General features: G+C 38.3%; 3 protein-coding genes across 7 annotated transcripts; all 3 read right to left on the bottom strand.

Moving 5' to 3' along the window:
* Nucleotides 1-57256: 57256 nt before the first annotated feature.
* apbb1 (amyloid beta (A4) precursor protein-binding, family B, member 1 (Fe65)) lies at nt 57257-72822 on the bottom strand. The gene is made up of 14 exons (XM_053645693.1): nt 72558-72822; nt 69817-70655; nt 67836-68041; nt 67607-67660; nt 67414-67490; nt 67218-67278; nt 66505-66651; nt 66277-66404; nt 63483-63597; nt 62992-63076; nt 62126-62206; nt 61187-61302; nt 60895-61071; nt 57257-59339 (listed from the first exon to the last, which is right to left on the bottom strand). The coding sequence occupies exons 2-14, from the start codon at nt 70634-70636 to the stop codon at nt 59178-59180; spliced, it is 2229 nt and encodes a 742-aa protein (XP_053501668.1). The 5' UTR covers nt 70637-70655; nt 72558-72822; the 3' UTR covers nt 57257-59177.
* Nucleotides 72823-73266: 444 nt separating this feature from the next.
* On the bottom strand, nt 73267-85929 carry LOC128620280 (tyrosine kinase receptor Cad96Ca-like). 4 transcript variants are annotated; one of them, XM_053645143.1, is made up of 12 exons: nt 85367-85929; nt 79994-80117; nt 79738-79825; nt 79457-79640; nt 79233-79371; nt 79051-79149; nt 78150-78310; nt 77925-78062; nt 76987-77098; nt 76783-76882; nt 74766-74865; nt 73267-74563 (listed from the first exon to the last, which is right to left on the bottom strand). In XM_053645143.1, exons 2-12 carry the CDS (start codon nt 80115-80117, stop codon nt 74501-74503), a joined length of 1308 nt encoding a protein of 435 aa, XP_053501118.1. In that variant the 5' UTR covers nt 85367-85929; the 3' UTR covers nt 73267-74500. The 4 variants fall into 4 exon arrangements, with proteins under 4 accessions (XP_053501118.1, XP_053501114.1, XP_053501115.1 ...); XM_053645139.1 differs by lacking the exon at nt 85367-85929 and having other exon boundaries at nt 79994-80734; XM_053645140.1 differs by lacking the exons at nt 73267-74563; nt 85367-85929 and having other exon boundaries at nt 74837-74865; nt 76770-76882; nt 79994-80734.
* Nucleotides 85930-86433: 504 nt separating this feature from the next.
* Nucleotides 86434-117292, bottom strand: LOC128620278 (ubiquitin carboxyl-terminal hydrolase 32). Of its 2 annotated transcripts, XM_053645138.1 has the most exons (34): nt 116839-117292; nt 114207-114334; nt 108903-109008; nt 107218-107336; nt 106937-107096; nt 106201-106332; nt 105949-106056; nt 105669-105784; nt 105483-105545; nt 105300-105383; nt 104762-104823; nt 104540-104642; nt 103861-104056; nt 103607-103770; nt 103251-103391; nt 102626-102743; nt 101728-101882; nt 100983-101064; nt 100815-100889; nt 100596-100734; nt 100191-100296; nt 98460-98633; nt 96382-96556; nt 96047-96198; nt 95845-95962; nt 95391-95599; nt 95048-95232; nt 94214-94300; nt 94002-94122; nt 93419-93610; nt 93037-93274; nt 90672-91066; nt 89575-89667; nt 86435-88621 (listed from the first exon to the last, which is right to left on the bottom strand). In XM_053645138.1, exons 1-34 carry the CDS (start codon nt 116894-116896, stop codon nt 88448-88450), a joined length of 4728 nt encoding a protein of 1575 aa, XP_053501113.1. In that variant the 5' UTR covers nt 116897-117292; the 3' UTR covers nt 86435-88447. The 2 variants fall into 2 exon arrangements, with proteins under 2 accessions (XP_053501112.1, XP_053501113.1); XM_053645137.1 differs by having other exon boundaries at nt 86434-88621; nt 103607-104056.
* Nucleotides 117293-144179: the final 26887 nt, after the last annotated feature.

The raw sequence follows: 144179 nt of genomic DNA, 5'->3' as shown, positions 1-144179 counted from the left end.
CATGTTTGTGGAAGTGTATCATGGCACGAACAAAGGAGATTTCTGAGGACCTCAGAAAAAGAGTTATCGATGCTCATCAGGCTGGAAAAGGTTACAAAACTATCTCTAAAGTGTTTGGACTCCAACAATCCACAGTCAGACAGATTGTGTACAAATGAAGGAAATTCAAGACCATTGTTACCCTCCCCAGGAGTGATCGACCAAGAAAGATCACTCCGAGAGCAAGACAAGCAATAGTCTGCAAGGTCTACTCAGGGTAACTTTTAAGCAACTAAAGGCCTCTCTCACATTGGCTAATGTTAATGTTCATGAGTCCACCATCAGGAGAACACTGGCAGGGTTGCAAGGAGAAGGTCACTGCTCTCCAAAAAGAACATTGCTGCACTTCTGCAGTTTGCTAAAGATCACGTGGACAAGCCAGAAGGCTAGTGGAAAAATGTTTTGTGGATGGATGAGACCAGAATAGTATTTTTGTTTAAATGAGAAGCGTTTTGTTTGGCAAAAGGAAAATGCTACATTCAAGGATAAGAACCTTATCCCATCTGTGAAACATGTTGGTGGTAGTATCATGATTTGGGCCTGTTTTGCTACATCTGGGCCAGGACAGCTTGCCATCATTGATGGAACAATGAATTCTGAATTATACCAGCAAATTCCAAAGGAAAATGTATGGACATCTGTCCATGAACTGCATCTCAAGAGAACGGGGGTCATGCAGCAAGACAAAGACCTTAAGCACACAAGTTGTTGTACCAAAAAATGGTTAAAGAAGAATAAAGTTAATGTTTTCGAATGGCCAAGTCAAAGTCTTGACCTTAATCCAATAGAAATGTTGTGGAAGGACATGAAGCAAGCAGTTCATGTGAAGAGACCCACCAACATCCCAGAGTTGAAGCTGTTCTGTACTGAGGAATGGGCTAAAATTCCTTAATGCCGACTGATCAATAGTTACTGGAAAAATTTTGTTGCAGGTATTGCAACACAAGGGGGTCACACCAGATACTGAAAGCAAAGGTTCACATACTTTTGCCACTCACGTTTCTGTAAATTTGCTTTGTGGCAATGTCCATTATTAAAAGTGCTATACAACTAAAATTGAATTAAATTTTTTCAATTATTACAATCACTATAATTTATTTTAGTTCTTTCTTTCTTTCATCCCCCACCCCTGCCCTAATAGGCATCACGCATGTATTAAATCTACTGTTGCATCTGTATTATGTCTGCTGTCACATCTAATTTCATATGCTTATACCCACCATTCACCCATATTAACCTTCAAATGTACATTTATTTACTATCTCCCTCTCCTAAAGAGGACATAGATGAACAAATATATATCAGTAAAGTCTGAATGGTCCTCAGAAAGAAGGATCAACAAAAAACAAGAAGACAAATGGTAGGTTAATGGTGGTGCACATACATTTTCTACACTAATATGCAATTTGGGAACCAACCAAAGCTCTAATCCTGAGTGCACCAGTGAACTGAACTTGACAAGTGAAATGAGTGTGGCGATATTTCTGCTGCAGGAAATACATAAAGATTTATGGTGCAGTTTCATCACATAATTTAATAATTAAACAATTTGAGAACATTAACATCTCAGAAAATACTGATGTCTAAGAAAACAATTGTGTACTGACAGGTAAAAAAGGCTTCTCCCTTTGTTGGTATTAGTTTAGAAATAAACTCAGAAATATAAAATGCCTGCAGGATTATTAACCCAGTATGATAGTCTCTAATACTGACATTTTCCTTTTCATGTTTTAATACAGAGCTCAGTTGACACAAGGTTCACAGCTTTGCAAATTTGGAAAAAGAAAATAGCATGTACATTATGCATTCAGATATAGTCAGGAGAAAATACTCTGAAGACTTTGAATCTCAGTATTTCAACTTTAAGCTGTTATCCACAGATAATACAGTAAATATCATTTACTGTGCTACCCACAATGTATAAAGTCTTACACAGACCATGGGTTAAATTTACGCCCTTGACTGCATAACATTTAAGGGGAAACTCCAACTGTTAAACGTTAACTTAAGGCAATTCTTTTTTTTAATAGGTGGTGAATCAAATTAGTGCTTTGTTCAAAAGGGATGGCAGGATTCAGGATTTATATTCATATCAAAAAAGGGTCAGGGGCTGAAAACTTTGAAAGCTCTGATCTAGAGGATGCTCTTAAGAGTGCTATTGTTATTCGGCTCACACCAACAGAGCTAAATACCATTCCTTTACCTCATTCCACCGTTTGGAATGATAATACTGTCCAATCTCACATCAATGAAAAACCTTTTTATCTGCACTGTTTTCATCTCTAGACTGGAAATTTGAGACAGAGTGAGAGAGAGAGAGGGGGGGGGGGGTGAGGATGCATATAAAGGGCTCTCTTCATGCTGTTTAAGGCAATGAGTCCTTTCTAAAGAGGTCACTTTGCCATGTCAGTATCTCACTCTATAGGTCTGGAGATGCATATTAAACATGTTTTCTTCAAATGTATGCTTAAACAGCGATTATTTCCTGAATAATAATATACCCTGTCCATTTTTCCCCATTCGTTTTGAGTGCTGGAGACTCATGGACATATAAAATAAGACCAAAAACACAGATGCCAAACCAACAAATACAGTGCTGTGAAAAAGTATTCCTGATTTCTTCTGTTTCTGTTTATATCTCATATAAATTGTTTCAGAGATTAAAAGTAAATCCTGATTAAACACAAAATACAGGTTTTAAAAGCCAAAAAGTTATCCAATACCAACTGGGGCTGTGTGAAAATGTATTTGCCCCCATAGTTACTAATTCACCAAATCTGTGGGACTGCATTCATAATTGGGTTCAGCTGGACTAGACACAACAGGCTTGATTACTGCAAACCCTGTTCAATCAAATCAGCACTTAAATAGAACTTTTTGTAACAGCATGAAGTTGGTTAAAAGGTTTTACCCAGTAATACACTATGCCAAAATTTAAAGAAATTCCAGAAATGTTGAGGAAGAAGGTGATTGAAATACATCAGTCTGGGAAGGTTTACAAAGCCATTTGAAAGGTTCTGGGACTCCAAAGAACCACAGTGAGAGCCATTGTCTCCAAATGGAAAAACTCAGCACAGTAGTGAACCTTCCCAGAAGTGGCCGACCTTCCAAAATTCCTCCAAGAGCACAGCAACTACTCTTCCAGGAAGTCACAAAAGAGCCAAGGACAACATGAAAGGACCTACTGGTCTCTCTTACATCAATAAAGGTCACTGTTCATGACTCCACGATCAGAAAGACACCGGGAAAAAATGGCATCCATGGAAGAGTAAAGAGGTGAAAACCACTGCTAACCCAGAACAACATTAAAACTCATCTGACTTTTGTCAAAACACACCTTGATGATCCTCAAACCTTTTGTGAGGATGTTCTGTGGATTGATGAGTCGAAAGTAGAACTGTTTGGAAGATAGGAGGGTACCATTACATCTGGTGTAAACCAAAAACTGAATTCCAAAAAAAAGAACATCATATCTACGGTCAAGCATGGTGGTGGGAGTGTGATGGTGTGGGGATGCTTTGATGCTTCAGGGCCTGTGCAACTTGCAATAATTGAGGGAAATATGATTCTGCTCTCTACCAGAAAATCTTAAAGGAGAATGTCCGGTCCTCAGTCCGTAAGTTGAAACTCAAGCGCAACTGGATTATGCAGCAAGACAATGATATAAAGCATAGGAGCAAACCCTAGTCCTAGACGCAAGTGAAAGACTGATCTCCAGTTATCGGAAGCATTTGGTTGCAGTTGTTGCTGATAAAGGTGGAACAACCAGATTTTATGTTTAAGGGAGCAATCCGTTTTTCCACATTGATGATAGGTGTTGGATAACTTGGATTTGGGAGGTGTTGGATTTTTGCTTCAGTAAAATAAATAAACAAATAAAGTATTGTGTTTACTCAGGTTACCTTTGTTTTATGTTGTATTTCGTTTGAAGATCTTAAACTACTTAGTATGAGATATGCACAAAAACAGAAGAAATGAGATGGGACAAATACTTTCACAGCACTGTAAGCTGTAAACTAAATAGATGGAAAAAAAAAATACATTAATTACGTCTAAAAGGTCACAGTATAAATCATGAAACCATCACTACACACCTGCACAATAAAATTAAAGCATTACCTCATGGATTGCATTATACCCTTTTAGACAATGCTATTATACCTTTAAGGAAACCTTTAGACTACCAAAAAGCCATCCAATATTCTGCTGTTATCCTGTCTAGCTAGCATGCACTGTCCTGTTATACCCCACTATGTTACAGGTTTCACTTCATGTAGTACTATATATCATGCTAATGTAGTGTGTCACACCATGATCCTGAAGAAACAGTTATTTTCTTCCCAACGTAGACAAGTCAAATGTCAAAATTCCTTTTTTTATGGCGCTAGATGTGACACTAATTTGCACAATGCACAATACTCCTCATGTAAAACCTCATGTAAATATCACTAAGGATATTTTTACTACTACTTCTTTTAAACCACATTGTTTTAAATTTCCATTGTTCTTTTTTCACATTGCTCAATGTTCTTTTTCACAAGTCTCTGTGTAGTATTATATTAAATATGACCATGACAACCTTTTTTTTTTTTTTTTAAAGTTTTACATTTACTAATATTCAAAATCTACTGTAGAATCCAAGAGAATATGCAAACTAAGAATTTCATCATACAAAGAAACTTGTGCATATGACAATGAAGTTCTTAAACCTTAAATTACTATAGCAAAGTATATATAAATAACTGAAATGAGTTACAGAAGTAAAATCATTAAAAGCAGAACGGAATCCAAGCTCCTTCAGGTCTTCAGCTCTAAAAATAGTACACAATCAAACTGCACATTTATTACAAACCTGCAGACAGCATACATTGACATTTTCCAACATCTAAAAATAGGAATAAGCAGAGAGAATCAAATAATATAGCGAGGAATTGGACAGAAACACAATTAAAACAATACTGTAGGATCTTACAAGAAGTAAAATATGGAATGAGGACTGGGAGCAATTTTGACCTTTCTCATTCGAATGAAATACAAAGTATGAAATGACATCAAACTTGCTTACGCATATAGAAAATCTGTGATGGGATAAATTGCTTAATCTTACTGCAATACTATTCTGCACGATTGCCTTCCTCTCTTGGTTTTTGCACACAAATAGAAAGGCAATTTAATATACAGCTGACAGCTTGCTTGGCAATTGAAAAATATTCAAAGTTAAGGGTGTGGGAAAGGGTGATGGAGAAAAGTTTCTTTTTTATGTTTTTATGTTATGCTATTTATATATAAAAAATTTTAAAAAAGCTGATAGAAACAGAAATATACGGATTGTTCTTTTCTTCGTTTCCTCCATGATTCACCTGCATGAATTTCCTTAGCAATAGTCTGCAAGCACTTTGGAAAATAGGTGCAGGGAAGGATAATGCAATTTAACATACTTTATACTCAACAGGCATTCGACATTAAACCATCAAATGAAAAAAACAAAAACCCGACCCACCCCCAACAGCCAATTTCTGTATTCATAAACAGAATTTGTTTTCCTCAGTAGGCAGAGTCACTCAGTTGGTTTTCTTCTTTATTAGAATGAACAGACTCCTCACCAATTTGCAACCAATCTACTGCCAGTAATATTGAGAAAAGGCAATTATGAATTGAGCACACTTCTCACATCCCAGTAATATGAAAGACCCCCTCTGCACAGTCTGAGATTGCATAGACATCGCTGTTAACATAAAACCAAAAGTTGAAATCACAATGAAACACACTACTGTATTTCTAATTCACTCCATCAGAGGAGCAGAATGATTAAATGCACTGCTTTATTTGTTCAACTTCTCCATGTGTATATCTAAGGTGAGATCTGATTTGAAGTCCTACGGGAGAAGAAATGCAATATTTAATGTATGATTCTGACATCAACAAGCCGAGGTAACCTGTTTCAATACTGAACATGGTGAGAATATATACCAGAAGATGCACATGGATTTGTTTTTATGAAGTGCCCTTCCTCAGATACTACTTACTGCAGAGAGCAGTGACACAATGAGCTCCTCCTCTGCATGTCATGTCATTTTCATTAAATCGCCGCAGTGAATCACTGGCCAAGCAAGCAGGTTCAATTCTAGGAGGAATTCTCTATCAGGGATCATATCAAAATTTGAAAGTAAAGAATACATGGGTGTACACAGAGGTGACAGTGCCATTAGGCAGCAGAATCGTTGTCAGGAGCTCTATTTTTGGTCATTGCATGTGTTATGTGACACGGAATGAAGTGTTCATATATCATTACCCAATCGGGTCGTCAGCCAGCAAGGAGCTAGAGCTGCTCAAAGCTTTTTCAATTAACCTGTCAGAGTCACAAATGGAAACTAATCAAACCTGCAAATCATTATTAAAATGCAAATGTAGATGTGTTCCTAGGTTATTTTCATAAAGGCTACTGAACCGCTGGGCCCAAAAGTGCTCTGAGTCCCATTTATATTGCATTATGCCATGAAACTGAGAAGTGTGAAGCTAGAATGGGATTTTCTTTGGCAGGGTGGCGGCACACAGGATTAGAGCACAGGTTGCAGGCTTTGAGGCACTTTGTCAATAACAACAAATTATGTAAATGAGCTTAATATCTGTACTGCATACCCAAAGGGAAACAATGGCCTGTTCAAGTTTCTGCTGTTATTCTCTCATAAACACCTGCAATCATAATAATGGCACATGATATTAAACTTTTATTTATTTTTTTTAAATACACAAAATGAAACTATTTTATACAATGCTAATTAACCAACACACTGACTTTCCATGTAAAGATGTAACTAATAAAGGATACATAAATCTTCATTCTAAGTCTAAAATTCTAGACATCTGATCAATCATCATTCAACAGAGCATGCAAATTAGTTTCCTAGATTACACCATTATCTCTCCATCCATCTTTAGCCGAAGGAATGAGAAAGGTGTGTGGGATGATGGAAGAAGGAGGGAGAGGGTGGGACAGATCTGCTCATCAATTTATGTGGTTAAATTGAAGTTTATGGCTGAGCCACAATAAGAATTTATCTGGAGTGTCTGTGTAATTGGCATTTCAGTTAGAGGACACATTGCCGTGCTGCTTTGCAAATGAAACCAATGATGAGGCATTAAATTAGAGGAGAGAGAGAGAGAGAGAGAGAGAGAGAGAGAAAGAGAAACAATGTGCTGTGAGTGATTCACTAAAGAATAACGGTGATATATAATAACTGTGATATATATATATATATAACTGTCATCAAACAGCTTTAAAAAGTTTCTACTCTTTGTTCCGTTTTTAAAATATTTTCCCCCATGTATTCATTCCTCTTTTACTGTCCATCCATCCATTTAACACACTGCTTATCCTACATAGGATCGCATGGGTTTGTTTATTTGGTTATTTATTTTTCCTCCTCCTTTTCTTTGCTTAATTTGTCTTCTTGTCCTCTCTTATAAGTGGCTTTAATAGTCCTGAACAATGTAACTTTAAATATTGCTAGCAAAGGTTCTATTTTTTTTTCTTATGTAAAGTACCTTGAAAGGCCTTTTTAAAGGCACTATATCTATTATTATTATTATTATTATTATTATTATTATTATTATTATTATTAAAGATGTTCTGCAAAGAGAAACGTACTTTCATAAATACACAGAGGAATACAAAATGGGGAAAAACAGTTTGTAATGATAATAATAATGATGTATATAATAATGACAAAATTTCATATTGCCATATGGTAAAAGCATTCATTTTATAATTGAAGAATATATTCATTCAATGTTAATTGTGCTAATTCAGAGGGCATACTTTACTGCGAGTTAATTTTGCGAGTTTAAAGGCTTTTTTTCCAGAAAAAAACATCTTTGTAAGAGCTTATGAAATCATCTAATATACTGATATTATTTTCATGCCAAAATTAACAAGGAATATAAAATTAAGTTAAATTAAGTCCTTAATGAAGAAGAAGAAATGCCAAAAACATATTTTAATCAAAATTCTATCATATCAATTTTGAGAATGTTAGAATAAAATTACTTATAATACATAACACATGAATTAAATGTTATTGTTCCACACATTTCTGCCACCCATGAAAGACATAAGACTTTTATACCTCCTATATCACAACTTAACTCCTGATTGGTACCATCACAGATACCTGTGGATTGCTAATTGTGTTCTTGGTTTCTTAGTGTGCCCTACCATTCTGTTAGCTGATTTATAGTTTCAATTTCTAGTTACTATAATTATTACTATTATTCTTTTTTCTGTTAACTTAGGTAATTGGAAGAATATAAAAGAAATACAATTTCCTTCTCTGCCAAACTAGTGTTGCTTACATACAACAAATCACAACAATAACTGGAAGGAGAAAGTACATTACTTTTTATATAGCATTTAGTTTAGCTACAGTATATTCCAGTCACATACCATATCAAAATGTTGCACCTACATAAATTTGCTATGTACATTCTGACAGACTCTGGATAAATATATCAAATACTTGGAATAAGCAGTAAACTTTTCCAACTGCAAAGCCTAAATGACCATCAGCATCAATGAGACTTCCACATCAACTTATCAATTAAATGTCTTATTGGCTTCCTGTTGTTCAGGGACATTGCAGTAGATTTGCTGTAGAAAACATGTGGTCTGACCTCTGTTGATGTTTCAGTTCGATCCTGGATCAATTTGAGAGCTGGATCTGAGCAATGCACTTTTCTGGAAACAGCCAATTCTGTTGAACATTTTACATAAGAAGACATTTTAAAGTTTGGGACCTTTCAAACCACCAAGCCACCACCTATCAGTTCAACATTTCCTATTTTATTCTCACCAGAAGTACTTCCCTTAGCTTATTTTTTAATACTGGCTTACCATCATCACTAGATCTTCATAACAGAATATGTATAGTACTTTGTACCAGCCGTACTACTTTGTACTAGCTTAAAGATATTACTTTAGTGCTACATAGTACTTTAAACAGGAAGGGTTATTATCAAGCAGGCAAGCCAGTGTGATCAGTAACAATGTGAGATTGAAAAGCCAGTCAATTTAGCTGGAGACAGAGAGAGAGAGAGAGAGAGAGAGAGAGAGGATGTGGCTTCTGACTGCATTTCCACTTCAAAAGATCTGCAGTAAGGAAAGTAGTTTTCTGACAAGGGCCTCAATCGAGCTTAAGTAAGCACATGAAAGGAGGATGCTATAATCCTAAAAATGACCCCTCCACAAAAACCAGTTGCAGTCTTGTGATGTGCTCAAGCAGGGATACAGTAAATGCACTGAGAATCACTCTTACAGCAGGAGATACCACAAATCTCATAATACCTTGGATTGTAGTGAGAGATGCTATTGACAAAGCAAATTGCTTGAAACTAAAGAAAGGAACCAAGCCAAAGAAATGTGAAGAACCTGGATATAATTTTGCAGAAGAGCTACACACTGAGCCTTATATTATTCATCCAACCACATTGCTTTCAGAAGCCATTTTAGCTGTTTACATAGATTCTTTTTTTAAATACATGCAATAAATAATACATAATTAAGAAGTAGTGGAAAACCCCTTGGGGGAAAAAAATATTAGTATGTACCAACAAGGATTTTATTAACAGAAGTGTACACATTTGAAGTATAATCAATAAAGATATTGTTAATATTATCTGAAGTAGGCTGTATAAAAATAATACATAACATCTAAACCTCTAAAAGCTTAGAACAGTCTGAATGGCTGAATAAATAAAAGGTTTTTCACTTAAAGCACAAATTAAGGTAATGCTTTGGATGAACCACCTTCATAGAAATGTAGGTAAAGCTAGAAATGTAGGTAAAGAAATGTAAGTAAAGCTCCCATGCAGCTAACAATGCTAAATAGATAACATCTGCATTTACAGTATGCTGAAAAGCTCATGGGTGCTTTTTATATATATATATATATATATATATATATATATATATATATATATATATATATATATATACACAGTCATGTGAAAAAAGTATACCCTATGGAAAATGGTTCTTTGGACATATTTGGACAAGCAAACATTTGATCCTCTCTGTGCTTATTAATAAAGCTGATGCACTCTATCAAATGACACATAAAATTTATATTTTGTAGCAATTTTGACAATTTAAATTAACAAAAAAAAAAACCGTCCTGGTTATGCATGTAACCCTGTTCCCTGAGAAAGGAACGAGATGTTGCGTGAGCTTCATGCTGTGGGAAGCACCTTCGCGCGTGCGTGAAGTCTGTGTAAAATCATGCCTATTTATAGGCCTGCCATAGTAAGGTGATGTGGCATTTTGCACATCGGGTGACTATAAAATGGCGCCTGTAAACTACGCCATCAACCTACATTATCTGAAGCGAAGGCGTGATTCACAGGCATGCCCATGTATGACAAAGCTACGCAATGCCTCGTTCCCTTCTCAGGGAACAGGGTTACATACGCAACCCAGACATCCCCTTTCAAAGGGAACTCAACATGCTGTGGGAACAATTATACCCACTCCATCATACTGAGGGTATGGCCTGTTCGAAAAGGTCTGAGCCTGAGGACCACTGCAAGACCCCTGAGCACGGGGTGGAATCCATGTCCAAGCTGTAGTACCAAATGAATATCAGTGGCGTAGAACACCCCACCGCAGCACACACGTCATGTAAGGGTACCACTTTGTATTAATGGAGTGAGCCCTTATGCCCAGAGGTGTTGTGAGACCACGCACTACATAAGCAATCGAGATTGCTTCCACTATTGAATTAGAGAGGCGCTGCTTTGACACAGCATCACCTCTACTGTCACCACCAAAGCAGACCAGCAACTGCTATGACTTACACCACTGGCTGGAGTGGTGGACATAAGTACAAAGAGCCCTTACTGGACTCGAAGGGCTCAAATGAGGCACCTGACAGACCTTTCAGGACCACAGAAAGGTCCCAGGAAGGTATTTTTGGTCTGCAGAAGAGCCTCAGCCATCTGATAAACCTCAATGTAAGAGAATGTTGTCCCACAGAGGCTCCATCAATAGGGGTGTGGCTGGCCGAAATGGCGGCCACGTAGACCCTAATTGTAGAAGGAGACAACCCTGCTGAGAAATAGCCCTGTAAGAACTTCAGGCCTGTAGCTACTGTGCAGTTTACTGGGTCTGACATTCCTCACACCATGAGACAAAAAGTTGCCACTTGAGCACATACAATTTTCTCATGGATGGTGTTCTACTGTTCAACATGGTCTCTACAACCTGGGTTGAGAGACCGGAATCTACGAGCTGGTGCCCCTCAGGATCCAGACCCACAGTTTCCATAGTTCCAGCTGAGGGTGATAAGAGACGGAGGCTTGAGACAGGAGATCCCTGCAAACAGGAACTCTAGCTAGAACTTGTGGGAGCAGAGCGATTGGGGGAAAGGCGTACAAATGTGACCTCAGCCACATATGTACCATGCCGTTCAGCACTAATGGTACGGAAGGAGCAAGGGTGAACCACAGCAAGCATTGTGTTTTCTTCTCTGAGCTGTCTAACATCCACTTCTACTTGGCCAAACCTCCGCCACAGCGACTCCACCATTTGTGGATGGAGTCTCGAATCCCCAGGCCTCAGCCCCTGCCTCTACAGGATGTCTGCCCCCACATTACGGTTGCCCGGAATGTACATTGCACACACTCACAAAAACTTTCCCTCTACCCAGAGAAAAATTAGTTGTGACTGCCTGAAAAGGGGGCACAAACTTAACCCTCCCCGACGTTTCAGCCTCCACTGAAATGGTCTCATGTGCAATAGGCCCAACAGTTTCTCGTAGAGAGTGGAGGAGATGCCCAGACCCAGCTTTATTTTGTTCAATGTTGATAGGATTGACCCTACGCGTGTTGGGGATAGATATGCACTCATCGTAGTAGAGAAAAGTTATCCCCCCTACAATCCCTAGAAAAGTCATCCACTGCACTAGAGAAAGCATACTTTTCTAGAGGTTCAACCTGAGCTCCAAGCTCCTCATGAGGGCAAGAACAACATCTCGATGATGATTCGCCAACTCCCTGGATCGCTCTAGAATTAACCAGTCATCCATGTAGTTTAGTAAATGGATGCCCTGGAGTCGCAAGGGAGTCAGAGTGGCATCCATGCCCTTCATGAAGGTTCAAGGGGATAAAGCTAGACCGAAGGGAAGAACCCAATATTGCTACGCATTTCCTCCAAACATGAACCTCAGGAATTTCCTGTGACTGGGCAATATTTCTATGTGGAAATAGGCATTTTTTAGATCTATCATCACAAATCAGTCCTCGAACTGAATCTGTGGAATGATAAGTTTGAGTGTCAACATATTGAACCCGTATGTCCAAAGAGTACAGTTCATATCATGCAGATCTAAAATTGGCCACATATTCCCATCTCTTTTGTGGACCAGGAAATAATGGCTGTAAAAACCTACCTCCCTCAGAGAAAGGGGTACATGTTCTATGGCCCCTTTGTCCAAGAGAGATCTTACTTCCTGCATTAACACCGGGCTCTGCTCTGTGCTGATTACTGTGGTGAACACACCTCTGAACCGGGGGGGGGGGGGGGGGGGGGGGGGGTTGAGCTCTGAACTGGACCCGGTAACCCTTTTCTATGGTGGACAGAACCCATGGAGACACATTTGGCAGTAGTTTCCATGCTGCCAGATGGTCTTTTGGTGACGTTAACTTTTCCACATTTTGTTGAAGGGAAAGCATCAGATTGTCATTGCCCTGTGACAGCTTGCTGTCCATGGCCCGGCAAAGCTCCACCACTGCCTTGGATCCAATTCCCTCTCCACTGTTGAGCCCATTCAGCAGGTCTGCTTGGTAGGCCTGCAACTGCATTGCCATACACTGCATTGTATGCAGTGCCCCACAAGCGAGACCTGCTACCACATAGGCTATGCCAACCAATGCTACGGTGGCCTTACACAGCTTGGATAGCAAAGCTGGCCCCCCTAAATTCCCTGCCATCATTGGAGAGAGGTAGCTTGCAAGTGTCTCCTCCACCTTTGGCATAGCCAAATGCCCTTAATGTTCATTCCCCACATTGGCTAAATAATCTGATGTTGCAGGGTTATAAACATGGCTGGTGTACGGTTTTCCCCAGGAACACGATATTTCATCATACACTTCTGGAAAAAAGGGGAGTTTTTGGCAGTGTGAGGGAGATGTATTTTCACTGGGGAAAAAGTGCTCGTCCAGCCTGCCAAAAGCCACTTCCTCTTCCCCGAGCCAGTCTAAACTCAGTGTTTCTACAACCCTAGTGATCATTTCGAGCAGCTCTGTATAGGATTGAGACCTGCTCTCTGTTTTTGGTATATATATATATATATATATATATATATATATATATATATATATATATATATATACATATATATATACATTCTGAAAAAATAGACAGAAGTGAAGAGTTTTAGGAGTGTTCACAAAGACAAACGATATGCAGTCTTCATTGAAGATAATTAGGCTGATGACATGGTATACAGGTGCTATTTTATGAGTTCTCTTTGAAAGGGAACAGACCAGTCACATAGAAAATGTAAGTACACCCCTACATTTAACACACCTTCAACCCCATAAAATTAGAATCAGGTGTTAAAGATTGGGTGCCAGTGATTAGAGCCTGCTTGTTTAAATGTCTTATTTATTCCCCTCTCATATCTAGTATCTGGTGTTCCCTTTATTATCGAGATGTGTGGTGTCATCATGCTAATATCTAAAGAGTTCTGTAAGGCCTTCAGAAAAAAAGGGTTGTGGATACCGATGAGTCTGGCAAGGGATTTAAAAAGATTATTATAATTATCCAAATTATTTTAAATACATCATGTCAGTGTAAAGAAAATAATCTACAAGTGGCACGGAAGACTGTCAATTTGTCTAGGACTGGCCGTCCCAGCAAATTCAGCTCAAAAGCAGACCATCTGACTGTCAAAAAGTAGTCTCCAAGAACCCCAAAATTTCATCACAGGATCTGCTAGTAAGTCTTGCAACTGTTGGTGTCAAAGTGCATGCTTCTACAATCAGAAAGAAATTGCACAAATTTGACCTGCAAGGGAGGCGTGCCAGGAAAAAGGCTTTGCTGTCTAAAAAGAACATTAGAGCAAGACTACAGCTTGCCAAGGAGGATATAGGCAAAGACCAGGCCTTTTGATTAATGTACTCTGGATAGACAAATCAAAGATAGAGTCGTTTGGCTACAGTAAAACATTTTGCCAAACTTCAAATTCAAAAACACTGGAAGTGTCTTATATGTATTAAAATTGTATATATGTAGCACCAAAATTTGGGACATATTAGCAAAATACGTAGGAAAAATGATAGTAAAAAGGCATATTGCAGATACTGCAAATAAGAAATGTGTGCACACCATGGAAAACTAGAGTCTCCCTTTTCCCTTTCCCAGTCATAGCAAAATATCTTACAACAGAAATAGTTCTGTACATCACAGATACACTTTCTGCACCTACATTTTCCCTTTGTTTGTCACAACTGATCTTGGCAGCCACTGACTATAAAACCATCACGTCACAATTTTTTCCAGCCATACCCTTGTTTCTAAACTAGCTTGATTCAGTGTAAAAGCCATGACCCTGACAATCCTGTCTCTACAGACAACCATAGATACTGGAGGTGTGTTGTGTATGGGAGTGGGTTCATGGAGTAAAACATTTGTTTCAGTGTTCAACTACTGAACCACTAGAGCTCTAATCTTGATTGATGTACCTTTAAAGCAAAAAGCACAAAGCATTGTGATTGCATTTTACATGCAGAAATTCCCTGAAATGACTTGTGGTCATTAGGTTGAATGTTATGTTGAAGTTATAAAAGGGCTGCATGTGGTCATTAAGGGTGTTTAGTAAGGTGCATGGGTTGTTCTACCTTCTTTTTTGTTTCCTAAAGACAAGGGTATTATCACAGCTCTGCAGTGCTCAAGACTTTCAGCATGTGCAATTGCTTTTGTTGGACTGTAATTATGGTGTATAATGTTCTCTAATAATGTGCATGTGCCTATTATCTCTAAACACACATTAATATGACCTGTCCCCTCATTGGTTCTTCTGCTTTTCCTTGTTCTCCTCACCACACTTCCACCATGTGTCTGTCAAACACCCTGTACAGCTGCTCTTCCCATCTCATAAAAAAGCATATAATTGGTTTAGCATTGGAAGAGTTAATGCCCCATGATGAATGTGTCTCAAATCGATAGGTGTCTGGGAGGAAAACCTCTTAAGGCTTATCCTCTACAGGGAAACAGCCGACCTTTTCAGAGGTGAGGGTCAGAGGTCAGGGAGGACGATAGCTTGAGCAAGACGATGTGTTAAAGCACTTACTGGATAAACACTATCACAATATAAAATGCAATAGGCAGGGTAGGCCTTGCGCTTTGCCTACAGTCACACAGACAGGCACAAAGAAAATATCTATCTATACACTCAATAAAATGAGAGGAATCTAATATTAAGGCTATTTTGAGAAAATAATGTCCATTAAAAATTATTTATATTGTTATATGTGTCTGTGTAAGTGCTCTAAAGCTATCCTCTTAAAGTGCAGGTCTAGTTTAATGGTTTAATTTGTCCCATTAGAATAATTCTGCATGATAATGGGTAATGATAATCATATTTAGTTTGTTTAGCATTAACATTAATTAAAATAGTTCATTAATAATACAAGCAATTTAGGAACAATGCACTTTGTTTCACTTATCATGGCACACTGCAGCAAACACAGTTTGTATGTGATTATGGATAAATGTTTGGCTTATAATAAGATCCTTGTCCTGGTCTTTGGTCACAGTAATTGAGTGGATCTTTTACGTGCGAAACACAAACAATCAGACTGTGAATGAATAGATAACCCTAATGATTGATTGATTGATAGATAGATAGATAGATAGATAGATAGATAGAGGGTAAAATTGCCACAAGATGTGCTGTTATAGGAAAATAATCCATGGTGATATGTGGTTTCATACAGCACAGTCTGAGTGTTTTATTCCTCTTATTCCACACTCCTAATGACTACAATGTTGAATTTATCAGTGAATGATATTTCATGTTTAGTTTATAGCTGAAAAACTATTGAGTTCCTGTTATCCTTTTCATTATAGTAGCTATAAACAGCTTCTCCCCACCCCCTCTCTCATCTTAATTTTATAAGATTTGCGTTAATAATACAAAATGTTGCAGAGAAAGTGAAAAGCACAGATTACCTCAGTCCTGAAGACTATCCTGTGATGGAAAACTTGTGATGGAAGACTACTACAAAACACTGACACTGGCATCTCTTTCGATTTAAATATTTCCATATAGAAAGCTTCACCATATCAATGATTATACGTTCTTCAACACATTTTTAATATGTTTCTTATTAGTCTGTCATACAAGTTCCTAAGAGTTAGTTGTTACTATAGAAATGATAACATATCAGAATGAACACAATCATTTGAATTACAGATGAATTACAGCCTTACAGAATACACACTCTGTGTATATTATTAGTATTTTTTTCTCAACAAGAAAAATAAATTATTTCCTGTCTTTGATGGAACTAAGAGGGGATCCGAACAATCACTACTGGAGATCTAAGGGTAAGCCAGATCTATTAGTTTTATTCAAATGCATTTCCTGTATATGCATTCAGCAAACAGCAGCATCAAGTCAAGTGCAGTGATTTACAACAGACCTTCTTACTAGCTACTTCTGTCCTTCACTCCTCTTACCTCATATTGAATCTCTTACCTGAACACAATGACAAGTAGGAACATCCAAAGTATCTGGCACATTTTCTTCTGAACCGTGTTTTGCCCTGCCACTGAAGGCCACAAGGGATTAACATTGCTAATAGATATGTCATGGGGTGGCTTGCCACTTAACACATACATGAATAACTAAATTCAATTTGTTTAGTTGGAATACATTAGCATTAATGCATGAAGCAACAGAAATCCATATGTGTCAGCAAATTGTGATGTGAGATCACATGGGTTTTAAGTAAGGTGTACCAGGAAGCCAGTTTATATCAGGAGAAATGGAAAATAGAACAATGGAATGAAAATCTATTAAGGAATGAGATTCAGACCATAAATATTAGTGTAAGTAGTGTAATACCTTATGGTCAGTGGGCAAATATGTAAAACCTGCAATCTTATAGTTTCATATGCTAATGCTCATTGACATTTCAGTGTTTCTCACTGATCAGCTTCACAAATGACTGATCATGACTGAGAAGAGACACACAACTCACAGACACACAGTATAATGTGGCATGAAGACAGATCACACCTGCGCTGCACTCCTACTCAACTCAATCATGCACAAATGGCTTTACATGGCTTGCAGAAAAGGTACTCATTAGATTCAAGTGGAGCAGTGCGTCTGCGTTTCAAAGTAATGGCTCTGACTATAATGGGATAAAATGGTGCATTCCCAGTTGGACAACACAAAATGGTTTAGGCAGCATATGCATGGCCAATATTTGCTGCAAGCAGTGAGAACACAGAAAAAGAAACAGGTGGTGCAGTAGTGCTGCCTACAGCCACTGAATACACACTGATCTACAGATGGATTACGATGGATTGTGGTTTTTTAGATTTAACTTAAAATAATGAAATAGTACAAAGGACTTTTATAGACAGACAAGAATACAACCAACATTCTGCAACTACTTCCTGGAAGCATATGCTTGTGAGCTCTCAAAAAAAAAAAAAAAAAAAAAAAAAGGAGTACTGAACCACACTCTTCCTTAGAAAAGGTACACCATTGAAGGTACTACCTCAGTGACAAAGAAAGGTACCGTTTTTAGTACCTTTTTTCTGAATGTGCTGTAGTATATACTATGTACAACATACTATTCATTTTAGTGGTATGTACTATGGGTCAATTGTCTGCAACCTCACTTGTGGACTTGAGGCACTTCCTGAGGAATTATCTCAGAATGCTTCATTTTGGTGCAGAGAATTTGTACCATTTCTGTTATTCCAAGTGTTCTTAGAAATTACACGTGAGGTAAGGAAGCAAAGGAGAAAGGCTTTAAGACAATGAAATGCTCTTTTAGCCTTAAGGTGGCAATATACACTACATAATTGAATTAATGGCATAATTGGCTATCTAGTGTAAATACCTCTTTGCCTCTGTGCTGGTCGGTAGAACAGATCTGATTTGTCACGGTTGAGATTGAGAGGCTGTAATGTCAGAAAGGCATTCTGATATCTTCTAAGAGAGGTGGGATGTGAATTAAGGAAATGAGAATTTAAGTTGTGTGTCAACAGAATAGCAGTAGTGGGAAACACCATGAGATCCATTAACTGAGTCCAGTGATTTAGAATATAGGGAGAACAAGAGTGGACCTGACCCCTGGGGAACCTACACAGTGAGGTGGTAAAGTCAATTCTGTTTATATAATGAAAACCAGGTCAGAGCATGTACAATCTGGTGATTCACAGTATCTCAATCAGTACGTTTACATAGACAACAATAATCTGATATTAACTCAATTAAGACAATACTCTGATTAAGAAACTAGCATGTAAACAGCAATTATTGATGACCTTAATCCGGCTAAAGTCATACTCGAAGTAAACACAAATTGAATTAAGACGTGTGGAGTATTTCTATTTTAGTCAGATTATTGTAGTGCATTACAGACATGTACACACCTTAATCACACTATTAACATCGTGTGGGAGTTTTCACCACATTTTGCGACAGGACACGAATTACAGCAAGGCAGTGCTCAACCGTTTGAAGGTAAATAAGAGAGCACGGCTGCGTCCAAAACCGCATACTTACCTACAATATAGTAGGCATAATACAGGTATTTCAGCTATTAAATAGTAGGTAAGTATGCTGTTGTGGATACAGCCCCTGGCTTCAAGCAGTCTATTTGCACGTACAGCATGACAAATAATTAACTGCACTTGAAGCTTTCGTAAAATTAAAATGAAACATCCAAAACTGTATACGGTACCATAATGAAGATGAACTGTATGTTGATACGTGAAATTCTGGAGGGAACGTCGGACGGCATGGCGTGGGGACGTAATGACGTGTGCCATTAATCAATCTATTTTCTATAACAAGTAAAACGGGAGCATGAAAGGAATATTCAAAAAGCAACTCATGTAAACATCTTAATCACAATATTGTCTTATTCAGAATAAGGTCAATAATTAGATTATTGCTGTCCATGTAAACATAGTCAGTATAATTACTGTGTTATGTTGTGGAATGCAGTAGACCAGCTTTGACTGCACACTTGGAAATTTAGCCTGGAATCTTTAGCTTACTAGGGAGAAAAACACTGGGAATAAAAGAACTGTTGTTCACATACTATACAGAATGTGCTGCTACAGGGTGTACCAAAAGTCTCTATACATAGGGGACTATGATTGGCAGCACCACATTGGTTGTGCCTTCGTCAGTGGATGTTCGTGATTCAAATTCAAAGTCTTTTTGAATTTGTTAATAAGTTTGGCAACAGTGTCTGTGTGTTGTGCTTGCCATGTTTCCTGTTAAAGTACATCGCAAGCTTGCGACGGCTTCCCGATCCAGCCATGAAAATGAGAATGATTTCAACAGGTTCTTCTTTTGTCAAAGACATTCTTAAAGGCTATCAAATATATATATATATATATATATATATATATATATATATATATATATATATATATATATATATTGGGGGGGGGGGGGTACCAGACAGCAGAAGAGAAGGAAAAAAATGTACATGTGCCCATCGATGAGAGAATAACAATAATATACATTCTCTGAAAATGGGAACATTTTGTCTGTTTTTCCTTTTGACATTTCAAGGTTTTTGGAAATGTTTAAGGTCATTCATTTCTGCTTTTCATTCATTCATTCACTCATTCACCTTCAGTAATGGCTTTATTCTGGTTAGGGTCACGGCAATCTAGAGCCAATCCCAGGAACACTGTGCACAATTCACCCAGAATGGGTAAATATTTTTTCTGTTGTTTTCATTTGAGTAAATCACAGTCTAATTATACATTTTTAACATTGACTGTCCCACTGGTGCTGTTACCAGTGACACAGTTGCATTTATTTTACTCCTTTATTTGGAAGATTTGACTCAGAGCATACAGCATAATCAGTATTCATTCAGCACACCATGTGTTTTCTTATATTTGCTTTTAAATCTTCTGAAAGAAGATTGTCATTAATACTTTCACTTCTATTAGAAAGCATACCAAATTTACCAAATGGGTATCCACTTCACGTAAATAAAAGTATTAAAAGTCTTCCGAGTGGCACTGACTGGTCTTGACTATTGTGATTAAGGTGCTTGTGCATCTACCAGGTACAGTGCATCCGGAAAGTATTCACAGCGCTTCACTTTTTCCACATTTTGTTATGTTACAGCCTTATTCCAAAATGGATTTAATTCATTATTTTCCTCAAAATTCTGCAAACAATACCCCATAATGACAACGTGAAAGAAGTTTGTTTGAAATCCTTGCAAATTTATTAAAAATAAAAAACAAAAAAAAGTGCATGTACATAAGTATTCACAGCCTTTGCCATGACCCTCACAATTGAGCTCAGGTACATCCTGTTTCCACTGATCATCCTTGACATGTTTCTACAACTTGATTGGAGTCCACCTGTGGTAAATTCAGTTGATTGGACATGATTTGGAAAGGCACACACCTGTCTATATAAGGTCCCACAGTTAACAATGCTTGTCAGAGCACAAACCAAGCCATGAAGTCCTAGGAATTGTCTGTAGGCCTCCGAGACAGGATTGTATCCAGGTACAGATCTGGGGAAGGGTACAGAAACATTTCTGCAGCATTGAAGGTCCCAATGAGCACAGTGGCCTCCATCATCCGTAAATGGAAGAAGTTTGGAAACACCAGGACTCTTCCTAGAGCTGGCCGCCTGGTAAAACTGAGCGATCAGGGGAGAAGGGCCTTAGTCGGGGAGGTGACCAAAAACCCGATGGTCACTCCGACAGAGCTCCAGCGTGTCTCTGTGGAGAGAGGAAAACCTTCCAGAAGAACACCCATCTCTGCAGCACTCCACCAATCAGGCCTGTATGGTAGAGTGGCCAGATGGAAGCCACTCCTCAGTAAAAGGCACATGACAGCCTGCCTGGAGTTTGCCAAAAGGCACCTGAAGGACTCTCAAACCAAAGATTGAACAAAGATTGAACTCTTTGGCCTGAATGGCAAGCGTCATGTCTGGAGGAAACCAGGCACCACTCATCACCTGGCCAATACCATCCCTACAGTGAAGCATGGTGGTGGCAGCATCATGCTGTGGGGATGTTTTTCAGCGGCAGGAACTGGGAGACTAGTCAGGATCGAGGGAAAGATGAATGCAGCAATGTACAGAGACATCCTTGATGAAAACCTGCTCCAGAGCGCTCTGGACCTCAGACTGGGGCGAAGGTTCATCTTCCAATGGGACAACGACCCTAAGCACACAGCCAAGATAACAAAGGAGTGGCTACAGGACAACTCTGTGAATGTTTTTGAGTGTCCCAGCCAGAGCCCAGACTTGAACCCGATTGAACATCTCTGGAGAGATCTGAAAATGGCTGTGCACCGATGCTCCCCATCCAACCTGATGGAGCTTGAGAGGTCCTGCAAAGAAGAATGGGAGAAACCGCCCAAAAATAGGTGTGCCAAGCTTGTAGCATCATACTCAAAAAGACTTGAGGCTGTAATTGGTGCCAAAGGTGCTTCAACAAAGTATTGAGCAAAGGCTGTGAATATTTATGTACATGTGCTTTTTTGTTTTTTATTTTTAATAAATTTGCAAAGATTTCAAACAAACTTCTTTCACGTTGTCATTATGGGGTATTGTTTGTAGAATTTTGAGGAAAATAATGAATTTAATCCATTTTGGAATAAGGCTGTAACATAACAAAATGTGGAAAAAGTGAAGCGCTGTGAATACTTTCCGGAGGCACTGTATTTGCCGAACAAAATACATGTGGCAATCTGACCATGCATCACAAATGGCCATGTTTCATCATTACTATCCATTTGTGAAGTGCAGTTCTACCATTATTGATCACAGATACATGGTCCAGCCCCACTGTATTTGACAGTTTCACTGCTATAACATCCATCAATAACTTTTACTATGTCTTATTTTGAGCACCTCACTATTCTTTCAAGCCCACATCCATCAATGCTTAGCCATCCATCTCTTTGTTTACCCTATCTTTTATCCAACCATGTATATTGTGGCTGTATCTCCCCCACTGTCACACTAATCTAAGCACTTTCATATTTTACTACGACTACATCTTTTTATATATACGAGTTGCTCAAATATTGCTGCATATGTGTATCTCTTCATCGATGTTCCGTGCCATGGGTGGCTGGGTGGAACCAGAGCCCCATTGGTAAACAACATGCTTGTATCAGCAGATGGGGGTCTGCGAGGCATCAGAGTACACTGAGAGCTATGACTGTAGGCTAAATGGTACATTCCACAGGGACACCATCTGAATGATTCTGCCTGCATACTTGGAACAGATATGCACACAGGAGAGATAACAGGTGGTGTAGCAATGTGCTTTCAAATGCCAGAAATGTGTGATGTATATTTACACTAGGGATGGCGTGGTGGCACAGTGGGCAGTGTTGCCGCCTCACAGCTCCAGGGTTTCCAGTTTGATCCTGAGCTTGCTTTACACCCACCTCCCAACAACATTACCATAGGTGGACTGGTGACTCTAAATTGCCCCTAGGTGTGAATCGGTGTGTGCATGGTGTCCTGCAATGGACTGGTGTTCATTGCACCCAGTGTTCCCTGATCAGGATAAAACAGTTACGGAAGATGTAAGAATTAACATTTACACCATGCACAGTGGTAACTATTACACCCAGCTATTCAGTATATGGATGAAAATGAAACAGCCAGTAAAAGAGCAACACTTCTTGTATTAGAATGCAGATGATGTTAAGCACCTGTTATTCAAAACAATACTATACCAGACTGTACATGTATGTTTGTACATTCTTGAAGCCATCAACTGAAGCACAGAATGCATAGATATATTTGACAAGAATATAACTATGCAGAAAATTCAATATCTGTTGCCATACTAGAGGTTTCTGTCCAGCAAGGGTCTTTGCACAACCAGGGGCTTCTGTCCAATTATTTGCTTGTGCCTAACATGGGGATTTGTCCAACCTGGGGCTTCTGCCCAACAGGGGGCTTTGCTCAACCTATAAATTCATCCAACCAGGTGCATTTCCTAACCAGAAGCTTTTGTGCAACCAGAATATTCTGACTAGTATGTGGTTTTTGCCAAACCAGAGGATTTTGCCTATTAAGGGGCTTCTGCCAAACATTAAATACAAACAGAGGATTAGGCATAACATGGGGTTCTGCCCTACCAGGGTCTTTTTCTCAACCAGAGGCTTTGCCCAGTCATGTTTTTTTATTTTTACCCAACCAGGAGTTTTGACCATTTAGGCACATCTACAGTTACAATCAAAATTATTCAACAGCTGAAAGTCTGTAAATTTTGACAATAAACCTGATTTGCAATGGGGGTTGAATAATTTTGATTTCTACATGTACACAATCTATGCTAGACTATGGTCCACCAGCAACATAATTAATCGGATGCCTCTGGGCTCTGAAACCAGAGCACATTAACAAGCTGAAATGAGACAATTAAAAGCACATTTCCTCAACCATTACCATTAACTACCCCCCACACCCCCACCCCAAAAATCCCCTTCATAAATGCTCAGAGTTTGTGATCTCTACTGTGACTAACACACAGTACAAGACATTTACCCTTGTTCGTAAGTAACTGTCTGTATAACTAATATACACAATAACACTGCTCTCCTTGCTCGTGTATTCAGCACAATTACAGTAGTCTTGTTTTCACGTCAGTGGATATTTCAGGAAAGTCAGAATGAACTCGTGAGATAAGAATAATTCAGGTTTTTTAGTCTCTGTTTTATAAAGTAAATGGAAATGTAATCTATTTATATACTCTAGCATTTTCACCATGGTTTATAAGAGACACAATTATGAGATATAATTCAAAACCGACAGATTCTACAAAGGATTCTTCTTCTTATTATTTTTTTTTAAATCTCAAATGTATGAATCTGATAATTAAAATGTTAGCCATCATGTAATCCCCTTTATGCTTCATGAAGGGGAGTTCTCTAACAAAAGGTGACGGATGGGAGGACGGGAAAATAATAGACTGGTGTACCTGCTCTAATGGCAGTCATTGCATTCACAGGCCTTTGAACTGCACGGATCTCTATAGAGACAGCATGGTAGCAGCCTGCTACTTGCAGACGAGGTCTGGCTGCGTATTTGGGCAGAATAATGATTATGTCTGAGAAAGAGGGAAAGGATAAAAGCCTTATATCTCATCTGTATTAGCTGAAACATTTCAAGAATTGTAAGGATTTAAATGATTACAGATGTACACATGTAAAGCAAAACACAGACGTACATGTTTCAAGAATAAAGATTCAGTGGTAGGTTATTATGGTGGTGATGTTTAACAACATGTCATTTGGTTTTTCAAAATGATCATTTAAACTGAATCGAACACATTCACATGTTCTGTTTTTTGTCTTTCATTGTCTGCTCATATAATAATGCTTTTGTCTTCCAGTTGTACACACTGCTTAGGAATAGGTGTGTGTGCATGGGTTTAATTAGGACCATTCACTCAGGCTATCTGATTTTATGCTCCTGTGCTCTCTACTCTGTCTGAAAGATACCAGACATGCCGAATTATGATACCTTATCATGATTTTGTCTTTTCTAACTATTGGGCTGTTGTTTTTTTTTGTTGTGTGAATGTCTATCGCAAATGTAGTTGTCATGCTGTCTAGGAAACTAATTATTTCTTATTATATGCATGAAATACATTTGATATGAAGCTTCATCAAACACACATTGATAATTTTGCCAAAGGAATCTGATTATTTCCCAGTTAATTACACAGAGATGACTGTAAGCTTTTGTTGAAAGGCATATTCACGCAGTCTCAGCTGTATAAGTGATGATTATTGACTTATTACTTCAATATTTTTACCTTTTTAAAATGTGAGGAAGATCCATTTTCATGAGGTATGAAGGTATTCTTTTATCTCATACCAAGCAGATCTAGAAGAAATAGTTTGTTGTTGTTGTTGCCTAAGGCCCTGTTTACACTAGTGCATTTTCGTTTTAAAACGCATAACTTTTGCTACGGTTACGCCTGTCGTCTACACTACTCCGGCATTTTTGACCCTCGAAAACGGAGCCTTTTGGAAATGCAGAAGACCCCGTTTTAATTTGAAAACTCCGGGCTCACGTTTCAGCGTAAACAGACGAAAACGAAGACTTTTGAAAACGCTCACATTCGCCCCCCTGATTGGGTCTTCTGGATCATTGCGTGTCCTTCAATGATTCGTCAAGCCCCTACTATATGACCATTACTCTACCTTGATCATATACACAACAAGACATATACATCATTAAGACATGGGCTCATGTTAAATAATTAGTGGCCATGATGTTGTTATCAAGTTGTCACAACATAATTACTTGAGGCCCTGAGATACTGTATCTCATTTATGGCCTTGAAATATTAAGTCATGGCCTCAATATATTAACATCTGGCCATGCCTTATTTAAAAAAAAATTAACAGATCTAAAGATGATAGACTTGGAAGACTTATATTCTTTTTTTAAGGGTTACATGGAAATCTGTCTGAAAGTTAAACACTGTTGTAGGGTTCTACACAAAACCAAAGAGCCCTTAAGGGTTCAAGATTTTATAAGAGTACCTATCTCAAAGACAATATATAACAGAGTAGAAGTTTTGTGGCATGACAAGATAAATGAATGAAGTCTAAGTAAAATTATCTATAAAACATAATATAACATTACATAAAAAAAGAAAAGTACACTACATGGTCAAAAGTATGTGGAGACCTGACCATCACAGCCTTTTGTGCTTGTTGAGCATCCCAATCCAAAACAAAATAGAATTAACATGGATTTGGTCCCCCTCTTGCTGCCATAACAGCCTCCATTCTTCTGTGAAGGCGTTCCACTAGATTTTGGAACGGCTGTGAGGATTTCTAGTGATTCAGCCACAAGAGCTTTAATAATTTTGGCCCCTTAGTTCCAGTGAAGGAGAAACTTAATGCTATAGCATACAAAAACATTTGAGACAATTCTGTGCTTCAGTTTGGGGACGAACCACATATGGGTGTGATGGTCAGGTGTCCACATAGTGCATATTTAGACTTTACTGAATAATATTTTAGGAGATTTCCTGTTGTGCCAGGCTGTTAAATGAGGCAAGCTGGCAAGTACATACACTCAGACACATATTTGATTGCACCTCGCTTATACTTGCAATGATTGGCCCTTTCATTAGGTAGCCTACAACTACCATATACTGTAGGTGCCATTTGTAGATATCCAATTACTTAATGTAATCCTTCTTTTGCTATCAATTTATCCATCCATCCATATTCCATACTGCTTATCCTACACAGGGTCATGGGGAACTTGAGGCACAAGGCGGGGGCCAGCATGGACGGGGTGCTAACCCATCGCAGGGCACAATCACACACCCATTCACACAACCATTGACACACCACCAATTTGAATAGGACAATCAGCCTACAACGCATGTCTTTGGACTGGGGGAGGAAGCCAGAGGGAGCCCCAGAAGCTAGGGAGAAAATGCAATCTCCACGCACACAGGGTGGAGATGGGATTCGAACATCCAACCTCGGAGGTGCAAGTCCACAGTCCAGGATTTGATCCTGAGCTCCAGGTTATTTTCTGTGTGGAGTTTTTCTTACTCACATGGGGATTTGCTACATTAATTTGCTTCAAGGGATGAATGAGTATGTGTGAGTGTGTGTGTGTGTGAGTGAGTGAGTGAGTGAGTGAGTGAGAGAGACAGAGAGAGATATAGAAGCCCTGAGATCAGCTGAGCACAACAGGAATACGCACATCCTCTATCTATCTATCTATCTATCTATCTATCTATCGGTCTATCTATCTATCGGTCTGTCTATCTGTCTGTCTGTCTGTCTAAGGCATGTATAACAAATAGGTAATAACAAAGTTATTTGAATGTCCAAAAAAAGTTCTCCAGTAGCTTGAATATCCGTGGTAACTGGTTCAGTACTGCTTATCAGGAGAGATGAAATGGTGCTGCTAGCCATTAAGTCCAGTCAACAACATTACCATTGCACCACAGCAATGGTACGAGTTCTCCTATTTTCCCCCCCAAAGTCTTTTGCTTTCCTCTGTTGGATCACATTACCATAGAGATGTCATGAGGCAGGATTTCCGAGCCTGCTTCCTTTGCACATGATGTGTGTGCAACCAATCACACCGGCACTCTGTAATCTTACAGTCAATTCAGATATGAAACACGTGCAGCCTGGGATTTGCTAAAAATCTTCCACACCTTATCCCATGCTCCCAGGTAATACTTACAATGTAAATGTCAACCAGCCTTGTATATTGAAAGCTACTGACTCAGAAGCCCTGTAGGGAAGCAACTAGAAAACTTCTCAGTCATCTCATTTTTTTCAGCTGACAGGTGCAGTTTACCAGTCAGAATACAATCCAAGCATAAAGCCAAGCAGTTGGGGATTAAGGACCCAGAGTTTGATGTGAAATATGAATTATACCAAGACTTTGCTATTTCCAATTGGTAGATGCAGCTAGTCGTACAACTTTTTGGTGGGCATCTCATGCTTTGATACTGGGAATAAAAAACAGTGAATGGATTTTATTACTTTCACCACAAAACAGCCAGTTTTATGCTCAGACAAGTTATCTAGATGTAAACTGCCTGTAAGTAGCAAGAATTACCCACACCATATGTTACATGATGTGAAAATAATTAAAGTGTTTTATTATAGGTGTCATGTATACAGTCGTGTGAAAAAATAAGAACATGCCCATGGAAATTGTTGGCCCCTTTTTTTTTTTTTTTTTTTTTTTTTTTTTTTTTACCTATTTGGAAAAGCAAACATTTGATCCTCTTTGAAACAGTGCCTATTAATAAAGTTGATACACTATCAAATAACACATAAAGTTGATATTTTTTAGTATTTTTCACAATTTAAATAAACAAAAAACAGATCGGTCACATGGAAAAAGTAAGTACACCCCAACATTTATCACACCTTCAAATCCGTAAAATTAGAATCAGGTGCTCAAGGTTGGGTACTAGTGTTTATAACCTGCTTAGGGAGTCTTATTTATACCCCTCTCATATCTAGTGTCTGGTGTTCCCTTTGCTATTGAGGTATGTGGTGTCATCATGCCAAGATCTCAAGAGTTTTGTAAGGCCTTCAGAAAAAGGTTTTGGATGTATATGAGTCTGGCAATGGATTTAAAAAGATCTCCAAATTATTTGAAATACATCATTCCACTGTAAGGAAAATAATATACACAGAAAATCATGGCACAGATTTCAAATAAGTGTCAATTTGTCCAGGACAGGCTGTCCCAACAAATTGAGCCCAAGAGCAGAAGTTGAAAAAAAGAAGTCTCCAAGATGCAAAAAAGAAGTCTCCAAGAACCCCAGAATTTCATCACAGGATCTGCTAGTAAGTCTTGCAACTGTTGGTGTCAAAGTGCATGCTTCTACAATCAGAAAGAGACTGCACAAATTTGACCTGCGTGGGAGACGTGCCAGGAAAAAAGCTTTTGCAAGACTACAGTTTGCCAATGAGCATGTAGGCAAAGTCCAGGCCTTTTGGAATAATGTGCTCTGGACAGAGTAATCAAAGATAGAGTTGTTTGGCCACAGTAACAGCAGACATGTTTGGCATAGACCAAAGACAGCTTTTCAGAAGAAGCACCTCATACCAACTGTGAAGCACGGTGGTGGAAATGTTATGGTTTGGCATTGCTTCACTGCCTCAGGGACTGGACAGCTTCCATTCAATGATTCAACTATGAATTCTACATCATATCAAAGAGTGTTTGAAGATAATGTGAGGCCATCTGTCCGAAAGTTGAAGTTGAACTGAAAGTGGACATTTCAACAGGATAATGACCCTAAGCACACTAGCAAATCCACCAAAGAATGTATCAAAAAGAAGAAATTGGGGTTATGGAATGGCCTACTCAAAGCCTAGATTTGAATCCCATTGAAATGTTGGGGGGAGGTATTTGAAACAGGCAGTACATGCACGAAAACCCTCAAACCCTTTCCACAGAAGAATATCACATCTATTGATATTTCCGTTGAATAAATGTTTTGTTCAAGTATATCAACTTCATTAATAGGAACTGATTCAAAGATGATCAAATGTTTGCTGGTCCAAATATGCCAACAAAAAAGCCAACAATTTCAATGGGGTGTACTTATTGTTTCACAACTGTACGGTGTCAACTCCAACTCCAATCTCTGTGACTTTTATTGTGGCATGGATGTTGGTACCAGATGGGCTGGTTTGAGGATTTCATAAAATACTCCTGGGATTTTCACTCACAATGGTCTCTAGAGTTTATACAGAATGGTGCCAAAAACAAAAAACAGAGTGAGATGGGATACAACAGCAGATGACCACATCAGGGTTCACTCTTGTCAGCCAGGAACAAGAATCTAAGGCTATCATGCACACAGACTCACCCAAATTGTACAGTAGAAGATTAGAAAACACCTGGTCTTTTTCCATCTTTGAGAAAGGATCCAATTTATACATGTGTAAAAAATTACCAAAGCCAGATAAGAAATCTGATAAGAAGTATCCTTCATATTCTATTAATGCAAATAAAAAGTCTGCTCAGATGGTCCGTTCATGCAGAGAAACTCACTTCTGCTGGCACACAGAGCCGAACTGTGGGCTCTTGGCTCATCAGTGGGTCTCTGACAGTTTGAGATCTGAGGCCATGGCACTGCAGTGTTTAGCACTCTCTTTCATTAAACTAACTCTTCAGGTAATTCCCAAAGCTTTCAGAAGTTGAATTTGTGGTGTTCAAAGACAGAAAACTCTAATCACCATAGCTGCCCCTCTAAGACCTGAGCTTGACAGCTCAAGTTTAGAAGCTACTTTAAATTAGACACAGTTCTGTAAATACTGCATCCTGCTGCTTATCTCATAGCATCAGAAGAGGCCCACAATCCATCCTGTGACCTTCAAGATCCTCATAATCAGCACGGTGCCTTCTCCATGAGCAAGCATCCCACAGTTCATCACTCTGCCTACAACTACCTATCAACAACCCCCCTCTTTGTCTGTCTTTCTCTCTCACACACACATCTAAAACATGTGAATCCTCCAGCAAGGTCAAGGTAAAAGTTGAAAGTCTTGCTATGTCAGCACATACTCTTTGCTAACACTATTGTAGCGGTTTATTAGATTAGCTCTATGATTCCAGACCTAACTCAGCAGAAGCCATGGCCACCCCAGCACAAATGCTGACTCGCAATGGCTTACTGAATAGAGATCTGAATACAGAGCATATTCACCGCAAGGTGCACAGCCATTCATTTCTGTACTGCTAACTATCAAACAGATCTACAATTGGAACCTTGTCTCCAGTGTAATTCCAACTCATTACTAATCACTGAACTGGTGAAATGTATATGACTGCTTGCATGTATAGTACCAATTGATTGTTTTGGCACATCTTACTGAATATATAAGATAATTGAATATATAAGAATATAAGACCAAATATTACCTAATAAGCGTTGTAACACAATGGCATCATCTGTATCTGTTTAGTGCTCCAAATATCTCTATATTCATCTGTATTCAGATTTAAACCAGACTTGGGTGTGGCCTTGAGGGATATATTTTTTTTTAAAATAAATATGAACCCTATTGCTATGACCCTGTGAACACTGGATAAAACCCTGAGGTACTGTAGAAATGACAGCATTGTCAGCATGATCTGTGAATTCTGTATTTGTATCTGTCAACGGTGCTACCAATTTTAGCCCACTCTTTCTCTGACTGGGTGCAGTGTTTGTTTGTGCCAATTGTTGGTGTTTCACCTGCTGATCCAAATTATCACAAGTTTTCTGTGGGATTGACATCCAAGGATTTAGCAGGCAAGTCAAGGTAATCCAGTGTTCCATCCTGCTCATCAAACAAGTCACACACACACACACACACATACACACACACACACACACACCCCTATGCAGAACAAAGTAGTGTCAGTTACGTTCTGCTTGGACACAAAGAACAAAAGGTCTGTGACTGGCCAACAACTGGAGATCTGATTTCATGCTAAGTTCAATTCATCCAGGTACAGTATGTGACTTGTTGACATTGTACAATAATTAATGGGTGCAACTAATATTCTGTCTGAAGAATTTATGTTTTTAATCACCACAAACACCATGTTCACCTGACCATCAAAGCCATATTTGGGCCTGCCTCAAACTGTTGCCACAAAGTTGGAAGCACAGAATGGTCTAAAAGTTCGTTGTATAACATAGCTTTAAGATTTCCCTTCACTGGAACTATTGGACCTTGCTCAAACCCCAGCAAATCACCACAGTCACACTCCAAAATCTATTAGAAAGCCTTCCTAGAAGACTGGAGGTTATAATAACAACAAAGGTGGACTAAATCTGGAATGGTAGATAGCCAGATGTTATACAAATACATCTCATTAAGACACAATTTACATTTCACCAAAACCTTTCCTAACAGATGGCTATAGATGTTTGAACGTTTAAAGTCTAAAAATGCAACAAAGGAAAGGTGTGTGGGACTGTTTTTTTTTTTTTAAAGTAAAGACCAATTTACAGCAGACGCAGCACCACATGAGAACCACACCTCATCCAATACACTCCCAGGATGGCCTCTCTTTGTTCTGCAAGCTGCCTAACTGACTACCTACTCCGGATGTTGTTGCTGAGTCACACAGTATTAAACTTTTCCATCATTTTGGATAAATAAATGGGATAAATAAATTTGCAATCAGACTGAATGGATCTAATAAAATGGGTGTTTCTATGGATCTAAGAAAAAGTGAGAGAGGGGAAAACAATTCTAAATATTGCAAACACAAAAACTGCAACTGAATATTAAAAATCTGAAAATTACAGTAGTGGTCTGATGTTCCCATGACCCTGTGTAGGATAAGCAGTACAGAAAATGAATGGATGGATGGATGGATAGATCTGATGGCCCCAGAGCTCAAACCCAAACTGCCCCCCCCCCCACTTTAAAATGCACCGTCACCAATTTTAAAAATGATAACCAATGAATTCAAACTGCAACAATTAAGGTCACTGCACATCAAAGACCATCAAGAACTCATAAATGTGACAAGCTTGCTCATCAGTGTTGAACTGAGAGAGAATCTCCACTCAGTAATTCTATTTGAGGTTGACATTGATCGAACAGAGGCATCCACCATGTCCTCTCCAATGATTCCCCTCTTCTCCAGTAATATGAAGCCTGTCACTGAGCTATCAGCCGCCGCTCAGATCAACTTTTACGCGTGAAGAGAAAAAGATGTGACAAAGAGACATCTCAGACTACACAGCACTATAGCTGAGAATAGGCTAGGTCCATATTAAATGATGCCTTGCTTATTCCCAAACCTTGGATAAATTCTTTGCTCTTGGATGTAATCCTCCTTAAAATGGTTACCTAGAAGTATGTGAAGAACTTGGAAGAACTGTAAACACTTTTTATGCCAGAAATTTTCTGTGGTGTTCAGTATTGAAATATCCACATTTTCTAGAAAGACTATATACCCTCATATATACAGTGCTCATTCAGAAACTGCTGATCTCCTGAGGTTTTCATACTTAACAGTACACAGAATGGTGTGAAAATCAAAAAACATCCAGTGAGCAGCAGTTATGTGAGCAGAAACATCTTGTTGGTGAGAGGTCAGAGAAGAATGGCCAGACTGCTTTGTGTTGACAGGAAGACTACGGGAAATTTAATAACTACACTTTACAGCTGTGCTGAACAGAAAAGCATCTCAGAACACACAACATGCTGAATCTTGAGATGTGTGGGTTACAACCGCAGAAGACCACATCAGGTTGCACTCCTGTCAGCCACGAACAGGAATCTGAGGCTACAGTGGACCTAGGTTCACCAAAACTGGACAGTTGAAAATTGGAAAAACCATCACTTCGTCTTTTTGCTATTATTTGCACCAATAAGCTATGCTGCCTTTATAACATGGACATGCAAATGTTTATTGTACATTTCAACCTATTATATACAATGTTCTGTTACTTCTATTACATACATATTCTCTATTCTTATAACAACAGGAGATGCAAACCTAATTTTATTTTACATATACAATAAAAATACAAGTATTCTATTCCAAATGTTTAGCCTTAACTTATATTTATTTCTGCTCTTTGAAATTGAGGCGATTAAGGCAATTGTCAGTATATCTTGCAATTACCAAGAATTGTTTTCCTTTGAGTTTAAAAATACAAATTGCTTGTCCATACAAAATGTATTGGGGGAAAAACGAACAAAATTTAACCTAAATAAATAATAATAAAATAATAATTATATATATATGTATAACCTCACATAAATTTAGTGTCACATGACTGACTGAGGAGAAGACCAGAACCACCTTGCTTATTTTAAAATTCAAAATTTTAAATACATCAGTAGTTTATAAGAAAATTAGGTGGTACAGGAGGCTGTTTGTATACAATTTGCATATCTAATGCAAAAATTGTCTTGGGGGAAAAAGTCAATTTGATCGAACCAAGTGGCACAATTCACATGTTCTAAGAAAAATTCACATGTTTGTGTTCACTTGGATTATGCTTATATGAAGTTTATTTTTTTGTCTGTGCTCTTAAGAAGAAGAAAAACCATGAGGTAAAGACAATTGTTCCAGAGAAGAAGAAAAAAACAAAAGCACAGAGCTTATACCATAAACAGTGGAGCATCTGAAACTAAATCTTCCCAACTCTAACAAGCCCTGCGAGAGCTCACTAAGCAGTTACCTGTCAGTCATTTGGTCTCCCAGGCAACCAGAACTCTCTAGCATCACATAAATATCCCCATAATTCTACCTGCTGCTCTTTCTTAGGGTGTCGCCCCCAAGAGAGAATGCAACCTGCTCAGGCACTTATAGCTTTTCTGTGGTGTAGAGGTAATCTAAACAGACAGTATACTATTAACCCCTAAAATGATCCTCTAACTGTCATATAGAAAATTATGTCAGTTCTTATGGAAGACATGGGTGAGCCAGAGAAATGATGGAGACAAAACTGCACTTTTCCTTGCTGTGGTGGAATACATGTTGCAGTTATTTAGAAAGAAGTGTGTAGATAAAAATATTTATGAATTCAGCTGAGGACTGCTACTATCAGGTATAATCAGGGACTGTAATTGTTCTGTTTGTTTCCACTGTACACCACAAATGAGAATTTGCACTGGGAGCTTTTTGATGAGCTGTTGTTAGAAAAGGATTGATTACCAATTAGAGTTGAATCATACTGTATCAGCAATTTGGTAATTTGGAGCACTTAGTGTAGATCACAAATTGAATTGGCACTGGCCTTATTTTGGGGGGCAGTTTATTTTTACAATTTTGACACTTTCTTTTTTTATATATTATTTATACTTAAATTTATTGCAAAAACTTCTCTCTTGTACTTGCCTCAAATAAATGTCAGACCAAATGTCCACCTTATGGAGCTATCTAGGTAACAGCTTGAGACTGTGGCCAGAGTCCTCCAAAACTGGAATTACACTCATATCTTCTCCTGTCATATCTTCGGCTGCAGTGAGTCTTATTTTCATAGTGGGATTCCCTTCTCTTCCCCTCATATCTCTGCCAAGTGAGGTACCTTCACTTGGACCCACAGTCACTGTTGGCGTGCTGTTTGCTGTCCACCTTGGTATATTATCTGAATAGGTAACAGTCTCAATAGGACAACAGTCTGGACTGGAGTGGGGTGTCCCTCTGTGCCGCCCCATCTCCCTGCTGGTTGAGTTCTGCCTTGGTGTTACATTGCTATTGCAACATCACCAACTAAGTGGCCTGCATCTACATGCAACTTTGAAGTAGGTTCACTATTGAGCCTGCTCTTATCCAGATCTACTTACACAGCATCACTTGGGCTGTGGTCGATTTCCATTCGTCACCTCTTTTATCCACAGATCACCTGTTCATCTCTTGCAAGAAAAATACACAGGGAGCTCCCTTGCTAAACAGACACATCAACACAATGGCCTATAGGCAGGTTGACTGCCCAGCCTAACAAGACTTGCCACTCTATTCGGAGTGTTATCTCTTTGTGGGCATCACTTTAAAGTGTGTTGCTCCAGGAACTGCACCGTTGGTACCTAGTCATCCCTATACGCATTTTCTGGACTCTACAGGTTTAACATCACCCCTCCCAGTGGTGTGAATTCCAGACACCTTTCCCCGCAGTCCTCAGGTAGCTTGGTTACTAGTAACATTGTTGCATATGTTATCCAGGTGATATTTACTGTCCCTGGTGGTTAGAAGGGATGAAATAGAATGCTAATGATATATGTATTTGTGGTTCTATGAACAGTTGATAATCACCAATGGCTCCTTATCATTTGCAACCTACTGAGAAGGTTCCAGGGCAAGATGGCTTTCAGTCAACCATATTTGTTGCAAATAAAAATATAAAGGTCTTGGCATGTGTGCACTTGCATACAAGAAAGTATTCAGTTGATGTTCACTGCCCCTGGTGATAAGCCGATGTTTATAAAGACACGGTTACATAACATTTACATTTATCCCGTGACTAACAGTGAAGACCGGATACAATTAAGTTGGCTAGGGTTTTGCACTTTGCTCAAGGTCCCAAGCATGGAAGCTTAGCAGTACAGGGGTTTGAAATCACAACCATCCAAGCAGCAGGCCAAAGACTTACCCACTGAACCACCACTATTGTTTTCTACAGCTGTCTTACCAAACAGAACCAAGAATGGAAACAGAAACAGTTGGTCTGCAGAGATCCTATCAGACCTACAACTTGGTCCAGTCCAGAATTCACTGCTGAATAAGCAAGTGGGGTGCCTGCAAATGAAGGAAGGAAAAGATGAATAGTGTCAATCAGAACAGTAGCGACTGGCCTGTTGAACAGTGTCTGGATATGAAAAGCTCTCACTGGCTGTTCTGGGGCCTGACCTTTACCTGTAGAGAACCAAATGTCCTTCATTAGCCTGGAAGCATAGTGCTCCGATAACATCCTGTTGTTCAGCCTCTGCAAGACTGACAGCTGGACAAAACCCCTGGCCGTCTGGAGAACTGGGCAAACAAACAGTGCCACAATGCCCATACAGTGCCATGGCTGTGAACCCCCTTTATGCCTGGGGTGGGCAGCTAGGCAAGGCCTTTGAAGTACTTAGCTTATTCTTCTTTTTTGTGTTCATTTGTTATTTGATTTAAATTCTGAATACACCGTTTTGAAAAAGGTTTTATTTATTGGATGCACTAAGGTATTGGCTCGTATTGTTGGTGGGGAAAATATTCAAAAATGGCTTCATTTGCATTGAAGCGATTAGACCCAGGATAAGGGATGACTTCAATGTCGCTCATTTGAAACGGATGAAAAGGTCCTGTCTCTTCAAAAAATAGATGCGAGAGCTGAGATATTCACACATAAGAAAGAATTACAATAGCTCTTTCAATCAACCTTCATCATCACTGGAAATAACAGGACTTAAAGTTAATAGCTTTTTTTGACTTGATCGCATCATTTTAAAAAACGGTTAAAATCTAAATTTGGATCTAGTTTTTTTAACTTTGCAAGGTTATTTCTTTGCTTAAGTTTAAACAATTAGTGTGGTACAGTATAAAGGAAGCATTATTATGGGATATCCAGGTTTAGCATGTCTCCTTTCTGCATGGAACAATGAATTACATTGATGGCAGAATTAGGATTCATGAGCTATGGCAAAGCCACGCCTCCGCAGTTCTTTGCACCACTGATCCCTGCTCACCTCTGCTCTCCTGATGTGCATGTCTCTGCTTCTAATTTCCACCATAAATCTTTTCCTCCTGTTCCCTCCTCCTTCAACACTTGCTCTCCCCCACAATCCCCAACTGCACTGCCGAGTGCATGATTGCAGGAATCAAATGAATGAAGAGGGCTTTGGGAGATATGTATGACCTTAGCCAATGCACTCTAGTCTTGTGCAGCACCATGAAGTACATCAAAGGAGATTATCAGTTCAGCTTTGAGAACACTTGAACCATCAATATCAGGAGATACAAGCATGTAATCATATCTAATTTGAATAAACTCTCTGAACACGTAGACTTGTTTGACGATGTACAGTAGATTAGCACAGTTGGAGTATAATGTGATGTCATAGAAGCTTCACATCTTCAGACCTATTACATGATATGGGCATCAATATTATTGACTGCGCATTAAGTTGTGCAAACAGTCTTGAAAGCCTCCATGGCATAAATGTGTTTCTGAAGGAACAAAATGTGCTCTTGATGGAAAATGATGATCTCAGATTGAAATCTAAACTTGGCCTCTTTCTTTACAATCAAAGCCAAGAGCCATATGTTCAATAGAGTAGAGCATCATACCCATGCATGACCCTCATAGTTGGACTGCAGCCAATTAGTCAGTCAGATCTTTTGAAAATTACTCCAATTGATTACACTGCTTACCTTTTATCCCCACTAGCCATGTGGCCTGGGTTTCACGTAATATACAAACTATGATTTACCAAGCCAATTAAATCTCCCCCAGACAGAAATCAATCGATGGTTTAAACTGTGTGAAGCCATTATTGATTCTGAAACACCACTACACATCTATTGAACAAACCAATTTAATGAACACATTAATATTGTTTATTTGCTTAATAATAATAAAAATATTGTTTAATAATGTTTATTTGCAATCTCAGGAATGTATTGTGAAACAATTTGTGTTATACATTAGGTGCATTAGGTCTGTCTGTCTGTCTGTCTGAAACAGTACATATCTATATGATCTATACGATTTTCTCCTGTTTTGAATATTATTTAAAGAAGCTTGATATAGGACTTAGGGATTTGTTTGTTAAACCCCCTCTGGTAGAAAAATGCTATTTCAACCTACTCACAGAACCTTTCATAACACGGTATGTTCTGCGCTCTTCTGCAACTGCATGGATTAATCTTGCAAATTAATTCTCATTCAACAAGAAGCCAAGGATCTGTCCCAAACCACATTCTATATGAAACATTATCTCCAAATAATTAGTTGACTGACATAAGAGTGCCATTAATGGCATACTAATGGTGTAGCATGTGGTTTGGGACACAACCCAAGTATTCACTACTCATGACTCGCTGTTCTTTTCTAATCTTTCAGAACGCAGGTCGTGCATTCGTAATCGGATTACCAGTGCCATCATATTACCGGTGTATCTACTCTAATCCCTCAGTAAAGGTGTGAATGAATACTCTGCAGCGTCTTGCAGTTCTGAGGCCCACTGCTATGAGCTCACCAGTGGCCTTTAGCTAATGAATAAAAATATAATGTGTACAATAAATCTTACTTGCCTGTTTGCTTCCACTGTGTGTATTTTTATTATTCAGTCTGTGTTTATCATGTCTTTTTGTGTAGAAGTCGGTTTGTGTGATTTCGAGCCTACCTTTTAACTAACATTAGCCACCTAGCTAGCAACAATCAGCTCTATCAGAGTGAGATTTTTTTTTTCTCCTGACTCCATTGTATTCTTTTTCCATTTTGTACAAAAAAAAAGCTTTCATAAAACAATAGATCACCTCCAGCTACTTACTCGTCATTTTTTAAAGGTAGTAAGCACAGTATTATTGATTTAGCAGCTAAAACCAAAATCTATTTAATTGTAAACATTCAGACAGTGAACAAAGTAGGGCCTATAAGTATAAATTGAATGCTGGCTTGTAACATCATCAGTTTCCAAGAATGCTGTTAAAAGCCACTTTAGCTACCACACTGATTTGCTATTGGCCTTGGTGTTGAGGGCCTGTGGCGCCATTAACAGATGTCTGCCAGTAGGTGTGCTGATACCTGTCCAAAACATCCAGCTGGTGTGAGATTTATGCAATTTACACAGCTGTAGTATTTAGAAAACTAAGATCTTTATGGCTTCTTGAAGGCGCTCAGCGTTGGCCCGTGGTAATTTGTGTTTGGCAGGTTTGGGTAAGCAGGAGGTCTTTTTGTTTGTTCGCGAGCACAAATGAGAAGTGGGATTTTTAATAAGTGATACTGCAGAGCTGAGGTGTTTTGTTAAAACTTCATCCACCGAGCCTCTGTGTGTCTGCTGTTTTCTGCTCAAATGAAACAAGTGATCCTTGCCAACTGATGCAGCAGCACAAACTTACTCAAGTGAGACGTCTCTTATCAGCCTTAAACTATTTTTGTCTCCCCCTCCACACACACACACACACACACACACACACACAGAATAACACACCAAACCCACACAGCACTGTCTCATCTCCATCCCCCTCCCATTATCTCAGAGCATGAAGCTTGATAAAAAGGCTGCTGTTTGGCAAGTGTGCAGAGAGCCTGCCAGTGCACAATAGCTGGAGGCTCACGTTTGATCATGTTTAGAGTGAGCTCCAAGGCCCGTGGCCTTATGTTTTCAGTAAGAGCACACATCCTTGTGGACGTGCTTTGTGTGTCTGTTAAAGTGCCCGAGTTAGCTGTGTGCGAGTACCTTTCTGAGGCTGGCTTACCCTATGAGACTCTCCTCTCCCGTGTAATTTACCAAACTTGAATCAACCCCTCCAGCTACACCTGTTTGTGTCTTTGTACCACAGTTTCTCATTGTTTCCTTTCTTTGTTGTTTTAGAAATGTACTTTTGACCACAATATACACTCACCATCTACTTTAATAGGAACACCTATACACCTGCACATTCATGCAATTATCCAATCAGCCAATCAAGTAGCAGCAGCACAAGGCACAAAATCATGCAGATAGAGGTCATTATCAGTCAGTCCATACAAGATTTCATAGAGTGTTTTTTTGTTGTGATGGTTGTGGCCAAAATTACTTTTTTTCCAAATTTGCTGAGTTTTTTTGTGGAAAACCACTTGAATTGGTGAAATTGTAATTGCAGGAAATTCGTGGTGATGTTTTTTGATAAACGACACCTTTTAGCTGTACTCATGTTCGACGCACATGAATCGAAGAGGACTTAGGCTGAATGTGCGTTGTGATGACATCACATGACGCATCTTGGCCCAAATCTGCAGAAAATCTGCAAATTGAAAAATTACAAGCTGCTCCAAATATTGCAGAGTTTACTTGGATTTTGCATTCATTTCTGCGATTGCAAAATTGCGAAATCCTGGAGGGACTGTTCAGTTAATGTTCACATTGAACAATGGAGGAAAAATATGATCTCAGTCAATTTGACCATGGCATGGTTGTTGGTGCAAGCTGGATAGTTTGAGTATTTCAGAATCTACTGATCGCCTGGGATTTTCACACACAACAAAGAAGAAGAAAAAACATCCAGGGGGCGGCAGTTCTATGGGCAGAAATCAGAGGAGAATGACCAGACTGGTTCAAACTGACAGGAAAACTACGTTAACTCAAATAACCATGGTGAGCATCTCAGAATGCACAACATACTGAACCTTGAGGCAGATGGGCTTCAACAGCAGAAGATCACATCAGGTTCCACTCCTGTCAGCCATAAACATAAATCTGAGGCTACAATGTGCACAGGCTCACCTAAACTAGACACTTGAAGACATTTCCTGGTCTTTTTCCAATCTTGTCCGTTTTTGGTTAGCCTGTGCCCATTGTAGCCTCAGACTCCTGGATATAACACATCATTACTCTCTTGTGTAAAGATCCCTGTACATAATCAGGACCTGGAGCAAATTCATTTGGCCTTCTTCCATTAACATCTGGAATCATGCATGCATGTCTGGGAAAAGACAGCATCCTCCCAGTATCAGGAAACTCATGCAAGGAAAACATCAAGATACAGCATCTACACCCTTTCATTTCCTCTTGCTTATACCTGTCATGCATAGCTTATCTCTCAGTAAAGCATGGCTTTGAGCCCAATAGTGAGTTTCAACCAAGCATAATAACAAATACAATATAAACCCTACCCCACAAAGTGGATATTATGCGATTACATACATTATTGGATAAATTGCCTGTGCAAATTGTGCAAATTAATTGCTGTTTCTTTCCATAAAATTGTTTTACCAGGTGAGATGTAAAAGCACATATGCTCATTAATTCTAAGTATTTTAATATGGGTCCTACTACCAAGCATCACAGTGTAATAATGGAAGAAACAATCTGTTCTACTGCAATAACAAGTAGCCATGTAAGTAACGACGTACATTCAATCATGCATATGATGGAGCAAATGTTCAGTCCACCTACAGAAACAGGGCTTCATGCTTGCATTTGCATTAGTGTCAATTCAGCATTTGTTGTGCGCTTAGGAAAGAAAAGGCAACTGTTATGTAAATTCTTGCTTGAAATAAATAGTGTCCATGTTTGGTAAGTAACAAGGAACAACTAAATCAGAGTTCACGTAGCACTTGAAGGGAGAGGAGTCGACTGACCACCTGAACATAATTAGTGTAGTATTTTTATTTAAACAGCAAAATTCTTACACTAATTTGCACTCTGGTGTTTTTGGTCCTCTTAGGTCTTTGTAACACAAGGAATGCTGTGCAGGTGTTGAGCAGGATTCTTGCACAGGTTTGTACATGTTGTAAATGAAATACTAAAAACTCATTCGTCCAAATTTTACTCATCAAAATAGCATAGTTACAACTGTAAAGACATTACTGGTTGCCATTCATTAATTGAGCTTCGGTATCTGTTTTATCCTGGTCAGAGGCGGAAATACGGGAAGCCACCATGCACACACATTCACATACTCATGCGTGTTTTTAAAGGTGGAAGGAAACTGGAAGGAAACCCACACAGACACAGGGAGAACATGCAAAACATCAGACAGACAGTAACCTGAGCTCACATTCAAACCAGGGACGGTATTTCTAGCTGTACCACTGTGCCGCCCCATTTGTTATTATACTGTAGGTGTTATTATTGGAACTAAGACTGTGTCTATAAACATCATAGTAATGAGGATTAATAAGCAGGAAAAATCTAAAATTTTCACCATTTTACAAGCAGCACATTTACATACTAATACAAAAACCCAAACCCTATTCCATAAAGCACAAAGAACACATTCATTCTCTGTGCATCTCAGTATTATTCAATGTATATGCGGGATATGCAGATGCACACACACAGACAAATACACTGCGCTGTGCCTGGCCCACAGTTCCAGCTCCCTACACACACACACACACACACACACACACACACACACACACAGCATCTGCTGGGACAGCTGGCTGCAGAGGCTCCCTGTGTCTGCACATCCACTGCAGGGATTAGTGTTCTTTATGCAGTGTCCTCGGTGTGAACGCCCAAATTCCCCTCCCGCCTGTTCCCCCGTTTCCCCATGACCCCCAATGCTCCCCCTCCAAATCCCCTCTCCCATTAGCAGGCTGAAAAAGAGCCCACAGAAAAACAGCGCCAGCTCCTTGTCATGCTTCTGCATACATACAGATCAGCCAGACTAGCTAATGAACACTAAATGGGATGGGATGTGCAACAATAAAGAGCCATTTCATATGCCACCCTAAGTGTCTCCACTGAATAGATTCAGATGAGCCAGAGTCGATAATAAACACCAAATTGGATGAGATGTGCAGCAATAAAAGTGTGTTTCATGTGCCATCCTAACCACCTTTCCACATGTTATCATGTTGGCACTCTATTGCATTTTTTTGGTGCTTGTATCATTCATATTCTGATTTGCTGCTTTGTGAATAACGTTTCCGGAGTACTAGCACTTACTCTGATTATTGTGCTTAGTTGCAGCTTTGTGTTTTACTCTGAACAATTTTTCATAATAACATGAATTTTGGCTGAGAAATCTGAACTAATTTGAACTCCTTTGAAATAATCGTAACATCTAAAAACTATTTAATTGCATTGGTAGATAATTTTACTTTCTCCCAAAAAAATCTACATTATATTCCAATGATTTTTTAACCTAAAATAGAAGAAATGTCTAGCAATAGGTGAACCACTTCAAATCCCAATTTACAGTTAGTTGCATAAGTATTCATCCCCTTGAATTTTTCTACATTTTGTAATGGCCTCATGGTTGCTTCTCTAAATAATGCCCTCTTTTCCCTGGTCTCTGACTTTTAGTGGACGACCTCCTCTAGATAGAATCACAGTCGTGGCGTATTCTTTCCATTTTTTATTACTGATTTAATGGTGTTCCATGGAAAGTTCAAAATTTGGGATATATTTCCGATTGATAAATTTTGTCCTGGATGTCTTTTGATAGCTCTTTGGTCATCATGATGCTGTTTGTTTAGATAAGCTCTCTAATAAACTCATTTCAGTTACAGGTTGTTCTTCTACAAAATGTGGAAAAGTTCAAGGGGGGTGAGTACTTATACGAGGCACTGTATTATTCAGTTACTCATCTTAAAGCATATTAACTTTTATTTGAATTTTCATTAACTTGTGAATTATTCCGTAATTCCAATGAACTTTCCAATGGGTCTCAACACATTTAAGGGACTAAATAGTCATAATAATTTAGAGACAGGAAAAAAGATAATAAGATATCACATTAGATGTATAACAATACAAGATGTTTATGCTTGTTAATATATCATTAGATCATTATGCATTGTGGTACTTGTATCACTGCCAACTCCTTTAGCTGTAGGCTTCTATTCTATTCTTCCTCACTTTCAAGTTGCTTAGAATAAAATCATCGGTCAAATCAATAAATGTAAATATTAGCTTTTGGAACTTCTGGGCACATGAATGAAGCTTCTACATGAAATCTCTATATCATATACACTCAACATTGCTGCAGAAGTGAACTGAACCTGTAGCCCTGTAGAAATAGGATAGTTTCTTAATCACAAGGTTGATGGTGGTCATCTTGACTGGAGATCACTTCTCAGCACCTGGCTTTCAGCAACACCGGCCTATGGACCTCTTAGTAAAAGGGATAGGGTTAGGAGGGTAAAACAGGCTAATGCGCACATACCCGAATAATCCCTGAGACCTATATTCTGCTAATCAAACATTCACATGGTCATTTTATGGAATACTAAGCTAGCAGCATACCTGTCTGTTCTAAGTGAGGAAATGTGGTTCATGATCTCCCTCTTCTGGTGTGTGAGTAAAATGTGAGTTCACTGCTGTATCACATGTTTAAAGGATTTTCATAATTGAACTTGTACTTGTCTACTAGTACTTGATTTCTGCTATGTATTTTTTCATTCAGCTGTTAAACATAGTTTCTGATTTATAGTTTGCTCTTGAGCACTCCCATACAAAATGCTCTAATGGCTGTTGAGTAAGCATTAACACCACAGAGAGGTTGTTGTTGTGTTTTGTGTGTGTGTGTGTGTGTGCGCGTGCACGTGCCAGCCAGAGGATTGTTACATGCCAAGAACTGAGAAAGTGATTAATGAACCCCATCTGAAGCTTTAATCATGGTAGAGGAGCTCATTTAATTGTAATGAATAGACCTGCATAAACATCCCTGAGAAAGGACACACACGAGAGCAGTAGCACAAGAATGTATATATATATATATATATATATATATATATATATATATATATATATATATATATATATATAAATTATTATTTTTTAATTTTTTTTTTTTTTTTTTTTAATGTGTAGTCTATTCAGTTAAAACCTCATGCTGTTTATTGGAAGGGGTAAAGTTTGTCATTCTAACTACGTGCTAAATGAATGCTATATAACCATGAAAAACCCAAGAGGGGAGTATGCTAGTAAGTAGAATAAGAAGACTCTTCTACTTTGCATGTATTCTTGTATGCATGGTGTGTGTGCAGTCCCTCTTGGCAGTCGCATACATCCAGTTCTGACAATAAATCATCATAAATGCTTGATTTTCTGCCTTTCATTACACTCCACCATTTATAAGCAATTAGGGTGATCTCATAGGACCTGCTTTTCCCCCAGAGATCGAAGAGTCATTTACTCACTAATGCCACAATCACAATGAAGAATAGAAACCAATGCAAACTGACACTTGCATGTGTGCAAACACTCTATAGCAATAGCAGAGCACTCTTTGTATACCAGTATAAATGTGGAATGAGCTGAAAAGTAAAATATTGGATATCATATCATGTAGACACATGGGGTACTATTTAATTTGGACAGTGCACCTATGTGCATGTTTGTGGACAATTGGAAGAAACTAGAGAACCCAGAGAAAACCCATACAAAACATGTGAAACTGCACACAGACAGTAACTAATTGTGTTCTTCAATTTTAACATTTAATATTTTTATATAATTTAGATATTAGCTTCTTAATTAATCGTCTCTTCTTTATGCGTAGATTTCCATGTGCCAAGACTCCTGTCTTCTTGCACATTTTGGTGCGATAAAAGGTCACTCTGACACTATTCCTCACTTCTTGACCTTCTCTGTATTTTTTCCTCTTTCTTATCTGTCAGCCATGTTATAAATTTATCTGAACCTTGCTTGCAATAGTGCTAAAAAAAAAAAAAAACTTACAACAACCCTGTACCCCAGACACCTATGGTGTATGTGTGCTGTTTGAAGAGGGAACCGAATTAAGATCAACTTTGTGTCGACTGTGTGCCTATCCCCTGTCTCTCCGCTCTCAATAAATAATTCACAACATTACACTCTGCAAAATGCAGAAACATGCATACAAAAAAACAGAGAAATTGAGAGCATATGAAAGCAAAGCAGCGTCTATGGACAGAACATTCAGTACTTGTCACCTCCACGGTGCTTATTGAGAAGGAAAGGCATGTCTCCCACTAGAGTCAATCATGTGGCACCTGAGCCCTTCTGTTATTTCCCCATCTCTTCATCAACACGTCATGGGGCAGCTCCAGAGCTCCGAGCTGCCAAACAAAATCTCATAATATGCGAGTAGTATGAGGTAGAATGCAGATTTAAATGTTACACAGTCGTTGCAGGAGAAGAATTAAAAGCATCCAAAGTGGCATTTAATGATATGGTAGGATGCGCAGTGTACAATGCAGTCAGTCTGGTGAGTTTCGAGAACGTTTAAATGTGTGACGTGGTGCAATTATTATTCATTTTGTTTATCTGAGCCTCTCCAGGAAGCTATATCAAACAGTGTGACTTCTGACTCTGGATTTTGAGGTAAATGTCAGTTAAGTGAAAATAAAAGCAGAAGGAAGCAGCAATTTGTGTCAAATCATTTAGAGCCATGTTGAGGTGTTTGGCATTGCCTTCATCTTGCCACGGTTGTGACAGGCACAGCAAGTGTGCATCATGTGTGAGAGATTATAGCATCCCACTGGGGATGCCCCCTGCCATGCGCTGGTGGAAACGCACAGCGACTCCATGCATTTCCTCCTTACACAGGATTGTGATTAATAACAGCAGCAGAAGCCGTGTTCAACAGCCTGAAAACATGTATTGCGTATACGGAGCTTAAACAGGATCTGATTAGATAGAACAAACCACAGAGGCAGAAGAAGATATTTTAGAAATGTACTCATGGCCTCTTAATGTAAATTTCCCAATGATTATTTTCTTTATTTATTGAATGACATCATATGTTTTCTCCACTTCTAATTACATTTAATGGTGTGGCACATATGCAAAATAAGTTACACTATATGGCCAAAGGTTTGTGGACACCTGATGTGGGTCTTCCCCAAACTGTTGCCACAATTCTTGAAGCACACAATTGTATAGAATGTCTTTGTATGCTGTAACATTTATATTTTCCTTTCCAAGAACTAAGAGGCCCAAACCTGTTCCAGCATGACAATGTCCCTATGTACAAAGTGAGGTCCATAAGCCTTGACCTCAACCCCACTGAACACCTTTCGGATGAACTGAAATGCCAATTGCACCACAAGTCTCCTCACCCGACATCAGTGCCCAACCTCACTAATGCTTTTGTTGCTTAATGAGCATAAATCCCCACAGCTATGCTCCAAATTCTAGTGGAAAGCCTTCCCAGAAGAATGGAGTTTATTATAACAGCAAAGGAGGAATAAGTCTGGAATGGGATGTTCATAAAGTGCATATGGGTGTGATGGTCAGGTGTCCACCTGCTTTTGGGCATATAATGTAGTTCTTGTCATCACTTACATTATAGTAGCTACAAACATAAACAGTCATTCTCTCATCACCCCTTCTTTCTCCTCACTCGTAGTTAATAAGACAAAAAAAATGCAGCTTGTCAACAAGAATCCGTTAATTACTATAGTTTGATTATGTGGAGTGTCTGCCTTACAAGACACTATGAATAAGTTATTACAATGGAAACAACAATGTATTAGACTAAGCACATTGCAACCAGCACTATTTGCCAAGCTCAGCCTATGCTATCCAAATTATCATGAAAAAAACATGATGATTAAAGATTTGGATTCCAAGTCTCTGGAACTGTACCGGGGGCATGAGCAACATTTTTCTAAAAGATATTCTTACAATTGGTGTGATGATGATGATGATGATGATGATGATGATGATTGTGGACGTGGGGGTGGTGGTGAAGAACACTCTCTAATACCTCACTCTAAAATCTTCCATTGTGTTTAACTGGGTTGAGTTCTGGAGACCGCAAAGACATGTTACGGTATTTACATCCTCACCCAACCATTCACTGAGCCCTCACAGCAGCCTGTGCATAGGAGGATTGGCATCCTGGAAGAGACCACACCCATCAGGATAGACATTTTTCATCATAGGAAAATCATGATCAGGTTTCAGAAGAACTTTGTATTGATTTCCAGTAACTGTTCCCTGTACGTATACTAGGGTTGCCATACCATGCCAGCTACAATCAATAATACTAATAGAGCCACCATTATGTAATTAGTAATCCATCCATCCATCCATCTTCAACCGCTTACTCCTTTTCAGGGTCGCGGGGGAACCTGGAGCCTATCCCAGGGATCATCGGGCACAAGGCGGGGTACAACCTGGACAGGGTGCCAGTCCATCACAGGGCACACAATCACACATACATTCACACACCCATTCATACACTATGGACACTTTAGACACGCCAATCAGCCTACCATGCATGTCTTTGGACTGGGGGAGGAAACCGGAGTACCCAGAGGAAACCCCCGCAGCACGGGGAGAACATGCAAACTCCGCACACACAGAGCCGCGGGAATCGAACCCCGACCCTGGCGGTGTGAGGCGAACGTGCTAACCCGTAACCCACCGTGCGCCCCGTAATTAGTAATGTTACACCAATATTCACCAAATATGTACACAGTTCAGTTAAACAAAAATTGTTAAACATATGTTGTCTATGATATACAACATATATACGGGCAACTGTTTCTCAGGTGGTAGAGCGGGTTGTCCATTAATCGTAGGGTTGGCGGTTCGATTCCCGGCCCACATGACTCCACATGCTGAAGTGTCCTTGGGCAAGACACTGAACCCCAAGTTGCTTCCAATGGCAAGTATGGCCTTGCATGGCAGCTCTGCTACCATTGGTGTGTGTGTGTGAATGAGAAACAGTGTAAAGTGCTTTGGAACTGCTAAGGTTAAAAAAGCGTTATAATAAGTGCAGACCATTTACCATATAGCATTCTACTTCTACTGAACCCTATTAGCTGTCACCTGATTGTCTGTGAGGGATATTTGCTGGCTTAACTCCAGTTTGAGCATACTGTACATCACTAAAGACTTGCAGACTACTCTTCTCCAGTGTCTCTGAAGAATCCATCCATTTTCTACCTCTTATCCTACACAGGGTCGCAGAGAAACCTATCCAAAGCTATCTCTGGGCACACCCAGGACAAGGTGCCACCCCATCGCCGGGCACAATCACACACTACAGACCATTTGGAAATGACAATCAGCCTACAATGCATGTTTTTGGACTGGGGAGGAAACCGGAATACCCGGAGGAAACCCCCGAAGCACGGGGAGAACAAGCAATTTGCCCTGTACACAGGGCAAATCAAATCCCCAACCCTGGAGGTGCAAGTCAAACATGCTAACCACTATAATGTCCCTATGAGGAATGATAGTAATAAAAAAAATTGTTTAGGTTGACCATTCATATGCCTTATCAGTAAAATCAAGACACTTTGCGGAAATATTGCACTTACAAAGAGTGCATCACCAGTACAGTCAAATGAAAGGAAAGTCCACATAATAATGAACATAATTAACTGAGTGATGCTTTAGGCAGTGTAAGCCAGATTCTCATGACTGGCTTCTATTGAATGTGTAGAATTTATAATACAATCACATGCATAGTCTATCGATTGATTGTTATATGCAGACAATGGTTTTTGTATTTTAACAGATGCAATATTTGCTTTTCAATGGAAAGGAGGATAAGGGAATATAATAGACCAACTGCTAAAGAGAGTCAAAATCATACTGTAGCTAAGCAAAAAAAAAAACACACACACAAAGGGACTGGGGAAATGGAAATTTATAGCCTGCTGACTAGGTCGACTAAAAACACAGCGTATTTCCATTTCCATTCCATATATTTGCTTCCGCGTGTATCCGTGTGTTACGTTATTTGAATTTTGGGCTGATGAGCCTCTTGTTTTTAGTTTATTGATTTGAATTCATAAATATGCATTAAGCATGGATATTTACTCTAATATGCAAATCAAGACAACCCTCGAGAAGATCAGCATTCCTGGTTTTCAAATATGAGTAAACCCATGACAATTATCACAATAACCCGCATCCCATCCATATTCATTAGCTGGTTTCATGATGTGGAACAATATTGAGACCATTTTCAGGCTTGCTTTAGGTGATTTTGTTTTCTAAACATAATGCGCCACTGCAATAATTCAAGGATCGTATTAAATAAAAGCGACTAATGAGATTTTTATAACATTGAAAAACTTCTGCCGTATATTGCTGCATTGAAAACTGTGCATGAGTAATTTTAGACAGCTGCATGTATTTGGCTCTCTGGTGGTTTGCAAGTCTGTTTCATTTTCGCATGTTTGGTCTGGTTTGTCAGAAAAAGCAGGTTTATGTAAGGAATAAAACACAATAGGGTGTGCCATTACAAGAAAATAATCCCCAGTGGGGTGGTGTAATGTGGCCTGACCTGAAGCATACAGTTAATGCATAAAAGATGATTATTTTCCAATAATATCCCATCTTAAAGTGTGTTCCTTTTATTTTATATTTTTATATTTATTAACCATAAAAAAACGTGTTTAATCAAAAATAAACAAATTTGACCCTTCATGTTAAATAGGACGCGTGGAAAAGGTTCATGATATGACCAAAAGAAGTGAAAGCAACCTCCGTGTTAGATTTTCAGGTCTTCTGAACACTGGTTATTTCATTCAGTTTTGTATACACAGCCTCAGAGGTAACTATTTGCACTTTTAATATGCATCCGCATAGTTACACGGGCAGGTTTGCATCCATCTACATAACTAATCACGTGTGAACTTGTTTGCTCTTTTTAATAAAAGGATCTTACAACAGGGACTATGAAAATGTGTCAGTAAGTAATGTAGTACACAATCTACTCTTGTATATGGAGATGTAAATGTCTCGTGAAGCAGATTACTGCTTCACTTTCCAGTTTACATACATAATATACAGTTGTAAACTGGAAAGCACGCAAACCCAAGAATATTACTGAACTGGAGGCCATTGCTCAGGAGGAATGGGCTAAGAATCCTCAGGAACGCTGCCAGAAGCTATGCATCTCATTTGCAGCAGGTCATAACAGCAAAATGGTGCTCTACTAAGTACTAAAGATGCTTGCCATGAAGGGGCTGAATCATTTTGAGACTGGAGAAATCATTATAAGTTGCATTTTCAGTTGAATTTGGGGAAACCACTTGAAGCATTCGTTGTGTTTAACTATTTCAATTGCTTTTGTTTGATTTGTTCATTGCAAACAGCTCAAAGTCTGTACATTTTGACAATGAACCTGATTTGCAATGGGGGTTGAAGAATTTTGATTGCAACTGTATATTACACACACACACACACACACACACACACACACACACACACACACAATGCATCCTGATTCCATCTGTTTTTGTGTATTTCATACTAAATTGTTTCAGGAATTAAAACAAAATCTAAGATAAAACAAAGGCAGCCTGAGTAGACACAAAGCACAGTTTTTAAATGACAATATTATTTATTGAACCAAAACAATTATCCAATACCAACTGGGTCTGTGTGAAAATGTATTTGCCCCATAGTTACCAATTCCCTAAATCTATGAAACTGCATTCATAACGGGGTTCTGCTGGATTAGACACAACCAGACCTGATTACTGCAAATACTGTTCAATCAAATCAGCACTTAAATAGAACTTTTTCAACAGCATGAAGCTGGTTAAAAGGTCTTACCCAGTAACACATTATGCCAAAATTGAAAGAATTTCCAGAAATGACGAGGAAGAAGGTGACTGAAATATATCAGTCTGGGAAGGGTTATAAAGCTATTTATATATAAAGCCCAATTTATTTGACAGCACACCACATGCCTCAAGACATGCAGGCAGTTAATTTGTCATCTAGTTTGTTCACCAAAAAAAAACCCTTATTTTCATAATCTTTGTTGAAAGCAGAAAGCCCATACTGTATACATTCATATAATTCATACGTATTATTTTTATATTCTGAAATGTTACATATCAGTGGGTGGAGAACTTAAAGTTTATGTATACACCCCAGGCACAATGTAAGCAGTTTTGCCAGAGTTATTAGTATGTTTCCAGAGCAATTAATTACTAAAAACTGTACAATGCACTAGTAAACTAGCAAAAGTATATCCCCAGATTAAACAGTGTAACTGGACAGAAACCTGCCCAATCTGGCAACAGTGACTGTAAGCTCTTGAAAATTGTTTCATTTTTCAGACAGTAATAATTATGCATGTTATTTATCAATCTACACACCCAGTGTGTAACCAAGCATCAAATATGCCTTTGTCATCATGTTTCTTCCAAATACCGTTATTGATGTCATTAAACGGGGCAACTATGTGCAAATGTGCTTCAGTGCTAAATGGTTTATGGAAGAGAAATACTTGACAAGTAAAATATAGACAAATATAAATAACAGATAATACTGATACCACTGGAATTTTATGGGGTAAAATAACTCACTGTCTTTCATGGCAGTCAGGAGCAGAACAAGCTTTTTTGCTTGGTATATGCAAGAGTTCAGTCCCCTTCAGATTCATTTCCCTTTATAAGTGTCACGTTTTGGGAGGTTAAGGCAGTTGAAAGTGCAAATTATTTTGTTAAGTAAAGTGCTAACAACAGAAAAAGATGTGAAAACAAGGACATAAACCTGAATTGTTGTCATGAAGCAAAGAACATGCGATAGGTGCGATACTGTGGTACACATGACAACACAAGACCATTACAACAAAAGCTTGACAACCAGACACTGAAAAACCAGGGCGGTGTCTGACTTGTACTGCGACAGTACCTACTGCATTCAATTCAGTAACTACTGCTTGGCCGATGAGACAGTACATACTGATCGGTATATGTGTGTAGTATAAATACAATCCAGACATACTATATCCACCATGTTGCCATTGTCACATGACCTACAACTTCAAAAGGGCCAACACTCTTCCTCGCCAGTCCTGTTGGCTTATGGGATAACGCAGTATCCATTGGTTCCCTACTGCAGAATCTCAGCGGAAGCAGTAGGTCACCCGTGTATTTCTCACCTACTGTTTTATGAACACTTACAATTCGGACATACTACTCCTTTGGCATACTGGCATACTTACTGTATATTAGGGTAGTAACGATATTCGGAAGCAGCCTAGGACCATATATAGTGGTGCTAATCAAGGTGAAATGAGACACAGGTTAGAGTGCTTGCGACATGTGACGTGCTGGGGCTGATGGGTAATGTAGTTCTGTGCATCTTTGGCACTACCATGCTTTTATAACAGGCGACACAGTGTGGTGTTGTAACAGGCTTATTGCAATATTGTCAGTTTTATAAAACAGGTGTATGTATTTAGCTTCTTATCCAAGAACAAGACTATACAGTAACACTACATTTGAAAATATTTTAACATTATTTTAAAAGTAATGTCAGCAAAAATTATGCGTCTGTAGAACCACAGCAATCAGATTCGGGTGAGATTTTCTGTCCGAATTGTTGTTTGAAACAGGTTTTTAGTCTGTATATAAACCCTCGTTTGTGGAGTTGATGTGCATTAGTAATGTATGTTAGTTTAGATCCTGAGCAGGGGTGGAAGGGTCCAAAAATGTGTGACCGTGAATCTAATTTCTTAGTCCACCTCCTCCCCTCTCTCTGAAGTCTTAACCCGCTTGCTCACGAGCGCCCTCTATGCGCCATTTGGTGAATCGGCAAAGGTGAGTGACCACAAAAGGTGACTGACTGAAACACTGTAATTATTAATCAAAGGGCAAATCAGAGCAGATTGGAGTTAGTGATAGAAGAGAGCAAAATGACGAATAACAGCATTAACAAAACCAACCATGCTCTGCAAAAATAAAATTAAAAATACATTAAGTGTTTCCACTGGTATCAAGAGGCCAGAATGTATATATTCATAAAATTCATACATATTCTTTTTGTATTCTGTAATACGATTGATTAGTTCAGCAAAAATGTTACATATCAGTGGTTGGAGATATTAAAGTTCATGTATACACCCGATGCACCCCATGTTTCCAGAACAATCAATTACTAAAAACTGTACAATGCACTAGTACACTAGTAAAAATATAGCTACAGATTAAGGTAATTTCCAGCACAATATGATTAAACATTCTGGCGTTTCATTTTTCACACAGTAATTATTATGCATGTTATAATGCTAGTTTAGATCCTGAGCAGGGGTGGAAGGGTCCAAAAATGTGTGATCGTGGATCTAATTTCCACCTCCTCTCTCCTCTTTGAAGTCTTAACCCGCTCTTGCTCACGAGCGCCCTCTATGCGCCATTTGGTGAATGCGCAAAGAGGAGTGACCACAAAAGCTGACTGAAACACTGTAATTATTAATCATAGGACAAATCAGAGTAGACTGGAGTTAGTGACAGAAGAGAGTAAAGTCATGAATAGAACAGCATAAACAAAACCAACCATGCTCTGCAAAAAACAACAACAACAAAACAACAGAAACCCTCAGAATTTTTTAATGGTTGTAATGGAAACTGTAATGGTCCCTGTGGGTCTCTATTGGTCATTTGTTGCCTTCTATTGGTGGTGTATTATGTCTAGTGTATACTGTTAAGTACCAATTATAGTCAGGGTAATGGTTTTAATGGTTAACAGCTGATGGTTTGTAATGGTATTTATAGTGGAAATGATTACTACTTTTACTTTTACTCAGAATGGTGCAAAAAACAAAAAACACTCAGTAAGCGACAGTTTTGTGAGTGGAAATGCCTTGTTGATTAGAGAGGTCAGAGGAAAATTGCTATAGTAACTCAAATAAGCACTCTTTACAACCACGATGCGCAGAAAAGCATCTCAGCAAACACAAAACATCAAACCTTGACGTGGATGGGCTACAACAGCAGAAGACCACATCAGGTTCCACACGCAAGATGCTTTTTGTACCATTCTATGTCAACACTAGAGACTGTTGTGTGAGAAAATCCCAGGAGATCAGCAGTACCTGAAATACTCAAACCAGCCCACCTGGCACCATCAATCAGGCCATGGGCAAAGTCACAAAGATCACGTTTCTTCCCCCATTCTGATGTTTAATGTGAACATTAACTGAAGCTCTTCTGTCTGCATGACTTTATCCACTGTGCTGCTGCCACATGATTGGCTGATTAGAAAACTGTATGAACATGCACTTGTACAGGTGTTCCTAATAAAGTAGACTGTGAGTGGAGGAACCCCATCCATTTAGCTACCAGCATTTATTTATCATCATAGCTACAAAGATGTTAGGAACACCTGTACACCTGCTCAATCATCCAGTTATCATAGTAGACATTCATGTAGCAGCAGCACAGTGCATAAAATCATGCAGATTCAAGTAAACTACTTCAGTTAATGTTCTCATCAAGCTTCAGGATGGAGGAAAATGTGATTTCACTCACTTTGACGGGCTGATTTTGAGTATTTCAGAAATCGCTCATCTACTCAGAATGGTGCAAAAAAAAAAAAACCCAACTCAGTGAGTGGCAGGTCTGCTGGTGGAAACGCTTTGTTGAAGAGAGTTCAGATGAAACTCGCCAGTCCAATTCAAGCGAAAGGGAAGGCTATGGTAACTCAAATAAGCACTCTTTACTACCATGGTGAGCAGAAAAGCATCTCTAAACGCACGTTTTGTAACATCAGAAGACCGTGCTGGGTTCCACTCCTGTCAGCCAAGAACAGGAATCTGAGCATATAGTGGGCACAGGCTCATCTAAACTGGACAGTTGAAGATTACAAAAAGAACAAGTAATGCTCCAATCTTCATTTTACACACAACTGGCAAGCCGTAATCATCAAGATTAAAACAACAAAAAAGTCTTGAAATATTTCACTTTGTTTAATGAAGCTAGAAAATATGAAAGTTCCACTTTTTGAATTGAATTACAAGGAAAAAAATTCCATGATATTCTAATTCATTGTGATGCACTTGTAGATTGGTTATTATGCTTTTAAGCCTGACAATTTTTGGAACGCGAGAGATTTGAAAAGTACATTTCCTGCGGCAGCACAAAATGGAATCAGAGGCCCTACATTAGTTTATACTTGTATTATAAAATTCATTTTAGCACACAGTCCTCAGCGAGGAGACAGACAGTAACTTTTATTTTGTCAAGAGACATATCATATTAATATGTATATACAGTACATGACACCTAATTTACATTATAAGAAAGCAATTCAAAACGAGCAAAAACAAAAAAGAGAAATGGTCTCTCTTGCTGAACTGAAAACTTAAATGCATTCTAGAAACACTAAACACTTGAATAATATTTGCATATTACACATCAGAAAATGCACTGCCATAGCACACACCTACCCAGATAACGCGCTCACAGATGGCTTTATTATGCATAAAGAAATATGATGTTAGCTGGCTGGTTATGAAGGCTTTGTGCACTTTGGCACAGTCATTCATTGTTCAGTTTTTTTTTGTATATAAAAAAAAAAGAAAGAAAAAGAAAAGCTGATTTTCCTAAAAATTGATTAGTAAACTAACATTTACATTCCTTGAATGAAGTACAATACATAATTTTGTTCCATGTTGTTACCAATCTCCATGACATGAAGTGATCTACAGTGTCCTCCACTGCCAGCGTGGACCTGGAAATGTGAAGGATCTAGAGAGATTCTGTATGGAGGAATGGTCTCAGATCCCTTGCCATGTATTCTCCAACTTCATCAGGCATTATAGGAGAAGACTCAGAGCTGTTATCTTGGCAAAGGGAGGTAGCACAAAGTATTAAAGATTAAGTAGTAAAGACTAAAAGGGTGGCAATAATTGTGGCACACCTATATTTAACAAAGTTTTTATATATATATATATATATATATATATATATATATATATATATATATATATACATACACACACACACACACACACACACCTGTGTTTGCAATTGTTTGATATCTATGAGAGTATGTTTTTGAATTTTTTGAACAAAAGATCCAAAAATAAAGACAGATTTTCACAGCATTCTTTGCTCATTTTTTACCAAGGGTGCCAATTTTAGTGGAGGGCACTGTAGATCTACAGTCCCTTACAGTTTAGAGGAAATGTTGAGACACAACCACATACAGATTTTTTGTTTAATAAAGCGACTGCAATGCAAGCTATTGTGACATGGGTTTTTTTTTAAACAATGACCGATAACTCCTGCTTCCTTTCATACAACATTCGTTCTTTAGCAGCTGAGCTAAAAGCTAAGGCTTATTCACAAGCCAACTGAACAGTAAACTGAGAAGAAGGAAAAAAAAAAAAAGCATCTGTGACTGAAGTACAGTTTACACTACCTGTTAGCAATCAGGGAAATGTGCTACTGGATATGGGTGCATTCTGCTACTATCACTATATTAGTTTATATACACAATAACATTCAGTGAGTAATCGTAGGATGTGATGTTTGTGAATGGCTGTTACTGGTTTTAGAGCCAAACAGCGAGGCAAGTCATGATGAATTATATTACAAGGTACACGAGAGGGGAAATGGATCAGTGTGTGTAACCTGTATGTACACATGACAAATCAGTGACATGGTTCTTTCAAGTGTATATGAGATTTTTTTTTGTTTTGTTCTAAAATACACACACACGTCACAATGAAACCATGAGAAATGAGCCTGGCATTATTGTACAAGACCAGCGGAAAGCAGAGAGCGCCCTCTACCTGTACATCACTATGCCTACACCTACACTGCATGATTAAAGCACTTCCACTCCAGATCAGACCTCGCTAACCCGGTGAAGGCAAACTTGTACACATTCAGAAACATGATAGAGTCACTCCTTTTACAAAACAAAAAACAAAAATACCACATAGTGGTGAGACCTCACATGTCTAAAAAACAGAATTCCCACCCAGCAGGGAAACACAATATCCTACTAACACAACTTAAAATCCTTTTAAAAAATCCTACAAAATAATTCCATCACTAATGCCCGTTTAAGCTAGTGAAATATCCAGGGGCTCTTCGCTGAGCCGGTTCCTTTTGGAAGACTATGATACAGTAACGCTATTTTAGAGTATATAAATAATCTGTTTAAATAATTCCAGTCAGAGAAAAAAAACCAAACAAACATCAAAACGTGTAAATAATAAACTTATAATGCACTGATAAGGTCACATCAACATGTGGTCAGATGTGTCATATACAGTGTAGATTTATAGTCTAGCTCTTGTTGTGTGATTATGCTAAATCTACACGCTAAGGGTGCTTTCACACTTGTTTTTTTTTACAGGGAAAAATCACTGGCTGATGCATTTTTCGTGCTGATATGGGAACACAGGACACACACACACTGTAACCACAACACTCTTACCAGTCCTATCGATAACTTGGAACTAACTAGACAAGCTTTCCATCTAGATTTGACTGATTATTGTCAGCATTTAAGATTAAATAAAGATTTGTTTAACTATAGCGACGAGAAGGATGCTTGTGGAGCTACTTGTGTGACTTTGCTGAATGCAGCCACGGTTAAAGTGAGACATCACATCACATCCCAAAAATAGTGAGTAATTCATGTTGCAAATCTCAATATATTGCTTCACTAACCAGACAATTTTTTTTTCCACAGAGTTGTTTCCGATGTTTGTTTTTCTTGCTTGTGCCGCAAAATGCTCCTCTGTGACTAAAAAAACGCTGGCTGCAACGTTATTTAAAAAGCAGTGCACTTTGTGGCTGCTTCCCATAGGATTATGTGCAAAACATGCGCTTGCGGCTGAGGAAAAAAAAAAAAAAATAATGTCTAGTGTGAAAGCATCCTAACTACACAAGCACACGCAGTGTGTTCTGTTAACGGAAAATACACACACAACTTTTTTTTTTTAGAAGATCCATCCGTTCTATTTAAACATACTTATTGTCATGTGTTTTCCATATTTAAAAACAGCAGTGTCAACCTCAGTGTTACAGTACATTTAGTACATTACATTAACTGTAGTGATGTTGCTTGTTGCTAGTTTTAGTGTTTTTAAAAAGCGCATGTAGTCACGCGTTATTTTTACTTAATGAACACATTAAGTACTTTGCGTTCATTGTGATGACGATTTTGGTCCAGTTTTTAAGGAGACAGACATATATGCATATGCTCGATCACTTTCAAACCCCAAAAAGGACATTGCTGAAGAATCAGTAATGAGATACAATACTATCTACCTAGACCAAAGTGTGAAATAGTGTTAACATAATTATTGTGGAACAATTCTAAATCATGTTTTGATCATACAATCATACAAACATACAAATGCAGGGGAACCTGAGCTCATCAGATGAGGCCAGGAGAAACGAAATGCGTGTTCCACGCTCGATTGAGATCTACAGCTGACAGGTGGAGGACAAACTGGGGTGTGGAGGGAGGTGAAGAATTAGAGCCACGTTGGGGAGGACTCATTTTCTCATGGTGTCTGGGCTCCAGATCTCTTGAATGTTCCCAGCAGGCTTTGCACGCCCTTCTTGACACTGGAGCCCACCCTGCGAGCAACAGAGTCTGCAGGAGGGCCAGGCAAACACGAGATACTGCTGGGGGGCCTGGCATCCAGACACTTCTGATACCTCAGCTGGAACCAGACACACACACAGAGATATCAAATGACAACTACTGCATTCTTTTATACGGGCAATATAGTGCAGCCTCAAAACATCCATTAAAGGCAGGCTGTATAAAGGTGATGACCAGCACAAAATACTACAGTTTCCCATTTGCAAAGCAATATGAAATAGTCATGGACTTAACTTTTCAGTCCTTTCACAAACCACTAATGCATGTAAAGACAGGGTTCACACTCCAAGTCAAATATAAAATTCCATGACTTTTTCCTGACTTTCCCAGACCAAAATCTTGAATTTCCATGACCTACTGTGCAAAGAATGGTACAATGTATTGCCTGGGTACTGAGCAGAAAAAAACTGACTATTTTAACCCATTAAACCTGTAAGCTTGATTTCCTGGTTAACAGACATGTTCAGTGCAAAACTTAGTTTTCATTGCTTAAAAAGAACATATACTTATCTCATGACTAGTCTTTACACCTAATAAACAAAATGATCCTAATAAAACAACATATATTTCTTTAATGGAAATAAAATCAATTCATTTACAAGGTACCATAAGCCATTTTAAGTACATTTTTAACCCATAACACCATGTCACATTCAGCAAATGAGCACACTGTAAAAAAAAAAAAAGAAAAAGAAAAGAAAAAAGAAAAATAAAAGACTGATGTATATTCTGATATTCCCTGACTTCAATCCCAAAATGATCAAATTCCCTGACTTTCCATGACTGGAATAGACTTTATTAAATTTACATGACATTCCAGAAATTCCATGACCCGTGGGAACCCTGTGAAGGTGAGTTGAAGGTTCTTGGCGTTGAACGTGTCTGTGCTGACTGGTGCAGGAGAGCAAGCGGTGCTTTTAATCACTTTCTAATGACCATTACCATTCACATTATATGTAAAGTGTTAGATTTAACTCTTCATTATAGGTCTATTTACCCCCCCCCTTTTTTTCTAATGTCAGTAAGTCAAACATACAGTGACAGATTTTATTTTGCATTAATGAACTCAAAACATTCTCGAATTGCCCTGACAGACAGTGAGGCCACATCTTTCATGCAAGAAAATCAAGAGACCAGAGATTAAATGGGAGACCTCTTACTAATGTGTAATGGGAGAAGGGGAGAGGCTTCCAGGGGGTCAATAAATACTGACACAAACTACTGTCGGCCATTCCCGATTCACCTGTCAAGTGGCATATTTTATTTTTCCTACAAAAATGCATCGGCTTTGGCAGATCTGCTTATTTTTGTACAACTGCATACATTTTCAGTGAGCAGTTGGTATAGTCATAACCTATTCAAACCTCATACCTTGTGATTGTTAGTTAGTTGACACTATAACAACAAGCATCTGTCAAGATTTATGTTGTTCACAAATATAAGTTACTGACTGATTTAAGCACCCAGGCAAGAACACATCATTTAAGCTCTTTTTTCACATTCTTTTCCCCAGAATGTGGTTAATTTTGTCCTCTGCTTACAGTAACATCAAACCCACAGTTTGGCTTCTCTGATCTACACCTTGACAGTAGTACCTTGTTCCTTTTACTTACCATGCACGCAGCCTGCACGGCCTCACTAAGACTGGCAGCATTGGGCTCGCACCAGAACATGTGGCAGATGAAATCTCCGGGGCCTTCGGCCATGATGAAGGCAAAAGTATGTACATCTTTCCCTACACCCATGAATGACAGGAAGCGCACCCGACACTCCGACAGAACCTCCTCAGTCTACACCCACAAGACAAACGACAGATGCAATGTGCTATTTCAAACCACAGCAAAATAAATGCAGACATACTACAAAAATAACTATTATGCTGTGTGTGTGTGTAATTATACTCACATCTGAAATAAGAATAGTAAGAGTAGCAGAGGCCACATTCACAGTCACAGGACTCCAATCTGCTTTGTCTCCAGAGGCAAGTGCAGTCTCCAAGGCAGAATTAACAATTTCCATGCCTGAGTGAACACACAGCAAGACAAATGACCAGTATTACAAAACTTAAAATCATACTGCTGAAAGTGTAACCATTTCAGAATGTGTAAACGCATCAGTACACACATGGTCTACATTTAATTGGCCAACAACAATTTTCTTTGGATCAGCGGTGTCACACTCCAGTCCTGTGGCCTCATTTAAAAAAGTGTGTATGAATTCCAGAGTTAAAGTATGTAGTAACATATGCAAATAGAAAACATGCATGCACCATCTAATATGCATAATCCTCTTTATTAATCCCAATGTGCACATGCTAACTTGAATGCAAGCACAACTACAGGATGCAGACTCTAATGCAGTGTTTTATTTAATGACATATACAGAACGCCAGACAACAGTGTCCGTGTGGAAATTTTGGAAGTACAATTTATATGAATCTCCACTGTAAGGAAAGACTTCCACTTAACTAGAAGCTGATGAAATGTGGCTTAAAAAAATTTCATTTAAACTCAAACCTCATTTTGTGCACAGCAATTTTTATAATGCCCCCTAAGATTGCCCCCTAAGATTGCCCCCCAAGTTTGAACCTGGTGTCTTAAAAGAGAGAAAACAAATCTTTGTTGAGCTTCCAGGAAGTTTGATACTCTTGGTTTGGTCTGTTTTAGTAAGGCTTTGAGGCTTCTCTGAGGTTGAGTCAGGAAATACCTCTCCCTCCCTAAATCATTTTCATAAATCTGCATTCCTGAGCAGAACAAGAAAACACCAGTGTAGCATTTGGCCCTAACAAAAGCAGCTTTCAGATTCACACAGTAACAACGCCTAAAAGACAACAGTGTTCCTTACCTACTGGTTTTGCCACCGCTACATTACCAAGGTAGCGCACCTGGAAACGCTGGACCAGCTCATTCTTTGGTGCTGGGAACTCTACAAGTTAAAAATGTAGAAGTCATGCGACCTGCTACAACCATACAGGAAGTATCTTCCCATATAAAAACACTCACTGCCTACATTAATAGGAATACCTGTACACCAGCAATTATCCAATCAGCGATCATGTTGTAGCAGGGCAATGCATAAAATCATGCAGATACAGATCAAGAGCTTCAGTTAATGTTCACATCAAACATCAGAATTAGGAACAAAATGGCTGGTCTTAATATTTCAGAAACGACTGATCTGCTGACTCTAGAGTTTACACAGAATGGTGCGAAAAACAAACATCCAGTTCTGTGGTCAGAGGAGAATGTCCAGACTGCCTTGAGCTGACAGGAAGACTAAGGTAACTCAAATAATCAAGTTACAATTGTGGCGAGCAGAAAAGCAAGAGGCAGATGGGCGACAAGAGTAGAAGAACAGATCAGGTGTCACTCCTGTCAAAACAAGAACAGGACTCTAAGGCTACAATGGTGACAGGCTCACCAAAACTGGGCAGCTGAATATTGGAAAAATATTGCTTGGCCATTTTCTTATCTTCACAACTGAAAGCATGGTCAGTCACTGAAATCACATTTTTCCCATTCTGAAGTTTGATGTGAACATTCATTTAAACACCTGACCTGTATCTGCATGATTTTCTGCACTGTGCTGTTGCCACATGATTGGCTGATTAGATAACTGTATATATAAGCAGGTGTACCTATTTAACTTGCCACATGTACGTCCTATACTGTACTGAATATTCTTCATAATTGTCGAGTGATGTTACATACCCTGAACCGGAATGTCCACTAGTTTGGAGGGATCAATGTTGAGTCTGTTTAGACTTGATTTTGAGGACTTCCTCTGTGCCATAATCTGCAACATACACAAAGTATAGACAACCTTTTTTAATTTTACAACAATTATGTAGTTCCCTGTTCCCAGAGCTGCTTTGCTAAGTAAATTTTATAGATGCTACTTGCTTTTACCTGCTTTATTTTAACATATAAAAAATTCACAAAACATTCTCACACAAAAAAAATGAAGAACCATCCTACTTGGCCTTATTGCAGGCTCAGAGTTTAGAAAAAGTACAAAATGCCATGACAACAGAAAAGGGCTGCCAAAAAGCACACATAAAATGCTATTTTAGACAGACTCTATGGTGTCTACGGTCACCATTTTTACTGTTTTTTAAGAACAGATATCATTGGATATTTGGATTCAGGAAATTCACTACAAAACACGGTCAGTGCTAATTCCATAGAAGAGAAATGCTAACCTTAGAACAGATGTCATGCATGCTGGTGGCAATGTTCTTGGCAGGAGTGTCACACCGGAACACGTGACACTTCAGAACATGGGTTAGCTTGTCTCGAGCCACGTAGGCAAAGTCCCTGTGGTGAAACAGTCATAACTGAGTGCTCACATGCACAAACATACACACATATTTGGGTTGTGAGGATTAAGGACGACGGATGGCTTTAAGATTAAAATGATGAGGGATGAAATGAAGGGCACTACAACGTCATAGTATTGCTACTTCTAAGTATAATAAATCAATGAAACACAGTCATGTGAAAAAATAAATACAACCCATGGAAATTGTTGGGGTTTTTTTTGTTGTTTTTTTTGTTTGGTTTTTTTTTACATATTTGGACAAGCAAACATTTGATCTTATTTGAAACAGTGCCTATTAATAAAGATGATACACTAACAAATGACACACAAAATTGACATTTTGTAGTCATTTTCACAATTTAAATTTTTAAAAAGAACTACAGAACACATGGAAAAAATAACTACACCCCTACATTTATCACACCTTTAAATTCCTAAAATTAGAATTAGGTGTTCAAGATTGGGTACCAGTGCTTAGAAAATGCTTAGGGAGTGCAGGTGGAACCTCTTATTTATACCCCTCTCATATCTAGTGTCTGGTGTTCCCATTGCTATTGAGGTGTGTGGTGTCATCATGCCAATATCTAAAGATTTTTGTAAGGCCTTCAGAAAACGGTTGTGCATGACTAAGTCTGGCAAGGGATTTAAAAAGATCTCCAAATGATTTGAAATAAATCATTCCACTGTAAGGAAAATCATCTACAAATGGTGCAGATTTCAAAAGACTGCCAATTTGTCCAGGACTGGTTGTCCCAGCCAATTCAGCCCAAGAGCAGACAGTCTGATGCAAAAAAAAAAAGTCTCCAAAAAGCCCAAAATTTGATCACAGGATCCGTTAGTAAATCTTGTAACCGTTGATGTCAAAGTGCGCGCTTCTACAATCAGAAGGAGATTGCACAAATTTGACCTGCATGAGAGGTGTGCCAGGAAAAAAGCCTTTACAAGACTACAGTTTGCCAATGAGCATATAGGCAAAGACCAGGCCTTTTGGAATAATGAGCTCTGGACAGATGAATCAAAGAGTCATTTGGCCACAGTAACAGCAGACATGTTTGGCACAGACCAAAGACAGGTTTTCAGGAGAAGCACCTCATACCAACTGTGAAGCACGGTGATGGAAATGTTATGGTTTTGGGTTGCTTCGCTGCCTCAGGGACTGGACAGCTTCCATTCACTGATTCAACATCATATCAGAGTGTTTGAAGATAATGTGAGGCCAACTGTCTGCAAGTTGAAGTTGAACGGAAAGTGGACCTTTCACCAGGATAATGATCCTAAGCACACTAGCAAATCAACCAAGGAATGGATCAAAAAGAAGAAATGGAGGGTTATGGAATGGCCTACTCAAAGCCCGGATTTGAATCCCATTGAAATCTTGAAACAGAAGAATCTCGTCTATTTATATTTCTGTTGAATAAATGATTGAAAAAACTAATTTTCCTTAACTTCTTTAACAGACACTGTGTCAAAGATGACCAAATGTTTGCTTGTCCAAATATGTCAGAAAAGCCAACAATTTCTATGGGGTGTACTCACTTTTTCACATGACTGTATAAAGCACACTAGATCTAACTACAGATATAAATGTAATATAAATGGAATATTTATTTATATTCATCAACAGCATTTGACACTGTGAGTGTGTATTCCACACAGTGAGCTGGTCATGAAAATGAGGCTGGTGGGGTGAAAATCAGCTGTGGCAGCATATCGCCATGAAAACCACAATTATGGAAAATAATGCACAATAATAGCAATACACTACCTCTCCCTGAGTCCCAGAATGCAGCAGCATAAAGAGAAACCGAAACAAGTTTGAACAGCAAACAAATGAGGGAGCACAACAAAAGTCCAACTTAGTCTAGCAAGTCAACTTAAACTAAAATCAAATAAATCATGCATGTCATTAAGCATTATGTCTAGCAAAATATGTATCATTTATGCAGCATCATTTAACAAGAGAAATGTAAGGAGAAAAAGCATTATGGCAGAGAATGTACTCTTAAGAGGACTTGTGGTAATATTTTTTCGCATTAGCTCAGTGTCCAGTCGGAAACCACTTTAACTTAAAAGGCAACACAGAAAGCATACATATAGCTGTAGGGAAGAGGAAGGGTCGGCAGTGTTTTCACTGCAACATGCCTTGCAAGAGAATAACTGCTCCTTTTGTACAGAACTGAACGGGGTATTTAACAATCTGTCAACTTAGCACCTTTGCCAACACTAACATGCTGAGCTTTTGAGGTCATAATTATATTTAGTAGCCTCTTCTGAGGTTGCTCAACATCACAACTCCCATTAAAAATGAATAATAGCTTAGCCGCACTTAAAATAAGTTATGATAAAAGCTAATACATAAAACAGATGAATAGGTTGCATACTGATGACTGGAAGAAAAGTGAAGCAACATGTAAAACGTAGCATCACTATGCCAGAATATCATCTATTTAAATATTAATGTCTGGCTGTTAAATAACTGCATGGGAAATGTCCAAAGTTCACGTTAAATTGTAATGCTACAAATTAAATATAGAAATGAATTAATATGTACAATTATCACTTTGTTTAAAGATCAAGGAGCTGGCAGGTTTTAAGGACTTGCCATGACCCTGAAAACATTCCAGAAGAATAGATTAAAGATTTGTGTTTTGGTCACACGTGGTTATTGTACTCACCTGCCGTTGTCCCTGCCGACGCCCCACACGCGGATGCTGACTATAGGCTGTGAGTGGAGGAGGGTCTGTCCCAGAGGATCAATCAGATTTAGCATCTCGTTCTCTAGCACCAGGAGCATGTCCTTACCCTGAAGAATACAGTGCCATATAATCACCAACTTCCATTCATTCACTTACTTCAAGTTTTCCTCCTTGCAACAAACAGAATCAGTGCACACAAACACACACCTCTCCCCAGATGCCGGCTGTGTCGTGCAGGTTGTGTTTGTGGTAGGAGAGCTGCCTGATGCAGTTATTGACGGCAATGCTGCTCTTGCCAGGTGCCATCTCTTCCTCAGATATCTCCACCCAGCCCAGAGATCGCACAGCAAAACACTACAAAAGACACAAACCACAGAAGGGATTATGGATTGTAGTGATGCTGCATGCACTACAAAATAATCTGAAACTAAAATACATTATTTCATAATAACTTACAAGCTGTTCAGATGGACTTAAGTGGTTTGATCATGCAAAAAACATTATCCATTACCAAGCTGGTAACTTCCTTATTTTTTGTTAATCAAGCAGCTTCTAAGGAAGTAAATGGTAAAAATATAATGGTATAAAATGGTATAAATGGCACTTATATAGCGCTTTTTTCCAAAGCGCTTTACACTGTGTCTCATTCACCCATACACTCACACACTAATGTTAGCAGAGCTGCCATGCAAGGCGCTAACTTGCCATCGGGAGCAACTTAGGGTTCAGTGTTTTGCCTAAGGGTACTTCGGCATGTGGAGTCATGTGGGCCGGGAATCGAACCTCCAACCCTACGATTAGTGGACAACCCGCTCTACCACCTGAGCCACAGCCGTCCCGAAGTAACCTTTTGAAACTTTTAAGCAACTATTCCAACATACAAGTAGCAGAGTAGTGTTGATAAACACTGCATTCCATACCTTGGCCTCTCCATCAGTGCTGTACGAACTTGGTTTCTCTTCTCCCTCTGACTGAGAACAGCTGGGAATAAACAGAGACAGCAGATGTAAACGAAAATGTTTTAAGAGCAAGAATATGCATCATTTTTAAATAGCACAGACAGTATAGTGCATTCGCCTATACTGTATCTCTGAATGCTAAAAAAACAAGTTATACCTGAGATTGATGGAGGCGTAGCGCAGAGTAGCCCCTTCGAATTCCTTTAGACTCTGATCAGAAGTTACATCCTCCTCCTTCAACGTAATAAAACAGCAGCAAAACATTTCAGGCTTCAGAGTTTACTCTTAAAAAGTGTATAAAATCTGCAGTACATATAAATAGACAGTAAACCACACCAAGCTGAACCCACCTTCCACAAGTCATCATTGAATCTGTTTTGACGAGGTACTCCATTCCATGTCATCTAAAAACAGAAACATGTTTCTATGCTTGATATACACACATATACACAGAGAGAGAAGGCCATCCTTTCAACTATTAACAGTGCTGTACAGTATTAGTCGCAAAGTTAGCTAAAAGAAATATGTCTATTAAAGTATAATCTCATTTGTTAAATATAAATGGACCACTGCTTGTACCTGTGGTTCCTCAGAGGGTGTAATTGCAGGGGAGGTGCTGGATGGTCTCTCTGGCACTGCACCATCTTCCATTGGAGATGGTGGCTCCCACTGCGTGGTGCCTGTAGGAATGTGCCAGTAGTAGGTGCCAGAAGTGTCCCGCACTCGCATCCACCCGGCTGGCAGGTCCGTGTCTGTCTCAAATGCACTGCGGTCCCAGTACGACTCTAATAGTCACACCACGTGGTGGTGGAACAGCAATAAAGAGTGAAAGCACGGAAGAATTGTTAAACAGAGGGGTTGCTTTTTAGGGGTCAGAACTAAGCAGCTTGCTTTGGCTGTGGACTGAGCTGTTTCGGTAAACAAAACCCTAAAACAAGTGAGAACCATTGTATAACATTACTGCTTATCAGCTTTCCAACAGCCTGTTACAAGCTTCATATTAAAATCAGTCCCTCCAGGATTCTGTGATCACAGAAATTAAAGCAAAATCAAGGAAACTCTGCAATATTTGGAGAAGCTTGCAATTCTTCAAAATTATTGCAGATTTGGGACAATGCACACTCGGCCAAAGCCCTCTTCCATTCATGTGCGTCGAACATGAATACAGCTAAAAGGTCTCATTTACCAAGAAAAATCACTGTGAAAGACGGTGCAAAACAATTTTGTGCTATTTCGCCAATTCAAGTAGTTTTCCACCAAAAAAAACTAGCACCAAAACCAGAGATGCACCAATGTATCAGCCGATAACGATTATAAAGGCTATTTTTCCGGCTATCGGCCGATAGTTTAAAAACATCTGATGATTAGGGTCGATTATATCCGGTCAATAAAAAGAGGGCGGGAAAACACATCGATTTTGTAAAGATGATGTCTTGTGTGGAATGATGACAAAACTGCAGTTTGTAAGCTCTGTAAGCTCTGCACTGCTAAAAATTTTACACCGAAAGTAGCAGCAGTGAAACGCTCACTCTGAATAATCGGTTATCGGTATCGCCTGAGAAATTTAGTTTCGGTGCATCTCTATCACAAATTTTGAAAAAAGCCACAACAAAAATCAAGCATTTTTGCAAACAATAATCCCCCCCAAAAAACTGATCAATAAAATCTGTAAAATTATATATTACAAGTCCTAAAACACTTGAAAAACTTGACTACACTTGATTATTAAAGTAACAAAGTGGTCATGAAACAGTCCAATCTACAAAATTTCGAAGCAGTACGTACGTATGTTTACATGGACAACAATAATCTGATATTAACCTGATTAAACCAATACTCTGATTAAGAAACTAGCATGTAAACAGCGATTTCTGATTACCTTAATCCAACTAAAGTCATAGAAGTAAACACAAATCGAATTAAGACGTGTGGAGTATTCCTGTTTTAGTCGCATTATGGACGTGCGTTACAGACATGTAAACACCTTAATCACACTATTAACGTCATGTGGGAGTTTTCACAGCATTGTGCAACAGGACATGTGTACACACACACACACACACACACACAGCAGCGCTCAACCGTTTAACGGCAAACAAGAGAGCACGGCTGCGTCTGAAACCGCATTCTTAACTGCTACATATTAGGCGTAATACATGTATTTCAGCTACTATATAGTAGGTAAGTACACGGCTTCAAGCAGTTGTCTATTTGCATGTATAGCATGACAAATAATTAACTGCACTTGAAGCTTTCGTAAAATTAAAAACGGAACACCCAAAACTGTGTACGGTACCATAACGAAGAGGAAGCTTATGTCAATACGTGAAATTCTGGAGGGAACGTCGGACGGCGTGGCGACGTAATGACGTGTGCTGTTAATCGATCTATGTTCTATAACGTAAAACAGGAACATGAAAGGGATATTCTAAAAGCGACTCATGTAAACACCTTAATCACAATATTGCCTTATTCAGAATAAGGTCAATAATTAGATTATTGCTGTCCATGTAAACATAGTCATTAAAAACTAATCCAGTAGGAATAAAGCCAGAGTTACCGGTATCTCCATCAGGAGTGCTGGTGGCCGTGCTCCCCTGAGACAGAGACATACAACTGGAGTCCTCATCACTGGGAGCGCCACTCTTGCTGAACAGTAAACATCTGTTCTTGCTCCCACCTTCACCGCTTTTCCTCGACTCACTGCTGCTCTGTGCCTCAGAGGAATCGGTGTCTTTCTCTCCACCACTGGCAGGTAGGCTTTCTTCCTCCTCATCCTCTTCCTCGTCTTCCTCTTGCTCCTTGCTTTTGGGAATCTCAGAGGTATCGATCAGTAGAGGTTCATTGGCAGTATTCCTGATGTCTATGTCGGAGCAGAGGACCTTCAGGTTCTTATTGTTTTCCACATCATGCTCTTGCTCCTCAAGCATGTGGTTCTGGTTTGGGTTCCCGTCCGGAAACTCGTTCTCGTTTTCCGTCAGGTTAAGGTTCTGGTCTGGATTTCTGTTCAGGTCCTGCTGCTGCTCTGCGACTTTGCGCAGCTGGTTCTGACCTTCCTTCATCCACTTGGCGTTGCTCCCAGAGATGGAGTGACCTTGCTCGTTTTCTTGATTCCTTGCTCGCTCTTCCTCGCGGTGAGACACGTCATCGTCCCGGCCGCCCATGATGCCAGTGAGGAGCTGTGAGGAGGTGGTACTGGCGTAGATATGGCGGCTCTTGGAAGAAGAAGAAGAAGAAGAAGTGGACGAGCCTTTCGTTTTGCCTTTTGGGCTTAGCTCTGTGTCCAGTAGAGCACTGTGTGGGCAGCGCAGATCAAGGCTGAGTGAGGAGGGTACACACGTGTTCTCGTTAACCAGGTCTGACGTGCTCTCCAAAGACATGGCACAGAACCAGACACCTCTGGAAAAGGGTTGGTGGAAGAGCAATTTATTAACTATTTAGCAAACTACCATTTTCAGAGGAAAAAATAACTCATTTCAATTGAATCCTGATTTAAATAAGTACCTTGCTTCAAAAATTGTGCACAGGTTCTGTAAGCTATGCTTTCTAAACTTTAAGAAAGTCTATTGTAGTGAACAGAAAATAATGAATCCCCTTAACTGAAACAACATTTATGCAGCGGCATCTTTAAAGCGCACCTATTATGGTTTTGAAACGTGCCTAATTTTGTTTTAAAGGTCTCATATAATAGATTTACATGCATCCAAGGTCAAAAAAACACTTTCATGTGCTCATAATTTAAATTGCAGTATTACCGACCCCCCGTCACCCCCCCCACCCACACCCACACCCACCCACAGTGTCACAAACGACTCCTTAAATCCGTTCTAAAGGATTCAGTCATACTCTGCTCTGATTGGTCAGATGTCCCAGTCTGTTGTGATTGGTCTACCGCTGTCAGCAAGCAGTCGATGAAGACCAGAGGCGGGACTTTTTCTTTTTACAAACCTATGTAGGTTCGTACTGGAAGTAAAGTCCGGAATTACTAACGACTCGTTTCAGCTGTTCAGAATCGATTCCTTCTTCTGGGAGTCAATAACTCTGTTTGTCATGCGCTTTGATTTTTGAAACTCTGCAGATGTTTTTACATTCACAAACAGCTCTATAACACACTCCATGAAAGGTAATATTTGAAAAACCATAATAGGTTTTTCAAATAACTGAAACAACATTTATGCAGCGGCGTACTTAAAGGCGAGAGGTTACTATGTCAGTATTGGATCAGTATCAGGTAATTAAAGCATTGATACTGGTATCATATCACTGATTAAAAACACTACCTACCTAGACAGCTTCCAATATGGTATTTTAGTACAATGATTTTCATAGTCCAGGGTCCATATTCCTAGGGTCTTGAAAATTATTATTCTTCTATTATATTTCTATATTTATAATGGTGTAATGACTCAGCTACTACTGAAACAGTTATAATAATAATAATATAATAATTACTATATAGATGCTGTGAGTGAGAGTTCACTAATGAAATTGCTCTTGGCTTATATTTTGTTAGCTAGTCAGAGGAGGATGTTAAAATAAATCTGTGCTACAAGCATAAGGAGGTCTGTACTCTGAAAGTTTGAGAGTTACACATATTTATAAGAGCACCGGTAAATGTGGTGCCTGCTTACATTTCCTGAACAAAATATATTTAAATAATTGGCATTTAGGGACCGCAGTGCAGTGTCAGAGTAAGTTCGAGGCTCTGTTCGTTATAATACTGTGTTATTACTTGGATTTAAAATGACTCCAAAACCTGGTTAATAACGAGGCCTTGTGGTAAGTGCTAGTCTATTAAATGTATCGAGTTTTCTCTTATATCGTGACGTGTATCGTCAAGTTCTTGAATAATATCTAAATACACTTTTATACAAGTGTTTTACACTTGTATTGAGCTATAACGCAGGCATTAGCATTTTCCGGGCTTGTGTGTTTATCTGCAATATCACGTAGCACCGAGCTAGCGTGGGCCGTCCCGTTAGCTGCGCATTTAACATTCGTCTAGCTGGAGGAACTAGCTAACTAACTACCTAGCTAATAACGGTATAACAAAACGCTCAAAATGTTGAAATGTTATGACACAATTATCCAGTGTAAAATGCGTTAAATTAATTAAACGAAATAATATTCCAGGCTAAATTGTCATCGAGCTATTCCCCTAGTAGCCAGCGCTAACCAGTTCATCCTCCATGATCTTGACCGCTCATCTCGCCCCAACACAAACACACCCTTCTAGCTAACTCCCACTAAATAAATAACAGTTTTAGTCGGATAAAACGCAAAAAATAAATGTCAGCTTACCTTTTATAAAATATTCTTCATCGATATCCACTATTTACTATTACTAAGCCAGCAAAACAAAAACCGTCACCCTCCACAATCACAGCTCCTCCGTTGTAGCGTATTCTATGGCTGGGAGTCGACACCATAAGCAGTCGATTCTTCAGTTACGGGACGTTGACTCTACACAGTGCAATCGATTCGGCTCCATCTTGGAATCGACTCTAGCAATTCCCAACAACAGGAATCAGAATTGGACTCGACTCCAAAATTAGCCAGCTAGCCAACGCTGTTAGCTTTTTCCTACGTCACATATCCTACGTAACTCACCACGTCAGAGCAGCAAGTGGGGTGGGTAAAACATGAACGGTGAAGATGCTGCATTTTATATATTATCATATATATAAATATGGGCATTTCTTTTATTGCTCATGTTTATTTCTGCATCAGTAATTCTTTGTAATCATAGTAGCATAGGGTGCAGCTGAAAAGCTGCACATACTGTATATGAAGTGCTTTTGAGGATGTAGGTTAGTGAATTTTATAATTACTAAAAACCACAGAAGCACTTTGCTTGTACAGTTGAAAAGGATTTTATGTCTTGTTTTTGTAAAAAATAAATAAATAGTAAACTACACTGAATTTTACATTTATGGCATTTGGCAGATGCCCTTATCCAGAGTGACTTACATTTATATATCTGAGCAGCTGAGGGTTAAGGGCCTTGCTCAAGGGCCCAACAGTGACAGCTTGAACTCATGACCTTCCAATCAGTAGCCCAACGTCTTAACCACTGAGCTACCACTGCCCATCTTAATGCCCCATTTTAATTTGCAATCTTAAAAAACATCCTTATAATCTCACAGAAAAAAAAAATCTGTTCCCAACTTATATATATATAGTGTATATACACACATATTAAAACATAACACATATATTCACATATGACCTGTACTGTGTCAGTTAATGCCACACATTTTGATCCGTAACATGAAAATGATCAAATCAATATTACGTTCTATGCAACATCGGAGTGTAAACCTCTGACTTCCACACCTTTTCAATTCATAACAAAGATTCGATATTTCATGATACCACTGAATCTGCTACAATATGATACAATACAAAACGACATGATACGATGAGATGCGATTCGATACAATTCTATTTAGTAGCCTCCAAATGATATGTGAGGCCTACAAATAATTTGCAAATGATGATGACTTAGAGAATGATTATTTTATAGAATTGTGGGCAAATCACCTTGTGTATTAAATTATCTACACATCAGTGTAAAAAATATATTTTTACATACAAGTTGTTTGTTCTTTTTCGATAATAATAGATTTATAATTGTTGCATCGATTAATTTCAATCATTGCCTTTTATTTTATTTATCGATCCAAACTCTTAGATCATTACACCTTTAATGCAACACATAATAAATAATTACATTTTGTAGTTATATACATGGGACATTATCTTTGAAACATCTTTTGCATATGAAATGCTTTAGACTACTAAACAATTAGAAAGCAAATGCCTTACAATTTTTGATTGCAATTTTCACAGGGTCATTCCAGCGCAGCTCCATTCTGCTTCATTATTTTGACTAATAAATTTATTTTCTTTAACCAGCACAGAGTTATCCGAGTACAACTTATTCAACATAGTTAATATGGTAATATTGTACTTAGAAACAGCCAGATGAGCTTTCAAAAGCTAGTAATCACAGGCTGAACTTATGCTTAAATATACATAGTAATTCTTGTACATTTATCTATTGAAATTGCCGAAATCATCTAAATTTGTAGAACCAGACCCAACAATCCATTTTTGATGTTAACGCCATCCATCCATCCATCCATCTTCTACCGCTTACTCCTTCTTCAGGGTCGCGGGGGATCCTGGAGCCTATCCCAGGGAGCATCGGGCACAAGGGATGTTAACACCAGTTATAATAATTAATCTCGATCTTCAGACTCCACTGATGCAATGACAGTGCTGGTGTCCATATCCACATAGTCCTACAAATGACACAAACAGATATGCACAAATCTTTTAGTTTGATAGTTTCCTATTAATATTTTATATTTACAACATTCTTAGATAGAGAATACTACTTTTAAAATGATGCCCATCATTATCGTCTGTGTTTACGGCAAGAAACACAGTAGAAACATTCAGACATATCTTCATACTATAGCCTGGTAACTGAAAAGCACTTACACGATCATTTTCCAGAATGTTCTCCAGAACTTTGACAATATCCATAAAGGAAGGTCTTGTGATGTAGGGGTCTTGCCAACAGTCTCTCATCATTTGAAGCCTGCAGTATACATTCATTCTTATATTGGCAGTGTTAATACCTGATGCTAACTTTGTTATTATTAAAAAATAAGTTCTTTTATAAATATTATGATAAATCTTTCATTTCCTTACTGATGAAAATTTGATAAATACACTCACTGCCACTTTATTAGGAATAGTATTAACCTGTACACCTGCACATTCGTGCAGTTATCTAATCATTCAATCAGTTGGCAGCAGCTCAATGCAAAAAAACAACAACATGCAGATACAGGTAATGTTCAGCTTCAGTTAATGTTCAGATCAAACATCAGAATGAAGAAAAGTGTGATCTCTGTGATTTTAACCGTGGCATGGATGTTGGTATAAGATGGGCTAGTTTGAATAAATTGCTGATCTCCTGGGATTTTCGCACACAATAGTCTCTAGAGTGTACACAGAATCGAAACTGCATTGTTCATAAGAGGGGTCAGAGGAAAATGGCCAGATTGTCTTTAGCTGCCAGGAAGTCTATAGTAACTCAAATAATTACTCTTTACAACCGTGGTGAGCAGGAGAGCATCTCAGAATGCATAAAACATTGACCTTGAGGTGGATGGGCTACAACAGCAAAAGACCACATTGGGTTCCACTCCTGTCAGCCAAGAACAGGAATCTGAGGCAATCATTGGCACAGACTCATGGAAACTGGACCGTTGAAGTTTAGAAGAAAAATCAACTGGTCTTTTTCCAGTATTCAACTATCCAGTTTACGTGACTCAGTTTAAGAGGCTCATCCACCCCAAGATTTGGTGTGTTGTGCATTTCGATATGCTTTTCTGCACACTATGGTTGTAAAGAGTGTTTATTTGAGGTACTACAGACTTCCTGTCAGCTCAGACCAGTCTGGTCATTCTCTTCTGATATCTCTCATCAACAAGGTGTTTCCCTCTGCAGACCCTCAGCTTGCAAGATGTTTTTTGTTTTTCCAAACCATTCAGTGTAAACTGTAGAGACTGTGTGTGAAAATCCCAGGAACTCAGCAGTTATAGAAATACTCAAAACAACCCATCTGGCACCAACAACCATGCCATGGTTAAAATCACAGAGATCACTTTTTTCACCATTCTGATGTTTGATGTGAACATTAACTGAAACTCTTGACCAGTAACTGCATGATTTCGTGTACTGTGCTGCTGCTACATGATTGGCTGATTACATAACTGCATAAATAACAGGTGTACAGGTATTCATGATAAAGTGACTGATGAGTGTATATAGGGTTAATGCTCCAGAAAGTCTTTAACAGGAACAATAAGTAATTCAGATTGATAGGACCCAGTTAAGCATGATTTTGGTTACCCAATGTTTTACACATATTGTGTTACTGGGGCAGGAATATAATAAGAATAACTTTTGCATATCCTCCTTATGTCTATATGGATTTCCATGTTCTCCAGTTTCTTCCCACCTCCAAAAAACAGGCCTGTAGGTGGATTGGCTTCTCTAAACTGCCCCTAGGTGTGAATGTGTGTGTGAATGGTGTCCTGTGATGGACTGGTGTCCCATCCAGCGTTTATTCGTGCCTCATATCCAGTGTTCTCGGTATAGGCTCCACATCTAGAAGTTACTGAAGATGAATTAATGAACAAATGGATATTACACTATAAAGACTCTTTTGTTCTGACAGCCACGGCAATAATATTCATTTTTGTTTATACAAAAGGGTTTAATTTAGCACCCTTACAGGCAGTTCAGTTTCTTGAGAAACCCTACAACTGACATTTCCTCTGTTGGAGGTGGTTGGGGGTTTTGAGAGTTGAGGTTGATACTGACTATCATGGAAATGATATAATCTACCCACAATCAACAGTAAAAATGATGTTTATTATTCCACCCTGTATTACAGATCATTCTAATTTGAAATGAGTCAGAAAGTCTTACCACAGCTACTCACAATTCTGGCCTGCATTCTTCTGGTTCTCGTGTCCTGTGGCCAGCACATACATAACTCACAACTTCCTCTGATGTTTTCAAGTCGGGGTATGGCACAGTGCCTAAAAGATAATAATGAAGGGTTAAAATCAATAGTAGATATACAGGATCGTTGAGCATTTCATATAATCGGACATTCTTTTATAACTCTATTCCTTCCACTTACCAAATGTTTGCATCTCCCAGACTACAATTCCAAAAGCCCAGACATCTCCTTTAAATCCGTATAAGTTATCTTTGAAGTATTCTGGAGGGTACCATCTAAAGGGAATTCGCTTCTGTATGGAGACACAAGAGTCTGAATATGGATAAACCACTTCACTGCAGTATGGAACTTGAGGATGAACGCCCCTGGCCCTACCTCAGTAAAATATTTCAATATGCTAGAGTAAGCAAACACTCATATATAAAATGAGGCGTCTCCATTGCTTCCCTAGAAGGCATGAACTCCATCTAATTTGAAAAAGCCTGTTGAGGTGAGTTCCATTAATTTACTAACATTAACTGGCTATATTTATTTACTAAGTTAGCCTGTTTTCATTGCTTCTGCCAAGTTAGGCTTGCACCGACTCCATCAGCAAACATAATCTTTTAGGCAGCATGTCAAGTTCTAGCTAACTGGTAAATATTGGTTATATTGGTTACTTACAGGATATTTTACTTCTGATTAATTCATTAGCAAAGTACGTAGCATTAGTCATGCATATGACCAGCAAACCTACAGAGACTGAATGATGTTTTCAGGCAAAATTGTGCAAAGACAAACAATATTTCCTTTTTGTCTACTTGGTAAATGGTAAATGGCACACTTATATAGCGCTTTTATCCAAAGCGCTTTACACTGTGTCTCATTCACACACACACTCACACACCAATGGTAGCAGAGCTGCCATGCAAGGTGCTAACTTGCCATTGGGAACAACTTGGGGTTTAGTGTCTTGCCCAAGGACACTTCGGTATGTGGAGTCATGTGGGCCAGGAATCGAACTGCCAACCCTACGATTAGTGGACAACCTGCTCTAAAACCTGAGCCACAGCCGCCCCATACTTGAAACGTGCCATAACCTATGTTGTGTTTAAACTTGAGAAAGCTAAAAGCCTTACACTGTTGGTCTTCTCACAGTTTCCCGAGAGTCTCAACCCCCTCGTTATGTCTCTGGCCAAGCCAAACTCGGCCAGTTTTACTTCATGGGGAAATCTCTGTACCATGATATTCCTCAGTGCCAGGTTGCAATGCAATATCTGATGATCACATAACAAGTCAATGCATCACACTATAATAAGTCATGTAGCTTGAAGAATATACAGATGGAGCTTGAGTACAAGTACCATTTTGGAGTGCAGATGGTCCATGGCCTGTGCTATGTGGTAAAGTGCAATGGTGAAGAGGTGCTGTAGCTCTTCCTGTTTGCACAGTCTATCTTTATTGGCTTTAAGGTAGGTGTGCAGGCTGCCATGTTCCACATTTTCCATAATTAACATATAGGGCTCTTTGACACACAGACAAACAATATTTCTGCAATTTAGTTCAGATAAATGTAATAACAGAGCAAGCTTATGAATCTGTATTGAGCTGAACAGAAATAAGCAATTATTGCAGGACAATATACTAAAAGCAATCCTTTCGATTGCTTATGATTCACAACTTATTATTCAGTACAACTTTCGATACTGATTAAGGAAATACACTACAAGTGAATAGAACATTTATAACAAGAAATGCACAAAACTATTTTATGCCATAAATTGGCATATATTTAGTATAAAATCTAAAATAAGTCCAGCAATAATCAACATTTTGGGAAATTCCTCTGTAATATCCTTCTAATTGGAATGTGCATGTGAAAAATTCATGAACGCAGAAATCATCTAGAAACCGAGATTTCCATTTGTCTGAATATAGAAGAAACCTGATGAGAAAAACAGTTTAAAAAATACAAATAAAATTTCAAATGTGGTTTCACAGGCTTCTACTCTAGTTAGTGTGGTTTATTATGTTCACAAAGGAAATTGACTTGTATATCATAATGACACTGCATAAAATGGCATCATTTCTGGGTTATATGACGATGTGATTTTACACTGAAATCACTTTTTTCTGTTGGGCTTTGATACTTATGTTCCTACTTTTAAAAGAAGACTTTTTTACTGATGCAACCAGAATTGTCATTTCTACCTGCAGTGTATTGCAAGTGTGACAGGAAAGATGACAGGAAAGCTCACATCATACCTTCTGTGATGTCCCAGTCTACAAGTTGTAACAGATTCGAGTGCGTGTTTAAAGTCCGCATGATCATAACCTCCCTTTTGACCAGCTTGGGTTTAGCGGCTAAAACGCAAAGATCAAAAACATACTAAACCACAAGGTCTTGGTTTAAACCAAGAAAAAATTCTAAAGGGTCAAAACCTTACCCCTTTTGTAGATTTTGCAGGTGAACATGGTGTGGCCATTGATAGCACCGTGTGTCATTTTTGCTTTATACAGCATGCCTTCTTTTCCAGCTTTGATGAGCTGATGCATCATGAGATTAGCTTTGTTAAATGAGGAACTCTGTGAAATATAGTTTTAGATGATCAACATTAGGTCATCCTTCTTGGAATAAAAACACTTATACATCTATCCAGAGAGATCTTACAGCTGACTTCATGCTTTGCAGGTTAAATTCAGAAGCTGAAATGGCATTTTGTTCCAGCTGGACTGTAATAATTTGTTCAGGCCCAGAGCTCTTCTCTGAAGGATCAGTTTCAGCAGATGGAAGAAACAGTGCCTGCTGCTGTGTGTTCTGCAGACTCCTAATTCTGCGCTTCATGGTCTGATACCTAGAGGAGTTAAAAGTTATTAAGCTGTGCGCATCTCAGATTAAAAAGCTTTCGAAATATAGAAGTCTGGGTTGGCGTAGATAAGGAGTAAACTCACGTTTTTAACCATGTTATAGACATTATGATGATCAGAAATATTGAAGCAAACAGAGTTATGATTATGCAAAGCAGCAAGCTTTCTCCATCTGAAAATCAAGATTGAAAATATATATATATATATATATATATTGCACAGAATGAAGTTACAACACATAACGTCAGCTTTTATTTTTCATTCCTTCACCAGCCAGTCAAACAGATTTAAGTGCTAATGGATACACACAAAGCTGTAACTTCTTAAAATCCTGTCTTACCATATGATTTTTCACATCTAAAATTTTCTTCCTTTGTGCTGTTGTGTGCTGTTGTGTAGGCAGGTGTTGTTGTTGAATAGTTTGATGCCATGCCAGTATTCTGCTTTGGTGTAGGCCTATACATCTGAAATAATAAAGAAAAAAACTGTAAAAGAAAAAAATAATAAAATGAAATAAATCTTTTTTTAAAAAATCTATATTTTCTACAATAAAATACTTTGGTCAATCCAGTATGATACACTGTATGTCCAAAAGTATGTTGACACCAGACGATCATATCCATACGTGGATCTTCCCCAAACTGTTTCCACAAAGTTGGAAGAACACAACTGTCTAGGATGTCTTCGTATGCTGTAGCATTAAGATTTCCTTTCACTGCAATTAAGAGGCTCAAACTTGTTCCAGCATGACAGGTCCTTGGAGTCATGGTTTGCCAAATTTGTCCTACACAGTCAACCCCACTAAACTGAACTTTTGGGATGAACTGGAATGCTGATTAAGTGCCAGGCTTTCTCGTCCAACATCAGTGTCTGACCTCATTAATGCTCTTGTGGCTGAATGAGTGCAAATCTCCCCAGCCATGCTTCAAAATCTAGTGGAAGGCCTTCCCAGAAGAGTGGAGGTTATTATAACAACAAAGAATGATTTCAAAAAGCACATACTGTCATGTGAGAAAATAAGTAGACCCCGTGGAAATTGTTGGCTTTTTTGACATATTTGGACAAGCAAACATTTGCTCAAATTTGAAACAGTGCCTATTAATAAAGTTGATATACTTGAAAAAAACCGCAAGGTTTTATAGTTAAAAAATTAACTTTTTCAATAATTTCTTCAACAGAATCAATAGAATATCAGTAGATGTGATATTCTTCTGTGGAAAAAGTAAGTACACCCTTTGCCTCAGAAGCTAGTATTGCCCCCTTAAGCAAAAATAACCTCTTGTAAGCATTTTGCATAATTGTCCACAAGGCTTGCTGGAATTTTTGGCCACTCTTCCATGCAATATTCTTTCATTCTTTCAGATGGTTGAGGTTCTTCTGTCTGTCTGCCTGTCTGTCTGTCTGTCATTGTCTTTATGTATAGTTACTTATGATATACTTGCATTACATAATTTATAGACTTTCAACAAACATGTATAAAACAATATTGAATTTAAAATCAAAATGTATCATCTAAAGATAAAATTGGTTTCTTATTTAACTCAGCCCCTTTAAATTCGTTAGCTGTAAGTTATGTCATGTCATGGGGGGAAAACACTATTGGTCCCTCGCCGAAGCAGTAGCTTTTATTGTTAAGCCAGTTTATCTCATTTGTTTACATTTTCGTATTAAAAATGGTTAAATAAAGCCACGCTTAACCTGTAAGAACCCACAGTGACAAAGGTGAAAAAGATGATCTGGAAAGGTCCTTTTTAAGCAGGAAATACCTAAGTGACATCTACTGAACATCCAGGTTAGGTCATGTGACAATGTGTGAGTTTTGTGTTACCATGACATAATTTTCAAAATGGCAGTCTGCCTGGTTGGCGCATGTTGCAGTGTTAACAGTTTTTAAAAAGGCTTGTTTTTGTTACTAAAGGTATGTTTCAACCCATTTAACCATTGTAATGTTTTAATAACATGTCCTATATTACATTTAACCTGTTTTGATCACATTTCTTGAACAACTTTATATAAAACAAGTTATGAAAATATCGTAGTGACGTGTGTCACATCGGGAAGTTAACCTTAAAAAAGTAGATGAAACTGTGATGTGACGTCTTTGTCACATTAAGAAAAATGGTGATGAGCTGCTCAATTAATTTAGCTGATTCATTTATTTTGAAGTGATATATTTTCTGCAGTTCATTTCAAAACATATTTAAACAAATGTAAACATAAAAATAACGTCAAATGAATTAAATTGTTAAAGAAATGTATTATGAAACTATTTTGCATATCTGTAACTAAAACTAACAAACAAAAAAGAGTTTAATATTGTGCGTTGGTCCTATTTTGCGGGCATTTAATCTTGAGTGTCACACCTCCAGACAATCTTCACACACCCCTGGAGTATTTCAGAATGTTCATAACTGTAGAAATGCTTGAGTTACTGAAGGAATAATCTAATTTGTACAGTGTGCAAAAATCTGAAGCTCAGAGAAATGTTAACACCACTGTTAACGAATTGGAAATATTGATTGGCCTCTATCTGCGCATGTGTCTGCAACAAATGCCGGGAAATCATGCATACTGGGAAAATAACACAAGGTGTCCCATGGTTGCCGACAACATGTCTCGCAACCGTTTTCAGACCCTGCTAGCATCGCTACATTTCACTGACAACACTGATTTGTCACAGGCAAGTATGGGATAAGTGTTGGAAGATCCATCCATGGCTTGATATGTTCACAAACAATGCCTGGATATCATCCCAGAAGAGCACAACTCTATTGATGAACAATCCTATGTGATTTTGTGTTCTATCAAGGTAGCACTGGGGGAAAAAACACCAATGGTATAGGAGGTGACATTGTGGTTTAGCTGTGTGAAACTCTCTCATCAAACCAAAACTACAAAAAAAATTTTCCTCTCTAGCACTGGTTCTCAAGCTTCTTCAGCGACAGATCTACTTTGTAGGAACACTCCGTTGCAATCGCTTAGCTGGTTGTCAGCTTGAAGATGAGAAAAGTCTTGCCAAACGAGGCAGAGGATCTGTTGATGCCATGGTGGAGAAGGAGCAAAGCATGATCATTGTCAGGTGGTATGACAACAAATCTGTTACCCTGATCTCATCCTACTGTGCAATTGAACCTCAAGACAAAGTTCAACACTGGAGCAAATCTGACAAAGCTTTTGTGGAGGTCAACAGGCCACACATTGTGAAGGAGTACAACAAATTCATGGGGGGAATAGACTTCCTTGATGCATGTGTCGCGAGATACAAATACCATATGAGATCATGTAGGTGGTACCTCTACTTGTTCTGCCAAACCATCATGTTGGGCCTTGTTAATGCATGATTGATCTACCGCCGTGACTATCAACTACTTGGTGTCCAAAAGCCATTGAAACAAAGGAGCTTCCAGGCAGAGGTTGCCACTAGCCTGATTCTTTTGAATTCACAGAGGGGTCGCCCAACGGTTCACGGCACATCTTCACAATCACCACCACCACCCAAGAGAGTTCATGTTGGAGTACCAGATGATGTTCACACCAACCAGGTTGCACACTGGGATGCGAAATGTGACACCATTGCAAAGTCTGCAAAGTCCATGTAACCACCACTGTCTGTGAGAAATGTGATGTGCGTCTTTGCTTCACTGAGGAAAGAAATTGTTTCAAATGCTTCCATCTCCGCTAGGATAAATTTCCAAGAATGCTTAACAAGGTGATAACAATGGTTTGATTATAGTGAATTTGGTGGAAAAGTTTTGCTTCCACTGAGCGTTTTGGTTTTTTTTTCTTACAGTTTTATTGCACAAGGGACATGTTTTTACAATGTTGTTGCACTGTTTACGTGTTTAGCTTGTTGAGAAGACCTCTAGTGTGAGGTAGTCATTTATTTTTATTCAGTTTGCACATTTTCATGTTTTAATTTGTGGTTAAACCTTTCCCGGAAAAGGTATCATTTTGATATATGTTATGGAAATGAAAGTAAAAAGGCTGTTTTTTTTTTGTTTGTTTGTTTTTTTTTTTGTAAAATTAAGTTGTGTAACTACATAACTATAACCATCAAAGTTATAGTTTTGAGATATGTTGTGACTAATAAAAAGGGAAACCAGTGTCAACTCTGAAAAATTGTTGTTGTTAAACCTAATGTTCACAGTTATGTAGTTTTAAAATATTTTGTGAAAAAGCAAATAAAATGCTAAAACTGTATTATTTCTGAAAAAAATAAATATTTTTTTGTTATGCCTACCCAGCAAAGTAATCATTTTGATATATGTTGTGGAAAAGCAAATAAATAGGAAAATCTGTTATTAAGCAAAAAACTGACAATTATTATTATTTTTTTTCCAGTTGAGGAAAAAACGCCCAATGTAACATATATGTAACATAAAAATATTTACTATAAACGCCCAATGTGACACGTGTAACATTATAGATCTTTCACAAGGAGGGGTTGTATTTCAAAAAGCATTTCGGAAATGTGTTCTATGTGGTCACTTTCATATCCCCCATATTTTTCCTATAAGAAGAAACGGGTCTGGGTTCTCACGGGTTAATAGGTTAAACTATTCCATATTTGACTCAAATTTAAATTAAAAGAAGAGTTTCGTTTCTATTGTCCATGTGGTCAAGATTGATATGGATTTTAAGAAGTAATTAGTAATGAGCAATGCAATTACTTTTCAGACAGAGTAATTAGTCAGTAATTTAAGTACAAATTTGACACTGTAATTAATCATGAGTAATTAATTACTTTTTTTGAAGTAATGTTGGTAAAGATTTACTGGAAAGTTAATTTAAAAAATTGTTCTAGCTGTTAATTTCAGAGTTACATGCTTATGAATGTTAGCATAAATGCCAAGGTTAACGTCTCCATGATTGCATTATAATTACTACTGCAAATTGAAATAAATAAAGGTAATGAAGGTTTGGCTTCTGAGATTAATTGCAGATTCTAACACTTCTATATTTAAATGTCCACAATTATTGTCACTTTGCATGAAAAAGTGCAAACATGTATAAGCATTACACACAAGCATTTTCTAAAACATTATGTTTTGTAGTACGCACATAGACATTGCCTTACATGACACATTCATTCATGCATTTTGCTTTTTTCTGAATTACATGTTTATAATGTATTAATATTTCTCTGCCTTCAAAGGTGGTCCCAAATTTTACACACTGGATCAGTGGTCTTACAGCCAGCTGTAAGTTTAACAAGTTCCTATCAATATCAATACTGTGACTTTAAGTGACATTTTATCCATAAAACCACAAAATATGGATGCGAATGCTGCTTTTTAAAAAAACAAATAAATAAAATAAATAAATAAATAAAAATTTAAGGAAAACTATTAAATAAATAAAGAAAGACAAGAAAACACAATTTTGGTAATGTGCAATGTGAATGTCTGTCAAGTCAATATGTTTTCATAATTAAAAGACATAGTTTTGAGAGCAGGCTGATTTTTGGACATCAGTGGGACGAGTGGGGCAAGTTTAACACAACCTGGAGTAAAACGTAGTTAAATCAGTTTAATTCATTTGACCTCTGATCACGATTACAATATTATTTGGTATAGAATAGATCTTTATCATCATCATTATGAATCACTTAGCTTTTATATGATGGTCACAGTATGTACCATCAAAAGAAGGCTAAGAGAATGGCAAAATAAAAGAAAGAATACAAGCTGCAGATTAAAATAGATAAACCTACCAGTGAAGATCAACTTCAACCTGCTATCATAACCATTCATAGTTTGTTTCATCTAGTTTCGCTTCATGGTTCTTCTTGGGGTAAAGAGGGGTGTTACTTTCCTTTCGTACTCTATAGCTGAATTCTTTACTGCTCTCTATGGAACATTCAACCCATTGCACAGTTTCAAGGCCCCCTTTCGTTGTGGTTTCCTGTCAGCACGCACTTGATTTCAAAAATCAAGCCTAAAAACATTAACTAGATAAGAGGGTTCTTTTAGACCTCATCAAAGCCAGATCCAGATCCAAACAAACACTGATTACAGTGTGCAAAATGGAAAAGTTCGAAGAAAACAAGCCTTCTTTAATAATACATGAATCAAAAACACAAATAAATAGTCTATGCATGAATGACATTCAATAAAATTATTAAATAAGGATAGTTCACCTAAAGAAGTCTATTCCCAAATGAAAAGACCCCCAGACATGGTTAGTTTTGCAGAAGAAAATGCTTGTTCTTCTCATGGTCTGTAAGATTGGAGCATTTTAAAATAGTATGCTTGCAATGAACTATGGTAACCTTCAAATTATCTTTCTTCCAAGCTGGGGGTGGGCCAGTCTGTTACTCTGAACATCATTAAAGCTACACTGCAAACAATGACATCTTCGCAAGTGAAAATATCTTGAATATATTCATATTGATCTAGTATTTATTATAAAGATTATAATAAACCAAACAGGAGATTACTAAACCATTTTTTATACATTTCTACCAAGTTCAGGCTTGAAATAGTCTTGTTAGTCGTGATTTTTTTTTTTTTCTAATTTAAGCATTTGTCTAGAAATAAACAAAATGATTTGCGAATAGAGTAAGACAATTTATCAATTGAAATGAGTAGAAATTCTACATAGATTAGACCAGTGGTTTTCAAAGTGGGGGCCGCCAGGGGGCCTCAACACTTTGGTGTGAAAAATAAATACATGATTTTTTTTTCAGACAACCACACACACACACACACACACACACACACACACACACACACACACAATCAATTCCTAATGTAATGTAATGTAAAGATGTAAGATGTAATAATGTAAAGATGTAAGATGTAATTATTAATAATAATAAAAAAGGGGGGATATATTCAGAAGTCTGTATTTTTAATGTGTTTTAAAGACATCTTGCAAAAGGGGGGCCTCGGTCAAATGTTAATGCCATTTGGGGGGCTTGCCCTGGAAAAGTTTGGAAACCCCTGGATTAGACTATATTCAAAGTATTTTTCACATGTTAAGATGTCATTTTATTGTCACTTCTTCTCTCTTCCCTGGAGTCAGGGAACTCTGGGCACAAGGCGGGGGACACCCTGGACAGGGTGCCAACCCATCGCAGGACACAATTACACACATTAATTCACCCATTCACACACTACGGATAAAATGGAAACACCAATCAGCCTACAACACGTCTTTGGACTGGGGGAGGAAACCGGAGTACCCAGAGGAAACCCCCGAAGCATGGGGAGAACATGCAAACTCCACGCACAGGGAGCAGAAGCAGGATTCGAACCACCCAACCCTCAAGGAGCGATGAAACAAGTCCAGGCTCTGCTATCCGTGTGCAATCAGCTTGTGCCGAAATCCTCTATGCACCCTTAGATCCACTCCATTTATGAACACTGCTTTCGTTCATACTAAATGTTTAATATTTCATATTCTTTTACACATATTTGAAAGAAAGAAAACAGGCTATATACATTGTATATAATAAGCCAGTGCAAATTATTTGATTTTGAACATAATATGTATTACATCAAATAGTTTAGTGTAAAATGAAAAAAGCTGATTTTTTTTTAAGACCATTTCAGTAGTAGATTATTAAGGTAGCAATCGACTATCATAGGACTCATTTCAGAAGAAAGAGAAAGAACAGTCATAAGAATTATTACCCATGTGCAGTTTAGCACTCAACATAACACACGAGACAGTTAAAGACACAGAAGAAGGATTATCAGGGCTAGGGTTTCACATTTGGGTTATATTTAATACTATTTCGACAAGCTTTACTAATCCAACTTCTTGATGTTAAATATGTCAAATAGTGGCACAATGTAACAAAATCAAAAACAATACTAATATCTGTACTTGTTTAACTCACTGATCTCAGATTTCTCTGAGCAGAGTGAATATTACAGCACAGAGGTCCACACTGTAAAATGCTTTATGTTCAGTAATAAACAGTTGACAAGTCGAAGGGTCCAATTTCTTATTTTTTTTTGTTCTTTTGTAAGCTACAAATAAATAAAGTGCTCAGGCGCTTCCTCTGTGGCATGCTAACACAATTTATAACTCTCGTTATCCTGAGCAAAGACAACATTGACAACACAGTGGCACAAACTGTACTACAGGATGATGAACGAATCAGGTTGGCACAGAGAAAAATGGTTCGAGTCACAAAATAAAAAACGACGTTTCACAACGGTTATGCCATATGCTACGATGACACTTTGTAAACGAGCGTGGAATGACATTCAAGATGTGCAACATTGCAGAATGTAACCAAGATAGCAACTTAAAGCATAGAAAAGTGCATACATAATTATCAACAAAATACGATGTCTAGAATCTTCCGATCTTTCTTTAAAAGAAATTAACAATAATAAATCATAAAATTACATAAAATACCAATGAACAGGACACCATTAAAGATTATTCCTTAAAAAAAAAATCATACTTAAAATCAATGTCACGATGCTGTTAAAAGTTTAACAATAAATAGACTAGTACCAAGTGCACATTGATGTGAATGACTATCCTTTGTCACGTATGTTTCATACAGTATGTGACCGGCACTTACTAATTTATTCTGTACATAAAAAAAAAAAAATTCACAGGTTAACACATAGAAATTAAAAACAGTGAGCGAGACAAACTGCCAAGAGAACAGACATTTTCTCAATTTGTCAGACAGTGCAAGCCAAAAAGAATTTGACAGTACCACAGTTTGGCTAAAAGTTAAAGAGGGAAAAAAAAAAAAAAACCCTTTCTCAATCTGAGAGAGTGGATCGTTTTGAGTGTTTCTCAGACACCGATGAGAGCGCAGGCATCACTGAACAACACAGTACTTCTTGTAGTCTGTTTCAAAATCCTCGTCCATGCTGCTGGTGTCAGCCATCTTTTTCCCGTCAGTCTTTGGCATGAACAGAGAGTAATCCACTCCCTGCTGCTCGTAGAAGAGGATGTATGCCGAATCGGTGTCGGTCTCCTCTGGATTCACCTCCTGCAGAAACAGATTCACAATGGAGTCAGTTTTGCAGAAGATAAATACATAACTACATAAATAAACAAATAAATAAATGTATCTTTTTTACAAGCTGGGGGTGGGCTAGTCTGTTACTCTGAACATCATATTGCAGCTACACTGCAATAAATTACATCTTAGGAAGTGAAAATATCTTGAATATAGGTCAAATTGATCTAGTGTTTCTTATTATAAAGATTACTTAACCAATTTCTTTACATTTCTACTAATTTCAAGCCTGAAAGAGTCTTGTTAGTCGTAATGCTACATTAAAGTGCACCTATTATGGTTTTGAAACGTGCCTAATTTTGTTTTAAAGGTCTCATACAATAGATTTACATGCGTCCAAAGTCAAAAAACACTTTGTGCTCATAATTTAAACTGCAGCATTACCTCCCCCTCCTCCCCCGTGTCACAAACGACTGGTTCGATGATCCGTTCTAAAGGATTCACTCTAAACTCCTCCTTTCAGAGAGCATACTCTGCTCTGATTGGTCAGATGTCCCAGTCTGTTGTGATTGGTCTACCACTGTCCGTGTGTTTCAATTAGGAAATGCCCATTACCATAACGAGTTTCAGCTCCATCTGTTTGTGAGCAGCCGATGAAAACCAGATCCAGGACTTTTTGTTACAAACCTACGTAGGTTCGTACAGGAAGTTAGTCTGGAATTACTAACGACTCGTTTCAGTTGTTCAGAATCGGTTCCTTCTTTTGGGAGTCAATAATTCCGTTTGTCGTGCGCTTTGATTTTTGAAACTTTGTAAATGTAAAAACGTCTGCAAACAGCTCTGTAACACACTCCATGAAAGGTAATATTTGAAAAACCATAATAGGTGCACTTTACGCATTAACAGAAACAGATTCCCAATGGCGCCACTGTAAATATATAAGAGACGGTCATATATTTGGAGGCTCCTGTGAGAACGCTTACCTTGCAGCTGCTGTCGTTGTAACAGTACCATTTCTCATTGGGGTTTTTGGCATAGGTGACGTAATGGCCTCCTCCGAGTATCCCTGAGTGACACTGCAAACACACAGATCATCACCACACAAGGGTTTTAGGTTGTGAAAAGGTTGTTTTCTGAAACTGAATAAGCATATTGTGCAGCACTCGTTCCCTTTATGAGTATTATAAGAAAAAAAAAAAATCTAATAACAGTCTACAATGGAATCTGATTGACAGGTGGTCAGTCACAGCCTGTGAAATTATCATTCTTGCATACTGGACAAATCCTACATTAATTAGCTAACTCACCAGGCAGTGGGAAGTGAAAGCTCCAACTTGACTAAACAGTATAATGTAACTAGTTAACTAGAGAGTACATTAATACAGACCAAAGGAAAGAAACAAGTATACAATCACGTAGCACATCAAGTTTTCACACCGAAATCTCGGCTAGGAGATTTGTCGTGCTCGCATAGCGCCTAAAAGATATTAGGATCTGACTAGTGTCCTTATTTTCGCTTGATATGTTAAGCCATGTTTAGTAAGCAGGACAGTTATATTATAGCATTGTATTTCACTTTATTTCACTCAGTTTTCACCTGGGTTCTGAAAAGATCATTCATCATCTGTGCATTCAATTAATCAGTCTAGTAAGAACAGTTCCACCGTCAGCCAGATCGTACCTCAGCCAATGGGCTTCAGATGCGTTCACTATAGCGCACTATCATCATGAAGTGCATTAGGCCTACTTTTGTTCTGAAAAAGTCAATAAGGAGTAGGTTTGTTGAACCTACTCGTCGGCTAGGCAACTACAAATAAAAAACTAAACAGTAAATCTTGTCCCAGGCTACGGATTTGTCCACCCCTGTACTATTAGGAATAGAATATAGTAAGTATGTAAATGGTATACTTTATATTTGGATATTGTAAACCTACATACCAAACACAGCCCATTTAACTTCCTATCACACACACAGGTCATTTGTTAACGTGCACTACATGAAGTGCCCATACCAAAATCAACATCTTACTGGACAGTAATTTTGGACACAGAGGACCAGTGTCAATGTGTAGGTACTCACCGATATTGCATACAGATCATAGATAGGCTCCAGACAGATCCTGTCTCTTTGGTCCTGTGAGGCCTCCAGGTCTATGCTGTCCTCAGTGCAGCCATTGCTCTCCAGTTCTGAAACTGTCGTAGCGTTGTCACAGTCTCTGACTGGCTCATCCCCCAGTGCGGAGTCCAGGCCTGTAGCTTCAGCTTCATTCTGGTTCTCAGACTTGATGTGCTCCAGCTCCACTGGACTTTCTCTGCCACTGTCCAGGCTCTCCCGACTGAGAGACAGCTGCAGACGTGAGTCCTGCCGGGGTGCCTTCTTGTGCCCCTGCTTGCACATGTCGCCTTTAGGGCTGCTGATGGGACTGCAGCCTCGACTGAGGGAGGAAGACAACAACCTACCAGAGCTCAGGGAATCTGTGGATCACGCACATAGGATATTAGAAACCATCAATTAAACTCAATTCAAACTTAACCAATTTCTCATTATTAATTCGTTCCCATCATGTTTTGTAAAAAAATTATGCACATTCCTGGATGGCTGACATCTACTCTTTATCACTAGGGCAACTTTTCCAAATGTGATTAAAATTTTTAAGAAATATATGGGCATTTTCAAATTTCTGTATTTCCATTCAAATTATTACAGACAATGACCCCTTTTTTCCCCAAATATAAAAATAGCTTGACATGGAACACTGGATAATTGTAGGCTGTTTGTTATATATTATATAAAATATCAATTAGAGATGCACCGATGTATCAGCCGATAAAGGCTATTTTTCACGCTATGGGCTATCGGCCGATAGTTTAGAAACATCCGATGATCAGGGCCGATTATATCCTGTCAATCAACAGAGGGCGAGAAAACACATTGATTTCATGCTGTGTGTAAAGATGATGTCTCTTGTGTGGAATGATGACAAAACTGCAGTTTGTAATCTCTGTAAGCTCTGCACTGATCAAATTTTACACCAGAAGTGATCAGCAGTGAAGCGGAGTCGAGTCTAATTTTTAAACATAAAAGTAGCATATATTTCACAGAAAAATATATTTGTAAAGTGGTATGTTTCATATGCAGTTAATGTTAATGAGTTAATATAATCAAAAAAAAGGTTTATATTAGGCCTATATATTACCAGTTTGATGTCAATAATGAAGTAGAAATGCTTTTGTTTGTGGTGAGTGAGTGAGACTAACAGGAGGTTTTTTAGAATTCAGTCAATGTTAATATGAATTAATAACATTCAATAAGTTAAGAAATCTTACTTTAACTTTAACACATTAACTCAATTCTGAAGATTAGAGTAATGTGTTTTCTGTTTATGAGACCAGTTACTGTGAAACAATTTGTTGAAATCAAGAGAAAGTTTTTATATGCATTCCTTCAGAATTGTGGAATTAATTAAGTTAAAAGAAAGTATAGAAGGCAGAACTAAATCGGTATCGGCCGATATCACTCTGAATAATCAGTTATCAGTATCGGCTGACAAATTAAGCATCGGTGCATCTCTAATATTAATTACAAAAACACTTGCTGTTGAGTGTTTTATTAAAAAAAATTTACATTTTACATGCTGCTGTGACTTTGACAATGTGAGTGCTTTTCACAATAAAATGAATTCCCCACAAATATTTCTGTCTTTATAAAATGCGTTTTTTTTTTGTTGTTGTTGTTTTATTAAGTTGTAAACAAATGGACCAGGGATTGTATCTCACTGCTTCCATTCCCAGCCCTGCATAACATACCATGAAATTAACTTCAATCTGAATCGGGGCGTAACCTGGCCTGGGCATTGGGGGCTGTAACCCCCAAGCGGTTTGTCACTACGTAACTGAACGTCAGTAAAAGAAGACGGCGGTGTTGTAATTTTATATCTTCAATGAACGGAGGCGAGACCAATCAGACAGGGTTTACAGGAAAATATGCTGAAAAACTTGTCTTATTGGCGGACAGCTCTCAATTCTGCCGATCGCTAGATTTTAAAAAATTTTTTTAAACCAGTAAAGAGATTGAAACTGAAACAGTAACATCCTCTGATGCTGAGCAGGAAAACAAGGTGTGTAAATGTCTGAGAGTTCCAGTTTACATGGACATAATATGAGCAGAGCATAAGGAAATATAATGTACTTGCATGGCACTGTAGCAGCTAAACCCATAGCTTAGTTTTGCCTAGTTAGAAAAAAGTTTTATATTTTACCGGTCTGGTAGTCCTACAAACAGTAACAACACCTGAGGAAAGTTTTATGATAAATCCAACCATTTCTGATGTATTTCAAAAAATACATGGAGAAGAATCTGGACTCAGCCCCGGATGATTAATAGTCCAGCTAATGCCCCTGAATCTGAATAAAAGCCTCAACTTTGTTTGCTGTGATGAGCTGACCTTTAATATTATTAACGTTGAGTGATGTGGGAATTCGGGGGGGATCTCCAGAATTTGTCCCATGTTCCTTTTCGGACAGCTCCTCTGCCAAACCACCTCTCCACCCCTGTTGATTGTGGTCTACTTCCCGTGGGGTCAAAAATGCACTCGGGTCAAAGTTATCCCTGGGAAACTGCACGATCTTCTGAGATTTAATCCAGCGATTGTTGACAAACTGGAACCGCTTCAAATGCACAATCTGCACCAGGGGAAACAAAACAAAACATGGTAGTATTCAATGAGAAGCGCACTATACAAATAGAAAGTCACAGGGAAATCTCTCTTGATTGCAATAACACAGATTTCAGTGCTTGGTGCTCTGGAAGAAGTGCTCTATTAGTACCAGTATTGGTGGAAGTCTCCAGATGTCCAGTTTCTTGGTGGCCAATCGGTGGGTCTTGCACTTGGAGCAGTAGTAGAGCTCATTTTCACCCAGCTCCTCTTCGGTGGTGAAGGCTCTCAGGCAACTGTCTAGACTGATTGGTTCTGCCTGAGCACGACGACTCCGCTCCACACTCACATGCTCCTCCACCAGCTACAGAATACCAAAAATAGAGAAGACAAGTCAACATTTTTTAAGGAATCCTTTAATCACACTAGAACTGTGTGCTGGTTGGCACTGCACGGTATTTTACTGTGCCTACTGTACTGTTTGCACACATGCATTTTATGTAGTTCTGTGTTGGTGTGTGTAGTTTCTTGTAGTTCTGTGCTGTGTTGTTGGTCCTGGAGGAACGGTGTTTCCTTTCACTGTGTATTGTACTAGCTATATATGGTTGAAATTACAATAAAGCCACTTGAATCAAATTGACTTGATTTAAAATAAGTGATCAACACCAACATAAGGAAATGGCTTTCTGGGCCTCCTTTTAATCCCCCATTCGAAATCTCAGTGGCCCTGCTCTGGATTGTTATTCATAGCTTACCCTCTCTTGGGACGTCTGGTAGCGGAGGTGCAATGCAGTAGGGTCCCAATCAACAGCTATGCAAGCATTGCCTACAATAGCCCTGTCATCATTACACACTATTATACAGCCTCTGCAGAACCTGACGACAAGACAGAGAGGATCAATGTTTCACATATGATGGTACAATCCACCCATTAATACACCGTGAATTTTATAGCCTTCACTCTTACTTATACCACGGACACCAGGCACAAGAGTTCCCATCTCCTTGCACAACACGCAGGGTGAAGGGGTAGTGGTAACCCAGACTGTCATCACTAAAGAAAAGCACAACAGTAAAATACAAATTTTAGATCCACTATCCAAAATGTTCTGAAACCTTTCACAGGGTTAGCACTGCGAAAAGTAAAGGCCAGATATATGTATGGGCAAAACGGGTCATTGAATGGGATTATCATTCAGTTTAATAAGGGTGTAGTTTAGCATGCAAACTGGATCTGGGACTACCTACTAAACACACTCAGTGTATAAAATTTAGAAAATTGTCAAGTCTTGTTTAACCTGTTGAATTTCTTATGTTATTTGCGCATGTTTTTTTCTTGCATGATCTATGAGCAGGGTTGCCAGATATGCATGTTCAAAAACAGCACAACGAACACGCAGTGAAGCAAATGGTCTGCCTGAATAGTTGTTCAACAATAGGATTGTATTATTATACATTTTGTCATAAAGAACATATGTAAAAATTAACAAGAGAGAGAGAGAAAAAAAAAATCCATGCTGGCAGTTCAAAAATAACTACATTCTGACAACACTGCCTCAACACATCACAGGCACATTGATGTACATTGATGGGAAGTACATTGATGGGAACATCGAACGGCATTTCTACGTTCACCACGTTTAGGTTCGTGTGCAAGTTTCACACATAACCCGCAAGGGATTTGGAGAAGAATACAAACAAATTGCAGCTTAAGAAACAACACTCCTTTCCATTACAGCATAAGTCCTGGCAAGCAATAAAACCAGCATCATCCATTCTGTCATACAACTGAGACACTGACCAGTCTTGTGCATGGTTGCTCGACTCCTGAGGGGGCAGAGGGCTAGCCAATCGGGACACTTGTGTCCACACTGTGTTGTACAAGTCACGACCACGTGTGTCTGCTGTACAGGGAACAATTAGTGGCATGCCAAACAGACTGGGCCGGTTTTTTTGAGAAGACAGGAAATATAATTCGGCACGCATCTAGGGAAGAAAAAAAAACGCAAATTACATGAGAAAGTATGCCTTTCAGAAGAGTTCATGCATTCTGTAATATTTAGTATGATTCTAAACAGAAATGCTAAGCTCGATTTTACCTAGAGGAAACCATTTTAAATGACATTTTAACAACCAGCTCTCACCATTTTCCGGTGGATGGCAATGATGTACCCAGTGAAGGGGCTGGCAGGGTGCAACATGATGTGGCCATTAGGGAGGCCGTTGGCAGGGCTGCCTTCTGTGCTACAGGGAACCACGGTATTTGGCATGCCCTTAGGAATTATGTCAAGCCTCAGAGATGTACCACTGGAGACTGCTGGGCTGGTTCCATTTGAAACCTTCGGAAGGTCCTCTATAAACATAGGAAGCATGAAGAAATAAAATAAATAAATAAAATATAAGAAATAAAATACAAATCCTATAGCCTACTCAAAAAAAACAAAAAAAAAACAAAAAACCCCACAGTAATGAACTGATGAGCTGCTGATAAAGTCTATGACATCATACTTTACAGACTTTAAAACTGCCCTCATGCTGCAAAAGCTAAAGGGTATATTACTGATCAAATTAAATTTCATCGGGCTCATCAGAGCTCACCAGAGCCTGCTTCTTTTGGTGAGGAGTCTGGCGAAGGTGTAGAGGGCAGTGGGATTTCAAAAGCACATAGGAAACCACTCACAGCACGCCGCACTTTCTGATTATCGGATGGGAAATTCTAGAACAGAAACACTTAGTCATGATGAGACATAAACAGCACAGCCCTCAGGAAACAGGAAGGTTGCTGAATTACAATTAGCACCTTAATACAAGACAAATGGATCTCGACCAGGAGGATTTGTTCTGGTCTCAGATGGCATAATTCACTTAGCAGAATCTTCAAGCCGGAGTATTTCTCATCCACGTTGAGTCGAAGACCGTACCTCACTGGCGTTGAGCCATCCAGCTTTATAACTGTAAGAAGACACCCAAACATAAACGGTGTTAAGTAACACAAGCCGTGCTAAGTCGGCATATACAGTGCCTCACACAGCACACCATATAACTGTATTGCACATCATACATGATTCATTTTGTTACGGATATTGTGCAAATCTCACAAGCTACAATGATGCAATCATGTTGTCACAAACTCACCTATGATCTCAAGGTGCATGGAGTTGTCCATGGGCAGAGGAAGGGAAAGGAAGTTAAATGGGTCGAAGCGAGCACTAACGTGGCCACAGGTTTTGCACTTGACCTGAGACCTAAGCTGACCATGGAACAGGTCCACCACAATAGAGCGGTTTCTTCTCAAATGATTCTCCCACGCCTGACATGACACAGTGAACACGAGATGTGAGGTCACTATTTTGAAGATCACAACTTCAGTGCAATTATTTTCTTAACATGCAGTAATTATTATAAATGATATTATAATAAATGAATCCCTCATATCACACACAAAATAGTACTTTACATTTGTGAATAGGTTTGATACCACTGTAATATCCTGTGTTATAGTATCTATGAATTAAGGAATAAATCTTCCCAGTGCATGCTGTTATCAGAAAATAATCAACGGTGGGGTGGTGTCACGTGGCCTGCCATGAAGTAGATTATTTTCCTATAACAGCATGTTTTATTCTTGTTAGACCACAGCAATTTTTTTTATTTATTAATGAGAGACATATACTTAACCCTAGTTTCATTTAATGCTGTATAACATCTGCGAAAGTCAGTTTCTGTTATCTCACCTACATTACAGCAAGCACAAACAAGTAAACTCAGGTTATTCCCTCAGTAACCTCCCGCCCCCTTAGGTGGCTTTCACTCTGGGAACGTTTGCTGCTGTCCGAATCCGAGTGTGATTGTTCCCGAGAAGACAACGCGATTCATCCTATTTTTTATTTATTTAAAATATCTCTCTCTCTCTATCTATATCTATCTCCATCTATCCATCCATATCTATATCTATCTATCTATCTATATATATATATAGTGTGTATATATATATATATATATATATATATATATATATATATATATATATATATAGTGTGTATATATATATATATATATATATATATATATATATATATATATATATATATATATATATATATATATATCTAGATATATCTATATATAGATATCTAGATATATCTATATATCTATCTAGTGCTATTATGCGCAGCAGATATAATGCGCAGCAGGGGACCTCTTCTGTGACTCACAAAATCCCTTGCCACTCATGGTAAACATGTGCTGTGGAAACTACTGACGTCATCATTGGCTAAAACACATGCGCAGGTCATTTTTCTTCCTGAACAAATGCGTACCAGAGTACGAGCCGCGTTCACATTCATGGGAATCGCGGCACAGTTCCAGTGCAGCCGAACATAGACCACCTTCTACAGAGGTAGGAGTCTCGGGTTCCGTACCGCCCTGCGCTTCCTGGTCCGCATGAGAGCTTTCACCATACCAATTTTTCCATGCAGACCATGCTCCGTTTCAGACTAAACTGCCAGTGTAAAAGCCCCCTTAAAGTCAGTAATGCAAATTTGTGCAACTTGTCATGTTATAAAGAAACCAAAGATACTAAAGAATTTCCCATGGTGGAAAATACACCAACAGTGACCAAGTGCTGACACTGGTGACTCATTCCAAAAATGCTTCTCAACCAGGTCAATGAGTATACATTTTTATTTATTAAATAACAACAGTGATCATTTGTTTATTATTAAACACACTGGGATTATTGTGAAGTGTCCACCATACAAGTCCTTGTGAATTAGCTGTTTTTATAGAAACTACAACTTATTCAATTGCACATTAATATAAACCTGTGATTTGAGTTACAGCCAGAACTACCGTCTGAGCCACGGTGTTATCGAAAATGAACACCTTCTGACCAATCAGATTATCAATCAGAATTCAGCAAGCGGTGTTATAAGAATTTATTTAAACGTACAAAATACAAATTAGCGTAATAGCTGCGGTCACTATGATCTCAGAACTTGTGTTTTCCTGATTTCCATTAGTACAACATGAAAGCAATGCACTTCTCACTGCTCATTATAGCTAAAATGACTTGCACAGCTGCCCAAATCACAAAACTAAAACCTACCATGTTTAAGCCGATCAACTATTCAATAAACTAAACTACACGGGCACTAGATTGTAATGTAAATTTGCCATATTGTTGTTTCTACAATTTTCAGAGCTGTACCAACCTCTGATGCAACTTCCCAGTCAGGTCTGCCATCACTGTCCTTCAGCTCCACGTAGGGTTTGTCATGGACACGGTTAAGATCTTCATGAAGGCCATCTAACAGAAAGGCCAGCAGTTCTTGAGAATCTTGCTGTTGGAAGCCATCAAAACGTGGCGCATACTTTGCTATAGTCCACTACAGGTGCAGAGAAGAATCAGATAAAGCACATTAAATAAGAGAAAACACTGAGGTGTTCATTTGAAATGCCAATCCATTTGATATTTCACAGGGTATCTGCAGGTATCAGCACTTCAATTTGAATACTTTTTAATACCATATTCAAGACATTTCCAAAAAAAAAAATTAAGACCTGCACGTCACTTCAATCATGCTACATCATCTATAATGGATTGTGTTCATGCATATACATCCATTTCAGGGTTTAAGTAAACTATAGCATGGTAAACTTCTATAGAGGTGTATGGGAGACCAGAGCAAATATGTTTTTTGCATTACCATATGTTCCAACAGTGAAAGAAAAAAAAAAATCCAGTATTTCCTTCCCATGACTTTCCAAGAGAGTAAAAAAAAATAGAGAGATGGATTACGGCAGTCAGAAGAGAACAAAAGATATCGAATTTACCAGCACTCCCTCAGCAGCTGTATTAGAAACCCCCTCACAGCAGTGTTTACGAGTTGTTGATTTTTTGTAATTAAATGCCAGGGTAATGTAACAAAGTGTTACATTAAAATAAATAAATGTATACAAGTATGTATGTGTATATATTTATATATATATATATATATATATATATATATATATATATATATATATATATATATATACACACACACACACACACACACACACACACACACACATACATACATATACACACACATATATACAAACACACACATTATATATATATATATATATATATATATATATATATATATATAAACTTTGCTATTTTGTAATATTACTATTGCACTGAATTTTTTATTTTACTATTGCACCCAATTTCTTTTTTATTTGGGATACGAGTAGTAATTTAACAATAGTAATATATTTCTGACTTAATTCACTTAATTGTGTGTGAGACCTTGTGGCTTTTATTTTGGCGAAAAACCACAGGTTTTAGTTTATTTACATTTATTAAATTCACTTCCCATTATCAATCAGGAGCAATGCTGTAAAAATCTGCCCGCAAAATTGTTTGAGATTATGCTAACGTAAAACCAAAGTGAATCTGGCGCGCGTCGTGCTAAATGCACGTTCTAAGTGACTCAAACTCACAGCACAGACAGAGATAAGTTGGGGTGGAGCGGCAGTTAATGTGAACCAAGCCACTCTAAAACATAGATGAGCCGCACACACTCCGATTGAGACACAGTGACACGCTTTTTGAAATGGTAAAGCCAACGAGCGAAAATAAAATAGAAATATTCTTTACAGTGTTCAAAGACCACTGAAACGTGAATTTCAGACATTTTAATGCTAATTAAGGCCTTATTTTTACATTAAGGAATTTAAGACATTTTAAGACTTTTTAAGGACCCATGGACACCCTGTGTCAATATCATTAATATATTGTTATACATGTGTAATACCTAACCAATGAGCAAATCATCTTCGCTATTAGGGAGATATCAAATGAGATCACTGTAATAAATAAAACCCAACATTTGCAGTGTGAGAATTTAAAAGTCTTTCAGATTGGTTATAAGAATGTTAGTTTAGAGGTGTACCCTGAGTTTCAATGGAGCAATACTTTTCTGAGCACCACTCCACAGTTCCTGGATCAGATCACCGTAGCATTTTGCCATGTGTCCTCGCATCCCAATAGGATTAGTTCTGCAAGAGAGGTTAAAATAATCAGCACTTCTCAAGAAACAGCTTCATACTTTATATAGGTGTTGTCAAATGAAATTAAACTAATTTGCATATTTAATTAAGTGAAATACTACAAACTAAACTTTGAAGTAATATTTTTTTAAAACCAAGAATCAAATGAAAAAAAACAACAACAAGCAAGTAATGTGCAAAAATGTAAATGTACTGAGGAATGGGGTTGGGTGTTACAATATGTGGTATATCTTATGTCTAAAAATGTTGATAATAAAATAAGAACTCACACACTCACATACACACACCTGTTAAGTTCATAAAGGTGACACCCAGACGTAAAGTATCCTGTAAGAGGTTTAGTGTTGCTCACACACTGAATGCTGGAGTTCATAAAACACGTGTTGCCAAGGTTACTGAGTCCCGTGGCCCCTTTCTCAGTGGGTACTGCAGAAAGGGATAGAAATGTGTCAGTCTCAAACAAACATGCAGCCCTGCAGAATGTTTTAAATTCAATTGTCCTGGACCTTTGTGTCTGTTCATTCTGCTGCTGTTGGCTAAAAATGACATCTCCTCAGGCCAGCTCATGTCTTTGTTGCGCACTACAAAAGCAAACAAACACAAGTAAGATGAATAATAATGCTCTTCATTAATAAATAATATACAATCATAGATAATAACCAATCGATAACCACCTTCAATAACCATGTACTGTTCATCAGGGATCTTCAGTGCCTCCAGTGAATGATCCTCATCATCAAGAAGAGTCAAATAATTCTGTCGGGGGACAGATTACGATAATTTGTACAGGGTGTCTCGACATAAAAGAGAAGCAGTCCCTATAATTTTAATACTATTGTGTATGTCACTTATTAGGTTTTCATTTAATCTCATTACTCATTATTATTATTATTATTATTATTAATAATAATAATAACATGATTCAGTGAACTACGTTGGGAAAAAACTTAAAAGTAACACATTCAAAGACCTGTTTTTAGTTGCAGACCTTTGACAATAAAAGTTATACAACTTAGATGCACCATATTTCTAAAGAGTAAAAGAAAGGAAATCTGTTCTTTGATGTGTCTAAAAACATTCTGTATATACACAAACGAGCGACTTAACTGCGACATCACCGACTGCTCTATACCCACTGGGAGATACTGTATAATTGCAGGGGTCATTCGAATATAGATACATCTAGGATAGTTCAATTATGCCTTATAAATTTCGTAACTTAAAATGTATTGACAATTAATTCTTTTGTGACAGTACTGAAAATTATTCCAAGGTAAAGTATAAAGCCAGGAAATGAATTCATACCACGTTGTTTTCTTTTGAAATTTATTCACCTTTTATCCATTTCAAATTAAAAGAGCTAGAATTCTGCTGTGCACCTGAAAGTGTAAGTGTGTGTGCGTTTCAGAGCCTCTTCACCTCATTCATGTAAAGCCACAGTCTCATATCCTCTTCTTTAATCCGGAGCCTCTGAGACAGATACTCGTGAATGTCCTTTATCATTCCCACTCGGCTGAAGCAGCCAGTGTAGGCCAGCACCCGCTTCAGAGGGGTAGTGGGAGATGGCATGCTACCTACAAGACACATCGGGAGTTGATGAGGTGTATCAAAAGAAACCAGGGCAGGTACAAAGGATTATCATTTGACTAAGCGGAGTTGAAAGAGAAACATTTTAATACCTCTAACTAAACCACACACAGGGAACAGGACATGACTGGGCTTAAAGCCTGCTGGTTTGATTGATTATGACTTGCGACATTTAGTAAGCATAACATAAAAGGGAACATCTACTAGTTTCTGAGTGTCTGTGGTCAAATACAAGAGTACGCTACTGTGATGTACAGTACAGTCAAGTTAAAAAGTATGTATCCACTCAGACTTCTGAAAACCTGAAAATTTAGCTCTTAGGGCTATTTTACAATTGCCTACAAAAAAAATCCCTAAATGTTAAAAATGCTATAAAAAAAAAAAAAAAAACTTTTGAAGTGTGAAAAAGAGTTGCCTTGATCCTACAGGCATACAAGTTCTTAGAAAAAATCTTCTTTCATCATGTTGGTGCTGTTTTTCCACTTATTTGACCATTATTTGTAATAATTTTCCTGTCGCTATATATGTTTTCCCCCTTTTGTCTTAAAGGGGATGCAAAGTTTTGCACTTCACAACAAATAAACTGGCAGACAGCCAAGTCAGAAATCAAACAATTAGTTACAAATGGAATGGACAGACTGCATATTGTCCTTTTGAGGGGTTTTTTTTGTATATGTGATCTGGAGACAGTCCTGAATCCCTCTTGTTAAGCTCATGTGTTCAGTCTTACCCATGTTCATCCAACCGTTAGACTGCGGTGTGCGTGCTGGAGGCTGCTGCCTCAGGAAGAGCAGGTGTCTGGGGAAGAGTTCTAACTCGGCTTTCTCCATATCCCTCGACCTGATCACCTACACATCACGGGTATAACATTATATTATTTATTGCCACTGCATTTTGGGGAAAAAAAACCTTGAGGACAACACTTCATGGTACAAGTAGACAGAAATCAAATCTTAAGGGGCACAAATTACATAGAAACATTTTAGCTACCTCAATTCATTGAACATAATAGTTAACTGGTTTTGGCTTAATAACAAATGTCTGTTTAACAATTTTCTGTGTCACTTGATATTAGGAAATACGATGAAACTATTTGTCCACAAATTGAACTAAATAACCGGGATAAATAATTGTGACTATTACATTAGTTATTATTGTGCAGCCCTAGCACAGTGTTATAAAAGTATCCAGGAGTATGGAGAATTGTGTCTGAAGGTCAGAATGAACCTGATGTACACTGAGCACAACCAACTGTATTGTTCAGATGTTAAAGGCAATAACCTTTACCTAATGTAGAGATGAGATTAGAAAACACCACATTAACACTGATGACTGATGGGGAAGTCTGTACGTACTGGCCGGGGCAGGCTGAGGTTTGCTCCATACCAGTGGTAAAGAGCTCTCCAAACTGGCTCGGGTACAATCTCAAAGTCCTGGCCCAGACGCAGGCTGGGAGAGCGTCTCAGCAGCGCCCCTTCCATTGTTAATGTGGGAGCCTATTAGAGAGAATATCAAAGTCACTCATAATACAAGTACAAATGAACTACATTACAAAAATTTAAATAAATAATCAAATGGGAATTATTCACCCTATAAGCATATGATGTTATAATTATGCAGATTTAGTGATCTCTCCTCTATTTAATGTTTAGGTATCACATTACACATGTCAGGTATGTGATTGGGTTTAGGAGCACTGCTCAGTGCTTACTTTGAGAGGCTCAGAGGTCACCAGTGGCTGGTTGTCTATGGCACCTGGCCTGAGAGCTGTCACATTCCCATCAGCCCCAGGGAAACTCTGGCTGTCTACCTCAGACGAATCAGTCTGTCGGGAGAAGCAGATATCTGTGGCAGTCGAGCTGGAATGGAGGAGACCTAGACAAGAAAGGAGCCATGTCTGTGAAAGATCATCAACACCCCCTGTAGCCAGAGGCCAGACCTGAGAATTTTTATGTGAATACTGACTGCCACTTGTCGTTTCCGATGCTTCAGAGGCGCTAGAGATGTTATCAGAGAACTTCTCTTCTGGGGAAGAGTGTGAGCTTGCTGTTCCCTCACCCTGACTGTGACCCTGACCCCCTTGTTCCATCCCTGCAGGTGAGGTAGGTGTTCTACTGCTAGGAAATACTGTGGGTTGTTCCACCACTATCACCTTGTTGTCCTAGAAATAAAATAACAAAATGAGCTGCCATGTGTTCCGCTCTTACAGGAATACTCCAGGAGTTTTTAACCTAATCTAATCACCACATCTGTAGTGTATAAGCAACTATCACAGAGAATTATTTCAACAAAACAAAACAAACAAAAAAAAAAAAAAAACAAAAGAGAGAGAACAGAAAACCAGAAAACAACTGCCGCGCAGGCTTGCAATACAAGTAGATCAAAATTAGGACGTTTAAACACTCGATCAAAATGAACCTTTTAATACGTTTAATAGACTGTTTTTAGAAGCACAGCTGACAAAAGCTAGTCTAAGTACATATTGTAAATGGTTATAACACTCCAGCATATGCATAAGCTCAGACAGGTTTCATTAACAACCCATATTTGTGAAGTGTCTAAAAATAGAACATAAATTGTCTTTTGCGAACGGCAAACAGGGGCTCTGTCTGAGATACAATCCATTATGTTGTCTTAAGCTTACGTATTTGACATAGTCCTTCCACTGCTGCCACCATTGTGAAGCGATAAGAAACCAGTAATCTCCAGGCTGGAGGCCATGCCGACTTTCTCTCTCTAACCAGCCCCTGAACACAGAATACAAACTACTGATTAGTGCAGTTTCTTCAGACTAAATTTCTGAACAGACTGAAGACTGAATAGGGAATTAGAAGTACTATGAAATAAATTGAGGTCTTGTATGAACCTGATGATCTGTCCTTCCTCCTCGGGAGTGGCAGGCCGCAGTCCAAGAACAATATGACATACCTAAAGGGAGTGACCGGGGCGGGGGATAAGTATAGAGGTATTCCTTAATATTAAGAGACAAACATTAGAACGTGAATACAAGTTTTGCAAAGTAGGTCTGGGCGATATGATGATATACTGTGAGAAATTGAGAGATATCATGGATATTGTGATTTTTTTTTTTTTTATATATATATATAAAAAGAAAATTCATAATTATTATTACAAACTGTCTGGAAGCAGCAGATTTGATGTTACAATGTTGTACTTAATCTTTAAAACAATAAAATGTTAAGATTTTTTTCATATTTTGAGATTTTAAAATATTATTAAAAATGTTCTTTTATAAAAAAAGTTATTTTTGTAGACATTTGTAGGCAGTTTCTGAGAATACCTATATATCACGATGCATATTGTGCATTGTATGCCTTCGAGAATAGTGATATCACATTCACCGTCATATTGCCAAGCCCTAATGCAAACGCTTTCACTCATACCTGAAATAGGAGGTTGAGAAACTCGGCAGCAAGTGCACTCTGAACGCTCCATATCTGATAGTCTTCGAGAGTCAGATGGCCCTTCTATATATAATCGGAGCAAAGAGCAGCTGAAACCTTACTCTTGGTTGGTTATTCATTTCATAAAAAATATGCAACTAAACAGAAAATGGAAATATATACCTTGGTAGTGTCATGTACTTTGAGAATGCCTTCAACAATATTAGGCACACTTGACTGTAATTCCTGCAAGAACAGTAAAAGAGAAATAAAGAAAGAAACAAAGAAAGAAAGCGTGTCCTATCCGATTTAATTACGAGGATGTCTCAATTTATATTTTCCTATAGCACTGTATATAAGGTGACTTACAGGGATTGAGTCAGTACGATTGTCCCTCCAGACCTCCAGTAGCGCAACAACCATCTCATGGATTTCTTCTCGACAAAGAACTCCATCACGGTCAGCATCGAATACTTTAAAACAAACTGATCCAAAACAAAAAGCGGGCATGAGCTCAATCAGTCTAGATGATATACCTCTATGTGCATTATACCGCAAGTATGGCATAATGAGTCAGGAATCTAAATTTGGTGCAGATTTCCATTTAATAACAAAAATTCATCAATGATGAAGCAGGATCTCCGCTTACATTTCTGTCTTTCAGCCAGAGGTCCCCTACAGCAGGCAGACAACCCACAGGAAATCTCTTTGAAGTCTATGTGATTGTCTCTGTTCTCATCAAATGCATGAAACAAACCTGATAGAAAGATTGCAAAACACAAGTCCCATTTACAGTTGAACTACTTAGTATGCAGACATACAAACACTGTCCTATGGAAAATATTTATGAAAAATAAATAAATAAATAAATAAATAAATAAATGTGTCAAGAAGCACATACCTTCACTGATGGATGGATGAATAGGAGGAGATACCAATGGGACAAATGTCTCCAAGTCAAAGCGTCCAGTTCTTGATTGAGCTTTCAGTAACCAGTATCGCTTCTCTAGATCAATGATATCCGATTCTTCCACTGCATCACACAAAACATTACAGTAATTTATCATTGCTAAGATTTTCTCTGCTTCGTCTCTGCCATAAAGATCATATCATTTAAGAAACCTTTTAAGATTTATGTCACAGTGCGGAGAAATTACTACACAATATGCAAAATTTCAATTAATTTGACAAGTGAACAAAGTAGACATATAGTATTTATTATTACAAATCAACAATTATATACACCAAGTAATATAAGCAAGAATTACAAAGTGCTTTTAAAATAATCGGCAAGATTATTTTTGCGGTTTAAAATTTTTGCTGAAGCAACACTGGAACTGGACTGGAAAGAAACGTATGAACTTTGGGTACAAAGTATCGTCCACATAGGTCATTTACTCACTGAGCTCAGTAGAAAAAACAACAAAATAAATAAATTGCGTTTGTACCACTCGTCACAAAGATAAAGTCTTTGTAGCAGTGAATGTCAGACGCTTTACTGAAAAACTTTAGATCTGTATGACAGGTGATGAATAAGAACTTCAACCTAGTTATCAATCCATAATATCATTTTTTGTCTGTTTTTTTAACATTTTAATTGAACAATTGAATGTCTATGCAGAATGAAACGCGCTCACAGTGTGTGACCCCGGCTAATGTCTGGTAGAAGGTGGGTGTGTCGCTGTCATCGGTTAGAGTCACGCACACCCCGCTGGAGAGGAGCCAGCGGGAGAAGGTAAAAGCGTCCTTGTTTTGAAGCAGCCAGCACTTAAACTTCTCATAATTGACCTTTTCGGCCTGAAACAGATCAGATCAAAATGACAAACAATTAATCAGTGCAACTCGCTGTAGCATAATGACCAAATGCATTAAAAACAGCAATAAATATGATTTTCTGCAACTGAAGAAGGTAGCCGACCTCTGTAAAACACTTCCTAAGAGAGGGATGAACTTCTCCATCCACAGCTTGTAGCATGGCTTCAATGTCCTCAAGCGTAGCATAGCTGCCTGATTCACTGGCAAATAAACTAAAAATGTCTGCAAGAGACAAAAAAAAAAAAAAGACGCATAATGATCTCTCTGTTTGTCTGTCTGTATTCCTCATGAGAATGCTTATTAGGCCTGGTATGATAACTACTTTTGTTGGATGATATATTGTCCCAAAAATAAATGCGATAAACGATATGATTGTCATTTTAAGCCACCGATATAATAGCATAATAATGCACAATACACGCTTTAAGTACACGCTTTCAAAGAGCAATGACCTTTTAATCCGTAAGACTACTCACACACTGAAATTGGAATGACAAAAATGTAGCTTTTGTCTTCTGATGAAAATATCCTTTAAATTTAGTCAATATTTCGTCATGTCATAATGATTGTAATATTATTTCAGGAGATTTTGTCAGAGCACACTGTTGTAATAGAATATTGTGAATTCTTTATGCTTTAGTTCATTTTCTGTGTTTTAGTGCATTGTTGCAGAAAGAGTGACTTACCACTCTACCTAGCGTTCTACTATTATGTTCACGTTTTTGCATTTGTGTCATTTTGTGCAGAAGCAAGTTGTAATATTAAGTTTATGTTGTGTATACAATACTGTACAAAATTCTTGGGCACCCTGTTTTTTAGTACAATCTTTGTTATAGATTTTTTATTTTATGTCTTCTACAGTACAAAAACATTTTAGATTTCCAAACATTAGTTTTCCAGCACAAAATGAAATGTTACAGAAAAATGTTTGTACATCAATAAAGACATATAAGCAGTATATTAAAAAAACATAATGATGGCTGCTGGATTCTGCTGCAAAAATAACAGATATAGTGTCCAGAAGAACCGTGGCTGGTTCTGCAAGATGCTCAATAAAACTTACAGCTCATTTCCTTATAAAACTGCACTAATTGTACCTAGAATACTTTTTTTTTTTTTTAAGCAAAGGGTCGTCACACCAAACATTGCCATTGTTTCATTTATTACTGCTCTTTACAGTATTTTTATTTATTTAATTTTTTTAAATGGAGAAACTTAATTTAATTTCATTATTTTTGAAGGCATCTTTGCTCTACAGCATTTCTTTGCATGAGGCTTTTGCACAGTACTGTATGTCCGATTAATCTCATATGTGTGTAGGATGCGTCTGGGCGAGTTAATTAACCCACTAGTAAAGCACTTCAGTTTACTGGTGTTAAGTCACCGTTCAGCTTCAGATCACGCAGCTTAATTAGGTCAATCCCCGTCATTACTGACTATGACTGGATTATTAGAAACACTAGAACTATTCTTTCTAGATTTTTCTTAAAAAAAAACAGTTAGTGCATTGTTAATATCTTGTGTGTCATTTTTTTCAACAGTATGTTTTAATTGAAATTGGTGCTACACGCCTTAAATTCAAATGCACAGTTTTTGCACACGAACATGAATTTTTATCTTAAATTCGATGAATATTCGAAGCTCGGTTTTTAATTTGACAGCCCTAGAGCCCTTACCGTACGATAAGTCGATAACATAATCATCATGACAGGCCTAATCCTGATCACTTCAAACATTTTAGAATCTACTGACAGCCTCTACACTAGCTGTCAGAGAGAGATCACTCACATCTTGCCTTTTCTTCATCCCGTCCTCTTGTGAGCAGCACCAAGCCAACGATAAGGTTATTAAAATGCAGACCTTTCGATGTGCCACCAAATGAACTATAGATCACCTACAAGGAAAAACAATTGATAATTAAACGTTGTGCTAGCCAAACAATCTCAAATAAAATGATCATAACAGGCATCAAATTTGCTCAGATCACTAGTATTAGTTAATCAGCAATCCTAATGGGCATTTTGTAACTTCAAAAACATTCCACACATTTACACACTCAAGTACAGTACGTGGGTTTTCCTACTTACACCCGTTGTCAGCTAAAATGTCTACATATTTAAAGTACAAATTAATTCTAACCACAACTGTTGAATTAAATGCAAGCTGCAGTATTTAGTGACAACATTAGCAACAGAAATTATCCTGTCAGCTTTAAACAGGTCTAAAATTGACAGCCTCAGCAAAACATCATCCTAATGTACTTACTGAACAAACGCCAAGGAGAATCATTACATTGAAATGTTAGTTTGAAAGCCCCACCACCTATCCAGTCTCTTAATTCATTTTTAAAACATTTTATTACTCTGGTTTCCTTATAGGAAACCTTTTTTTTTTTTTTTTTTGCACACACCATCTAATGAGACTCAAAGGCTTACATGGCAATTAATCTACTACGTAACAGTTATCAGATGGATATTTCGCTTCTTTTGAATGAAGAGAGAGACTTCCTTCAGATTGACCTCAACTAGATGCTCGTGATTAATGATGCATTTGACAAAAGGTCATAACTCGAAATTTCTGACTTCCATCTAGGAAAAAACAAGAAAACACCTCCTCAATTCAGAATTCCTATTTGGTAACAGTCTACTGTTTTGAGGAGGAAAATATACTTCACTCAGTTATCTAGCTAGCTTGTTGCTAACAAATGACAAACAGGGAGGCGTCCATGTTTTTCCCCCTTTGCAGTTTGAATGCTCGGAGGACGAAAATGACGGAGTTACGACTTCCCACTTCCAAGGCAAGTCAAATGCAACATTAGGTGTATACATAAAGGTTTGAACCATCAGCCAGATTAGTATATGTTTATTAAAATGCACATATAGTGGGGTCCACATTGAAAATCTGGGAAATTTTTTTATCCAGTGTATAAATGCAAGTACATTTGTGATATTGCTCATGTTATCTCCCTTGAACAAAAGGTCAGATGTTTATCCATACCATCGAAGACATATTGAGAAGGCCCTCCGATGGATTTGATCTAAAATGGATCACCAGGTTTTACATAAACTTGTCGACTCCATGCCAGCTCGAGCACACACCATCATTAAAGCAAAAAGGGGATGTACCAAATATTAAAACTCTGAAATTCATGTACATATTTCTAAGATTCTACATTTCACTCAAGTTATTGATGATAGTCTAATTTGTAATGAAAAAAAATATAGCATTAAATTATAAAAGAATGCAAAATAGAAGCATTTTCTTCATTAGCGGTCCCAGACTTTTTGGAGCCCACCATGTAACATATCTGAGTAAAGTGTAAGCATGAATCCTAGACAGGAAAAGGAAGTGGTCATGTGCCTCAGCTTCATAAGAAGCGAGACTAACATTAGTTTGCAGGAACACAGATAAATAGTGAAACTGGTGGTCAGATACAGTGGAGACACAAAACAGCACTTTATACATCAGGTCAATTAAGCAAAGAGGCTGCTTCACAGCCAAGTATTTATTTTTGCTATCGAGCTTTTAACCTTGCTTATCATGCAGGTATATAATGAGGAAAGAGCAACACTGAATTCACAAATCAGGAACAAAAAGTATTTTTAAATAGAAGAAAATGAAGAATGCCTAAAGTAACTTTTAAACTGATACAGTCCTTAAATTACTTAACAGTATAACTTAAGTATATAACAATATTACTACATTGTATTAAGTATATTATAATTTATCAAATAAATACAAACACAAATACCATAACATCTCTAATAATATAACAGGCTTAAAGTTGTCTTTAAGCCATTTTGGAGCCATTTTCCTGCTGGAAGACCTACTTGTGACCAAAACCAAGTTTAACTTTCTGGCTGATGTCTTGAGGTGTTCAGTATTTCTAGATAATCCTCCTTCCGCATGATTCCATCTATTTTCTGAAGTGCACCAGTCCCTTTTCTAGCAAAACACCCCCCACAACACGATGCTGCCACCCCCATGCTTCACAATTGAAACGTCACAATTATTCCATATAGATTACGAAAATATTTGCACTACTATTTCGTTACTTTGAAATCAGTATTCTATATTATAAAACTATATGCCTTCATTTAAATGCTGAATCTAAATACAATTAGACGTATGAACAAGAATAAGTTGTTTATTTATAATATCTTGTTTTAGGAAAATAACCAATGATGGGGACATAATGCTACCACCCTCATGCTTCACACTTGGGATGGTGTTCTTCGGATTAAAAACCTCACACTTTTTGCTCCATAGATAGCTGGGATGGTTATGGCCAAACAGTTCAACTGTTGTCTCATCTGACCACAGAACACTTTGGTCACCAGCAATGTCTTTGTTATGCCAGTCTTACAGTAGAGGCTTCATCTTTGTATGAGAGCCTTTCAGGCCATGGCGATGTAGGACTCTATTAATAGTGGATGTACATACATACATTTGTACCTGGTGCCTCCAACTACTTCACCAGTTAATTTGTTCGTGTTCAGTGGAATCTTTCAGATCAAAGTTCATTCATCGCTTGGGAGTTAATTCGTGCCTCCTTCCTAAATGATGTAGTGTCTGTGTGGTACCAATATTTTTTTTTTTAATTTGCATACAATTCTTTGTACAGATGGTCATGGCACCTTCAGCTGTTTGGAAAATGCTCATAAGGAAGAAACCAAACTTGAGGAGGTCCAAAATGTATTTTTGGAGGTCTTGGCTGTGTTGCTTGGAATTTTCCATGGCATCAAAGGCAAAAAGGCACCTAAAAATCACCTAATGTGAACAAAGTAGAAGTCCTAGTTGACTTGTCAAAAGAAATGTATGGTGTTGTGTGGAGTCATGAAAAACTGATACTGAAAATCATTAGCCTAGGTGTATGTAAAACTTTGGCCTCATCTGTATATTGCACACCAAGTAATTAAAAGAGTTTGTTTCAGTCTCAGTCATGTAATAATTTCACACTGCCTTACAGTTAACCTCAAATACCATTTACATGCCACATGATCATGCCCAAATCTGTTCTGTTGATCAGGTTCACACACATTCCACAGGAGTTCAACTCCACAGTATATTAATCAAATTCTGTTAAATTAATCTAGCTTGCAGTGAAAACCACATTCTGTTACATGAAGTAAATGAAAGAGATTAATCACAGGGTTTCGCAATTAACCGGGTTAATTGCAAAGGCTGGATCAGTTGTTTAGAATAACACAGAATCCGCTGACTGCATCCAAGTAGACAAATTTCCCTTCATTTGCGATTAACAGAAAATAAGCTCTGCAGTTATAATTATAAGATATAAAAATAAAAGGGTACAAAAAATTTATACAATTTATAAGTTTTTCTTTATTAAATAACAACAGTGTTTAAAATAGTGTATTATTCAGTCCCTCCAGGATTTTGTGATTGCAGAAATTAATGCAAAATCAAGCAAACTCCACAATATTCTGACTTGCATGCAATTTTTTTAAATTACAGCAGATTTGGGCCCAGATGCATCATGTAACATCACAAAGTTCATTCAGCCAAAGCCCTCTTCGATTCACGTGCGTCGAACATAAAAGGTCTCATTTACCAACAAACATCACTGCGAAACAGTGTGCAAAACAATTTTGCGCAATTGTGATTTTGCCGATTCAAGTAGTTTTCCGCAAAAAAGAAAAAAAACAACACAAAAATATTCAAGTTGCATCACAAATTTTGGAAAAAAGCCACAGTATTATCAAGCATGTTTGGCCGCAACAATCACAAAAAGAACTCTGCGATATCCCGTACGGAGTGATTATTAATTGTCTGCAATATTGTGAATTACCTGTTACTATAGAAACATTAGAAAAGCTGTTATTTAACTTACAGCCAACACTATTGTCAGAGTTGCTGTTATAGAAAATGAATCAACATCTGACCAAATTCGAGAATTCAACAGTGGTGTGGTGAACAAACTGATATAAACTGTAGATCACCAATACTGCACTGTATTGTGTTTAATAATCATGATTCAAATATAACTAATAGCGATGCACCGATGTATCGGCCGATAAAGCCGATAAAACGCTATGGGCCATCGGCCGATAGTTTAAAACCATCCGATGATCAGGGCCGATTATATCCCGTCAATCAAAAGAGGGCGGGAAAACATTGATTTCGTGCTGTGTGTAAAGATGATGTCTCTTGTGTGGAATGACGACAAAACTGCACTTTGTAAACTCTGTACTGATCAAATTTTACACCGTACGCTGCAGCAGTGAAGCATTTCGGCGTCGAGTCTAATTTATTTGCGAGATATATATATATATATATATATCTCTCACAGAAAAATATATTTGTAGGGTAGTACATTTCATATCCAGTTAATGTTATTATATAAAAAAAAGTTGATATTATATATTACCAGTTTGATGTCAATAATGAAGTAGAAATGCTTTTGTTTGGGTGAGTGAGTGAGACTAAAAGGAGGTTTTTTAGAATTCAGTCGATGTTAATATGAATTAATAACATTCAATAAGTTAAGAAATCTTAATTTAATCTTCAGAATGTAGTTCATGTGTTAATGTTAATTAGAGTAATGTGTTTTCTGTTTGAGACCAGTTACTGTGAAACAACTTGTTGAAATGGAGAGAATAAAGTTTTTATTTGCATCTCTTTCAGAATTCTTTTAAATTAATTATTATTCATTTAAAAGAAGGCATAAAAGGCAGCAATATTGGTATCGGTATCAGCCGATATCACTCTGAATAATCGGTTATCGGTATCCGCTGAGAAGTTTAGTATCGGTGCATCCCTAATAACTAATATGCAGCCCTTCCTCAAGTTAACCCGTTTTTCCTGCCATATCAGAGTAAAACTGGTGCATGATCCCTGTAAAAACAGAAGACCAGTCAGTTAAGCGATCATGGTCACTGTACAGATGCTCAGTGTGCAATTCTGAGCAAGAAAATCTTTCCAAAACCTGCACAGACAATTATAACATGCTGAAACACGCAGAGACGCATTCCACATGCCCAACAAACAAACAGGTCATATTTTACCACCCTGAACAGAAAGTATTCACAAGCCCTACATCATGTGAACGACTGCAATGCAAACAGGTCTTACCTCAGAGATATTGAGCGGAACCATGTCCCCCAGCACTTCCTTGAAGAAGCATTGCTGACTCATATAGCAGGACAGGCCACAGGTCCTCCTGAAGGCATCCCTCAGCCTTTTCAGCTCCACGTCAGTGACTGAAAGATAAGGAATAAAGCAATCAGAGAAACTGGTGCACAGAGAGAGGAGGAGGACAGGGTAATATGACAATGTAAAGAGTTCCTTTCATTTTTAGGACAAATTTTGTTAGTTAAATCATTATAATGAAATGCCTATTTAAACATCAGTGCTCAGACTAGGTGTGCTGACTGCTTAGACACAGGAGAATTTGCTAAGCATAGATTTAAGTGGATTTAACCGGGTGTTTACATATAAAAGTTAACGCCTATGAAGATTTAAAGTCCCCATGAAATGGCTTGAAAGCTGTGATTTGATTCTGCAGAAATTCTGAGTCAGAGTGATCGCATGTTGAAGTGTTTGGTTTATGAAACAGCCAGCGGCGTTCTATATACGCCACACCCCAACCTAATCTCAGCAAATGTAACGGTAAGATAATGAACTAGCGAAATATGAAGAACAGAGAATAATTTAACAAGAGTATTTTTCAACAGTGGAGGATTTCATACCACCGCCTTAACCCATGCCGTAACAAGGGTGATATTTTAGATTTTGAGGTGCTGTGTGTTTTGACAGCGCCGGGTCAACACCAGGAGGCATCTGACACATCTAAGTGGTAGATAAAAATGACATTACATGCTATTCTTGATTGAGAAGACGGAATCGCTTTTTCAGTCAGTCTCTGAGAACACGACGTTCTGGCGTTGAACATCCCCAAGTTGGTAATACACTCCAACCCCTGAAACCACTGCACGAGGCAAGTTCTATGGAATTAAATTTCTGCCAAAAGTATTGAACGTAACTTTTCAAGAAATGAAAAACAACACTCAGTTTCAAAATTGTGACATGGTCTTCAAATTAACAGCGTTTATTAAGCTTCCTTTTTGCTAATCACGGCTTATGAATGCGCCGCCAGAGTTTTCATTTAGGCTTTCAAACTTTTCATTTACGTTCGCCATTCTGGCACAAACTTCACGTGTGGGCGGGCTTAACAGCGATTTCCTCTCATTGGCTAGTCAGATTTGGATCGACAGCTCCCTGACCTGGAAGGAAAGACTTCAGCATTGTGAATTTTGGGAGAACGTTCTGGATGTGGTACAGTGTTTGTACTTTGGAGTGGAAATTACTTCCATACTTAGTCAGTATATTAGTTTGTAATTAATATTTGTGGTTTGGGTAGTGTCATCCGATTATTTTTTCGAGATGAGCTCTTAGGAGCGGCACAGAGCGTTGTCATCACCATCCTCCTCCTCCTCAGCTGGACCCTCGAGCTGTCGATCCAAATCTCACTAGCCAATGAGAGTAAATCGCTGTTAAGCCCCGCCCACACGAGAGGTTCTTCCAGAATGGCGAACGTAAACGAGAAATTCCGGCGGCGCATTCATAAACCACGATTAGCAAAAACAATGCTGCTAACAAAAGAATGCTGTTTATTTGAAGACCTTGTTCAATGTTTGCTATTGAGGTCACTGTTTTCAGTTTCAGTGTTTTTCTTCGTTCTCGTTGTATATTTTTGTTCATTTCTTGAGGAAAAAAAAAAAGTTACATTCAATACTTTTGGTACAAATTTAATTCCATAAAGATCAAGCAAAAATCACACAGACAAACCATGTTTGTTGCTAACCACCTGCTACTGTAGAGCAAGACACACCCCCTGGGGGCGGGACATATACTAGTACTAGAACAGGATGAATCATGAAAAAAAATTATCATTTTCCCAAAAGTTACAAGCTTTAAACTTAAAATATTTTCAAAACAAATTTTAATAACAATATAATTCTGGTGTCTATAGCACTAAGATACTCTATAAAAAGCTCTGAAACACCTATTTTGATTTCAGGGACACTTTAAAGACCAGTGCTCAGGCCGGTGGAGTGCAAAATGCTTATACACGGCAGGATTTAGGGTTTAATATGATTTCGGTAATGGCCAAACAACAACATGTTCTGTTTACATGTTTACACAATAACGGAAACATTACAGCCTGTGCAGATTTAAGATTCACACTGATGTGAGTTGCGCAATAAGCTAAGCTAAAAGCACTCCACATAAACAAGCGAGCTAACATTAGAGATGCGTGTACAAATCCTGGAACAGACACAAAAAAATTTCATAAAAAACATTAATTAAAAAAAAGGTGCAATTTGCTGGCTTACTGACTGGTTCATTGAATGAATTCATATTGTATCTGGTTTTATCCTAGTTGCTGCAGGTCTGTATGTTAGCAGCTAGTTATTAAGCAGCTAAATGACAGCTGTCTAGACTATTGTTGTTAATCATATATTCTGGACAGACACTCAAAAGGAACAAAGTCTGCTTCTTCAAGCACACAAGGACACAATAATTCGTTTCAGCTCAACGTCAACAGCAGTCTAAGGCTAGATAAACACAGCTAGCACTGAGTATGACAGATGACTAGCGTGCTAATTGAGCTGCTTGTTGCTAATACACATCACACTGGAGCTTGCTAGCTCGGTAGCTATCTGCATAAACTACACGCTTTCCAACAGCTGCGACACCTCACCTCTTTTCACCGCCTCGTCGTAAGAAAGGAAACCAATCCTGGATTCTTTGGCCCCCATGTTTTTGTCATTTCATATCAAAGAGGACACCATAACATAACTGTTGATATAGCTGTCTCTCTACCACTGCATATGAGAGACTTTATTCTTTCAGCTATTCCCCCTCGTGACGCGCACCTCAGGCTTAGTCCCAAATAGCTCCGTATTCCCTACATGAGTGCCTACGATAGCGATGAAATAAAGATGTCCTCTGCCTAAATAGTGCACTGTCCTGTGCATTAGGGGGAGTTTTTGGGATTCAGCCGAAGAGAGTGAGTCTTTGGGAGACGAATCGTTCAAATGAATCGTATGACAGTGAATCACAAATCTGCCGCATTCGAGTCAGCGCTACTTAATTACCCGGTTAATTAGCCTAGTCCTGTTACTGCAGTGCTAATTCACATGACAAGTTAACTCGAATAACAGTATATACATTGCTTACAGGAAAAACTATTTGAGAATACATAATACAATCATATGGAAGCCCATATCCACCATTTAAAGAAATCCTGCATATTGTCTCATTATTATGAGATACTAAGTCATAATTGTAAGATTGTCAAGTATTGATTTCGAGATAGTAGGTCATCATTATAAAATATTAAGTCATAATTTCGAGATATCAGGTCACAATTATGAAATACTAAGCCATAATTATGAGATACTGAGTCATGATTTCAAGATACTAAGTCATAATTATGAGATATCAGGTCATAACTGGGAGATATTAAGTCACAATTTTGAGATGCCAAGTCACAATTTCAAGAGACTAAATCACAACTATAAGATATTAAGTCATAATTATGAAATACCAAGTCATAACTCCAAGATAAGTTGCAATTGTGAGACACAAAGTCATTCTAATCAGTATGCCAATGTCTTAACCACTGAGCTACCACTGCCCACTTCCTGTTAAAATTGGCATATAGGCCTACATTTTAATTTTTACTGGTTTTTGTTTGTTTGTTTGTTTTGTTTTTTGCTTTGGTTTTTATTAAGAACTTATTGTATACTTGGCTCGAGGAACTACATTGCTCTCTAAACCAACACAACAGGCTGTAAGAAAGACATTTGTACCAGAAGTTTGTTACTGGGTTTGATGTTGTGTTAGGGCGAATTATCACTGTCAATATTTGGTGTATCAAATATCGCTGTAGCTTAAAAATAATTAAATAAATGGCTTTTTAGAAAATTAGATATGCATACCAGAAGCCTGGAAGTATAGTGTCACATCTGCCTGGGACATTTCACCACCACACCAACAGAGGGCACCCTCCATCAAATTCTATTGAATGACTTGATCCTTGCCTTTCCTCTTTGTCTGGATTGTGGAATTCACACAATAGTATGTCACTGTTTTAGTAAATATAATGGGCAAATATCTTCACTGAACTTAAGATTGAATTGATAAGATTGAACTATTGTAACTCTCCTCTTCAGTTCACCCCACATGTTTTCTATGGGTTTCAAGTCAGGGGACCGGGATGGCCATGGCAAGACCTTGATTTTGTGGTCAGTAAACCATTTTTGTGTTGATTTTGATGTATGTTCTGGATCATTGTCCTGCTGGAAGATCCAACCACGGCCCATTTTAAGCTTTCTGGCGGAGGTAGTCAGGTTTTCATTTAATATCTGTTGATCCTTGGAGATTTTTTGGCCACTCGAACCATCCTCTTCACAGTGCTTTGAGACATTATAGAAATGCATCCAATTCCAGGTTGATTCATAACATTTCCAGTTGACTGGAACGTCTTAAGTATTATCCTGATGGTGGAAATGGGCATTTTCAGTGCTTGTGCTATTTTCTTATAGCCACTTCCCATTTTGTGAAGCTCAACAACCTTTTGCCGCACATCACAGCTATATTCCTCGGTCTTCCCCATTGTCATTGTCATGAATGACTAAGGGAATTGTTACCTCATATTTATACCCCTGTGAAACAGGAAGCCATGATGGAACAATTTCCTGTTCCTAGTCACCCAGGTGTACTAAAAAATGTAAAATATCAATGGGAATATGCTTCAAATATATTTTTCTTATATGAATTCACAGGGATGCCAATAATTGTTGCACACCTATATTTAACAAAGATACTTTTTTTTATAAACCTGTGTTGTGTTTGCAATTGTTTGATATCCATGAGAGCAGAGTATTTTTGTGATTTTTTTTTTAACACAAGATTAGATTAAGTTTAAAAATTAAAGACCATTTTTCACAGACTTCTCTGCTCATATGTACCACGGGTGCCAATATTAGTGGTGGCCAATGTATGCAAAATATTGTGCAGACATTCACTAAAGCTGACATGCAATAAAGTAAAGCTTTTGCTGTGCAATCAGTATTTCTGTTAATCATTTCTCTCTCCTGCATGCTTCTAAAACACAAACGTTCACCACCATGGACAGGAGGAAAATGTAACTTTATTTGTCGACATTAACAATGTAAAGAATGGGGGCGGTATAGCACCATTTGATTGTGATTGTGACCACAAATGACTAATCAAACTATCCATCCATCCATCTTCTATACCGCTTTATCCTTTTCAGGGCCACGGGGGAAACCTGGAGCCTATCCCAGGGAGCATCGGGCACAAGGCGAGGTACACCTTGCACAATCACATACACATTCACGCACCCATTCATACACTACGGACACTTTGGACAACCTGGGGGAGGAAACCAGAGTACCCGGAAGAAACCCACGCAGCACAGGGAGAACATGCAAACTCCGCACACACAGGGCCATGGTGGGAATCGAACCCCCGACCCTGGAGGTGTGAGGTGAACATGCTAACCACTAAGCCACCGTGCGCATCTAATCAAACTAGCATTGTGTTAAATCGCATACTTGTGTAGTATTCTAGACAGTGATTGACTATTAACAAAAAACATTTTTCCTATTATGGCTAGTGTTTATATTTTAAATTGTAGCGTTCTTGAAAGTTTTGTTTTGAGTACCAGTCATCTGGATTTTCCAGATTAGTAAATACTTTTGAATGTAGGATCAGATTTTGATTTGAGGCGCAGCTCAAGTTTCAAAGAGAAACAGAGTTCATCAGTCTGTTTAATATCTTTGTGCACAAAATTGCTCAACAATTGGACAGGGATGTTTTGGCGCTCACGTGCCATCTAGTGGATGCTGCATTTAATCCTCCAGATATACATAACGTACGCAGACGGGTATGTGAACAATGCTGCTCGCATTGCTGCTGCTTCTGCACGCACGTGAAAAGTCATGCATCCAGTATTAACCAAACATTAGAAGACAAATTGGCACTGTGTTATATTTCCATCCACATTCTGAAAAAATCTGCCAGTTGTGCTACTTTTTATTCCTATTTCTTGGAATCAGTTAGTAGTTCTTGCATGCAAGCAGTTGGACAATTGTGCTCAAGACTAATTGTTTTTCTTTACAATTTTATTCCATCATGATTGCAGGTTTATTCAGATAAATTTTGCTCCATTGATTACTTTGTACTGATTTTCACAGACCTCATAGACATGATTAATGATACTGTTTAACCAACATAAATTGCTTTGATCATCAGGCTGTGGCCTCTCAAATCTAGGCGTGAATAATCTTTTTTTTTTTTCTTTTTTTTTTTTTTCTTTTTTTTTTTTTTAAGAAAAGACTGCTTTGGTGCATTTTTTCCCAGAAAGTATTCAAGATTCAAGATTGAATTTTGTGTGTGAAAATTCCTGTAAAAAAAAAAAAAAAGGATAATTCTAATTTAGATCAGTATTCAGACCCTTTATTCAAACCTTTGTAGAAGCACTTTTGGCAGGAATTACAGTTTTGAGTCTTCATGGGTAATAAGTTTTGCACATGTGGATTTGGGCTGTTTCAACCATCCTTCCTGGAAGATCCTCTCAAGCTCAATTCAATTCAATTTTATTTGTATAGCGTTTTTAACAATGGACCCTGTCTCAAAGCAGCTTTACAGAAACATATAAACACAGGATACAGATTTTAAGTGTGTGAATTTATCCCTATTGAGCAAGCCGGTGGCGACGGTGGTGAGGAAAAACTCCCTAAGATGATCTGAGGAAGAAACCTTGAGAGGAACCGGACTCAGAAGGGAACCCGTCCTCATCTGGGTAACAATGGATAGTGTGAAAGTAAAGGAAAGTTCATTATGTTTTTTACATGAAGTCTGTTTGTTGGACTAGTCCACTGTTCACTAAAGGAGGCTTGAGTGCAAAACTGCATGTGGAAATTGCAGTCCTAAGGCCATAGCAGCAACCATAGCAAGCTCAGTTAAATTGGATGAGGAATGCCTGTGAACTGTGAATCTTCAGGTCTCTCTACACATATTCTACAGGATTCATGTCTGGGTGTTGGCTGGACCAATTGAGGACATTCAGAGACTTGTCCCGAAGCAACTCCAGTGTTGTATTGGCTGTACGATTCAGGTTGTTGTCATGCTGAAAGGTGAATAGCGCTTTGTGTCCTCGTTAAGACAAGATATTTCATCTGGAGCTTCCAGAACCTGGGGGTTGAATACTTATGCAAGCAGCATTTTTCTTTTAAATGCTTGACTTTAATTAATTTTGACTTTGAATGCTCACTGTAAGAGAACATCCATCCATTTTCCATACCTCTTATCCTACACAGGTTCATGGGGCCTGGAGCTTGGAGCCTATCCCATGGAACTCAGGACTCAAGGCGCGGACATCCTGGCCAGGGCACCAACCCTTCGCAGGGCACATTCATACACTATGGACAATCTGGAAATGCCAATCAGCCTACATCATATGTCTTGGATTGGGGAGGAAACCGGAGTTCCAGGAGGAAACCCCGAAGCATGGGGAGAATATGCAGAATCTGCGCACATCGGGAGGCAGCAGGAATCAAACCCCAACACTGGAGGTGCAAGGCAAACATGCTAACCACTATTCATTTGTTATTCAGGCAAATCTGATCAATTTCAGGGGGGTTGAATACTTTTGCAAGCCACTGTATATCTTTATATTTTATTTTTTAAGATTAAAAAAAAATGCAAAGTCCTTGTCCTGAAGACTTCCCGTGGTGGAAAATGTAAAGTTACAACTTCACGTATGACTGTTACAACAAACTGACACTAGAGACTTCTTCCAAAAATGCTAAAAATCTCTACATCATCATCTCTCACAAATTAGCATAAAAGTCTCTGCGTCATCATCACTCACAAATGAACATAGGCCAATCCCAGATTATGAAGAAGCTGGTCATATATCAATCAGATGCAACTAAATAGAATCAAATTGTATTGTGTATTGAAATGTTGCCTTATGAATTAAAATTCTACCCTCTCATAACAGATTCAACCGTATTGTCAAATATCAAATTATTACCATAAGAATTGAAATTGTATCATATTGTGTGGAAGCCTGAATATGTAGTATTCATTGGTAGTTAATAGTAGCAACTTAAGCACTAATGAGGAACTTTTCCTGTTTAGCCCCTCTATAGTCATCTATGAGTTATAGAACAGTATTTTAAAGTGTTACGAAGCCTACATCTTGAAGAAATTCCATATGCTAAAAAAAAAGCTCTGTAATGAAAAAACATTGAATCGATTATTTATGCATAGATCATATTTACCTGTAAACAAGGCTGAAAAGAAATAAGCAGCACTCTTACTTTTTTTTCCCTGACACACAGATAACAGCACAGAAGAATGAGATGAGTGTTGGAACCCTGGGCATGAGGCAAGCTGCGTGAAGATTTGTCATCATGGCCAGAAGCGCATCGTGGTGATTACAGCAATAAATAAAGACAATGCTGAGGGTATGACAGGCTGAGTGGCAGGGAGCTCTCCAGGCTCATTTGCATGACTTTGTGTGGCCATCATTTCCACACTAATGTAATGCCAAGCAAATGAGCCTGGCGCAATATTGGCCAATTCATCGCCGCTCCACTGGCTCGACAGCGCAGTCTATAAATCACAGAGGGAACACATGCTCTGTCTGACAGCTAAATCAACACGGAGTAATCACATCGCAGCAGCACCACATGCTCTGCACGGGGGATTAATAAACTCTGTGTGTATGCATGTTAGAGTGCGTCCTGAATCTTTCAGGCATATATATATATATATATATATAAGGCACATATATATATATATATATATATATATATATATATATATATATATATAATATATAAAAGATAATAGAGGCCATCAGTTTTAGATGACGTCCTGTTTTGACATGTTGTGTGAATGCATAGTTTGACTATAAAGATTATTATGTTAGAAGCTTGTCCTGGTTGGACAAGATAGCCTTTGAATCCATGCGATTCTTCTTCAAGCACACCAGGTGGCGCAGTTGACTGTGATATATCATTGACTGGCTGAGCTTACAGTAGCAGCATTTTTTCAAAACATACTAGTGTTTAGTTACTTCATAACAAAATGAATGCCCTGTGTATTTTAAAGAATACCAGAAGTACAAATGTGTGCATAATGCAAACATTCATTTATTCATTCATACATCTTCAGTAACCAGTTCATCCTGGTCAGGGTCGCAGTGGATCCAGAGCCAATCCCAGGAACACTAGGCGGGAGGTACGGAATACACCCTGGATGGGATGACAGTCGTTAGTCCATCACAGACCATGCACAGACATTCATACACTCTGTGCCAGACAGTAAATCAAGCTAAGTATGGGTCCGGTAATCTGAGAGCTGAAAGGCAACAATGCTGGATGTGTTTGGTCACATCTGACCTAGAGTGACAGTGAGTGACTCACTGTTTTTTTGGGGCAAAAGTAAATCATGACTTGTACACAGTGCGTCTATCATGGTTTCAACAGTATTTCATGACATTACTTGTACTAACATTGCAGTTATGTTAATAAGTACAAAATTAAACATTGTTAAAATACCTCATCGTTCATTCATTAAATTAAAAATGATCATTGTTACCAGGTTGCTGATGTATAAGCGGAACAAACACTGTTGTGCTGTTATTAGAAAATATCAACTTCAGTGAGCCTTAAATCATCTCATCATTGATTATTTTCCTATAACAGTACACCAGATCGTATTTTATTATTTACTTAACATATACCTTACTTAACATTACCAACCATACTGAACCCTAGTAGTACCATAACCATACAACAGTTACTGTACAATGACCTGTCATGATTTTGTTGCTGTAAAATATCATCATACTCCATAGGAAACTACAGTGAAATTTCATAAGGGCCATGTCAGATGAAAGCTGAGACAGTAAGATGGTCACTGGAGCGCCTGTTTCAAAACAAGTATTGCTGTGTAGAGTCATGCTCCCTCTGTTGTGAGAAGACCAGGTATAATAAACATTGCAGCAGATTTCATTACCTTCCTCAGACGGGCCTCATGAAAAATGCATGCATTAGTAGCTTGTGTTCTCACTTAGCACAGCCATACTGGCAGGAACAATGAGTAAATTTCAGAAGAGCTGAACTACTTAAGAGCCACTCAGTAGGTCAGAAGCAAAGCTGTGGATGTGGATGACAATTTATTTTTAAAATAAATAAATAAACTTTATAATTCTGGACATTTCTGGACATTTTAGACCTCCTCTGTCCTGTTAGACTTTCTCATTTTTCTCTTTTGAGCTTGTGTTGTTGTCCAGATAGAGATATAAGACATCTCGTGTTGTGTGAAAGTCTGATTACACAGACAGAAGTTACTCAATGGGTTTTCCCTGGAGTAGCATGAGTATAGCCAGTATTGTAGTAATCTCTTTTCTCTGTGATGCATTCTTGCTTTTATTTCAACAAAACAGACTCACACTTGTGGCCAACACAGATCTGTGTGTTGCATCTCGCCAGGGACCATTGTGAAATTGCACATTGCTTGACAGTGGAAAATGTGCTAGTGATTTTGTATGGTTTTGGCGTTTCGGTGTGTAAACAATTGTGAAAAACTGTTTAACTTAGCTGTCAGCATTTATAATGTCAATGAATACATGTTCCTGACTACTTTTTTTATTATTATTCCTTCCAACAGTGTACATCATCACATATCCTCCTTTCAATCTGCGGTCTTCCTCCTTATTTTTATCTGTACCTGCTTTTATCTTCCTCTCTCTCTCTCTCTCTCTCTCTCTCTCTCTCTCTCTCTCTCGTTCCCATTCTGAGCTTGTCTGGCCCTTCTGTTCCTCCCTTGCTCCCTCATCCGTCTTCTCTGTCCTTCGCTCATCCCTCTTTCCCCGTGCAGGCTGGCTAGACTAATCGGTATCATCCCGTCTTCTCATCCATCAGGACTCCTCTCATTGTTTTGACGTCTAGTTAATTCTCTGCTCATGATTTATCAAATTCTTATTACCGCTCGCTGAAAGGCTCATTCATTGTGCCGATGTATGGTAATGATAGCCCCGCCGCGGCCAACCAAATCCCCAGCTAAGGCAAATCTTCTCTCCATTCCCTCCTCCCTGCTACTGCATTATCTATTCTCTCTCTCTTTCTCTCTATCTCTCTCTCCTGTTGCTTGTTCTTTCTTTCTTCTATGTCTTTCCATTTTACAGCATTGTATATTGGGATCCCTTTTCTCTGTAATTCATACTGACTTTCTTATCCTCTTATGACCACATTTAACATAAAGGCTTGGCTGCACCACAAAGATGTCAAACAGTTGCTCTGATGGCTTGGGAGGGAATCTAAAACAATTGACTGTAGTTGAGTTTAATCAGAGACGAAGGCTGAAAGCAGGGCAGTGGTTCCAAATCAAATGAAGTGGATGAATATGGTGGTTGTTCAAGAGCATTGTCTCTGGGGTTGGCTCGATTTCATTAAAGTTTCAAGCATGTAAATTAAAATGAAAGGGACAAAGATCAAAAGGTTATTATAGTTTCCATCATTTCCACATTAGACAAACTATATGACTCCTACCGGTACTCCATTTAGGGCAGCTGAAAGTCTTCAAAACAAATACGTGCCCTCACATTCAAGCCTTTGTTATAACTAGTAATTGTAGAAAAGCTAAGGTCAAACTTCTCACATGCTCCCATCGTATTCACCCTCCTATATCCATTTCTTGTCGGTCGCTCCACAGCCAACCCCATGGGTGCCTTCATAATGTATATGCCTCTAATATTACATTATCTCTGCATATTTGATTCACATGGGTGCTAATATTGAGTGATGGCATGCCATGCTCCATGATGACAAGCGCAATGGGAATCATATGTGAGGTTCATGGGAAATGGGGTCACGTTCCAAATTCAGAGTCTGAAACTTTTGACTCTAAGCACATGTGTCACATACAGAGAAGATGTGCTTAAGTGGATTGGGAGTCATTTCTCTATTGGTATTTTAAGAACATTATATATTTTATTTCTGCTACATGCACTTTAATGTTGTTCCAGTTTCTTAATACGAATATGTTTAACCATGCCAGAAAACCTGTAGGGTTTTATTTTAGTGTAGAATTTAAAAAAAAAAAGATATTTTTTTTAACCAGAGCAACAAATGTTCATCAAATGTGTGTGTGTGTGTGTGTGTGTGTGTGTATATATATATATATATATATATATATATATATATATATATATATATATATATATACACATACCATTTGAAAGGGCAAACAGGGTGAGAACTTTTAAATTGTGACTCACATACTGTCTGTGAGTAATAAAAGAGAATGCATCCATGTTGCAATTCTGATTATTTCAAACTTACGATGAATAATTCTTGTAGAAACAATTGCAATCCTGTACCTGTTGATTTAAGCCTGTTAGCCAGAGGGGATGGCATGTAAAAAGCAGTAGGTGAGGTGAGTGAGAGAAACAGAAAGGTGGTTGAAAAGAATTAAAGAGGGCTGAACGGATTGCCTGCTGAACATGATTGATAGCCTAATATGTAAGCCAGAGAGAGAGAGAGAGAGAGAGAGAGAGAGCAAATGATGCAGGTATCAGAGGGCAGCGAGTATCCAGGCCTCGGCTCATGATGGACGTCTCTGTCAAGATGAGAGAAGGGGTGAGCGAGGAGTACAGATGAAGAAAAAGAGGGTGAGATGAAGTGGAAAGCAGGGAGGTGGGGGAGATGGGAGATGAAGGGCAGAAATCTGAGAGGAGACAAAGAGACAAAGTGTATCGCAGATAAAGAAGGAGGAATGAGAGAGCCTGGGCTGACAGCAGAGTCAGTTCATCTTTACAAATGGCAAATGAGTGGAGAGAGAGTTATTAACAAAGTAAGAGATGGATGAAATGATGAGTGAGGAGGAGGAGGGGGTGATGAATGCCCCCTGCAGCAGATCTGGAATTCAATCATTTCAAAAGAAGAATGGGTCACAGTAGCACAAAACATAGAGCCTGGTTGTATGCTTGTTTGTGTGTGTGTGTGTGTGTGTGTGTGTGTGTGTGTGTGTGTGTGTGTGTGTGTGTGTGTGTGTGTAAACTGACCACGGAGAACAATATACAGTATATAGGATTTATTGTAAAACTTATATACAGTACATTGCTTATGTGTTTCTCATTCATATATAACAGCTCTATCCACTTTGACAAATAATTTTTATTTCGCATAAAACTACTACTAGTAGTACTATAGTACTACTACTACTAATAAAAATAATGTTAATAATAACAATAGGTCACATTTTAACTATTTACAGAATTAACTCAATAAAGCACAAATTCAGCATTAATACACTGTAAATGCATTGTAACACATTAATTAATATTTCATTATTTGTTGTATTGATGAAATGAATAAAACAAATAATGAACACGATTTGCTCCATGAATAAAAAAAATAGGTCAACAACATCAAATACGAATTAGCTGTAAAAATTCAGAACTGAGGCTAAATGGCAGGTTGTGGTTATTTGAGTTCAGTAACAAGCCATTTTAATTTGTGTTCATTTTAACATGTGGTCTTATTTTTAGTTATGGATGGAAAAAGTATAACTTAATGCAGGTGCATTTACTTAATACTTAAACAAATATCAATTAATATTGTTAGTTTGTTAACATTACATATGGTGTATTAAGGGGGAACGGTGGCTTAGAGGTTTGTATGTTTGCCTCGCACCTCTAGCGTTGGGGGTTCGAATCCCGCCTCCCTCCTGTGTGTGCTTGCATGTTCTCCCCATGCTTTGGGGGTTTCCTCCAGATACTCCGGTTTCCTCACCCAGTCCAAAGACATGTTTCCAAATTGTCCATAGTGTGTGGATGTGTGTGCAATTGTGCCTTGCAATAGGCTGGCCCCCTGTCCAGGGTGTGCCCCTTGCCCGGAGTTCCCTGAGATAGTCTCCAGGTTCCCTGTGACCCTGTGTAGGATAAGTGGTATGGATGGATGGATGGAGTATTAATGCTGATGGTTTGTTAATGGTAACTATGTTAACAATGTTAGATAATAATAATACGTTAATGTACTTACATGAGTCCATTAATAGTAACTTTTCCACAAACGTTTTAAATGCTAAAGGTGTTAAACTCTAAATCTTGTAAACACTAGAGGTAACCCAACCTGTGTGTCTGTTTGTGTTTGTGTGTGTGTGTATATAATATATATATGTATATGTATATATAATATTCAGTTATTAAGTTGCTGTCCTCTTTCTCCTCTCCTCTTCTCATTACTCAGCCCACATATGATGTCCCAGATAACTCAGGACATAATAGTCCTCTTTAACTAAGCACCTTGACATGCCTGAAATTCAATATGCATCCATCCCTCACTTCCACCCCAGCACACCTTTTTTCCTTTACCTCTCCATCTACTTTAAGTCTTCTCACACACACACACACACACACACACAGGCTCATTAAAGCAAGGGTTGACCAGTGACACATGATACATGGTCCTGGAGGCACTGATCCTCTCTCCACAGGAAGGTGTCTGGCCGTAGAGATGTATGAGCGGCGGGCGCACTGGGCAGGAGCATCACTCAGGTGCCATGCTAATGGAGAGGCCAGCGCACACACACACACACACACACACACACACACAAAGCCGGTGACAGATGGCTTGTCAGGGGTCCTCGTGGTTATTAGATAGCTGCGGTAATGCTTGACCTCCTTTGCTCTGATGCTTGTCCTTCATCCGCCCCTCAGGAACAGAGAAGCCTTAAGGAGACATGGAAGAAAAGAGGCACTCTGAGATCATGGCACATCAAAGTACTGAAGGTGCTTTGCTAAATTTCACTAATGGCACAGTATATCAGAATATATGACTGTGGCGTAATATTGGTCATGTATCAAAATGTATGAGTTGATAAACGACCTACTACAGACCCCTATACAGTTGTATGACCTGCCTCAAGAGACAAAAAAAATTGCTTATCAATAATTTGAAATGAAATAGCTACATAATAATATCAGAGTTTTATTTACAGAAAATGGCATACAGTTCCCTGGCTAACTGCAGTTTACAGAAGAAAGCAAGCTTAAAAAAACTTAAGTAGTCAGCTTTATTCCCCACAAAAATATGGAACATCTGCTCTTAAAATCAAGGAGACAAGGTGGCCCTAATTCAACTGCAATTTGTTTGCTTGTCCTGCATCACTGTGTATTAGCTGTTAACAGATGGATCCGACATGTTGCAACAACCAATTAACATTAGCTAATCAGTGTAACTGCCAATAATTAAAGTAAATCTCCAGCTAACTAATTAGTAATACACTACACATATTTTTATTAGTGTTAAAGAGCTGAGTGTGAAGACGTTATGCTGCAATAATATAACAAAATGACAGTATGCTACAACATACACTAACTAGCTTCTAGTTAGCTAGCTAACTAAAAAACAAATACACAATTACACCTGAATGTATAGAGAAACCAATCAGAATGGTTTGCTTCTATTGCACCACTGATTGTTTTTAAGGATAGGCAACATGTATTTGTATTTGGACAGGGCTAAAAAGTAAATAGCCCCAAGCATGTGCTTTTGCATTACTGCATTATTTGTGTCATTGCCTTAAAACACCATTAATGGAGCCTAAATGTTCCCCTGAAATCTATGCAGATTGATGTCTGGATTGAATTCTTGGCATGATATACGACTAATACACTTGTTAAACCATTTATTGAACTATTGATCAGTTAAACTTTAATTAATTCTGTTTTCTCTTTTCATGTCTCTGTGTTCAGTCATGTGGCTCCTAAAATCGAGATCATTGATTGGTTCAAATTATTACATCAGCACGTTAAGCTTAATAACATCTAAGGACACTAGAGGACATCATGACATCATTGTGCAATAACTGTATTCAACATAGACGAATAGTAAGATAGACTTATAGATGTGTGTGTGTGTGTGTGTGTGTGTGTGTGTGTGTGTGCATTTGCATTGCAGTTTACATGTGTAAGCATGTGTGTATAAGACATGAGATGTAGGAGCAGCAGGACAAGCAGGGGTTGGAAGAAGATCTGCCAAAAAAAAAGTGAGGAAGCCATCTTTCACTTTCACATCTTCAGGCTTTGGCCTGCCCCTGCCACCCAGCTGTCACATGGTGAGCCGAGACTGACAGCTTGACTAAGCCTGGGGATCAGGTGTGTGTCACATGTACATTTACACCCACATGCCCTTGAGATCTTTGGGCGGATAAAAGTAAACGCAGACTTTGGGAAACAATAGTATTAATCTCAGAGGAAGATACAATAAAAACTTGTCGTGTGACAACATAATTATCAGAGCAGACTTCCTCATGACTCGTTGTGTAATCTTGTTGACTTTTTTCATAATTAGTGGTTTTCGAGGAATATAATTACCTTGAATTGAGTGTTTCAAATAATTGTTCAGGTAGTCAGTGTTCACTATTAAAGGTAGGAAAGCTGAAAAGAGAAAGCAAAACTGTTTCATAAACTCAGATCAATAAGCCAAGTTTTTTTTTTGATGATGATGATGATGGAATTTATATGGGCTGAAGAATAAATATGGATCTTGATAAGCAAAATAGATCATTCCAACCGGATTAAAAAAGCTACAGAGTTGCCGAGGTGACACGGTAGTTATTTTTTAAAAAGGTTTGGACACATATTAATATATTAAGGCCACGAGTTAAGTTTCTCAAGATTTACATCATGGCCATGAAATACTTAACTCGTAGCAGTGATAATACCGGGTGTCCCAAAAGTCTACATACTTAGGGGAAATTAACACTTTTTATCTGAATGTCTTCCAAAGTATTTCATACTTAGTTTATATATTATATATCTTTTTTTCTTTAAGAATGCCTTTGAGAAAAGAAGAACATATTGAAATCATTCTCATGGCTGGATCAGGAAGCTGTCGCAAGGTTGAGATGGACTTTAACAGGAAACATGGCGAGCACATCATACACAACACTGTCGCCAAACTTATTAACAAATTCAAAAAGACTGGCAGTGTCGCGGACCAACCGAGAAGTCCGACTCATGTGGTGCTGGCAAACATAGTCCCTTATGTACAGTATATATGGAGGCATTTGAGACACTGTGTATTTTAAAGTGAGTGAAACAGAGAACTTATTGTGTTAAGTATGGAAACAACTGATAATATTACATTTTACTTCAATCGTGAAATCTTGGCAAGGCAACATTCACACCATTAGCTTGCCTCACCTTAAGCAAATGCTCAAAGTGATAAACTTATTAAGCGTGATGTTTCCAACACATATTAAGTCCTGGGCTCACGTTACAAAATGATTATGTTCATATAGGTTACATTCACATTACAGGCTTCTTTGCGCAATTTCTATTTTTGGCTTAGATTGGATTTGTTTATCTTGATGGTTAATATTCATAACTGCAAGTGACCCATATTTGTCTTTAATGAGAACACGCCTGTCCCCAGAAATTTCTTGATTCTCTTGCTTGAACTGATTCTCCAAATATCAAGTAAATAACTCATTTCCCTTTCCGTCCACTGAACAGATTCACCACTGTCCTCTATTGTTGTTTTGCCATGCTGCTGATGCTGTATGATTATGGCAACAACGATACACACGTGTGTTACGAAAAAACCACATGAATTTTGATCTAACCGGTCTTCTTCATGTCCTAAGTGCATATACAGTTGAGGTCATACGTTTACAAAATGTAAATGATAAAAAAAATAAATAATAAGAGGAATCATAACACAACATTGAGACCCATGGGGTGTAAAATTTTGAAGAGGATGATCTGTGTAAATTGTTTATTATTATTTTGTTGGAAGATTTTCTTTTTTTCATTTAGTACTGCCCTTCAGCAGCTACATACAATATTTACATGTTACCCAGAAGACAAAATAATAACAATTGTACACCCCCCTGGCATTTAATGTATTGTGTTGCCTTCTTGAGAATCATTGAATGTTTGCACTTTTTGTAATAGTTGTGTACGAGTCCCTCAGTTGTTCTCAGTGTGAAACGATGGATCTCAAATTCATATAGTATAGCCACTGTTGGAAAGGGGTCAAATATGCAGAAGATGCTGGAAAAGCAGAGAATGTGCAGGACCTGGAGTATTTTTATGAAGAACAGTACACAGTTAACAGGGACTCATGGACTATCACAAAACATAAAAATGATCATTTATTAGTATTAAGAATTAAGATTAAGATTAAGAATCAAGGGTATGTAAACTTTTAAACTGGTTCATTTGTGTAAATTCAGTTATTATTGTGTCTTGTGGACTACATGTAAACATCTCTTAAGTGAAAGTGACTCAGGTCTGATTTGAAAAAAATCTCATTTTTGTGTCCATACAGCCCTAGGGAAAAAAAAAATAGATCTGTGGTAAATTGGTGGAAACTTGGATTTGTGCCACTTCAACCTGGTAATGTGAAAGTAATATGAACACTTAGTCTGAAATATTAACTTGTGACCTCGATATGTTAAGTCATGGCTATGCTGTATTGTAAAAAATAATCACCATGTTTCCTCAGAGGCTCCATCCAAAACAAATGAAAGGAAAGACGTAAGATCTGGATGACAGAGTAATATCCAAAACCTGTATGAATCTTTTTGGTTTAAAAGTCCTTAACAACTTTCCTCATTTCTGTTCCCTGGTCTGGTAACGAGCAAGCTCTTTTGTGCTGATCTGTGGAAGGGAATTGGGGGAGAGTGTTAGAGATGGAGATTGAGTGAGAAAGGTGTCACTGTGAGAGGAAATTCAGGGCAGAGTGTGCCTGACAGCTGAGTACTATTAATCACAAAGTCACCTGGGAGCAAGACAGACAGGGGGGAGCGAAGGAGAACAGAGAGCTAGAGAGAGCAAGGTGAGCATGAAAAAAGATGATCTCTCCTTTGTAGGAAGAAGACACAAGTTCACAGTCTTATTCCAAACCACACTGAGGCATTGATTTAACACACATTTCTCATCTACACCTCTCGCGCACACACTTACGTTCAGAGAGGTTGAGCGAGGGACGGGAATGATGGATCACTGACAGTGGCTGGTCAGTGGCTGACCTCTCTATTCCTGACTGTCTGTCACAAAGTGTAATCTGTGTCTCAAAATTCCCGTGTATGGGAAAAGGGAGTGTGCGTGTACATTTCCACATGCACAGAGAAACTTTCAGTGCCTGAAAGGGTAGCATTTATGGTCACACACTTGTGGCAGGCTGGTCTTGACCCGTGCGGTTAAAAGTCTGCAGGCAATTTGAAAGAGAGCACTGTATCATTATGGCCTTCCAATAAATCCATTACATGCCCCACTTTAGAAACAGAGCATGTACACTAAACTGTGGAGACACTTTGATTTGCCTCTCACCATAAACCAGAGCTATTGCTTTGAACAACCCAGATGTCATGAAGCAGTTACTCAGCCTCCAGCATCTAATCATAAAACTGAACTCGGCTCAATTACAAACGTAGTTGTGATTTCGTTTTATGAGGAGTGAAGATGACATCAAACCCAACCCTCTGGTTTATTGCCTTCAATGTTTTAAACCTTTACAACATGATGCCGTGAGATGTCGAGAGTAGTATAGAATCCTCTGTGTGTACTCAAGTTAAATTACTCTTACTTAAATATTAATTCGAAGTCAAAGTAGGCCAAAAAGTGAGTACTGAATACAAAGCAATGGTGATGACAGTCATGAGATTAAAATCATTCAGTGAAAATAATAATGGAGTCAAACCTTATCAACATTTGTACTATATTATACAGTATACAGCATGGTGGCTCAGCATGTTTACCTTGTACCTCTGGGGTTGCGGGTTCGCATCCCACCTCTGTCATATGTGCGCAGAGTTTACATGTTCTCCCAGTGCTTCAGGGGTTTCCTAGTGTACTCCAGTTTCCTCCCCCTGTCCAAATACATGCTTTGTGAGCTGATTTGTATTTCCAAATTATCCATAATCTGTGAATGAATGTGTAAGGGTGTGTGTGATTGTGCTCTGGAATGGGATGGCACCCTGTCCAGGGTGTCCCCTGCTTTGTGCCCCAAGTTCCCTGGGATAGAGATAGGAACATGGATGGATGGATGGACTCCTGTATGTGAAATTCTGCTTGCTAGCTAGGTCACAGCTGTTAACATTATAATAGACATCACTCTTGGCTATCCCTCGTGATTGAGGATAATCGTGGTCTTCCATGGCCAGCGACTATGTTGATGTATTTCCATCGTATACAGTATACCACAGTATATCGCAATAGATATTTCTAAGAATAATGTCCATGGTTCTGAGGAACATGAACGTTATATAGCTATGTTTGATTGTTGAACCAACATGATGTCACACTTGCAAATTTGTAATGATTCACATGATTAAATTCATTGGAATTCCTAGTATTCCTTGTTCGTTGGTTTTCGCCCTTGCTTTTTCAAATTTATATGACTTTTATTTCATGAGATCAGGTTCTGCTTATCATAACGGGGCAGTGCTTGAACGGCGAAAGAACTGAGTCGAGTAGAATGTGATTTCAGTGCGATTTCACATACAACATGCACATGCACTATATGTGCATTGTAACAGTGTTATATGTAACAGTGTTATATGTCATTATCACAATATCATTGAAAGAAATAAATCAAAAAATTTAAAGAACTTAAATCAAAGAACTTACTTTTCTTCTTCCCAAAATATTCAGGAAATTCAGATGATGTAACTTTCTGTCGACTTCCTGTTGTTGAATGAATAATAGTTAATGAATGTTGTGTGACACTAAAATTATCAATAACCTGTAATAGAATATTACTCATTGAAGAAAACGTTTCAAACAAGAAACATTAAATGGATTCACACATTAATATAAAAATAATACATTTTTTGAAGTATGTTAATGATTTAACATACCACTTTTTTTTTACAGGAACACCTGTACAGCTGCTAATTCATCCAATTATGCCAATCTGCCAATGCATAAAATCATCCAAATGCAGGTCTTGAGCTTCAGTTATGGTACAGAATAGGGAAAAGAAAAACTGGACTGTTGAATATTGGAAAAAAAGACCCGTTTTTGTGAGCCTGTGTCCACTGTAGCCTCAGATTTGTGTTTGTGGCTGCAAGAAATTTAATCCAAATTTTTTCTTCTTCTGTTGAAGCCCATCTGTCTCAACATTCAGCATGTTGTGCATCATGAGATGCTTTTCTGCTCACCATGATTGTAAAGAATCATTATTTGAGTTACTGTTTGCTTCAAATAAGCTTGAACTGGTTGTTTCGGCCCACGGAACTGCTGCTGGCTGGATGATTTTTGTTTTTCTAACCATGCTGTGTAAACTCTAGAGACTGTCGTGTGTGATAATCCCCACAGATGAGCATGGTCATTGTTCTCCTGCCACATGATTGGCTGATTGGATCATTTCATGAATCAGCTGGTGTACAGGTGTTCCTATTAAAGTGGCCGGTAATATCAGTGGGATACAAATGCATCCCACTATGGAGTGTCCTGATTGTAGAATTACTCGAATGTTACTTAAAATGGGTAAAATGTAAGATGTCATACAGTATATGCAAGTTTAGCGTGCTTCTATACCATACCCCTAGTGCTCATTAGACCTGACAGTTATGTTAAGTAAGAAAAGTGCAATGTAACTGCAAAAATAAAGTCAGACCAGATACTGTGGGTGGTCTACGTGTGTGCGAGTGTATGTGCGAATATGTGTATGCATGAGTGCATCGGAACAGCTTAAGTTAATTTTAACATTAACTCTACATTACAGTTGATTCAGGCGTATTATTTCAACTGTCATCGCTGCAATATTTTCCTTTCCGCAGCCCTCAGCTGTACAAACGTGGACCTGCGAAGAGAGCCGAGCTCACCGAAAAGCCCTTCCAACACATAATAACGGGTTTAGTTTCTCCTGCTCCTCGCCTTCATTAATTTCCTCTGTGTGTCAGCAGACCACACTCATATTCCGACCGCCTAATGGAAGAATAAGCATCTCGATGGCAGGAAGACAAGAAAAACTAAACACAGAGGATATTAAAGGTCATTGTAATTATGTAATCCCATCCTTTGGAGTTCAGCTTCTGACAAGCACATAAATCACGAGATGATTTTGTTGTAAAAGCAAAACCGCAGCCTCTGTGATCAGAGGGGAAATCTGGAAGGAAGTGATGATTAGGATAATCCCATCAAATAAATATGGCGCTATGTGAAAGAAGTGCTTTAAAAGTGAAATATGTCTAGATAATAATCTGGACGCGCACACACACTTGCACCTTTCTTTCAGTGGAAGAACGCAGGGCAATCATTGTCCATATCTGTAAGTGGAGAATGATGAGGTTACACGGTGAAGCCAATTGTACCATATCACTGTAATAAGATTTGTAGCCTCGGAGTTCAGGACACACACACACACACACACATCCACATCCACAATGAGTGTGAGTGTGAGTATGGTTGTTATCGTGTGGAGATGCCAGTGAAGCGTGGGACAGCGTGACGGCCTTGCGACTGTCCCTTTGCCGCACTCGGCACACATTAGCCCCAATGACAACTAGCACTGATTTATGACTCCAATTCTCTTCAACACACACTCACTCTCTTTCTGTGTGTGTGTGTGTGTACTCCCTGGAGTGATTGATTATCCTGTCTGTTCTGTCTGTGATATTTTTGAAATGTAATCTCTCTCTGTAACCTAAACCCCACTGTCCTCTCTCTCTCTCTCTCTCTCTCTCTCTCTCTCTCACACACACACTTTTTTCACCTTCTGTCTTTTATCCTCCTCCCTCCTTCAGTACCCAATTCCTTACATCTTCTCCCAGAATGAAATGTGAGTGTACTGGAGATGGAGGAAACAGAGAGCGGCTCACCGCAGACTCTATTCGTACTGTATCGTCAACAAAGGAGCAAGAGACGAAAAAATATTAATCTAGCCTCGTATGATTAATTCATAAGGAAAATTACAAGCGCATGAGCCGTTTGCAATTAATTTTTCATTACTTAATCACTATAATATTCCCTCAACATGAGAGTAGCCCTTCATCATTATGTGTGTCAAGAAGAAGCATGGCTGCATGAAATGAGGAGCAGGAAGTGCTTTAAAAGAAGATGAATGATCCAGCATGGAGGAATCATTAGCCTTGTCGCCCCCCCACAGATCCTCCTGCTGACGCACACTTCAAGACTTGGCTAAGCGCTATCTCTCTACAGAATCTCTCTTTCTCGTTTTATTCTTTTTTTTACTCTCTCTCCAGTGCCACTGATGATGAATGGAAGGCCAGTGATGCAGTGGGAGCTCGCAGCACTTAGAATAATGCCTGTTTAAGCACACTCCTCAATTACACCATGACTCTGCCCTACACAAAGGAGACAGCAGAGAAGTGGGTGTGCTCAGTGCTGCTAGGAATATTGCAGACTGCACCACTATATGTTGACGCCATGTGTAGCCACTCATCTTCAACAACCCTTAAAGTTACATCTTATCCCTTTACTGTATGGTGTTTCCATATGGCAACAATTAATTTATCTCCAATTCTTTTGTGATAGGCAATAATACAAAACGACTATTTTCCTGTGTAACTGGAAAAGAGGGGCTTTAACTTTGATATAACAAAAAATGCCAAGTCAGATGGCCAGGAAGTGCTGTTTGCACTTCCTTATCTGTAATCACATGGCATGGTGAAGGTCATCCTTGGAAGACTCTCAAAATGTGATTCCTTTTTCAATATTTAGGCAAAACTAATTAAAGAGAAAAACTGAAACACTATCTGAGATAAGTTAAGATGTATTTTTTGTCATTTAATCAAGTTTATATATTTTGAGTTTTTTGTTAAATGTATTTGTTGCTAAATGGCAACAACAAGCGATAATCGAACTGTGGTATGTTCATTCATGAACTGAAACGGGCCTACACAAAGACACAAGGTTTCTCTAATAGTATATTTACATTTTTTCACATTCAAAGAAAAAGTTGTAATTTCAGACATTTTGCAATTGCACCTTATGTTCTATTTTTTGTTGTTGTTTTAAGGGAAAATAATTTAAAAAGATACTTCACCCAAAATATGTTTAGATCTATTTTTTGAGTGAGTAAATCCATCCACATACTTCTTACAACTGTAATTCCTTTGTAGAAGATATACCTTTTACATGCTTACTAGGTGGCTAAACAACTCTACAACTTGTAGTTATTTTGGCTATATAATAATCTCTACCATTGCACACTAACAACACATTTTTAAATTACTTTTTTTATTACTTGAATTAGTTTAAGTATTTTAAATGCAAAAGTAATTTTTATGCAAATGTAATAATTCATGCAGTAGAAGGTTAAAGCTGATTATCCAGTACAGTTAGTTAGGCCTATTTAGTAAATATGTTGAAGCTAAACAGGAGGTATGTCATGAAAGTGAGGATTGTACATCTGGACCCACCAACAAGTCCTGGGAGTTCATAGAGTTATGGAGGTTCAGAACATTTCGAATAAGTTTAGTCATTTGCTGGTGCTAGAGCTAGTGTTCATTCAGTTACTCAGGCACCAGTTTAAGAGCCAAAGCAATCAGATTACACACAAAATGACATAGACTGTACATGTTTTTTTTTTTTACTTTTAGCCATTTATTTTTAGTGTGGAGCTGCTCAGGGAAGATAGCATTAAACATAGGCTTAGAATTAGCAATGTAATTCATTGCAATGACAATAAAACTGTTGTAATATTTAATTTCTGGGTTTTTTTTTTTTTTTTAAATATACCTCCCCCATATTCTACCCACTTTGGTTATGCCAATTCCCATCTACTAGCTAACTCCCCCCGTCAAACGATGGCTGCCAAAAGATATTTCCTCCAAGACAAAAAAAAAAAAACAATAGAAACCATCAGAGAAATTCTAATGGTTTCCACTACAAAACACCATTACAAACCATCAGCTGTTAACCAGTAAAACCATTACCAAATGGATTCCATTATGTAGTAGGAAGTATTAAGGATGTGGGTCCTTAACAGTATCCACTAGACATAACATGCCACCAATAGAAGGCAACAAATTACCAGTAGAGACCCACAGGGACCATTACAATTTCCATTAAAAGCAATACAATTCACATTATAACCATTACAAATTCTAGGAGGGTTTATATTGGGGGTTTTCCGCAAAGACATGAAGCCATCTTTTCAAACTGCTGTTCACGCTGCATCATAAGGCTGTGTAAAACGTTCAGAGGAAGGTGCTATCTACCCTCTTACACATACATGATCTCACACGTGCCCCTAGTGTCACTACTGTGTGTCAATATTGTTTTCAATATTATAGTGTCAATATTGGTGTCTTGACTCCTGGCCATGGATGGTTGTGGTATCGTCGGGATTCAAACTCATGACCTGCCAACAATAGCGCAAATAATTTTCTGTTGAGCCCTATTGTTTTTAGAATATGCTTTAAAATGGCATTGTTTGCATTTTTTTAATACTCATTAAAGTAACTTGAATTGCTCAAGTTGTTGTCATGGTGAAAAGATTATGCTGCCCCCAAGCCCTTGACATCACCGGTTCTTGACTCTAGACCAATATTTTGGTTATTGTTAGGTTATTAATAATCAACAGAATATCCACAGGGGAGCCTCAGACTAAAGTGCTAGCAGTTATTGTTAAAAAAAAACAAGCAGAAGGAAACAACTGCTGTACAGACAATTGCAATACATAGGATCTACAGGAGATTGCTAATACTAATGCTAACAAATCTTGTGCAACTACACACAGAATAAAATCATGCATCTCTCATTCTGAACATGAGCCTTTATTTGTGCTATGTATAGACACTGCAGGATTTGATATTGGCTGGAGAAATATGTTCATAAAGCCAGAAGTACTTCAAACTTCAAAATCCTTCATGGTTATTATTTTAATGCTGTGCATTAGGAAACTCCCACGCCTTATTAAAGAACAGTTTGGCTCTCAAAGTGGTGGAAATGTGAGCCAAGGCTGACTGGTTCCCTGCATCACTACCATGTCTGTGGTGCTGATTTTCACTCATTAAATTCATTTTTTATGCACATAGTACATCATCACTCATTTGAGAGCTAGGCGTGATTTGTTGCCATTTTCCAAAATGTTGCACTATCTTGCTCATGAAAGATTGTTGGCTTAATGTGTTTATTTTAGCAGGAAATCTTATTGTTGGGCCATCAACCCTTTGAATTTGTGGAAAAAAAATCCAGCGCAATGAGGTTAAGCAGGAGACTGCACGTATATATATACCCAATATGGATCAGCCATTAAATCTCTTGACCTCCATTATGTCTCTGCAGTCTCTAGAGCTAAGTTATCAGACTGCACTCAGACGCATTCGCTCAGCCTCCAGTATTTCTGCCACTGCTGCTCCATATGCAGTAGGCCACTCATTAAATCAAGGGCCATTATTTCAGCTTTTATAGGAAAATCACTACTGGCAATTTGCTCACTCTCATAAAAAGCTAGTTCCAGGTAGTGCTTGTAGGAGTTCAGTCACGCGCCAGACCATGCTTCATGGCTCGCTGTAAAGCTGTGGGCACAGCAACAGGAGCAATAACTTCTTTAGCCACACACTTATTTAGGGGAAGAGCTCTGGCCTTGAAATAGAGCCATGTCCGCTCAGAGTGACAAAGGACAAACAGTGTGAGACTCCATTTATATATGTGGGAAATTTTGGAAAGATCTGTAAATATATGAAGCCTGTGGTAATAATCACAGGCTTTAATGAACTGGCAGTGTATTCCTATTTTACTTGACTTTTATTGCTTTTGTCCCTTTCCTTGTATTTACTACATCCAGATGTATCTAGAGGCTGTATCTATACCCCCTGTCTGCAAACTATAATGTCAGACTTCTGCCCAAAATGGAATTTTGTTCAAATAGAGGCTTTGGCAAACCTAGGACTTCTGGCAAACCTGGGGCTTCTGCCCAACCAGGGGCTATGTCCCACTAGGGACTTCTGTCTAACCTGGGGCTTCTGTCCAACCAGGGCTTTGGCCGACGTAGAGCTTCTGCCCTACCAGGGGTTTTGTCCAACCAGGGGCTTCTGCCTAACCTAGGGCTTTGTCCAAACAGGTCTTTGGCTGATACAGGGCTTCTGCCCTACCAGGAGCTTTGGTTGATATGGAGCTTCTGCCCAACCAGAGGCTTTGTCCAGCCAGGGGCTTTGGCCAACCAGGGGCTTTGGCCAATGCAAGGTTTCTGCCCTACCAGGAGCTTTGGTTGATATGGGGCTTCTGCCCAACCAGGGGTTTTATCCAACCTGGTGCTTTGTCCAACCAGGGGCTACTGTCTAACCTGGGGCTTCTGCCAAACCAGGGGCTTTGTCCAAATAGAGGCTTCTGTCTAACCTGGGGCTTCTGCCCAACCAGGGGCTTCTGCATATAAGTCCATACATGGGCTTTGGCCAACACAGGGCTTCTGCCATACCAGGAGCTTTGGTTGATGGAGAAGAAGCTGACTAGATAGCTATATCTAATTGTCCAGACATGAAGAAAAAAGTGTCCCCACCCCATCTTTCCCCCCACTTCACATACACTTTCCAAACAAACCTAGGCTGGCAGCTTTATTGATAGGGTAATCTAAGACTGATTAATGACCCAATAATCAGGCGTAACCTGCTATAAATCAAGGGTTGATCAATAAGGCCTGTGCACCCCAGCTACGCCGAGATCATTACCATGTCACTGTATATCATCCATTAGCAACCAGTAAAGAGAGGCTAGGGTAGGGGAGAGTCATCCTGTTTCAGTGTGTGATAGGAAAGAGTGATAAAGATTCCTTGTGCATGGCAGAGCAGACATAAAAGAAGAGGAGAGAAGAGATAACACTGCTTTAGACAGGTGGAAAGAAGTGCGCTTTATGTTGTTGTTAAGTGCTGCAATGTGATCATTCTTTGGAAGGATAATGCTATTAAAAACAACAACACAGTTGTGATGTAATTTAAACTGGCTATACAAGGATATGTGTAATTTTATTAAAACCAACAACACAACACAGATTCTTTACTACGCATGTACCACAATGCCACTATCTGTATCTGTATTTGGATTTAATCTTGAAGTGGGTGTGGCATAAACCAGAATGATTTCTTTCCTTCTTTCTTTCTTTCTTTCTTTCTCACTCTCTTTCTTTCTTTAATTAACCATGAAAATGCCCACAGGAACACTGGAAAACACTGGGAATACCCAGATGTATAAATGCCAGTACTGTCAACAAAGTATATGAATTCTGCTCTGGCAGTTCCTAATCCTCAGTTACATCATCTGAGTTAATAATTGGTCTCAACTACAGTTATTAATATTTTTATTCATACCTGCCTGTGGAAGAGGGTAGATAGCGTCTTCCTCTGGACGTTTTACATACCTATAAACAAATTAGTAGCCTAATTTATACCACTGCGATCCTGACTAGGCAATTACTGTCAGTACAGTAGAATGAAGGAAAACTTTACATTAATTTCAATGAACGTGGTCTTTGTTTGCCCTGTGAGCTTCATATCCTACCACTCACTTGACAATAAAAGTAAAAACCTCCCATTTACGTGACTTTTTTGCTGCATACCTCAGTCCCAGACACCACTTAACTTAAACAGATGCCATGTTAACATTTCTGGCAAGCTTTTTTTAAAAAAAATAATCATACACTGTTCATTCCGTATAATCCATTCATATTCAGTTACTACCAGAAATGGCACAGATCCAATACCCACTATCAGTAACGGGCCGATATCAGCAAAAAATGGTGGATCACATATCAAAGACAACATATCAGATATTGGATCCTGTAACAAATAGCAAAGATTGGTATCAAATTTGGAAAATGGGTTTATTTTTGGAACTGGAAATGTGTACATACTGTGTAAAGAGACTTAACTGGTTTTACTTTTGCTACAATGGATTTTATTATATTTATAACTATCGCACAAGCAAGAGTGCTGTTATGCTGAATGTCAGTACAGCTGTGATTTGGCTGAAGATAATCACAGCCCTGCTGATATTCAGTACAACAACACAAGTGTGAGTTTGATATTGCTTTTATACAGCAACTCTATAAACAAGAAATTAATATAGAGTAATTGACATTTCAAGGCCAAATAGAGTATATTTGTTTAACTTTGCTCCATCAATGAAAAAAGTTCCCAAAGAGGCCACAGCAGGATAGAGCTGACTAACTGACCGACAGCCCATAGTAAATGAAGTCATGGTTTTAGTGTAACAAACTATTGCTAGAATTGGAATTTGTTGTAGCAAAACACAGATAAGCAGAGTATTCCATTCAAATTAGGATATAACTGTATTTACTTTATTATATTTATTCATATATTGTATATATTGACAATGCAAATGATTTTTTTTAAGAATTTGGTTAACTGTGAAGTGCTTAAGTGTAATTGGACACATTCAGGCATCTGTTTTCTACTATTTTTGGTCAGTCCTGCTCTTGCACAATCCCTTTGTTCCCTCTTTTCTTCCTGCTTCTTCTTCACCGTCCCTCTCTTTATAAATGGTTTTCTAATGTGCGTCAGTGGTGATTCACAGTGGAATACAGCCTAAAACATTAATTTTTCTCTCCTTGCATATACCCCCACCCCCTAACCTTTTCCTTACCATGTCTTCTCATTTGTCTTCTCTTTCTTTCCTGCTTGCAGCGTCTTTTTCTCATTGCTCCCATGAAATTCTGCTGACGAAGATGCAAACTCACGGAATCCAATTCAGAGGGAGTCAAAATGAAATGAATCCCCAAGTAAATCAGAGAGGCTGCACTGAGCATCAGCCAATGGGTCTACCTTTTACAGTCCTGACTGCATTAAATCTATGACACAAGGGCTCTGCATAGCCCTTTATGACTTTAGCTAGTTTCAGTTTGAGTTGCCATCCTCAGGGGTGGCAACTTCTTTTAAAGAATATGGTTTTGGTGTTGTGTCATAGCAACTTAAAAACAAGTACAAGCAATTTTGCATTTTAGTTCATGACCACTACTGCCTAAGGAATAAAACATTTAATCAAAACTCATTAAA

The sequence above is a fragment of the Ictalurus furcatus genome, chromosome 16, assembly GCF_023375685.1.
Source record: "Ictalurus furcatus strain D&B chromosome 16, Billie_1.0, whole genome shotgun sequence".
NCBI lineage: Eukaryota > Metazoa > Chordata > Actinopteri > Siluriformes > Ictaluridae > Ictalurus > Ictalurus furcatus.
The sequence above is the reverse complement of the archived record's forward strand: the minus strand, read 5'-3'. Positions and strand labels throughout refer to the sequence as shown.

Excerpts from the sequence above, each read along its gene's own strand:
- apbb1 (XM_053645693.1), bottom strand. The coding sequence starts at position 70,636 with ATGTCTTTGGAGAGCACGTCAGACCTGGTTAACGAGAACACGTGTGTA. Across the intron at positions 67,491-67,606 it reads TCAATGATGACTTGTGGAAG|GAGGAGGATGTAACTTCTGA; the intron begins GTGGGTTCAGCT and ends ATTACGTTGAAG. Across the intron at positions 66,652-67,217 it reads GCACTGATGGAGAGGCCAAG|TGTTTTGCTGTGCGATCTCT; the intron begins GTATGGAATGCA and ends TGTCTTTTGTAG.
- LOC128620280 (XM_053645139.1), bottom strand. The coding sequence starts at position 80,420 with ATGACTCCAAGGACCTGTCATGCTGGAACAAGTTTGAGCCTCTTAATT. Across the intron at positions 78,063-78,149 it reads ACCATCTGCACTCCAAAATG|ATATTGCATTGCAACCTGGC; the intron begins GTACTTGTACTC and ends TGTGATCATCAG. Across the intron at positions 76,883-76,986 it reads CTGGGAGATGCAAACATTTG|GCACTGTGCCATACCCCGAC; the intron begins GTAAGTGGAAGG and ends ATTATCTTTTAG.
- LOC128620278 (XM_053645137.1), bottom strand. The coding sequence starts at position 116,896 with ATGGGGGCCAAAGAATCCAGGATTGGTTTCCTTTCTTACGACGAGGCG. Across the intron at positions 106,333-106,936 it reads ATTAGCCGGGGTCACACACT|TGGAAGAATCGGATATCATT; the intron begins GTGAGCGCGTTT and ends TGTGTGATGCAG. Across the intron at positions 100,890-100,982 it reads ACAGTACATGGTTATTGAAG|TGCGCAACAAAGACATGAGC; the intron begins GTGGTTATCGAT and ends TTGCTTTTGTAG.